This window comes from Phalacrocorax carbo, chromosome 2 (genome assembly GCF_963921805.1).
Source record: "Phalacrocorax carbo chromosome 2, bPhaCar2.1, whole genome shotgun sequence".
Classification (NCBI taxonomy): domain Eukaryota; kingdom Metazoa; phylum Chordata; class Aves; order Suliformes; family Phalacrocoracidae; genus Phalacrocorax; species Phalacrocorax carbo.
Window position 1 is genome coordinate 54,080,852 of NC_087514.1, and position 114,447 is coordinate 54,195,298.

The 114,447-nt window shown below is 40.9% G+C and overlaps 2 protein-coding genes across 4 annotated transcripts; one reads left to right on the forward strand and one right to left on the reverse strand.

Annotated features, from left to right (window-relative positions):
* Positions 1 to 23,200: 23,200 nt before the first annotated feature.
* On the forward strand, positions 23,201 to 67,039 carry EMILIN2 (elastin microfibril interfacer 2). The gene is made up of 8 exons (XM_064442925.1): positions 23,201 to 23,427; positions 23,577 to 23,699; positions 37,778 to 37,953; positions 40,527 to 42,461; positions 48,535 to 48,867; positions 49,437 to 49,475; positions 55,766 to 55,900; positions 56,690 to 67,039. Exons 1-8 carry the CDS (start codon positions 23,303 to 23,305, stop codon positions 57,025 to 57,027), a joined length of 3,204 nt encoding a protein of 1,067 aa, XP_064298995.1. The 5' UTR covers positions 23,201 to 23,302; the 3' UTR covers positions 57,028 to 67,039.
* Positions 67,040 to 69,471: 2,432 nt separating this feature from the next.
* LPIN2 (lipin 2) lies at positions 69,472 to 112,519 on the reverse strand. 3 transcript variants are annotated; one of them, XM_064442929.1, is made up of 21 exons: positions 112,144 to 112,216; positions 108,444 to 108,520; positions 98,660 to 98,860; positions 95,499 to 95,594; positions 91,763 to 92,061; positions 87,651 to 87,758; positions 83,730 to 83,853; positions 82,748 to 83,069; positions 82,407 to 82,506; positions 81,090 to 81,277; positions 79,815 to 79,908; positions 79,374 to 79,443; positions 79,180 to 79,269; positions 78,320 to 78,402; positions 77,054 to 77,198; positions 76,027 to 76,175; positions 75,488 to 75,574; positions 73,549 to 73,701; positions 72,449 to 72,563; positions 71,667 to 71,770; positions 69,472 to 70,755 (listed from the first exon to the last, which is right to left on the reverse strand). In XM_064442929.1, exons 3-21 carry the CDS (start codon positions 98,849 to 98,851, stop codon positions 70,611 to 70,613), a joined length of 2,664 nt encoding a protein of 887 aa, XP_064298999.1. In that variant the 5' UTR covers positions 98,852 to 98,860; positions 108,444 to 108,520; positions 112,144 to 112,216; the 3' UTR covers positions 69,472 to 70,610. The 3 variants fall into 3 exon arrangements, with proteins under 3 accessions (XP_064298999.1, XP_064298998.1, XP_064298997.1); XM_064442928.1 differs by lacking the exon at positions 108,444 to 108,520 and having other exon boundaries at positions 112,144 to 112,519; XM_064442927.1 differs by lacking the exons at positions 108,444 to 108,520; positions 112,144 to 112,216 and adding an exon at positions 104,596 to 104,905.
* Positions 112,520 to 114,447: the final 1,928 nt, after the last annotated feature.

Here is a 114,447-nt window from a genome sequence, read left to right on the forward strand (position 1 = left end):
TAAGACTTGGACTAGGCAGCCATAATGGAGGGTTTCCCTCGTAAGAAGTTGTCCCACCGCACTAGGTTTCTTGGCAGTACTTCTTTTAATTATTTTCTCATTTTAACTCTGACATCTGCCTAGCCTCAACCTCCAACCTCTGCGTGACCTTGAATCCTATTTGATTAAATACCCCTTCTACCAGAAATGTTTCCTTCTGAAATTCATCTCTTGCCTTCTGCGGTCAGTGTAGGCACTACCAGTGTCATGTGATGTATCTCCCTGATGGCAGAAGCAAACAGGAAATTAAGGATGGTTTCCAGAGTTAAGAGATTTCAGGAAATTTCACCAGGGAGTTTTCAAGATTTTCCAGTGAAGTGATTACAGGTTACTACAGCGCAAGTTACTGCTTTGCACAGCTGTTGAGGGTGGCTGACAAAACACTCGGGCTCGGAAGGTAAGTGTCAATTTTTTTTTTTTCTTCACCCATTCTTTACTCTGTAACAGAGCAAACTAGGGATTGAAAGCTAAGGTGTGTATGTTGTGCTCACTGATTTCATGTGGGGCTGGTGAAGAGCCATGCAGGAAATGTGAGAGGAAGCGGTTCTTGCTGGGGCCTGGGCCAGCTCATGGGAACAAGGAGCAGGTTTCTGACGGAGGCCAGGAGCAGCTCCAGGCAGGGAAGGGCTGCTGCCTGCTGCTTCAGCACAGGGAGACAGAGCAGCCGCCCAGCAGCGCCGGGCGGTGATGGATGGAGGAGGGGGCTGCAGGCACATCAGGTCAGGCCCAGCCTGTACACCTGGTGCAGCTGGCGGCACCGGCCACAGAGCAGGGCTGGCTGGGTGTCCCCTTGGTTCCCTCTTGTCTGCTGGCACCTCTCCCAGCCCAGGGAGACGGGACTTCACCTTCTCACTCTTTTTTCCAACAGAGATTCCCAGAGACATGGTGCTGCTGTCGGGAAGCTGAGGCGGAGGCCCACTGCTGTGCCAGGTGACCCCACTCCACACAGCTGGCCCCGTACCCACCACAGCAGCTTTCCTGCTAAGAAGGTAGACAACATTTCCTTCATCGAAAGGCCTGAGACATTGCTCTTTCCCCAGCTTGCAGGTGTCATTGCTCCCTGCCCCATCAGGCCCCAGTATCATCGTGTTGTGTGCTGGGCTCATCAGCAAAGATGGAAATTAGAGCACCTGTCACTTCAACAAGGAGAGAGAGGGAGCTGCACTGCTATGGTGTAAGCTGCTGAGGTCTCCTGTGGGGCAGGGAACCTCCGGAAAAAGTTTATCAAGAGGAAACCTAATGTGAGTCCTGTGCCTGGGCTTGTGTCAGCAAGTGCACTTTTCTTCTTTTTCATTCTCCATCCCTTCAGCAGAGGAGAAAACATCAATGGCAAGGCTTTTTTTTTCTTTCACCCACCCCTAAAGGGACTGTAGCTTGACTTGGTGTTTAAGCTCTGTTTCCCCAGGCTGCTGTGTACTTCCCTGCTTTCTGTTCTTCCTCTAGCAAGCAGGGATGCAGAGACTGCCTGTGTCAGGTGAATGGGGGTACCCCATGTAACCCAGTTGGTCAGTGACAAGTCCTTCCTTTCCAAACCATGCTGTTGTGGTGTTACAGCTCCACCATCAGTACCATCGCCCTGGCTCCGCAACTCTGCTGTCCCAGTATCTCCGCCTTCTACAGTACTTCTCTAGCCACATGCATCTCACCTGTAACTTCCTTCTGCCTCCTCCAGGGCTTCTCTGAGTCCTACTGTCAGCCAGGGCGCCATTTCAGGGAAAGAGCAGTGAGAGGAAAGGAGGGAAAGGGTAGTGCCCAGGGGAGCTAAAGGAAGGCAGAGCAGTAAGCAAGGCAGGGAACCACTGCAGGATGATGCTATGCTATTGCTACATCAGTAGCCTGGGTGAAAAATGCACCCATTTCAAATGTCCACTGAGACACCTTGTGAGACTTGAGCAGTATAATTACTGAATATTTTGCTCTGAAGCATACAAAGTAGGTGTATATTTGATGAAGCTAAGTTTATATTGCTATTCTGAACTCCATTTCAACTAAGCTGCTCCAGAGATTTGCAGTCACTGTTGATGAATTCCGTACTGTTCAGTGGATTAGGATTGGCTGGATCATTGCATCCTGAGGGTCAATGGCTCAATGCCCAGGTGGAGATTGGTGACAAGTGGTGGCCCTCAGGCATCTGGTTTTGGACCGGTACTGTTTAATATCTTCATCAATGACATAGCAGGATCAAGTGCATCCTCAGCTAGTTTGCAGGTGACACCAAGATGAGTGGTACGGTTGACACACCTGAGAGACGGGATGCCATCCAGAGGGACCTGGACAAGCTGGAGGGGTGAGCTCATGTGAACCTCATGAGGTTCAACAAGGCCGAGTGCAAGGTCCTGCACCTGGGTTGGGGCAACTCCTAGGGTACGTACAGGCTGGGGGATGAAGGGATTGAAAGCAGCCCTGAGGAGAAGGAATTGAGGGTACTGGTGGACAAAAAGCTGGACATAAGTCAGCAATGTGCGCTCACAGCCCAGGTGGCCAACTGTATCCTGGGCTGCATCAAAAGCAGCGTGGCCAGCAGGTCAAGGGAGGTGATTCTGCCCCTCTGCTCTGCTGTGGTGAGACCCGACCTGGAGTGCTGCGTCCAGCTCTGGGGCTTCCAGCACAGGAAAGACATGGGCCTGATGGAGTGGGTCCAGAGGAGGGCCACAAAAAGGATCTGAGGGATGGAGCACCTCTCCTGTGAGAAAAGGCTAAGAGAGCTGGGGTTGTTCAGCCTGGAGAAGAGAAGGCTGCGGGGAGACCTGATTGTGGCCTTTCAGTATTTAAAGGGGACTTACAAGAAAGATGCGGACAGGCTTTTTAGCAGGGCTGTAGCGATAGGACAAGGAGTAATGGTTTTAAACTGAAAGAGGGTAGATTCAGACTGGGTATAAGGAAGAAATTTTTTATTATGAGGGTGGTGAGACACTGGCAGAGGTTGCCCAGAGAAGAGGTAGGTGCCCCATCCCTGGAAACATTCAAGGTCAGGTTGGACAGGGCTCTGAGCAACCTGATCTAGTTGAAGGGGGAGTCACAGGGAGGCTGGATTGGGTGACGTTTAAAGGTACCTTTCAACGCAAACTATTCCATGATTCAATCAACGAACTCCATTTTACTTGATGCTGCTCAGGTCTTTGAAGATTCATTAAAAATTTGTATTAATTGTTCAGGCAAATATATCAGTCCAGGAGTCAGTTTGTTTCAGACTTTCCATTCTTTCTTTTTGTTGTTAATCCTAACACTTTCTGCTGATCCCTTCGTCCTCCTTTATCACAATTTGTGTTTTCTGACGCATCAAGTGACTTTTATTTTTTTTTCCCATGTGATGGTGTTACCACAAAAAGTGGGTTTCTTTGCCCAGTGTGCAAAATGCCAAACTATGTACAGAGCTGAGATATTTTATTTAACTAATTTTTGCACAAAGATGGGAGCTAGGTGGTAACCCACAAAGCTAGCACACCACACTGAGAAACTACAAGGCATTTCTACAGTTAAATGTCAGTCACAGCTAATATTCACACACCTCAGCTAATAATTGGTTAATTTATTTCTCACTTCAACTTAAAGGTACAGCTCACTTTTAATTTATCACGAATGCTGAGTAAGTGAGTAAGGGGCTCTCTGAGGGTGGGGCTTACTAGAGGGGGGGGTTCCTGGCCTAAGGGCGTGACTTTCGGTATTATAACAAGGATAGTTCACCTAAAGGGCACTTTGTGTTAGTGTTTATCTCCATCCCAATTAGTTGTTCTCCTTGACTATGCACTTTATCACCCGTTCTCAGTGTCTTCTGAGGCGAGATGTTTGCTTTGATTAGTCTCTCAGCAATCCTCAAGGATATAGGGAAGCAGCTGTTTTACAACTATCTCTCAGTTCCCTTCTCTGGCTGTCAAATTCTGTTTTGCTGAGCTCACGTAGTTCATTTTTACAGCTTAGAAGAGAATTCCAAAAACTCCATTTTCTTCAAGATATCGATTACAGCAAAGGAGTCAGCATTGTTTTTAAAGGTCTTTATTTTCACCTCTTTTCCCAGCCAGTGGAACAGGGGTTCTCAGTCAAAGACTTTTATGATTACAGAATGTGGCTGGGGTTGCGGTGGTGTCATTTTATGGTCATTTTATAAAGCATTAGTAAGGAACTGTCATGTTTTTAAAAATGTCTGTCTTCATGCATCAACATTTTCTCCCAAAAAATTCTGCTCCCAAGTTGGTTTCATATTTAGGAAACAAAGCCAGTTAAGATTGCATTTCATTATCACCCAGCAAGTATAATCGTTTCCAGTGAGACACCCATCCCAGAAGAGATCTGCAGTCAGTTCCTTTTCACCTGCCAGGACGCAGTCCAGCATAAGAGAAGCCCAAATTAGTTTTAGTATTTTTTAAAAAAAGTCTGTTTGCTTATCCGTTAGGAATTAAAACACGTTTTACTGATGGTAGCAGCTACTTCATACTGAAAGGTACTGTTACCATTAGCTTCCCTTTCTGCCTGTTGCTGGAAAGGGTGTATCCGGTGATTTTGACATTCCTGCCACACCAGATCATCTCCCCAGGCTTCAGCAACAGGGATCATTTCTGTTTCATAAAAAGTATAGACGTGTATGTGCATACACGCACAAAGCTGTATATGTATATGCATACATGTAATTCCTCTCCTATTCTGTATTTCTGTAAACAGGCTCTTCCACGCCCACTGTGACAATGGAAATTCATAAAATTGCAACAGAGCTACTGTGTTGCCCAGACGTACTTCAGCGGCACAGATACGCTATCTCTGCTTGTGTTGTGTCTTCTCTGCAACAGAAGGGATCCAAGGAATGGATCAGTCTCAGCTTCGGCAAACAAAACTTACATAAGAAATTGTGCAAGTAAACTAATTGAATGCAATTTTATTTTAAAGCAACCTATGTATAAAACTAAGGAAAGATTTCAGATATTAGAGGCAAACAAGCACCTTAAATTTGCAAATGTATTAACTCCACAATTCTTACTGTATGTTTAATGTATGTTAATGGATTCTTACAACTCTTGTTAGTTTTTATAGGACTAAGTATTTATGAGGGCTCTAAAGAAATCCCCGCTTGTTACTTCGTGGGTAATTATTTTACAGTATGCTAGCAGCTAGCTGTTTATGGCTGCAATATTAAGGCTCTGTTTGTGTGCACGTGATGAAGCACGCATACAGGTTGCAACAGAAATGGGCCCCAAAGAATAGACGCTCCTTCAATTTGCCAGAATTGAAAATATTTTACAACACCAGAACTACTTGTTTCACAGTCTTACTAAGAACAAATTATGTAAGTTGTTTTTTTTTTTTTAATATTCACTCTTTTTAGCAAAGGAGTGTTACATTCTAGTTGCTTGAAGGACATTTAGTGGGATCCCCTTTCCTATTGCCCCCTCCCTATTTATCCCTCATCCTATAACTTTGGCAAATCAACTACACCATATCATGCAAGAAATACACAAGTTGTTGCATTTAAGCCTAATTTCTAGAACAGGAAAATTACTTTATTTTCCCCCAATGTACTTATAAGTTTGGTAGAATGGTGAACCAATTAACTAACTGGGGGAACCTCTCATCCATCATTTTTCACAAAAACTTGGTAGGTTAAAAAATTACTGAATAAAAAACTGGGCTATTGAATTAAAAGTTGGTGCTGCTTTGTTTAATGAAAATGATCCCAAAAATGAAGTTAACTTTCCCCAGTAAACAGCTAGGGAAAACAAATATTTCATATTACATACAGCTCCTGCTTTTAGCATGTTCTAACAAATAAATCCAAAATATAGTAGAGAAATAAAATGGCAGTATCCTAAAATTGCTACTTAAGACTGCTTCATAATAAACAGGCAGGGTGGACTGGTGTGCTCCTGCTTTGTCGTACTTTCAAGAACCTGCCTTTTTAACTCTAAGGGCCTTTTAGCGCGTACCTGCACGTGTGTGCAGGTATAATATCGACCTAAATGAACAGCTTCTGTGTTGGAAGATGCAGATCGCAGGTCCATCTCTGCTTAAGCTGGAAGAGCTGGTTGTGCAAGAGAAAGATTCATGACAGCCTGAGGAATGCAGTGAAAAGAATTCTTCTGAAACAATGGAGGAGGCCATTCCACAGATTGCTCAAGAGCTGCTTTTCTCCAGCAGAGTCCTGGGGCAATGAGGATGTCCTGTGAGAAGTGAGAAGGGGTGGTTAGAAATCCTCTTAATGTTAGGGATTTCTAGCAGAAGCAGCCATAAGAGTAGTTTTAGTAATGCTTACCAAAGCTAACTTTGTGAGGGGAAATCAAAGCAGAGCTGCTGAAGTGGAAGCACACTGAAGACTGGTACACATGCGAGAAGCCTGCTTCTCTTGTAAATGGTAATTTTGGCAGATAAATTGGCTACAGAGAGCTGCCTTCAGTATAGCAACTTTATCTTCTATCGTCAACACCTGAGTTGACCTGAAGGCATATAAGAAGTCTGGTAGAGTCATACTGCTGCAACGGTGTGGTAAAAATGGGGACGGGTTAGGTGAATTCTAAGTTATGGTGTATGGCTGCTGCAGTGTGTTAGACAGGTGCAAGCTTGCAACTAATCATGTCCTTCACTGGCATTTTAACCACCATTTTGAAGTTTGTAATTACATTCTGAGTGGAGAGCCTGAGAGCCTTCAGATGCCGAAGGCAGTTTATTGTCATGCACAGCTTAAAAGGAAATAAGTCCCTCTGAAAGCAGGTGGTCAGGCAAGGACTGATTTATCCAGCTGGACTCTGGATGAAGATTTTATCTACCTGCAAAACTGAGCCCACCTGGGAGTCAGCATCAGAGCATCCAACCTGCATGAGATTTTGACCATCCTTGTCCTCCTTACTCTGCAAATGCTGTGAGGCCAGCAGGAGCGCTGGCAGAGGGCTGTCTCACACTGCACAAAGCCAAAAGGGTCGCCACCTTTTCCTCTTAACTGTTATTGGGAGTAAGCTTGTGACGCTGGTACAGTCTTTCTCTCCTGTACCAAACTTTGCCACTCACATGTGCCAAGATATTTCAAATACAAACAAGAGCCCTCAGAGAAGTCTGAATGGCAAAGTGTGTGGCAGGGAAGGGGGAAGTGTGGAAGCAATGGAGAAGGTGTAAAGAATCAGGCACCACTGGCTTTGAAATTTGGGTCTGAAGCTTCACATTTCCCAGAAGGAGACCTGGCAGTGTGTTGGGCCTCTCTCTGTTGTTGGTCACTTACAAGACTGAAGCGGCTCAGGGTTAGAGATGAACCAGCTGTGGAGGCTACTGGCAGATGACTTCAGGAGCCCCAAGACTCAGCTCTGTGGTAGGAGTTCCCTACAATTAGATCCTGACAGTACAGAGAAGACAAGGAGAAAACCAGAAACGGCTGGAGTTCCTGAAAATAAAATCCCAGGTAAGTATGCAAGAAGTAACGTGAAAGCTGAACTGAGACAGACACATCCATCAACATGAGAGAGAGCTACTGTGGTAGATTTATGGATGACCTCACCAGTGAGGCTCCTAAAGCCTATTTCTGTTTCCACACTGACAGGCAGGCATGGATTCAGGACTCTAATGCTTATACAGTGCAAAACCTCTCTGTAGTAGATTTGCAATTTATGTGAAATATCCTGTTCCAAAAGGCTTTTTATGGGTCGCTTTTCCTCATGGTTGTGATCACGTAACTTCCCTGGGTACCTGAAAGGTCACAGGGACAGAATCAATTTTAAACAAGGTTTGGTAGTACAATAAGCCATTTTCTTATGAGAAAGAACACACTGATTTTTTAGATTTCACGTCTTACTTGTGGGGGTTTTTTGTGGCTCCCAGAGCCATCTAATCCCCAGTTACTCAACCACCCACTGAATCACAGCATGGGAACATGTGTTCTAGGCTATGCAAGTCCGAGTCATTTTTTATGGTAATATTTCAGAAGCGCAAGCAGTATTTTCTAGGAAATGAAGTTAAGTGGGCTTGGAGAAAAAGACATGACCATGGATATATGCAGATATACTTCATGTGCTTTACATACAAAATATCAGGTGTTCTGGAGAAGGGTTGCTCCTTAGGTATTGATACGCTGATTCTTAAATCCTGTAAATACATTTTAAATGATCATTTTGAATTTTTTTTTTTTCTGAAGTGCTTTACTTTCTCTTACCTTATAATGGTAATGTGTATGAGTTGTGGCATAAAGAAAGCTTGGAAACATTATTTTAAGCAAATGTGTTGAAGTGCAAATAACAAGTGAACTTTTGAACTCTTTTTCATTCTCTGGGGGTCTGCAGGGGTCTCTGCCAGGCTTGGAGAAAGAGCAGAATGTGGATGCTTTTGTTAGAGTTTTGGCAAATATAATTATCTGGAATTAACATGATTTATTCAGATTATTCATTTATATTCCACCTTTTACACTCGGGATGCTACTAAGGAAATTCAAACCTCATTCATGCTTCATAATGTTGAATCAGATGGTATATTTTCACACTTTTTTTCTTTTTGCTTTTTCAGATGGATCTTTTCAATAGCAAAACCATGTTTTCAAGTGGTCTCTCAGAATCGTTTCATATTTCAGACCGTCTTGTACTCAGCAGATAAGAAAACTAGCATACCCATCAAACAAAGAATATTTGCAATGTATTTGTTTTAGGGTCCAGCTCATCACTTCCAACTGGATTTCTCTTGAATAAGCGTTACCCAGTTTCTCTTCTGGAAGTTTCCTGTATGTAAGACAGTAACAGTGACCCTGTGTCAAATGCACGATAACATTATCAAAATAGAGGAATCTGGGGTGAGAGAGTTTGCTGGTTAGCTCTGTTGCCAAGACTGACTGTTCCAGAGCCTTATAAAGACATGCTGACACATCTATGTAGTGTGTCAAGGACCTGGTGATATGCAACATTTTCCACAGCACTACTTGAAATGTGAGCCTTCCCTTTGTTGAAAAACCCTCCTGCATGTGAAAAATAATAATGAAAAATATGCCATCTTCTTGGGGGGTAACAACTGGAAAGAAATCTGGGCTCTTTTTCCGGAGTTGGCAAAGCAGAAAGCAGTTCAGTGTTCTGCATTAAAATGCAATTTTGCAAAACATTTACAATGCAGTTAGAACTCTGGAAAACAGCAACTTTACTAATTGTTACCTCATTCTTTTGTTCTCAGCTTTCAGAATGTTTCTGAATTTCAAAATCACAGCTATTGCTTTTAAGTCTGCTCTGTCTTTGGAACCTATTTATCATATTCTGCATGCACACTGCCTGCATATCTCCCTTCCCTCCTTCCAGCAGTGCTCCTGATTCCTGGGAAAGAAAGTACTTTGTGAGAACATTCCTCAGGTTTTAGGCAATGCCCATTATTGCTCTTGGAACACTTTGACAAAGGAACTACACAAAGAGAGAGAGATACAGAAGTAGTAAAATCCCGTTAAAATTCACTTAGGTGAAAAATAAATAATGCCAGCTCAGAATCCATAACATCTAAAGTTTTGTCTGCATAATTTCCTCTGACAGCTTACCTTTTAAAAAGGGACTATTTTCTAATCTTCTAAATAGATATATTTAATCAAGATTGAGAAAGATTTGCGAGTGGTAAATGTAAATTTCTTCTCAAAAGAAAAGAAGAAAACCAGAATCTTGATGATGGAAAAAAAAAAGAACTATCAGATTATCTCTGCCAAAGGGTATGAAAGGCTTTGAAGATGAATTGCTGGGTGTCACTTCACATGATCAATTCTTTTCTTTCCTAAACTTCAGGTTAAGTCTGCTGGTATGAACTCCTTCAGGATGGAAATTAAAGATGATTAAATAGGATTCATTCCTGTAGGCAGCGATGCAGTAGAATTCTGTGGGAGCTGCTGGCTAGTCTGTACTACTGAAAATCAAGCCAGTGGATTCCACCCTCCAAACACAATATGGTGGCTCTCTTTCAGTACCCATTTCTGTACATGATGGTGATGGCAACTAGACTTGATCTGCTCATCGTTGACTGTTATAGCTGCAGAATCTGGCTGTTTTGGATAATCTGTCATTTAGTAACCTGCATTCAAAGTTAATATTTTAAAACCAAATACTTTCTCCCTTTTTCTTTGTTTAAAATATCAGAAAAAGAACCAAGGTTCTAATAATTACTAGAGAGCAGCTGCGGATGGGTCTTGTCTTTTTCAACAGTCTGGTCCTCTACTACACTGGATAAATGTATTGACCAGAGGTAGAAGCCAACATTCATTTGGGTGTGTACAATTTTGAACGTTCCAAAAGTCTATATTTGCAGCAGCAGCAGGTCCATGCAGCCACATCAGATGCTAACACCTTAAAATGTGGACACTGGGGGCCAGAATTCAGGCTTCTCATCTGAAATGGCTCCTAGGGTCTACCAGCCAAGACATACTCTGTACAAGTTGATTCCCTGTATTGTACGATCAAATGCACTGTCTGGTAGGAAAAACAAATACAAATTATTTTTGTTGGTATTTTGCCTAGTTTCACAGCAACTGCCCGCTTTTTCCAATACCCTGCAGACCAGTGTGCTAGTGGTCTAAGAACCACAAATGGATATATTGTGCATTATCAACAATCTCAGCTAGGGCACCAACCGCACATGCACTCTGCAACTTCGTACTTAATGCTTTTGCTCACTTTCACAGACCGCGAATGCTTCGCACAGAGCGTGGAACTTGCAGAGGCCCCTCGGCTTCAAAAGGCTGCAGCCAACCTTGTCCTTGACAGCAGTGAGGTTTTGCTGTCAGTGTAATATCTTTTATAACCATTTTTTGCCAATTGCAAAACAGCACCAGGCCCTAGAGACAGCATGCAGAAAAGGATTGTTTTCTTTCCACCCCTGGATGTGTGTCCAACCTATGTTGCAATGTTTGGCTGTGGACTTTTGTCTCTCCCCACCCCCCCCCTTTCTTTTTTGTTAACTGCCTAAAAACAAAATAGTATATCCATGCAAAGGATCTAGGCTTGAATTTTAAGCTGAGCTCCTCACACTTAGAATCACTAAAGCCTGGAAGCAATTATGAAGCCTGAACACTTACACATCTCAGAAGAGTTTTGCAAGTCACCAAGAAATGAGTCAGGCAGGAAGCGCTGTCTGTAGATTCTGGGGGCAGCTGAAATATAAATACCCAGTTACCACCAACTGAATTGAGGGAAAAGAAGGGAAATTGCCTTTTACTCTAAGTCACAGTAAGTACCTATTCTGTAAGTTTCGCACCAGTAACTCATCCCAGATAAATGACCTGTATCAGAGAAAGCTTACACACAAGGGAAGTGGAATAAAGTCATTGTAAAGGAAGGCTGAACCATCAAATTGAAGTGTGAAGAACTCTGATTCCATAATTGGATAGAGAAGGTAGTTAAAGTCTTTGTTGCCTTTTAATATGCCACACAGCAAACAGTGCTTTAGAATAATCTGCATTGCCAACTCCAGAACAGCAACTCCAGAGGACTGCTGAAAGTCAGAAGCCGTTGGATAAAGAGAATAAGTTACTGCAAAGGTCCAGCAATAAAAAAAAAATCAGGAGACTGGCTTAAAAGTCAGGAGATTTAAAAAGTATACAATTCTTTGTACTTGCCTTTTTGTTTCTGAGTCTGTAGAATGGTTCCGAGTCAGGTTTTCAAATTACTCTCTGCAAAGGAATGCCAGAACTAACTTTTTCTTGCAATACAATCTGAAGAGCTCAAATCACACTGGAATTCCAGGAACTGGAGCTTGAATGAAAAAGCAAAATGTATGAGATGCTGCAATACTGAAAAAAACGTAAAGACAAATGAAGCACAGTAGTTGCACAAATTATTTTTGTGCCTCTATTTTTTTTAAAGAGAAGGCTGATGTTTCAAAATACATCCCATAATCTAACAATGATAAGACGTTCCTCCTCCTTCAGGCTTTCACTGTTGTAACTTGTAAAGTCCGTTGAACGGATCAGACCTCTCTAGGAATAAAGGTCTTGGAAGCATTCCCACTTTCTCAGGGCAAAAAGGACAACTCATGCATGAGGCAGTGAGGTTTTGGCTGTCCCAGGATACAGACAGTGAAGTGGCTCTTCTGAGTTATCTAAAACTAATCTAAACATCTTCAGTTACACACAGTGGATGTTTCTAGACATTTGGCTTACTTTAAATGTCCTGGATAGAGATGTCTTCTTCTGTGAAAGAGAACTGTCCCCATAATTTGTGCTGATCTTCTGCAGTATACTATTTACAGTGAAATTACAGTGTAATAATTTGCAGTGACTTCCTTGACCTCCCATTAGGAAACATCCTAATGTGCTTCAGACAATTTATTTTCCCCTAGTGCAGTTTGAAAATATGTCTACAGCTTGAGGCTCTGTGGTGTTGTTTCTTTATTAATGACAAACTTCAGGGAAACAGTAGGAATGAGCTGGTGTAACTTACTGTTTGCTTTCAAGTGGCCTATTGCTGGTAACATTGGAAAACTGTTCAAACTGAATGTGTAGCCTGACATGAAGTAAGGCAGCATCTCTCAGCAGAGGTTGTCCTGTTTCTCCACAATTAAATTTGAAAGGAGAGAAACTATAGCCAATATACTTCTAAACAGCAATGACAAAGGTAAGCTTTTAATTTCTTTCAGAAAGCCACACAGCATGAAAGAAAAGACCAAAACTCCCTACCCCTTCTCCTCTGCTTCCTTCCCACTGCCTCCCCCTCCATCCCAACCTCAGCTGGCCTACAGCACTTAGCGTGGGTGCTGTTATTACTGGAATATGGGGAATTTCATCTGGTACAGGGTTTAACCACTTCCCAAACTGAAATAGCCAATACTGGTTTATGCATGATAACCACATCTGTATCTGCAGATCTTTTTCTGGCTTTAATACTGTTAGTGTAACTGAAGTGGCCAAACTCTCTGTAGAGACGAGGCCTTGGCACGAAGCTTATGACTGTATAACGCTGAAGACAACAGAGATCTGACTTTGTTCAGACCCTCTAGCATCACTGACAGGTACCTATAAAACAACAGGATTCCTTCCTTAATAATTTCTCATCCTAGAGCAGTAATGACCCCACTGTGGTGTTCTGTAAATGGCCAAAGGGAATAAAAAGAAAAGTCTAACACCAACAGGCACAAAAATAATTAACAATCCTTGACAGAGTTCATCCTGAAGTTTGGGTTCTCTTTTAACTGTCATAAAAAGGTATTTTAAATAACATTCTACAAGCCTGAAATTCTCCTAAAAGTAAAAGCGAATGCTGTAAACAATGCCAGATGCCCTGAACTGAGTCCATGACTGAGTTCATTCTTGAACACATGCTGCTATACATAAATTCTTCATATCTTATATTCTCTTAAGTAAATTCTGAAACCATGAGCTCATTTTACCACTACTGCATACAGTCTTGTTCTTCACTGAAAGTATTACAGTCATTTGATCCACTGGTTTTCAGTCCACGGCACAGGAAGCACACCAGCAACGTTCATCATTTTTAGCTTCTTCAACCATCAGCCCTGTAGATGTTACTCTTCCAAAATGATATAAAAGACACACCCTACTTTGGCAATGGATATTTCCTTTTAAGAATAAAAGACAAATTAAAGAGGATACAATTCCGTGGCTGATCAAGAACGCTCATCTGTACAGCCTGCAGCAGGAAGGGTGCTGAAGTGTAGGACGTGTCTGAAAGAATCAGAGGAAATGGTGTCACCACAAGGTTTTGATCTTAAGTGGAAAAAGGAAATTCACAGCTGAGCTGGATTCATCCCATAAATAACTTAGAGATACTACTGAAATCTCAGAGATCTTCTAAATACTTATCAATATTAATAAATGCTTAGCTAAAGGATGTTATGATGCAGAAAGGAAACTTCAGTGAATAGATACGAGCCAGTTTAAATATACGTTTACATATTCCTCACTTTCTACTAATTGTTATTAACTACAAGGCCTGCTACTTGTTAGGAGGCATGTATTCAAACCTACTTACCGCTTCTCCCAGTACTGGGAAGAAACAATCAACAAGACCATAGGATGTGGGAAACACTTCTGTACAATGGGTGGGAGTGAAGTACTTACCTACTTTAAGAATCTTGCCCTTGGCTCATTTAGATTGCTTAACTGATCAAACCAGAGCACTGCTATCATCAGCTTATTGAATTGCAGCCCTGGGAAACTCAATACAAATGGTTTGCACAGTCTGATTAACACATGATTAGATGCACAGTTAGGACTCAATACGAAACGTATCTTGAGAATAATTTCTAGAACAATCTCTAGAATAAACACATAATTTTTGTAGACTCTGTGAACAAAATAAGATATAAACTTTCCCTTTTCTCCAGTTGAATATGCTCCTTGGTGTATTTGTCTTTGCAACCACACATCCCTTCAGAAGGTATTTAGGGTTCAATAGTGGAACATTTACAGACAGCCTCTCCCCAACATACAGGGGGCCAGAGAAAGCACAAATGTTTTCTTCTCAGCCCCAACTAAGAGAAATTCATGTTAGAGTACATGAAGTACAAGAAAGTAGAATACAATAAGACATTTGTTTGAAAAATGACATTTCACAGGATTTGAGCGTATGACCAGAGCAAGATGCTGCCTATCCTTACACCATGGAGCTCACCACCTCCTCTTTCCACATCTTCTTACCTCCAATACCTTTTTGTGTCTTATCCCCCATTACACTCTTGTGCAGCCTCTTATATTTTACTTAATCTTCTTCCTCCTTTTGTTTAACTTCTCATTGTTTAAAATTGTCTCCTCCTTTGAAACTCTCAAATGGAAAACAGAGAATCAAAAGCAACTGCAAAAAATGATCAGATACTTTCCTTTGCATTTCACATTATGACAAAAATAAGATACAATTTGTCACAATACAATACTGGAGCTTATAGGTGTGCTGAGAAACAGGCAGCATATCATTTGCTGCCTGAGTCTGATTTGACTGTAAACTCTTTTGGGTAGAAGCTACGTGTTCATTTTTATGAGCTGGATTGTGATAGCCTTACTATTTTACAGGAATTCCTGCTCCTTTAGTAGGTCTGTGCACATAAAAGTATTACAGCCTCATCCTGAATTTCTCAGAGGTTGCCAGTGTCATTCTACATGAGAACACCTTCCGGTGCTGTGTAGGGGGAGGAAATTGCCTTGGGGAGGATTACAAGAGTGATCTGCTAAAAGGGACTCTCCTCCCCACTTCCTCCCCACGGTTTTGCATTTCTGGTGAGCAATCTCACTGGCTGCAGGCACCCGGGCCTGGAGCTGTAGTTTCTCTTTCTTCACCAGAAGCTGTAGTCATATGTTTTGAGTTGTAGTTTTTGAGATTAAGGGTAGCCACATACCATCATTGTGCTGTGAGAATATAAGATATGATTGGGGAATCACAGGATCACAGAATGGTAGGGGCTGGAAGGGACCTCTGGAGATCATCTCATCCAACCCCGCTGCTTGAGCAGGCACACCAAGAGCACGGGCACAGGACTGTGTCCAGGTGGGTTTTGAATGTCTCCAGGGAAGGAGACTCCACAACCTCCCTGGGCAGCCTGTTCCACTGCTCTGTCACCCTCACCGTAGCTAAGGTTTTTCTCATATTGAAGTGGAACTTCCCTGTGTTCCGACTTGTGCCCGTTGCCCCTTGTGCTGTCACTGGGCACCACTGAAAGAAGTCTGGCCCCATCCTCTTGCCACCCTTCAGATATTTATAAATGTTGACAAGATCCCCCCTCAGTCTTCTCCAAGCTAAACAAACCCAGGTGTCTCAGCCTTTCCTCATAAAAGAGATGTTCCAGTCCCTTGATCATCTTTGTGACTCTCCATTGTACTCTCTCCAGTAGTTCCCTGTCTGTCTTGAACTGGGGAGCCTAGAACTGAACACAATGTGCCAGATCATGTGCCAGATGTGGCAGATGAAAAAAGAGATTTTGGTTTTGTCTTGCCCTTTATTTGTACCTTCAAGCTGCTGTAACATTAATGAGAATTTACAGGACAAATAAGGAGCAGCACCTTCTACCAGCAAGAAACGAGGGAGAAACTAGAGAAGCGGAAGGAATTTGCTCAGTGTCCAAATGGCTGAATCAGAAAAATGAACTAGCCTATATAAATCCTCTTCTACAAAGAGATTTGACTGCAGAGAGGCATGAAATATTTGCAGCCATTGCCTTTACCTAATGAAGTCTTATTTAAAATATTCCTGGCATTTTTGTGTTTTCTTAGCTCACTTTGAAACACAAAATTTCTTTAAGAACCCTAAATCTTCTTTACAGTGTGCAAGTAGAGCTGAGTTAAATTTAGCCTTGCTTTTGAATGCAAAATAGGTAAGAATCAGAAGAAATGTAGAGAAGGCTTCCTTAAAACTGGCAATCTTTTTTTTTTTTGATTGGGAAATAATTAGCCAGGAGTTATTTTTTCCAAGGAAGCAAGAACAATGTTGTGAATTACAGTATTAGGTCTTATCTATATCAAGAATTGTTACTTCTTGTTTTCAGGAAGGGTTTCTTATTTTAAGTGGACTTACTGCATTTTTAATCAATTCCTTGAAATAACCCAACACCTATTATGCCTAAACTGAGATTATAATGTCTGCAAAGCAACTTACACCTGTTGTGGTTAAACTCATTTAACTTTCTTGCTTAGTTAGAACACCAGGAACTTCAGCAAGAGACTCAATAAACTGATGAACAAGGAATTAAAGCTTCAGAGTCATGCAATTTTCTATCAGGAACAATGTAATTGTTTCAAAATCTGTTGACAACTTTGTCCCAAACACTGTAAAGTCATGTGCCACTCCCTTTCTCTCCTTTCCAGCTCATCTCTAAAAAATTGTGAAAGCTGAAATCTGACACATTCAATCAGAGAGAGGCATATTAAGAAGGGCAGTGCATGCCATGCAACTCTGGAAGCTACTCTGTATTGGAGGTAAGGACTGCACAATAATTTATGCCCTCAGTTTTATTCTTTATTCTGAAATACAGCACTACCATCAAGAGGTGAGATAACCGGTATGTCTGTAACCAAATATGACAATCATTGATTTTATAACAAGCAAGATTGGAAGAAACGCTTTACAGCAAGGGTAAAGAATGCATGCAGTTTCAGACTCAGTCTTTAAGTACATTTCAGGAATTTGCCTGCAGGTTTTTTGAAGGGTCTGTGTGCAGGTAGCTTTGTATGAGCCAACTTTGTCCTGCTGTATGTGCAGGTTAGAGCAGCAGCAGCTGTGGAAAGAACAAAAGAGCATTATGCATCTTCTCCGTTGAAGTCACTTGACAATTCCACCGAATCACCAAATCAAAGATAGGCAGGCACAAAAGAAACCTCTTCCCCATACCTCTTCTAGCCTTCCAACCCAGCTCATCTGCCAGGAAATGCTGATCTCCTCTGATCTTCTTTCCAGTGCTCTTTAACTTCTTCCACCTTTGCACATGTGTTGGCCAGCCTCGGGCTCTTCTCCAAAAGGTCTTGAGGAGGACTGAAATGTTTTCTTCTGACTGTCATCCTATGCTCTAATATTTTCTCTCTGCACAAGCTCCAGACTTGCTGTGTTCAGAAATCGATGGTAACAGTGGATCATTCAGTCCTCTCGCATCATATAGTAAGTCATATGAGAGCGTGCTTCTCTTTCCTATGGAAGCAGTGTAGACCTTAATCACTATTTCTTTAGTTGTCATGACTATTCAGTACAAAGTAGATAGGACATTCCATAAGCATGGCATAGTTGTGGTTTACGATGAGCCAACACTCAGGCAGATCATTCTTCCTGGTGGAAAACAATGTGTATTGATCTCTGCTGTCCTGCCTTGAAGCCCTGAGCAGATTGTAATAGTGTGCTCAGATAGCTGTTCCCAGGGACTAGCCCTTGTTTATTTTGTTTTCTAGCCAAAAACATAACCATGACAATAAAGATCATCAGTTTTAATACAAACACTTAACAACACTTAATGCATGCCACAACTGAGCAATGCTTGGGCTGTTTGTAATACACTGAATTGTTTTTCTGTTCAAATAAGTAAACTTAGCACAAATGTTTTCCCTCAAAGAGAAAATAACACCAAGGAAGAAAAGCTGGAGTTGCCAGGTTGCCCACCCATGCACTGAAATATCCCCGAGCCTGTTCCACGGAGCCCACACGATACCACACTGTCAGCGCCTATATAGGCAAATACGGCACTTCAGCTACATGAAGATATGGCCTGAGCACTGGTCGGGACCACATTGGCTATTTCTTGCATACTCCAAAGCTGTTAAAGTGGATCTCCGCTACAGACCTTTTTTGTGGAATTGACAAAATCTTCATAGTTGTGTAACTGCTCTGGCCCTCCAAGGTGGCTCTCCAGTAAAAAGGAAATTAAAATCTTCTGCTCTCCCTCCACTCCTTTGTTAATTTATTCACTCCTGACTAGGTCTTCAATTTTTTCTTTAACATGTTTATAAATAGTAATTTTATTAACATCTGCTATTTACTTTTCATTCAGTCATTAATTTTCATCAAACATGTACAGCTAAATATCTGCCCGGCTGACTTTAGGGAGCTGATTACACATAACAATTTAAAAATTGAAACCTGACTCTTGCAGTGGGGAATAATTTTTGAAAAGATATTGTGAATATCCAGGAGTGCAGCACAGACTGGGATCCACCTGGCTGGAGAGCAGCTCTGTGGAAAGGGACCAGGGGGTCCTGGTGGACAGAAAGCTCAACATGAGCAAACAGTGTGTTGCTGCGGCCAAGAAGGCCAACAGGATGCTGGGTTGCATCAAAAAGGGCATCGCCAGCAGAGATAAAGAAGTCATTATCCTGCTGTACTCAGCGCTTGTCAGGCCACACCTGGAGTGCTGTGTGCAGTTCTGGTCCCCTCTATACAAAAAGGATGTGGACAGGCTGGAAGGGGTCCCACGAAGGGCCACCAAGATTTTCAGAGGACTGGGAAGCTGCCATACGAGGATAGGCTGGGACAACTGGGTTTGTTCAGCCTTGAGAAAAGGAGGCTCAGAGGGGATCTCATCACCATGTACCAGTACTTAAGGGGCAGCTACAAAGAAGATGGAGACTCCCTTTTCACAAGGAGTCACATGGAGAGGACAAGGGGGAATGGACACAAGTTGCTCTTGGGGAGATTCCGATGGGACATGAGAGGAAAATTTTTCACAGTGAGGACAGTCACCATTGGAATAAACTCCCCAGGGAAGTGGTTGACTCGGCCATGTTGGACACCTTTAAGAGTCGTCTGGACAGGGTGCTGGGCCATCTTGTCTAGACTGCGCTTTTCCTAGAAAGGTTAGACTAGATGATCCCTGAGGTCCTTTCCAACCTGCGATTCGGTGATTCGGTGAATAAAGCTTATGATCTGATCTGAGAGGGGAGAAGTTGGAGGACAGCAATGCTAGACTTGAATTAGAAACATTAATGTTAATAATAATGTTAAGATTACTAAGTAGTAACATATGCACCAGGCCAAATGAATGGGAAAGGGCTGTATCATGTCTCTGCAAAACAGTATTCAAACTCCTCTTTCCCCACGGAGTGCTTTTCCTGGTATATCTGAACCAGCATGCGTCATACAACTCAGTCCAAGTTTCCCTGTTAGCCTGGAGTTTCCTACAGCTTCCTTTCAAACTTTTTCTTTGTTCCCTAATACCAGTTTCGTCTTTCCAGAGGGACACTGTGACCTGCTCTGACTCATGGACGGAGTTAATTAGCGCCAATTGTAAAGCCAGACTACACACAGCTGTAGGCTGGCTTCTCACGTCTGACGGCCAGGTGAGGACTAGGTGGAAGACCTTCTGTGCCACAGACAATAATCCTAGGCGAGAAAGCTTTTTTATTAAAGAGAAGAATCAAGGGAGTATAAACACGTCCCTAAAAACCACTCACCTCAAGTTATTGTGGCAATTTTTTGAGGCGGTGAACCTGAAGCAAAGGAACCTAGAATTCACAAGGCAATTTATTGCTGAAATCTACAGAAAGAGCTGATATATGAGAGGTAAACTGCAGGGAGAACACCATTTCCTCTCCATCCACCACACCATTAAAGACAAATTTCTCTTTTGGGGCTCTGCAGTAAATAATCCGATAATGTTTTTGCTACTTATTCCGCCTGCCTGCTCTGTGTACCTTTCTCTCTCTGGCAGACTCTTACACATGGCCCTAGTTGTTTCCCCATCATTATCCTGTTATGAAGTATGGAAGTGCAGTTGATCTTGGTGCAGAAAACACAGCCAGACTGCTTAGTAAAGAAACAAGAACTTTAAAACAATTTAAAAGTATTTATGGGCTCATGTCTGTGATCTCCATCTCCCAAGAACACGTGTACTGACCTCGCCTGTTGTCGAAGCCCTCCTCGGTGCACTCGCAGATTACAGGCCCCATTTGGAGGGAGGGGTGGAGGGATGCTTTCCATGACTGTAAGAATCATCTGTCTTGGGATTTCTGTGAATTTTAGAGATGGGAGGAAATAGCACAGAAAAATAAAGTGTGAACATTGCTGTCTCCTTCAGAACACTATTAACCTTCATACTTACACTCTGAAATAAAACTAGTTACACCCATAGAAAAAATGCAGCCATAAGCAGAGCTTAGACCGCATGTTCAGTGTGCACCTGAGCTGAAGATTCTCCTGGCAGAGCCCAGTTTCTGTTCTGGTTGTTGTTGAATCAGCTGATATCATAGGCCCAGTGTGAATATCAGAGGAGTTGAGGTCAACCCTGTGCATCTGCCCAGATTCATCCATTTCTGTTCAGCACAATACTTCTCAGCACAAGTCATCCCCTCCTTACTGAGCCATCATGCAGCCACGCATAAAACCTCACTCCCTGCAACAGCGCTTGCATTTAAGTTCCCACAGAGCTCTGGTTTCAGCGAGAAGCGAATGGTCCTGCAGGATTTTGGTTTTCATTGTTATGGTTTATTTTAAATGAAACAAACTCAGAAATACACTGTGCTTTGCAGTGGAAGAAGTCTCACATACCCTTTTAAAGTAATGGCAGCAAATACTATCAAAGTCCTGTTTCATAATATTTACAAAATAGTTGATCCAGACAGTAAAGGGACAACTTCTCTATATCAGAAAACAGGAAAGAGACTTTCTTGCATGGTTCTTGAGTGTGCAAGCATTTTTCCATGGACAAAGTCCTGAAGTTACAGGCAACTCCTGACTCATTATCTGCTGTCTCCATAGGGTAAGAAAAGGCTGTATTCCCTCCCCTTACAGTGCCCCAGCTTGTGTTTGATCACACAATCGAGTCTGCAGTTTGCAGGTTAGAAACGTGCCCTCATGGCAAATCGAGTAACATCTGCTTTACCTCCCTTCACCAAGGTATAAACTCAGTTCTTTGCATATGGAAACATACCATTGCTTCATGCTCATTTTGTTTAAATCAGCCTATTAATTTTTGTACTATGCAGTCATTCTCAAGATGGGCATGACCTCAGTCTTTCATTACTTAATGACTTTCCCTTTGTGGGACAACGTACAGCTCTTCCATGTTGCTCATCACTTTTGGAAAAGGACCAACTTCATGAGTTCCTTGACTGGATGAGGAGGGGGAATAAGGAAGAAAGAGTATTCTTCATTGCTTTTTAGGGACTGAACCGTAGTCTTACTTTCTCTGGGCTGGAGAAACTCCAAATAATTTCCGCTGGCACAAATAATGACGCCTGAATGGCATGCTCTTGTAAATATAACAGTGGTACAGCAAATCGTTTAACGTTTGCCTGAAGCATAATTTCTTAGACGGTGAGGTGCTACCCTCTCCAAAGCAGCTGCAGAGTGTTAGGAGGGCACCTTTTTTTTCAAGTGAAATGGGACAGGTTGAAGTGCCAGTAATAATCTCACATTTTCCCATTGCTACTTATCACCAGTGAAGTGTTCCTACACATCTGTAATGGGACACACTTCTCTTGGGGGCAGAAAGCTTTATTGTATGTTTCCAGTGAAACTACTACTAAAAAGCAGTCTGAAAGCATAATTTTGACCTCAGCATTTAACACTTATTTCCCTGCCAGGCCTGGAGGCCGAGTAAAGTTGTTGGGCGAGACAGACTGTAGGACTGGCAGATGAAACCTGCCTGTTCAGCAGGTCAGGGCAGACAATGAGGTCCAGGTCTAGGTTCAGCTCAGGCAGGCTGCTACCTACAGCAGAAGAAAGGGCCCAGCCCTGCTGCCTGCTTTGCCTGCACGTGAGACCTAGAAAGCCTGAGTGGCTGCTGTGGCCCTGGGAGGCCCCGGGGGGCCTGTGGGCAGGGTTGGGACTGGTCAGGCTCAGCAGCAGCAATAAGCACTGCTCCCAAATCTCCCACCCTACCTCTTCTCCACCCAAGCACCGCTCTCTCCCTTCCCTGCCTTCCCTCTCACAGGAGCAGTCCCTCTTGGCCAGCCTTGACGCTTTGCTCAGTTTAGTCTGAACCCAAAGCAATCCCTTCAAAAGAGCAGGGGCTGAGGAGGCCTGAGGGGTCTCCCTGTGCTCCAGACCATGGCGGGACCCATCACAGACAGCCTTGCACAGGCAGGTCACCCAGTCAAGGTGCCCAAGATAGATCTTACACCTGAGTGAATCTGAATACCCATTGCTCTCCCTGCCCAGCGAATGGTTCTCCTTACGCATACTGGCCTACTGTGCATTGCTTGGAGATGTAACCACCAGCAGCCCTCCCAGGCCCGGCAGTCAGGATGAGCCCTTGGGCCACGCAAGGGAGCAGTGACCAAGGCAAGGCGGTGGCGTCGAGTGGGACCACGGTGCCGCCACATGGCAGCAAGCCCGCCAAAACCTCCCTCACATGTACCCGCAGTCCATCGAGCACACGCCAGCCCCACCTGAAGGCAAACCCGGTGCCCCGCATGGCTGCGGGTCGGGGACTGTCCTCTGCCCCAGGTCCCCGGTGAGGGTCCCCCACCCACCCCGCTCTTCCCCAGGGGCCCGGCCCTCTCTCCGACGTCCCCTTCCAATGTGAAAAACACGCAGGACGGCGGCCGGCGACCGGCTCGGGCAGGGGGACGGTGAGCGGGGGCTGCCCCCGGGGGGCCCCACTCATGGCGGCCGGGCGCCATGTGGGGTCGGCGGCTGCCCCTCCGCCTGCGCGCTGAACCGCTCCTCCCCGGCCGGGGGGCTAGAGTGGGGCGGGGGGCCGGCAGCCTCCGAGGCCGGGGCCGGGCGGGGTCGGAGGGGAGCGGCGCCTCGGCCGGAGGGGGGTGCGGAGCCGCCGTGGAGGGCGGAAACGGGGTGGGGGGGACTTGCGTCAGTGAGGGAGCTGGGAGCGGGCGAGGGCGGGCGGGACGGACGGAGGGACAGACGGACGGAGGCAGCCCGCGGAGAGGCACCGGCCCTCCCCGCTCGCCCCGTTTCCCCCCTCCATGGAGCTGTGCCCGGGGCCCGCGGCGCCCTCGGGCTGGGCGCTGCCGCTGCTCCTCGCCCTGGGCGCCGGGCTCAGCCACGCCACCCCGCACCTGCGGTACACTCGACCGGGCTCCCGCAGCAAGTGAGTACCGCCCGCCCCGGAGGGGGTTGCGGGAGCCGCTGCCGGCGGCGGGGCGAGCCGGGGCGGGCTGCGGGTGTCGGGGGTGCCAGGGCGGGCGGGCCGCCTCATGCCCTGTCCCTGACGGGCGTCGTCTTTCCATCCCTCCTCAGGAACTGGTGCGCCTACATAGTGAACAAGAACGTGAGCTGCTCGGTGCTGGACGGGACGGAGAGCTACGTTCAGGCCCAGTACAGATGCGCCTGGAACCAGTTCCCCTGCCAGCCCACCCCGGTGTAAGTAGCCGAGGAGGCGACCTCGGGAGGGAAAGCCCTTGGCCAGCCCACTGTCAAGCCCCAGTGGAGAAGTGGTGGCCACAGCTGCGCGCGGGTCGTTCCCGGCACCCCAAAAAGCATACAGCCAGGGCGGGAGGGCGTACTGCCTTGTGCTCCCCATCACGCCCCGAACAAAGCGCGCTCTCTTATTGCAAACATAAGGCTGCCGAAGCTAATTAGAGCCAGATTGAGTGTGTTGTTGGTCCGTACAGCCAGTCTGCTGCGCGCAGTGGAAAGGGAGCTGCACTGGCACACCTCGTCACGCCGCTCGGCACAGCGTGCTGGGGCTTGCGGGGAGGCGGTAAGCACGCAGGCCGCTTTCCACGGGCGGCAGGAGCACCAGCACCTGCTGGGAACGCACCTACGCACCGTGGACCAGATTTGCCAGGGTGCAGCGGCGCTCAAAACCGGTTTTATGATTGCTGCGTGTTGCTGGATCGGTGCGTAACAGCAAGGGAGAGCCAGGAACGTGAGCCAGCATATTTCGAGTCTGTGTATCCCTGTCAGTTGTCCAGCAAGGAGAGCAGCCAGTGCAGAGATTTTTACAGGGGGTAATACAAAGTTACTTGTTTGATTTTAAGCTTCATGCTATGGAGTGTGACCACATGGTAGTCCGTAGAGCGACCACCTACAGCACGGTGTGCTGTAACAAGGCTGTGTGAGACCTCAGGTACAGCAGGAGTCAGGCAACAGTTGTATCTCACTTCTGGCTAAACTCAGGCAAATCCCCTTTCCTCAGTTTCCGCACTTGAAAAACAGTAATATTTGCACGCTTCTGTTTGAAAGCTGTAGGTGATAAGCGCACTGTGAAACCATTTCACCTCCCCCAGAAGCTGGTGGAAGGACACCCATAGATTTTTGTGGGATTAGGGTCAGAGTTGGACTGAGGTGGTAGTGAGGATTCTTTTACAACAAAGAATGACTAGTTTTTATTTTGACATGAAATGGTAAGGATGAGACTGATGCTGCTATGTCTTGGGTGCTACTGAAGTAGACTGTGGACATCGATGGCGCTGCCACCCTGGGGTCTGTGACAATAGGTGTTGGGCGTTTGGCATTCAAATGCACCATTTTCTGTTTGTTTGGATTGTTATTTTTGTTTTAAAAAAAAAGCTTTTCGCTATTGGAATATATAAACACTGGATTTTGAGGGAAATAGCAAAGGCAGCAGACAGCTGAATAACACCATCTTGTGTAATTTCCCTTGTTTCTCTTTGGAGTGTTCAACTGGCCATTTTGGCCTTCTGAGTTTACGGGCTGTGTAATGGGTTGTGCCCTCTGTTGTGCGGAGTCTTGGTAGTGGAGATATGGAGGAGTGGGAGAGGGTTGAAACTGAGCTCTTTGAACACATAAATCACTAAGCATTAAGCTAAGGAATTTCAGAGGTGGTAAATTAGGATTTTCTTGGACTATCTGATAGTAGATAATGAAGACAGTGCAAGGGCATTGCTTCTAGCTCAGGAAATTCCTGAACCAAGAATTGCTTGAGTGGGTGAGATCTTTGGCAGGAGTTAGAAGGGAAAGCCCAGCTTGAGCAGGGGGGCTGGACTGGATGACCTCCAGAAGTCCCATCCCTTCTAGATTACTCTGTGGTTCTGTGAAATGGCATTGTCTGTTCTTGTGCCTCTCCCAAACATCTGGAGTTGGCTGCTGGCAGAGAGAGAACATGGGGCTAAACAGACATTTGGTCTTGCCTGCTGTGGCCAGTCTCATGGGGTTTTTTTGTTCTTTTGAGAATGGAATTAGATACATAAGCCTTTGTTTCCTCAATTTGGCTTTCTTTGGTGAACATCACTGTTATTTTCTTCATAACTGTAATGAAAACTCAAAATAATTCCTTATTCTTAATGTAAAATATTTTAAGTACCTATCACAGCACTAGCCGATTAACACTGAAAGCATCTGGAATATCAAGATATTGAAATGTTATTGTGTTCAAAACTCTCTGTTTGTAGGCTATGACTTCTATTTTTCTTTCTGTAGCTAGTATACAGATTCTCTTAGAGGCAAAGTAATAAAGGAACTAATCCAAAGCGTTTGAAATACATGGTTCAAATCCTGCAAACCCTGTGAACAGGAGGAACTTCATTCCTGTGAAAAGTATTGTTTAATTCAGTAGGAGTAGTGGTCTGAATAACAAAGTGTGTTTATATACGTTTGTTAGCTAATGTTGACAAAAATAGGACAGGAAAGAGCTATAAAAGCAACAAAGAAATGACTGTGAGGACTTTTCTGGAATTATTCTCCTTTTTCCTTTATACACTTACATAGAGAAGATAAAAATGAACTAAATAGTAGATATTCATTGGAATAAACTACAGTCCCTGTGTAGCCCTCTTCTCATACGCATGGTTCATCTTAGAGCTCATTCTGCTGCAGACAGTAGGGACAGTGAGATCCAAATCAAACAAAGAGTTTGTTAACTGTATCATAGATGTATGGGTTTTATTAGTGCTTAAGTACTATTAGGGATTTTTTATCAGTCAGTGGATTTACTGTTGGTTTAAATTAGTTTAAGACTAGGTTTAAAGAGCCCTTCTAGTGTTTAGGTACAGTCTAGGTTATGCATAACAATTACTTAAATTAAAAAGCTCACTGCATTTTGTACGGGAGTGTTTTACTGCCTTAAACATACACTGTACTCCTGAATTCTACGTGTTCTTCACATACAAGAGAATATATATTGCAGATATGGATTATAGTCAGCACTGGTTTAAAAAAATTTTTTATTTTTTTTAGAAATAGAAAGCTCTGGTAATTAAGCCTAAAAATGATATGCATGCATGAACCTTTTTTATCTACCCTTTAGGCTGATTAAAGTATCATTTGTTTGAAAAAAAAACCCAAAAAATCTCAAACCCAAACCAGTGTTGGAATGACTGCACTTCAAGGAGTGTTAACTGTAATTTCAGTTTGGCTACAGGGTTTATTTCCTGAAGTGTTAAGTTGATATTCAGGAAATTATTACACTTCATTGTTTAAGTGTTTTATAGGTATTTGGGCTTGATAGTGCATTTTCCTACTGAAAAGTTAGTGAATGCTTTGGCTGATTAAGGTGTCAAGGATAAATGTGAGTTGAAGTGTGGCTGCTTAAGAGATAGGAAGAGAGGGAGTAGAAAGAAAAAGCAGGCGGACCCTTTGAAGTATGTTCCCTTTGAAGTATGGGGAGATCCTGATTTATTTTTCGTAAAACTGTGACTAGCAAAGGAGGGAGGAACTTTGCTATTAGTGGGTCACTGGACTGAAAGACACTTATACAAAAATATTAGTGTGTTTACCCCCTAAAAAGAATTTGTATGTTTTGAAATCTAATATTACTTCGTAAATAACTGACCCCTCCCCACTTCTTTTGTTGTGAATTTCCTTTCCTAGCTTTCTTATGAACGGTTTAGTAACTTAATTAGCATTATTCGCAATTTGTAAGTAATAGTGTTGTCTGATTCTAAAAGAAAAATGTATTGCCCTTCTGGATAGATCCTACACACTCCTTAGGGTTGTGGCTTCTCTTGGACATCCTCTGGTCAATGCCACCACTTCGGGGTAGGATGTTGTTATACCAGTTGTCTGTTTTGGTTCTTGTGCTGTAGAGTGTGTTTGGACACTTGGCTGTACCATAGGTGCTCCAGTTTATGGTCCAGCATTTTTGGGCAAAGCTGCTTTCACTAGTAAGGTTTTAATTTTAAAGCGTGCAGTGAACTGAAGTGGCTGAAGCAGAGGGATGTTTCCTGGCTTTCCATATTTGATATGGAACTGGTAAATGGGACTTCCTCATACAAGGTAGTAAACCAAATAGAAAAAAACTTAGATTGGGAAGAACCTGTGGAGCTCATGTAATCCCCCCATAGCCCCCAGCTAACAGCAGAGGCTGCTTAGGGACTTGAAGAAAGAACATTTTATCACATCCCCTAATTCAAGTACCAGCCCCCATTAATTCTGCTCATGTGAGTAAAGATACTTGTGTGCTCAAGTGTGTAATGAGTTGGGTCACCTGTCCTTAGCTTGTGGGGAGTGGATTTCATGAGTTGGTGTGAGCTTCTGATCTTAACATTAATGTTAAATGCAAAATAAGCAAATCCATTATTTCACTAGATTGTGCACACATAGAAAATGGTCAAGAAAATGATGAATGAATGAATAGCTAAATTAACAAGCCTCTCCAAATCTCTCATTGAGCAATATTTTCCAAGTTCTTGTCATTTAATACTTTCAAATATCCGTAAATAAGCCCACTGCCAAACTAATCACAGTTTTCATCATTGCCAAGAGGAAGACTGAGGCAAAAGACTGAAGTAACTTTAGAGACTGTTACTGCCAGTTTTCTGCAACCATAAATATCAGGATAGATGACTATATTTATGAGTAACACACCGCTTTTAATAAGCAGTATTCAGTGTTTATTAATATTGGGTAAAAGTGGAAATCTTATTACTGAAAAACAGCATATCAAACTTCCAATTCAAGTTAAATGGCTTCATCAATTTACCATTTTCTGGCAACCCCAGAACGACTGAGGTGGAGCACATCAGCCCCAGTCTAGGAACATGTAGGAAATCCACATGTAGTTTTTAGCCCTTCGACAGACCCAGTGTAGTTTTCTCTGAGACCATTCAGTTGCTAGAAATTAAGCATACAGACCAGTGTCAGAGTGCTCAGCACCAGGCAGGATCAAACCTAAGATACACAAGTCAGTGCAGATCCGAGCCTGTTTGCCACTGGCTTCTAGCAATGCATATCTCATAAGAAAAACTTTCAGGATGCACAAAAACTTGAAGGGAAAGTGAGGGCTGTTTAATGTTTCCCCTCCAAATATGTAGAAAGGTCTTCAGGATTTTTTTTTCCTGCTCAGTGTATTTTGTATGAAGCAGAATTTCTTTGTACAGGCTCCAGCTAGCTGACTACACAGGGAGGTTAGCCTAAGGGGTTGTGCATTGAAAACGGTAAGGAAACTTTAAAAACTTCAGAATGTACTTCAGTTTCCTGGAGTGCTTGTTTGAAAATCTTTGAGTGCCTGCTGGGTGTGGTAAAGTTTCCTGGCTGTCTCCCTGAGCTTGAAATTGTTCATCTCTGCCTCCCCTCCATGCACTGAACGCAACAGAGTCTTTCTTCTCTGTGAGCTGGACAGGGAATTTTCATTTCGCACATCATTCGAGTTTGTTGCAATAATCAAAAAAAAATCACAAAGTGCTCCTCAGTTCACCTTAATGTAAATAATTTAGAGTATTTATGCTTTTCTGGTTTGAGAAATGTGTGACCTGGAGGTCTGGGGCCTCTTTTGTTAAGCACCAAACTGTTTTCAAAACAACAAATAGTTAATTTTAGGGAGCTGCTGACATGTTTAAGGCCTATTTTGTCATAAGTCACCCAAATAACCAGGGAACATTCTGCACCATTAGAAAGTGAGCAATGCCAGTTTTACACATTGCAGATCATTACTCCCATCTGACTTCTCTTTTGCATTCATATATCATCTTTTCTCTCCCCTATGGTTCACTTTTGATCTGGTGTCTTGAAAAGTTCTCAGTTCTCGAAACAATGCTGCTTTTTATTCTCAAAGTTGGAGTCCCAGCTGATCCCACAGGTAGCTCTTGCATTCATGAAAGTATTGGCTATCTATTCTATCTGTGTTATGTTTTCAAATAACCTGTCAACAGGAGCTCTTTCTTGGAATGACCCTAGAAAGAAGCTTATTTCATGGGCAGAGAAGCAGAAGAGCTACTACTAGAATTCAGTTTCTCAGGCAGCTTTATCAGGGGCAGTGCTTTACATCCTCACTTAACCTTTCCACTGGTGTAAGATGGGAAACTTGGTCCCTGCTGCTGGGCAAGGCAGGTGCGAATGTCGTTAATGCATAACCTGTTGCAAAGTCACACCTATTCCGTGACTGATAGACCACACCACAGTGCTGCTCTACAAATTTTTTTCTGAAATCCTTTTGAAAGGACTGCATTTTCAGGGTTCTCCTAACCCATTTTATTTAGTGGATTTTTTGGTAGCTTACTGTTGCTCTGTCAGCATGTGGTTGACTGGTACAGGTTTATCTTGCAACAAAATGGAAGGAAGGAACCATGTAAGGTAATTCAAGATTGTCAATCCCAAGAACGAAGTTCTGCTTTTAGTCTTGCCATAGACTGACTGTGTCTGTAAGTTACTTAAATGGATCCTGTGTCTTGTTTTCTCTGCTCACAAGAAGAGGATGCCTAGCTAGCTTTCAGGAGTGGTAATTCATGAACATTAAGAGTATTAAAACTTTAAACCTGAAACTTTTTTGTTTTACATTTCCTACTGGACTTCAGTGGTCAGCTTTTAAAAAAATAAATCCTTGGGAGCTAAGAGAGAGAGAGTTAGACAGATAAATAGATATGTGTGTGTGTATGAGGGGAGAGAGGGAGAGAGATACATGCACACCCCAACTGGAAAGAACTAGTACAAGACATGGGGGCGTGTTTCAGACTGTGCAGTCCCTTGGTTGTTTCTTCCCAAGAAGAATCATTTCTCTCCCAGGAGAGAAAATTGTATTTTGAATCTTAGTTTTCTGGATAGAAGAATTCTAACTGAGATGAGTGGCATCAAAATTCACTGTGTAAGTAATGAACAATGGCACTTCTGGAGATTTTGAATGGAGCTACAAATGAAGTCCTACGGCGTTGTCTGAGAAGCGTTGAGCATTTTTGTCTTCTACCAGTTCCTGTAATCTTCTGCCACTCTTATTGGAAAAAAAAAACCGAACTCTGCAGTAAAATTAATCCAGATTCTCTCAGAGGTGTAGAATTAACGTTCAGCAGTAAAGATGACTGTGTGAGAGAGACCAGGCCATAGTGCGCTCATTTGGGCACCATGATTCTCTGCTCCTTCCTTAGTATCAGTAGATGAGGGGACAGTGTTCTTTAGGGGTAAAGGAAAGCAACTGTTCTCCCTCCATTCTGAAGCCTGATATGCTGGGGATGTAGTAGGAGGGAGAAATACAAGTCACCTGTGCCAGATCCCTGCCCCCTGGCAGTTTCTTCCAGATGGAAGGCAATCTCTGCTCCCATCATGCTTCCCAGGTGATGTGAATCCACAGAATAAACAATAAACACTAGAAAAAGTACTTACTCTCTAATGCTCTTTACTGTTTCATGACACATTTAGTAAAATTAGAGTGCTTTCATAGTCTGATATTAAAGCACTCTTTGCAGCAACCTGGATGGGTGATTTCTTGGTTGTGTACACAGCAGGCAGTTGTGTTCCTGCAGATGCATAGTGCTTTGACTTGTTCTCTTGCTTTCCTTCAGTGTCAGTCACTGTTAACACTCACAGCCAGTACCAGTTTTTTAATTCAGGATTTAGCTCAGAATAGATCTGGTGCAAATGTTGGCCATGCTATACGTTAGTGCAAACTTTATTAGAAGTGCCCTTATGTGTGTGAGCCCAGAGAAGCTGAGCCTCCTCAGTAATACGTACAGTGGGGGTCGTCAGAACTTTATGTATTCCACAGGGGTGCCTCAAAATTGTGCTTTTTCCCAGTGCAAACAATTTTGAAACACTCTGTGCTTGCTTTTGATAATGTATATTAGGACCTGATCATTATGTTGTATAAAGACCTGACCGTGGCTTTTCAGGAACTTCAATTGAGATGGCTGTGACTGGGCCAGGCATTGAGCTAGCTGGTAAAGTCAGTGGCAGCTTTTTTGAAGTAAAAGTAATTCTCCAGACCCCAAGGCCTGCAAACACATGTACTGACCTTCTTTATATAAATTTTGGAAGGCAGAAATGCTAGCTAAAGGAAGAGTAGCAGTGGAAAGATGAGGCTATAAGTCCATCTGTAAGAAGCAGCTTAGTGTCTCTAATGCCAGATCAAAATGAAGAACTATTTTGGCGTTCACTAGAATCCTTTTTAAATAGATTTTTGCTGCAGCATATAATAGGGATTTATTACCGACTGCACAGCTTGCTTTCACTGATCACCTAGACTTCTGTAGGCTAATCTGGTACTGTCAAAACATCTTTTCATTGCTTCCCGTAAATGCCTTAGGATATAAATTCTTAGTAAAGGCATGTTTTTCTCAAATTTAACTCATCAGTGGGCTGGAACACAAGCTAGCTGCCAACGCTGCCATGTAGTAGCAAGGTTATAAAAGAACAAAATCCAGAGGTGGGATTCGACTCACCCTAATTTCAGTTGTCTGCCATATAGAGGGATGAATGTGAGTATGGGAGCTTAGACACCTGCAGTAGTGGTGACTCAAATGCAAGTCAATGGTGTCCAGCATGCTCTTTAGGTAATCAGATGTAAATAATGACTTTAGGACGAGATTCAGCCCTGTTTGGACTCTATTGGCTATATCAACTATATTTCTGTTGGCCATGATGGAAATACAGAAAACTAGTGCTTGTCCATACCTACACAGTAGGCACCTGAAGTTCAGGTGTGCTGAAATTCACTGTTACAGATAACAGCTAAAAGTCTCTGTGATTTCAGTGGAACTAGGATTTCTGCCTCCATTTGTAGGGGTTGCAATTAGGCCTGCACTCTTGGGAAGCAGAAAACTTGGGATCAACTGGTTCTAGTTCAGTAATTGTGTAGTATAAATGGCCAGCTTAGGTGTATTTACAGTGGAAGCCTTTTGCAGCCTACAAAATAAAAAAATGCTTCGTCAAAATGTGATTGCATTTAATTATATCTTCTAGGCAGTATTTTTAGGGGGTGTCTGTGTGCTGCTTCAGCACTCCCATTGCAATACATAGGAGATTTGGATGACTGGAACATGCAAGAACAGACGATATAAGCTATGAAGAATGGATCTACAGTCAATAAAAGCATTAAATAGTGAAGATGTGTTATCTTCTATTCAATAAGACTGTGATTTGCAGGCTGCTAAAATTATGGGACCTATTCCAATGACTACAGAATTTTGGACCAACCTTGAAGTTTTGTGCTCAGAATAAACATTTTATACACTGCTTATGTAGAAACATATGCTGATTCTGCAGTCCCTTCCTCACAGGGAGGATGTGGTGGCACTTATCTTCTTGCATTTCCCAAAAGGCTGAATGTTAGTATCTAGTTACAGGACTGAGCCATATGTTTTCCCACCAATTTCGTCCAAATGTTTCTGATTTGTTTTATCACTATTAGGTGACATTCCAAATATCAGTGCTAACTGCTTCCTTCTGTGGTTCAGCACCATGAGAAAATTATTGCTCATTCCCTAGTCGAAATGTCTAGCATTTGCAGCAAACATGTATTTTTAATTAAGCATTTTCCCAAGAAAATAATTTTCTCTCAAAGAGGAGGAATATTTGAATGCTATTGCCACACTGTACAACTTTATTTCAGCTGTGAAATACTTAGATATTAAAAGTGGAGGATTTGCATTAGCATTCTGAGTATGTTTTCTCATTTGATCAGCATGTTGAATTCATGGTGAAGGCAGTAGGCGTTGGTAGTTATAAGCCCGTTGTGGAAAGACTCCTATAAAACAGCTGTTCTTATTTTCTCTGTTGCAAGGAAAGATAAGACACTGTTGAACCCTTTCTAAAAGAATTATTGTAGTATTTAGCGCAAATCACCAAAAGGATGTGACCATCATCTTGGGCTGGAAGACCACAAGAGGTTGGGGTGACTAGGTACGATAAATGCTGGTGTATTATATGTCACTTAACCACGTAAGAATTTTTTTTTAATATCTTTGAGACTCTTGTAAAAATAATTGTGTTTATTAACACTTACTTGAATAGCAGAAATCCAAGTCAACTGGAGGAAGATTTAATGTTGCGCTATTCTTTAATTGCATTCCAGCATATGCAGGCATTAAAGCGGAGCCTCAATTCTTTAAGATACTTATGAAACTTTTGTGAACCCTTTTGACCAAATTGCCTCACTAGGTAACTGTGCAAAGATTCATACCTACAAGATAAAAGATGTGAAACTTGGGCATATTATGTTCTGACAATGCAACTCTACCCAGCTGCTTGGAGAAGCAGCATTTCATCTCTCTGGCTACACTGAGTGCATTTTGCATGTTTTGTATGTTTGAGTTTGTATGTTTGCTGTGACTGTGAGTGAGCAATTGGATTCAGAATACTGCAAATGTAAATAAAGACATGTCTGATCTGTGTATTCTAGTAGCTCCCAGTCCTATGTCATTAAAATATGTGGAACCACAAATTATTCTCAGGATGCAGTCTCTAGCAGAAGGTTATGGTTTGTTTTGTTAGAACCGTAACCAAGAATATAATTGTGTTCAGTGCTGTTAGACTGTTGTGTCCTGGCAAAATCCTGGAAGTCTCCAGCTCCTCCACTGAAATCCACTGAGTGAGCAAAGTTCTGGCTTTAAAAAACTTGTTGTGTGGTTGAGAATCTCCCTTGGGCTGGCTGTGTGCTGGTGACTGGCATTTATCAGGGCATCTGGACAGTGCTGGCAGAGTGACACCATTCCTTGCATGGGCAACTTTAACAACTGTGTATGAAGCGTATAATGGGTAGAGAAGCTGCAGCAATGAAGCTGAGGTTTTTAAGAAACTTCCATGTGACTGCATTCAAATTAGAAAAGCGTTAGGTTAAGTTCCTATTTCCTAGCCTTACACGACTAGCCTTGCTGAAGTAAATGGGACTAGCGGTGTGATTCATTCAGCTGGACTGGCACTGTAGAGGAGCAATAGTACTTGGTAAGTGAATCCCAGTATAATTTCTGACCTATCCTTGAGTGTAGCCAGGTTGTTACCATAGTTCAAGATGTAAAACATGAAAGCTGTTCTACATACAGATTTTGAAGCTTTTTGATACTACCTTATTTTTGCTCTAGGAGAATTGTAGTTTAGTATTCAGGTTACTCTGTATTTGATGTACCATAGCTGAAATCAAAACAGATCCAATTTGTGTATTTGCTTGAGCTCTCAGACTTGCAAGAATTTGTAAGGAATGGAATGCTGTGACATTGTAAAAGTGTAGGTACAGTGTTTATATTTCATAATTTAGAATGGGAGGATTCTTCTGCATTTCAAATAATTTTTGTATTAAACCATATTAAAACATTTTATGCCCATTAGGATCATGAAACTATAAAATATAAAAGCGAGAATGTCAAATATGCTTATTTTTTATTTTTAAGATGGTGTTTGAAAAAATTTTATAATTTGCCCATATGAAAAATACTGCTTGGTTTCTTTATTTATATTCTTCTTTTGTATTTGGTTGTGTCCTGTGATTTGTCTGAATAGTGAAGTCATCTGAAGGTGTCGACATTGATGAACATGACTACAGAGAAGGTATACAAAGAGAAACTTGTCAAAAATATGACGGGAATGGCAGAAACGGTACAAGGAAAACCATTGTTCTGTAATTTGAGCAAAGTAGTGCACAATTTGTATGAAGGTGGTTCTTACTCCTTCTATAAAATTTGTTTCAGATGTATTCTTAAAACTGTTAGAGAAGTGTAATGATGTTTGAAGATAAACAAAATACTCTAATTTTCAGAAAGGAGTTCAGCCCTGAAACTAGAGAGGAACACACACAAAGTTTGGAACCGTTAAGTGTTTTATGGAAATCAGAGAAAAGTATGTAGGACCATTTCCGGCATGTGAAAATTGATCTGGAAGTTCAAAGTTTGCGTTTCAGTAATGTGGTGGTTGTGAGAGAGGGTGTAATGACTCTCAAAACCACTTCAAAACACTAAAGCATCTAGCTAATCCTGTCACTCCTCTGACTCTGGCAGCTAGTTGGAAGGAAAGGAATCAAACCCAAATTACCTATACAAGATGTGGTTTAATACTTTAGATAAAGGAGAAGGAAGAGGAAGTTTCTGGGTGGCCGGGTTGTTGTCCTTCCCAGTGGTGCCCTCTACATTGCACTCCTCTATTTAAGTTTTAAAGCACTTGACCTTGAGGGTGTCTGTACTTTACGTTTGTAAACAGGATTCAGCAGATGTTTCACTGAAAATTCTAAAAGAAATGATGAGCTGGAGTGCAGTCTGCAGCTGTTTCATATATGCTGTTGCGAAGGTAAAAAAGGGCTGGAAACCCACTCTGAGTTTACGTGCTCCAAGTCAGAATCTGAAAAGCTGATAGCCACAGCAAACCACTGCAGTTATAATTAGCTAACAGCCAGTGTTACAGCCTAGACTGCCCCTGCCTTCCCATGAAGATTCACAGGAGAAGGGAATCCAGAGAGACCTACTGGAATAAACTACTCTTTGGCCCCAAAATAGTTGGGGAAAAAAAATGATGTTGTCTCTAGTCAAAGTAACTTTTTCCCCTTAAATGAGAAGTCATAGGTAAAGCAATAATGTACAAGAATACTGAGCATTTCCCAAGTGCAAGAATTAGAATATATCGTGGCAGAATTGAGAAAGATATGGTTGGAAGAGAAAAAAATTAATAATTAGTAGTTAACATTTCGACACACCACCCGCCCCAAGTTTGCTAAGCAACTTACCAAAAAGGGACAGCAAATGGCTATCAGATGTGGAATGTTGTATTAAGATTACATCTCTGAAGGTGAAAGATGCTGAATAAAAAAACAATACAGAATTATTTCAGCAATTACTTGCATGCAGGGCAGGAGAAGCTTTGAAAAGTAACAGTTAAACTCTTACTCTGTGACTTTCCATAGAAACTCTTTCACAGACAGTGTAAGATTTAACGCTTTCCATTTGCTAGCTGATTAGTGATTATTTTTAAACAATAAGGAATTTTGCATGTTAATACAAGACAAAGTTTAATGAAACATGTAGTTGATTGTGTGTGATAAGCGTGGCTGCTTCTGGTGCCCATTCTGTACTGTGTTCTCTGTGTCCCAAAATACACTCCTTATGAGCCCAGCCAGGCTATGAGTGAAATATGCCGCAGAGCTCCTCTTGAGTCCTTCGCTGCTGTCCTGAATTTATTCTGCTGGTATTACTACTTCAGGGTCACCTCAGCTGTGAAGTGAGCCTGTTGTTCTTTAATGGATGCAAACTGTTCTAGTCTGAAATAATCATAAGAAAAAAAGATCTGAAAATGCCGTAGGGAAGTTAGTAGTGTGATACTAGTTTTAGTCAGAGAAAGGAATTCACTTGAGAAATTGGGGTAATTTTTTTGTTTCTTTGTGTTCCAAGTATACAAATTTATAGACCTCAGGTAGCAAATCCCTGTTTTACTTATTTTCCTCATCTCTCAACTGGAAGTCATTTGTACCTTAAATTGATTTAGTTTTTATAAAATAGCACAGCCTCTGCTTATGGTCTGGTGGGATACCATAGTGCCTGACCACAGCTGAACATGTGGTACATGTACTGGGGAAAAGTTACAAAAGAAGTCTATGGTTAAAGAAGGTTGTACAAGCAGTATCAACCCATCATTTATTAACTTTTAAGTGATTAATGGGGAAACTTAAGGTTGTATGTACATAACGTGTGCATAGGTTTGTCTGCAAGACTCTCCTCAACATAACTAGTGAAGTAGGAAAGAGTTGATTCCTTCATTGATTGTAGCCTTTCATCTGACTCCTTCTTTCATGTCCTTATCTGACTCATGCTTTCAGCCTTTGTCCTTCCCTGGAATACTCCTCCTAGCTTTGACTGCTCTGTACATACAGATTCCGAGGAATGGTTTAAGTGGAGACTGTGGAAAGACAAGTGGGAGAAAGCAGGCAGAGACATTTTTTGATGTCCAAAAGAGTTGCTGCCAGAGCAGCCCTGTGGGTGGGTTTGCAATGAAAAGCAGTTAGAGGAAAAAGGTTTTGGATTTATAGAGTTAATACACTGGTGGTCACTGTTAGTCTCAGCGGAGTCTGATGAGTTGAACCTTCACTTCCCACAATATCTTGTCCCTCTGCTTATACATGAAAGCTTCTGTTCTCTGGCCGTATTTGCTCTCCCTGACATGACTGTGTTTAGTAGAAGTAACCTAGGCAGAATTATTTGTTCATGTGAGGTTTGAAGGAGAAAATGAATCAGGTGAAAGTAATTGATTTTCACTAGGAAAAAAAAAACCAAAACCAAAAACCAAACAGCCCTGTTTTAGCTTTAATCTAAATAGCAGATTAGGTTATGGATTGTTTAAAATGCTTTCCGTTTTGGCAGATACCGAATGAGTTTCAGACCTCGGTACACAGTTGCGTATAAGACAGTAACAGAACTGGAATGGAGATGTTGTCCTGGGTACAAAGGGGAAGACTGCAGAGAAGGCCCAGCAGAAAAGCCAAGCACTGCTCGTCGTCCCACAACACCAGCAAAAGCTGTTGTCAAGAAAGGCTTGGGTAACTTTTTATTTGAATTTTGGTATGCATGATCATGTCTGGTTTCTTGTTTTAAGTATAAGAACCGTTATGGTTTCTGTTAAACTCAACTACTGGCAGGTACAACAGTCATATGGAAGACACTGCACGGTGGGAAAATAATAGCCAGGCAATAACAGTCTTGATACAGAGAATTTCCTGAAGAATAACGGAGTGGTGGCTGTAGAACACTGGCCATAAATGCCAGCTGGCTACTCAGTGTTCAGGAAAATCTTTGTGTTAAGGTTGGGTTTTTTGGTCAGAATTTACAGAGTTTTTTTGTTTTTTTTCTTCAATGGTCAGCAAACAAAGATATATTTGAGAGGAACTATTATTAAAACAATAAACTAATTATGATGATACATAATGCTCCCTAGCAGTTTCACAGTGTTTTGTTTGTTCACAGGTTTGTGGAGATTTTACAGATTTGTGTTAGATTAGCTGCCTTTATACTATGGGGTAAGGCAATGATAAGCCTTGATTTCTGAAAAAATACCTTAAAGAATGAATGATGTTTGTATAAGATACTGTCTTTTGAAAGGGTAAGAAGGAATGCTGTTACTGCAGTATTTCTGCATAAACAAAAAAAGATGAACAGATGTTTCCTTCTGAAGGACTTTTTCTCAACATCATTGGAGATTAGTATCATGTATAGTGCTTACTCAGATTTCCACTTCTGGCTTTTGTGTAGTGGAATGTATTAGGACTGAATACATGGTTTCAAACCAGCCCTATAAATCGTATACCTGCTTTAAAAATAAGCTTTTATAATATTGTTAGCCCACCTAAAGTATTATTTCCAAAAGATGATAATAAAACATGGTGATATATTTAAGTAAGTTGTACAGTGCTTATGTGTAGAGATTTTCTTTCTACTCTGGCCCTAAAAGAACTGTAATTCAAAGCAAAAATAGACTAGTGTGGATGTAATATCTACACTCTGTGTGTGCATACTTTTTTATTATTAAAGGAATTGGACACCCTGCCAGTCTTGAAGAGTACATTTGTGACTTCCTACTTTCTTTGTAATGTCATTAAGCTGAAGTCCAGTGCAAAACTAAGAAAAATTTCAATGGTGTGCCCTTCAGACCCTATCTCGTTGCTCTCCACTGTATATCCAGCATGCATAGCTTGGAACCAGTGTTAAAATTCTTTTGTCTGAAGATTTAACTGTTAACACCACTTGTCATCTGAAAAAGTTACTCTAATGCTAACAATTTGTGTGCCTATTTTTTGTCACGTTCATAGAAGTATATTTTCATCTTCACTTCTGCTTCTTAACTTTATTTACTTTTTTAATGTCTGCAATAGTAAGCTTTCACTGTGCAAAGGTCTTTGGATTATGCATTGTATAAAAGGTATCATACAAAATCCCAATTAGGATTTTACATGATGTATTTATAGAGTGTACCCCTCTGTGCATAATGGCAAAGACATATGGGAGTATGCAAATAAATATGGTTGTGTGGATCTACGCACCGAAGTGATATTAAATATTTGTTAAACTAAAACAATTGGTGGCTTAGCGGCAGGTTTCTAGCCTATTCTTCTTGTTCTGTCCCATCAGTAGCAGATACGAAAAATTGTTTATTCCCTACCAGTTAGCAGATATCTTTCAGAATATTACTCTTCATTCTACTCTCCTCTAGCCTAAGTAACAAATTACTTTGACTTTTCCTGCAGTTAATACTGTCTTGACCTCTGATAACGTTTGTTTCTTTCTTCTGGATTTTCTGCAATTGTTACACATTTTGCTTGAAACTGAACATCCAGAATTGTACATGGCTCTGCGAATGAGATTGACAAGTGAATTGGAAGGATGGTTTCAGATCCATTAATAGATTTGTGCTAGGTAAAAAGTAGACTGTAGCTAAAAGTCTGCTTTTACTTTTTTTCATTCAGTGAAGATAATACTGGTGTTATTTTAACCTAAAGATTTTGGATGTATAAAGCTTATGCTTTTATACTCATTTTTATTGCCTACTTAAATAGGTGTCACCTAATTAAGTATTTTTGAAGCAAGTGTGATAACTGGAATATCTTGCAGAACCCCTTCCAGTATATGCATTTGGACCCTAGTTCAGCAAAATACTGGAGCACAAACACACTTTAAGCACATAAATTATTGCCACTTAAGTTTTCAATGGGAATTCAGGAGCAGCACCTCCCAGATTATTATTATAGGAGATGTAGTGGCTCTAAGGTGATTGCATTGTGAAGTGAATGGATCTATAATGGGCTGCTATATATGCTGTAGCTTAGATTCATTGCTGAACAAGAAGGGGGAGTTCTGGTTGCTAATTTATTTATTTATTGTCATTGTATCATTGTATCTTGGCAGGAATTGGTCAACATGCCAAAACCTTTAGTTTGGAGCATTTTGATAACATTTTAGTTATAAACTACTGAAAACAAGAACAGAAAAGGGAAAAAGCATTATGCAATTTAAATCATTATTTGGCTTTAAAGGAAAGTGAAATTAGCCTCAGCTGATTAAAACAGATACCACTGGGAATACTTACATCCAGACTTTGTCTGTTTTTGTCATGAAATAGATGCAGAACCAACAGAAGTGCCGGAACCTCCACCATATGAGAAGAGAATGCAGTTTTTTGAGGACGAATTATTTAGACTTACACGGTCAGTGCTTGAACTTCAGTCCTCCGTGGCAGGTGTGAATGAAAACCTAAAGCTGACTGTCCAAGAAGATGCTAGTAAGATGTTGGTCACTTGGCTGAACAACCTTTATGACCGCCCAGAGCCTGATAGTGCGGTTGGTGGTGAAACAGACACTATTCATCTGCCTGGACTCCTCAGCAATAAAGATCAAAAAGACCCCTTTATTGATTTTGAAATGGAGGATATAAAGTCTGAGCTAGCTGAGGTCAAAGAAGCTTTGAAGATGAGGAATGACAAGCTGGAGGAACTGAATGGAAAAGTAAAAGGCTATGAAGGACAATTAAAACAACTGCAGGAGGCTGCACAAGGACCTATAATAACAATGCCCAGTGACAATATATATCGGGATTATATAGACTCAAAATTTGAGTCCCTCAGACAGGAAGTACTGGAAGGCTTTGAAAAGAAAATGGCAGATCTGAAGAACTCCTGTGAATACAAACTACAGGATATCCAACAGCAGTGTGATGACAATGAAAACAACTGTTTAGGAATAATTGATGTTATAAGAGGAAAAGAGAATGACTTGAGGAAAGAAATAAATACTCTCCGAACTCAGATTCCATCAAACAAATCCAGTTGTTGCAAGGAGGGTGAGAGAAATGACTTTGACCAACAGATAAAAGATTTAGATAGGAAGATTGACAGAGTTGTGGAAGCACACAGGATCTTGAACGTCAGAATAGATAATGAAATCAGTCGATTGTCAACTCCAGATCTAGAAGACATGTTTGGTGAGAGGTTGGAGGAGCTAGATGCGAGGATGAATGTTACAGAACGAAATGCTGAAGAGCATTGCTTTTACGTTGAGGAAACTCTCCGCAATGCTATAGCTACTGAGGTAGATGAATTGAGAGACTTGTTTGATCAAAAGCTGCGGGCACTAGAAGATAGGCTAGGTGGCACTATTTTAGAGATAGCTAACACCACAGACCCGGATGGGATGTTTATTAATCCTGGGCCCATCTTGCCCAGTGATGGAGGATTTGCAAATGAGCAATTTACAGCAGAGATTAATTTCCTGAAGAACAAACTACTGTCGCTTGAACACCTCTGTGGGCAGAAATGTCAGCCTGCACCACAAGGTATGGAGAACCTTCAGAAAGAGCTAGAAAATTGTAACAACAAATTCAATCACTTGCTTGTGAAAACAGAGGACAACTCTCTTCTCCTGCAGTCTCTGAATAGCTCTTTTAATGAGAAACTCAACTTAATTAAGGGTAACCAACGTGACATCCAGAAAATGCAGAGAGATGTACGTGTATTCCGGTATAGTCTAAATGTCATGGATAAAGATATGAAGAATCTTCAAGACGGCTTGAGTAGCTGCAAGGAGCAGCTTCTGGGTGTCAATTCTACCTGTAGAAAAACACAAAGAGGTGTCTTCCGAAAAATCGATCAAATGCAGAGGACATTTGCGAATCAGACTGCTCATCCCAGCGATAATTGCTGTGGTGAAGTGAAAGAGAGACTAGAACAACTGAATGACCGTATCCTGAATGATCTTAGCAAGTGCAAAGAAAAGACCCAAGGTATCCAGGAGGGCGTTTCGGATGTCGAGAGCAGAGTCTCACATGTTGAAAAAGTTTGCGTAAAGCTGGACTCTGTTTCAGGTAGCTTGCAGAAGATCAAAGAAGGTCTGAATAAGCATGTGAGCAGCTTATGGAACTGCATCCGTGAAATGAATGGAACTATAGCATCTCATTCCACTGATATTTCTGGCCTCAAAAATTCTGTCCAACAGTTTTATAGTCGGGTCTCCAAAATCACCACGGACATTGAAGGCGTGCTGAAATCTCAGTCTGACACAAGTAAGTTTTTTTGCCTTTTTAAATTCTTTTTTTGTTTGGGGTTTTTTTTTTTTTTCCAACTGGCTTCCTTTTCTGAATCATTTATAAGGGAACTAAAAAAGAGAGGAAAAGTTTAATGTTACACAATTTCTACTTTGTTTTTACAGTGACTCTAATTTTGGCTCTCTGCTCTAGAACACCATAGAGGACTTACAGTGCTTTTAAACATATTCCCAGAACAAAAAAACCCAGTTGTTTTATATGCTTTTATGTTTACTTTGAGACAGAATAAAGCGAGTGGGAAAACTAATATTTTTGGATAGTGAGTTTAAAGTGAGTTTTAAGTAATAATTATCTGTGAGTGTTATTCCAGTTCATTTGATTTGACTTTTTGTTTTGTTTTGTTTATTTTGTTGGGTGAGATTATTCTTGATTCCTTGGGGGAAATTGAAAAGTAAATGGAGAAAACTGAAGTCAAAGGAATTAAAATTTATTATAAGAAAGATTCCCTTCAGGTTTTATTCTTAGCATGAGGTAATGTTTATAATTCAGCACCATCTCTTTGATTTAGGAATTTCGCAAACAAGCACTGGCATATCGTGGTGTGGCAATGTAAGACTTCTGCTTCATAGCTCTCCCAGAAGTTTGCATTCCCACAACGTAGTTGGCAAGAGGTGCACACCCCAGCTGGCAGTGTGTTCACACCTCAGCTGCTTCTGTTAGTAGTCCAACATGTTAGCGCAAATCTAGCTCCACAGGTGATTTAAAGTTTGCGTTAGAGTGGCTGAGAAGCAGAGGCACATTCCCTTTGGCTCAAAATGCTGTGAAATGGTAACCTCAGCATGTTGGTGAACCTTGCCATGAAGGTTTAGAGACCTTGCCGAATGCCGCTCAGTTCCCTCTGCGGCTCTTGCTTCAAATTTCAGCAATGGATTGTTTTTCTGAGAGAGTCAAAGTTTACAAAAGGAAGCTGAGTTCCTGTTTCTGTTAGCATGATGCAAAAACTTAGGACTTGGAGACCGCTTTGACACTGCACTTTTCAGTTGTTTGATGCTTCTGGTTTTAATTCTGTGCACGTATAAGATAAATAAGATTTCTGTGACTGGCCTTAAATCAGAAGAAGAGGTGCTGAGAGAAGAGCCTGTGGGCTGTTGCAGGTGATGGTTGTTGGGGGAGATCAGATGCAGGACTGAGTGCTCTTGGAGGAATGGACAAGTTGTGCTTCATGAAGGGTCTGAAAGATATTTCTTCAGGAAAGAATATCCTTCTCACTCCAAGGCAGAGAGACTTGCGAAAGCCTGTGATGGATGTGTTTCTTTAGAGTGTTTAATTGTTTAAAACCAAATGTATTGCAGTACTTGACACAAAAATCCTTCTGAGGCAAGAAGCTCTTGTGTGAAATTAAAAAAACCCTTTCTCTTCCTTTAAAGGAAGAAGTGAGAGGGAATGTGGGGGATTGTAATTCTCAGATAATTCTTTTGGTGAAATCTTAACTTAAATTTAACAGGGTTAGGACCTTCATCCCTAGATCTTGCAGAAGCAGACATGGTCCCCATTAAAATGCAGTATGATGTATCTGTGTAATCCTATTTCTCATCCATCTTGCCCAAAATAAATTTGCACTAGGGACCAACATTGGAGAAAGGTCCAAGATACACACAGTAATCTTTCTTCTGCTGTTTAAAGCAAGTCTTTGAGCAGCCTCATGGGTTGCGTTTATCAGCCCCTATTACAATGCTGCAAAGCATTAAAAAGCCTCAGCACCTCCAGTTTTCCATAAAATACTGCCATTTCAGGGCAGAGCTCTCCATCCACCTTTGGGTGTTAAGAGCCTGTGGAAGGATGCTGCTGCTGGCTCTGGGGTGCAGGCTCTCTGAGCATCCCTCGCTGCTACAAGGTGCCTCTGGCCTCTGAAGGATTTACAAAGCACAGGCTTCGGCTGCATAATGTTTCCAATTACAATAACACTCTCTGGCACAGCAGTCCAAGTAGTTTTGATGGCTGGAGTTGCAGAAAGATTTTGGCAAAAGAGCCTTTTTTGGAAGTAGTTTGGGAACCCTGTTACATGAGTTGAGGTATGGCTTTAACTATTTTTACATTCATAATCTGCAGCATCGTCTCTGATACCGATGTTATTTGAAAGGAAGACTCAGTCCTGGCTGTAGATTGGTGTAGAATTTCTTATGCACTATTTGCCAGCGTACGTAGCATTAAAATGATGTAATTTGACTTCAGAAGGGCTGAAATAGAAACAAGTTGTTACTAATGACAGTCGTTGAGGGCAGTAAGGCAAGGATACGTTGCAAGAAATAAAACACAAAACCTTATCAAGCAGTGTAAGCCCAACGCACTGTAAACCTGAGCAAAGTCAAATGACCCTGATCTTAGGAATATGGCTGAGTTTTCTTCCAAATTTTTTATTAAGGGGTCCCTCAGTCCAAACTAACAAGCCAGGTTAATGAATGATTGTACGTCAGATATGGACCCAGAGGCCAGAAATCTAGTTAATTTGTTAGAATTTGTGGTGAAGGTAGTACGGCATCCTGCTGTACACAAGGTGGTGGTGGCGGCAGGCAGTGGTCTGCTCTAAGCATGTAGGGGACCATGCACAATGTGCTCACCAAGGTAATGCAATCCAGCAGCTCTTCATGCACATTAAATGGTGACTGCCCCCAGCTCCATGTCTCGAGGGTTAAGTTGTTCGTATTGCACTCCATGCCTGTTTGCAGGCAGGTTTGCTCTTCAAAATGGCGGGAAACTACAAGGCTTGTTAAAGTTAGCGGTGTCTTTTAACTTAACTGCCTATTCATATAGATTCATGAAGTTTTCCAGGAATCAGAAGTGTGGTCTTGCAGCCCAATACTGTGCTGGGAGTGCAGATTGCTTTGGTTATGGTTATTTGACCTGAACTGCTATTCCTCTGGTAATTGTCTCTGTAGCAGGGTTTTGAAAGCAACAGCAAAATGTTGTCTGCTGAAGACATGGTCTAAGAAAGCAAATGTTTGCTCTGCATTACAGCATCAATAAAGGGCAACATAAAATCTCAGTGTTATAGTGCAAACAGTCATACAGTTGATTCCTCTAGGCTCCCTGTGAGCTTGTGCAAAATGGTACTTTGTAACTTGAATTTTCTCACAGATACCCATTAAGTCAGGTCTTCTTGGCTTCTTGTGAATGCAGTCACAGATTCCTTTACTCCCTAGTTTGTTTTATGTGCTTTGTTTCTCTGTGTTTTGGGGGCTGAGAAGAGTATGGTTGGGGCAGAACAATGCTAGACACGTGCATCCTCAAGATCCAGCAGCCTCATGCACCCAGGTTGCTGCTCATCTTCCTTCCCAGCAAATCATTCCTCCTTCAGTGAAGTAAACTGGAGGTTAAAGCTGCCTGGCTGACCAAACTGAATAAAACAAAATAATTTTAAGAGGGGGATGGGAGCAAACGCATTCTTATTTTCAACCAAGGTGGGAAACCTTTCCTTCTGTTCCGGTTGCGGATGGGCATCTGCAAGCAGAAGCTGTTGTGTGACATGGTAACCGAGTTGTCACTTACACCAGTGATGACAACCGGAGCAGCAAGGACATTGCTGCTGAGGACAGTGTGACTGCTCTCAGCTGTGTAATGATCTCTTTGTCTTCCCAGATAGATGGGAAGATGATGGGGAAGATTTCTGTTTTGTCCGTGGCAAAGCTTAAGCAGGTCCAGCTAGATTCACCCCAGCCTTTGTCAGGGGTTCATTTTCTCATTGCCTTGTGAATTGAAAACATGTGTTATGGAATTCTGCATCAGGATAGGGTGGCTCCAGTGTTATCACCTTTATTTAGTGATTTTTTGATACTTTGTCTTGCTAAGATGCATCTCAGTAGAAGAGGCCAAAAAGGTTGGCAAAGATGGTGGACCAGATCCCTCTCAACCCACACATATCTCATCACTGATGCTTTAAGTTGAGCTTTAGGCAGATAATTTTTTATTTAGCTTTATGGACATGTAGTTGAGTAATTCTGAATATTGCAATATTGGTGTGGATGCAAGCAAGCAGTTTGCACAGGATATGGGATTTGAGCTGTTGATTGTTATTTAAAGGTTTAGAAAAGCTAGCAGAGAAATGTATTAATTTTCCTTTTGTCAGCCCAAGTCATTGTCTTACTAAAGCTTGGCTTAATTGACTAGAGAAATGGCAAGTACGTGTATCCCAAGGTAAAGTATTTTGTCAACTTGTGTTTTGAGTTAGGTTAACCTGAAGATCTTAGTTGAAGGTCTAAATCTATGCCACTGTGGACTGAAGATGTCTCACCAAGTTAACAACTCTCTTAAATAATTCGCTTTGATATTTTAAGCCTTTTTTTTAAAAAAAAAATTTTAAAGATTTTTTTTATCCTGGGATTTTTATGAAGATAATTTTAATCTGTATAAAGTGTACGTTTCACTCAACATTTCACTCCTTAGTCCTCTGCCTTGTGGATAGAGTTACCAAGTAAGCTTCAGTCCAGCTTTGTGGTGCATTGCTTGTGTAAGTTTCAATTCTCATGACAGTTAAATTCAGCCAGCAGAGCTCAGGAAGAGCCTGCAAATGAATGCAGGTGGTGTGAGACTATGACTTCAGACAGCCTCTCGGTACTCTTGAAGGCTTATGTGGACTTTTTATGAGGCTGAAAACAAGAAACGAGATTGACAAGGGTAAAGTGCAGGTGTCGATTAGTCACGAAACTCCACATGGGTTGCCAGCGACACCGTCTGGACCTCAGCCATGCGTCACAGACAACACCTGCATGACTGTGATTTTGTGACTTGGTTGTAAGCTCTCACCCAAATGCCCAGGGTAAGGCCTTCCTGGGGCTCCCCAGCTGTGCAGCAGAGCCAGAAGAAGTCTCACACCACACCTTCTAGGCACAGCCGTTTGGTTTAGCCCTGGCCTCTGATGACTTTACCCAGGCTGGTTTTGGACCGTGATGAATTGAAGTGCATTTTTCTGACCACTGACACCTCAGAATGATGGGTCTCCACTGTGGGCCGTAGTAAGCATCTCTGGTGTAACAAGTTGCATCAGATAAATTTTCAACGGGATGTTTGTCCATTTCCCCCGAAATTCACTTCCATCCCTGCACCTAAAGCCACGCTTTAGTCTGAAAATGCAACCAAAATAACCAATGCTAATGTTTAATTTAGAATGAAATTCTAATTATTCTGTGTAAAAGCTATCATTGCATCTGCTGAAATGTACACCACATTTGTAAATTCCCGTTCTTAATGTACATGTAATTCAGCTTCATTCTTGGGAGGACATTGCATCCTTAAATGTCACCTAGGACTTCATTTTTATGAATAAGCCATAATTCCTATAAAGGGCTTAGAACTGGACCAGATACACAAACGTAACCATGTCAGCGCTGTTCAGCCCTGATGTCATATGTGTTGGCTGCCCTACTGGAAAAGTCTATTAATGGTATCTCTTTAAACAATAAAGGCTTTTCTGGTAGATTATATCCTAGGGTTCTGCCTTAGTAATCAGAAAATATTAGTAATGGGAGTACTTGGAATTTTAAGTTTGTTGCTTTTCGAAGTAGGGAAAAAAATCTGTAAGTCAGTGTGCATTTACTCAGTTTTTTTGCTGTGGATACTTTTCTTTATGGTAGTGCTAAAGGGTCAGTCTTGTGCTAGGTGTTGTGTGAGTACAGAGTTGAAAATAGGAGCGATGGGTGGGAGGTGTTTAGGAGACCTGACGTGAAGGTGGAGAGAGAGCATGCAGTGGAGATGGAGGCATTGGTGGGAATCGGTGCGATACACAGCCCGCTTGGTGCAGAAAGTCAAAGCCGGACTAGTGGGTGAATGTTCACGGGTTATTTGACTGCTGCTCGTCCTGTCTCCAAGCTGTCTTCATTCCTTTCCCTGAGTCACAGGCTGGGAAAGAGGGGAGTCTGTAGTACTGCAAGAGAGGAACAGAGTTTTGCCAAGTGCAGTCTTGGGTCTGAGGGGAAAGGTGGCCTCAGATTGAGTCCTGTTTTATTTTAAAGTACATTTTTTTACAAAAATAGGCAATTTTATATACTATTTTAGGCTAATAATTCTATATCTTTCTTCTTCTCTCATCATTTCAAAGGGCGATCAGAAGTACCACGGCAGCCGTTGCCACCGAGACCACCCCTGCAGCCCCAACCTGGCATACCCCTGCTGCCATCACGGCCGAGGATACAACCCCCGCGACAGAGGACCCCCGTCCAGCCACCACAGCTGAGACCTCCTCCACACCCAGCACTGCCGGGGTCAGGAGTTGTGCCTTTTCAGCCTGGAACAACCGGGATCATCTTGGAGACTGGAGAGGCGGGGCCTCCTGGCACTGTTTTAATGTCAGGAAGAGGGCGGCTTAGAAGTGTGGATGGTCAGGCTGGTCAAAGTACCATGCCCATTGCTGAAGGGTATGCTGGAGCACCAGGTGAGAGAACCAAACTAATAGTGAAGTACCCCCGTCCAAGTGCAATGGATGTGCCAGGTCTTGCTAGAGGAGTAACACTGAGATACGCTGCACTTTACCAGCCACCTTTCAGCCTTTTGTAGACACCCATTATAGCAGTTGCTGTTGGGAATGGGCTTGCAGCAGAAATGATTTGTGAACGGGCCTTTGCAGCTTCCAGCTGGCTACAGAAGTAGGGGAAACACATTTAGTGCCAGTTTTGTTGTCTTTGCCAAGGCTGCACAAAGCATGACGTGAACGGGGCTGATGTAAAACCTGTGGTAACTACAGTGGTCTTTGCCGCTAGGGAAATTTAAATTATTTTTTTCTTGCCATAGTCCTTGCAGTGGATTTAGTACTTTGTAGTAAGGTTTTGGTTTTCTTTGCCATGACTACCCCAATTTAACAATAATTGAGCATTTCATAGGAGATGCTATTTGGTAGCTAGTTTTGTTCAGTAGCAAAGGATGCTTTTTAGAAGACTGCAGTGATATTTTGTCATAATGTATTCCATTATGTACTGTGTCACATGTACTACTTTTCCTTTTTAGGATATCCAAAGTTATCTCCTCCTACCACAGACTCGCAAGGTAAGGCAGTTGTTTCCTAGAAATTCTTTACACAGGTATTTAATGTTTATTTCAGTCCTGGAAAGTCTCGGTTGAGAGAACAAAGTGTTGATTTTTAGTATTTAAGTTTAGCATTGAGGAAATTCTGTCACATTTTTGCTATACCTAAGCATTAAAACATAAACTACATCCTTTGAAAAATAGTTCATTCTGGGTTATTGTTACTTACTTCACTGGTTTTTTTTTAAATACAAAGGGTTTCTGTTTCCTAGCAAATGTCCGTACTGACCTTTTTTCTTCTTTTAAATGAGAAAATACATAATTCTTTCTATTTTAATATTTCTTTAATAAGATACTAGTAAGGCCAAGACTAAGATCTTGAAGCACTGTTAGTATCTGAGCTAGCATATGAGTTGGTCCTCCTCATGGGAGAGTTTCTGGCTCTGGTAGAATCACAAGGGCTCGTGTTCCAGACTTCAGTGAAAGCAGCAGAGCCGCCACTGCCAACCACAGTTTAAAAACATTCAAAATGCAGTTTTCTTGGTTTGGTGGTCTTTTACTTTTTGTAATTGTTAATAGCACCATTCCTTTATGCACTTGTATGATACAGGTATAAATCTTGTGTGGGACATGCTAGTTGGCCTTGATAAATACGTAGATTGGGTGCTGCCTGCCCTACAACCTCATACTCAAGATGATATCAGACCCTGGGGAATGGTATCCTGGATCAAAGTGAATATTCCCACACCCTCTTCAAAAAGAATTATTTCATCTAAATTTATTTGAGGAAATATGAGAAATAGATTAAAATGAAACATTAGAGCTTTATGGCATCTAAAATCCTACCCTTGGGACTTAGTTTGATGTCCCTAATAAAATCACAGATACCCATCCTGAAGACTGGTCTGAGGACTGACAGAGTTGTAAAGAGGTTCACACTGTAATTCTGATATTTATACTTTCTAATTAAAAATCTGTCATAGCATTAAAGCAATGTTTTTTGCATTTGAGATTGTGGTGGTAAGAACAAGCAGCAATAGATGAGGCTGCTGGAAGAGGATGAGAAGTAAACAAATGTTCATTTATCTTCATGCCAGCAAAGCCAAGATAGATGTCTAGATTTCTGTGATAAATGGATTTCCTGGGGGTTTTCTTCCACTTTGTACAGTCTATTGCCATTTATAGCCAGCAGTATTTTAATAAGTTTATGCTAAAACTGTGAAACGGTAGGTGAATGTTAAAAGTGTTGAAAAGGCAGGGTGTGGCAGGTAGCGCACCTGTTTGCTGCTTGGTGGAACATGTTGCAAGGCACGTTATTACCCTGGGATCCAGAGAGAGGTAGGCTTGACCAAGGAGTTCCTTTTCCTGATCCATGCCCCTGAAGACCTATCTAAATATAAGATACACCTGCTGATCTGTCCTTTAACTTCCCCCAAAATGCCTTCCGAATCCCAATGGTAGGTACAGTCATAGAAAAGAGAGAGGTAAGCATGGTGCAAATAGCTAATAGCTTTCTGTGGAGTGAGAGCATTTACATCCACTGTCCCTAATTTGTCAATGTCTGCTTATAAACAGCAAAGAAAGAGCATTCTGGGGCAGAATCCAGCAGTCAACAGTGTTGTGGAAATTAACAGCTGCATAAGGGAAGATTTTTGGCTTATTGGAGGAAAAACTTAATGCTTAAATAAGGCATCAAGGATTTCTTAATATCTGATTTGTGCAGGGCCACAGTTTATGATGTCTTTGCCAGTCTTCACCCAGTACATTTTGTGGTACTGAACTTCAAAATTGAAAGGAGAGCAGACCTCCTTGTACTAGAATTCATGAAATAGGAAGTTTGTACTATTAAATTGGCCTTTTGAGTACTCCCTTTCATTGCTGTTTCTGAATAGCTTCTGTTATATAAAAGCACTGCGCAGGAAGAAGTTGAGGGCTCCAACTCTGTCCTCTGAGATGAAACTAGCCCACTTTAGCACTCTTCTTGAATGCTGAGGCACAATTTGCATACATTCAATGCGAAGTATTTCTTGAGTCTTTCAGATTCAATAGCTATCTGTTTGCATGCATCTCACAATATAACGTTGTAGGTGAAGATCTTCAAGGACTTACAAGTATTAATGGAAGAGTATAAGGTACAATATTACATATTAGGTCTGTTTTCACAGGCAAGGAGTTTATGACAAAGGTGAGTTAAGTGTCAGGACCTAAGTGCATCCACCTAGTCCCTTTTGATACAGAAAGAGTTGAACCAGTTGTTATTTAAAGAGACACCAGCAGCAAATGTTATTGAAGCATGGCAATTCTACAGTTATGAGAGTTTTTGTTTGCTGGGTCAAAGAAAATTGCAGAGGCAGAGTAATGAATTGGCTGATGAACTGGTCTGGGAACTGATGAGAAAATGCTTGTAAGGTCCCAGGTCACACAGCTAGGCAAGGACAGAGCCAAGAAGAGGATTTGGACGTTCTGATCAGCATACAGAGGGTCACAGTGAAAAAAAATTCACTGAAAACACAAATTGCCTTCCCCACCCTCCCCCTTCAGGCAGTCTGCAGTGTTGCTTGTGTGCTTAACCCTGCAGCTCCAATGAAGGGTGGTTGCTCCTCTCTAAAAGAAACTCGTTGTACAATGTAATAAAGAAAACAGCTGAGCTAGTGAGCCCTACTGCTGTGCTAACGTGGCTGTATGTATCTGTGCAGATGAAGGGCTAATTTTGGTTTGGGCTTTTTAATTCTTTCTATTTGTCTGATACTCAATCATTTTTACTTTCTCCATGTGACTCTGAGCAGCAAGCCTGTAGGACACATTTCAAATATAAAGGCACAATGTAATTGTAATGCAAGATTTATGTTGTTGTATGTTCCTTGATTTGAAGAAAGAGTTTACTGAATACATAAATAACCCTGCCATGTTTGTGACAGGTTCTGCTCCATGTTTAGCTCTTCCTTTTGATCATTGGACAGGGAGCAGTATTCTTGTCAGTACAGCAGTGGTCTAGCACAGGAGAGCGTGCTTACTGACTGAGGTAAAGAACATGATCACCTGCAGTTGCACCAGTGGTTGTCTTTTCCTGCTGTTTGCCTGAAAGAACAGCCCAGTTCACAGACGCACACCAAAGGGGGGGGAGGGAGATGGGCGTTTGTGTAAGGAGCAGTAGGTAGGTGCTAGGGCAAACCTTCTCTTCCTGTGAGGTTAAAGTTAGGAGCTGTAAGAGCTGTTACTAACAGACTCAGGAGAAAAGTAGCTGTGTCTTCATAACACACTGAGTTGTCATCCCCATCAGAAACATTGTGACTTAGCAGAGCAGAGCTAACGGGCTCATGAGCAAAGGGAACATTCCTGAAAATGAGATGTGTTAGGGTCAAACTGAAGAGTTAAACAAAACAAAAGGCAGGGAGGTGATAAATTGCTGATATTTTTGTCCCATTTCCTGTAACTGAAATTATAAACTCTGCCCTCATTGAGATTTAGGAGTATTGGCCAAGCAGAGGAAGTCTGACACATCCTCCATACTCCTGCCATATGCAAAGGAGTAATAAGTACATACTGCCAAATCAATTACATAGCTACGGTCTCTCTCCTGTGTAGATTCTTGAAGAGTCCTCATGCCAGTCACTGAGCAATTGTCAGAAGCACCATCACACTATGTTATTTTTTTCTCCTTTAATCTTGGTAGAAAATGCCGATGCTGTGCAGTTGGGTTTTGCTTGACTTTCTTCTTCTTGTTCTTTTTCTCCTGGCCCTTGGGCTCTGTGGGAGGCATGAGCTGTGCTGGGAAGTCAAAAGAGAGGGGGAGAACCAGAAATACAACTAGCAGATAGGTGGAAGTAGATGTAACCTAACAAAGGTCACCCATGTGTCTTCTGTGGTCTTCTGACTCCCCAGAATGCATTATACTAGCTTAGATTGCCATGAATGTGCATACTTGCTCCTGCCTACATATATATAATATATATCTCAAATGTGAGATAGAATATTATTATTCTTGAATATGTCTAAAGTCAAAGAGCTTTTCCTCCCCCAGAAGCTGTAAAACTGTGGTTGGATCTTCTGTGAAACTTTTTGTCTGCCTAGCAGTTTCTTCATCAGAGCTGTGCATGTAGTTCCCAGCTTCTAAATGCTTTAAAACTTTTCTTCCTGATTTTTATAATACCACAACACTAACTGCTTAAGTGAAAGCAGTTGCCAAGCCAGGATTTTGCCTGGGGAAGCTGAACTTTGATCTTTGCATGAAGAAAAGTGTTTGCAAGCGGGGACATGTAAGAGAAGGTGGTTCACCTCTCTGTAAGGGTCTACAAAAGCACTGCTGAGAGCTGTTGGTAGGACTTACAAAAGCTTCAAACAGGCACAGTTGCAGCTGGAAGCAGGGACAAGGATAAGAGAGCACAGACATATTGCGTCTTTGCTGCGCCTCTTACGTTGCCCACTGAACTGATCTACAGGATATTTAGATGGGTTTAGGATTTCTCCTTTGGTCAAAGACAGGTGGCGTGCTAAACTGGGCTGCAGATCTGAAGCAATTTAAGCAGCAAACTCTAATGTGCAGGAAAATTTTGAAGGAAGCCATGGCCAGCCAGGGCAGGAGTCATGCCCTTTTTCAGATGACACCAAGCTGAACAGAGCTGCAGCTACTCCAAACAGAGAGTGCAGCATTTCTGGGCAGGCAGCAAATGGTTTGTGCCATCTGTGCAGTATGACTGCAGGGGAGAGAAACTTCCAACTGAGCCAACAAGAAGTTAGTTGAGGTGCATTTTCAGTTGATTTGAGACTCAGGGTAAGCTGAGAATACCAAGAGATGCTTTCTGTAAGTAGCGTGGTGTTGAGGTGGTGGAGCTTTACAGAAGCTGCTTAAGTAAGTAGACCTCTGGCCATTAATTTTGGTCCTTTCAAATAACCTAATTTTAGCTTGCAGGAGCACTTGCAGGCGCACTGGCAGGTAGAAGTAATGAAAAAGGGCTTCTGTCTGTTTTCTGAGCATGAGACAAAATACTGAATAAGGAGATTTCCAAAGATACATGAGGCAGCTGGTTACTAGCCCCTGAGGGAAATCAAGGTAGTTATTTGCCATTTCTGAAGTTGCAGGCATGTCTTCCCCTCCCATGCACCCATGCCACGTTATTAAGAAAAAAAAAAAAGATAGTAGAGCATTTGTATATCCACATATTTGTATATCCACATATAGATATTTGTATATCTTTTTAGATGAAGATTTGTCACTTTTTAACTTCAATTTTTAAGTGATATAATCTGAATTGAACATTGGTTGCTGATGGGCATCTCAGATTGAAAGGAACAGAAAACCAAACATTTATTTTAAGGAAGGCAGAAGAAGGAGCCGGTGAAACAGCATGGAGTAGACGTGGATCCTAACTTGAACAGGGTAGAACAGAAAGAGGAAATGAGGACAACTCTGAGAGTATTTGTTGTTTACCAAATTGCCCAAACAAAGCAACAAGAGTTGACTGCTTCTAGTAGTGTGTCCTGCCTTAGGGGAAATGGTTAGAGGGAAGGGAACTAAAATGGAACTGATAAGTGGTTGATTACTAAATACTTGCCATTAAATCAGTCTATTAAAAGTAAAATTTTTTTCTTAATTCTCCAAATTGTATTTCATCCAACACCAGAATAACAGCACTGTTCAGCTAGTAAGCAGATAGCCACTATGAAACATCTACGTGTCTGTCTGATCTGCTGAGAAAAGAAAAAAATAATTGTGGAGCGAAAAGTCCCCCAAAAGAGAAGTGCTAGAGAGAGACAGAAAAACCCCAATGCTGATTCTCTTTGCTTTAATACAGAAGTGTTACTTCTTGTAGTTATTTTCGTTACCCTTCATCAGAGAATGTAAGAGATCTAAAGCTGTGCGCAGCTTTTCAGCATGACTTGGAAAGCTGGCATGAGCTATACATCGAAGTCAACAGTGTTGTCATTGTGATAGTGACGGAGAGCGGAGATGTCCAAGGGCAGCCTCAGTCCTGAAGAAGGTCTGTGGCAGAAGCATTGTTGAATTGAAAGGTGGCAGGATTTCCACTGCCAGCATTTACAAGCCACGCGCCTTTTCCTTAGAAGGGAAAAGAAAAAAAAAAGGGAGGCGGTGGCCAAGGATGGGATTTTATGGTGCTCAGTAAACTGTATGGTGAGACACCTGGGACTTGGGCCAGCAATACGTATTCTGCTAATTCTGGCATCCCTCAAGTGACAGGGTTAGTCCAGGCGGAGTATGTGCAGGAACAGAGACACTGGATCATAAACCATCACAGGGAGAGGCTGTGTTGTCATCCTGATGTGACTCTGACTCACGTTGTTACCCATTTTAGGACCTGCTGCTGCTGCGGCCTCTCTGGTATCGTTTTCTGCTGGGCTCACGCAGAAGCCTTTCTCCAGTGATGTTGGCGTGGTTCACTTTAACAAAGTGCTTGTGAACGACGGGGACTATTATAACCCCAATACAGGTAACAGCCAAAGAATGGACCCAAGGCGATGCCAGATGGGCAGTGGCATGAGTTACCAGAGTTTGATGCTATTTCAGGCCTTGCTGGCACATTGAACAAACAAAATAAGTCCATCTAAACCAGACATACCGAGGTAAAAGCTTCCTGGGGATGTGGACAGGCACACGCTTTGCCACTACTGGTTTTCCACAACTGCCCATAACACTGAGGCCCAGCTCACCGCTACCTCTGCTCTGCAGCACAGCTGGTTGTGCTCCTCACCCCACCTGAGGCCAGCTGAGCCCAGGTAGCAGAGGTGGGGTTCCCTGCGAAGCCTCTTCGCTGCAGCTTAGCCAGCTGGGTCACCTGGTGGAGAGGAGGCAGGGAGGTGGTACGTACTGCCTCCCCAACAGCAGCAACTGCCAGCTGCTGCCTCCTCAAGCGGAGTGTCCTGTTGCTTGAGGGTGTCAGGCATGCCTTAACCTACTGGGGACTTCTACAGCATGTGGGTGCCTCTCGCCTCCTCGCCCAGAGCTCAGTCAGAGCAGCTGCTTAGGCCAGGAGCTTTCTAAATGTGGACAAGACCTGCTGATGTCCTGAAGGACTGGTGGGCTTTAACATAAAAGCAGCAACCCTTTTTTGCCTTCATGACTGCTCCCAGTTGGCCTGCTGCCCAGGCTGACCTTGTCACAGTTATCTGTACATAGCAATGTGTAGCCCATGTCGCTTTATGTTTGTCACCATGCTTAGAGCAATCACGTCTCGCCATTTTAGTAACTCCAAAAAGCTCAGTCTATCTCTCTCCTGCAGGCATTTTCACATCACCATATGAAGGGCGCTACCTGATCACTGCTGTGCTGGCCCCGGAGAGGGACGAGTACGTAGAAGCAGTGCTGTCCGTCTCCAACGCAAGCGTGGCTCAGCTCCACACAGCTGGGTACAGAAGGGAACTACTGGAGTATCACAAACCCTACTCAGGGAAACAGACTTGTGGTGGTCCTGGGACATTCCACCTTGTTCTTCACCTCAAAGCAGGAGATGAAGTAAACGTCGTCGTAACAGGAGGCAAACTGGCCTACACAGACTCTGACGAAATGTACTCCACGTTTAGCGGAGTTCTCCTTTATCCTTCCATTTCTCATGTTTAGGTTTACCTTGAACAGGAGAGAAGGGTGAGATATTCAGAAGAAATTAAGTGTAATAAAATTCAAAGCTTTAATATATTCAGTTTATATATTTGATTTCAGTGATGGGTTTATAGTCTATACTGAGACCTTTTCCATGTCCCGTTTCCAGAGGTAGCTACAAAAGGGATGTTACTGTAGCTAAATTAATGCCTTCCCAAGCCCTTGTTTACCCATACAAGCAGAACAACTGTTAAACAACAAATATGTTTGCAGTAGATACTTTTCCAGTCTCCTCTTGCTATTCCCTATTAAATTGCCTTTGCAGTCTTCTCCCTAGTTTATCAAATTGTCCCTAGTGTATCAAAGTTTACATCTTCACTGAAGTTTACAGTTGTGGCCAGCTATTTTTATGTTTTCAGTCAAGTAGGGGCAAGAAGGTGAGGCTGTATTGGGCATTGTTGATGACGTCTTAGTCCTTGTATGATTTAATATCATCTTGGGTCAAGTGCATTCGCATAAACAATTTGTTCAAAGCAATTGGTAACCACGGTGGTGCAAAGCAAAATGATACTGATCTGCAGCAGTTTTCTTTTTTCCCCCCATAAGGGCCAAACACAGTGCTAAGAGACAAGAATTCCAGTCAAGTGGAAGCAGCTGTGCAGGGAGAAACTTACCTCACCTCAGCTTTGCACTGGGCAGACATGAGAATAAGGTGCAGTTGCTACTAAAAAAAAGATTTAGAACAGTTGTTTTCAATTGATACAGTAAAAAAAAGACAGTTAAGCATGATACTCTTGAGATTAAATCTTGGTGTTTGAAATGAATAAAACAGGTCAGAAAAAAATTGGAATTCTCTGCACTTAGCTAAAAAAATGATAATTTTGAAAAGTTTAAAAAAATGTACAGAGTTTGTTTCTGGCGCTCCTACAGTATTTATTTGCATTAAAAAGGAAGTTTTCTTCTTTGTTGCATTGTAAAAGACAAATCAGAGGAGAAATTGGTGATGCAGGAAAATAGCCTTATTAGCCAATACTGTCAAATGCACAAACCAGCCACTAAGCGCTAAACGCACTAAGTCTTTTGGCAACAGCCTGCTGCACTGGTGCGTTTGAGTGAGGTTTGTTTTAATATTCAGCATCTGTTTATATGGATGGAGCAACTTTCTTAGCTTCAACAGATAAACACAGTTGGGGCAACACTATTTTATTTCTCATAGTAGCCACTTCTTGGTGGAGGTAACAAAAAATTATGTTTTGGCTCTTTCAAGTTAGCATTTTGACAGACAGGCTGCCCAGGGAGGTGGTGGAGTCTCCACCCCTGGAAGTATTTAAAAGAAGGGCAGATGTGGTGCTTGAGGATATGGGTTAGTGGTGGACTTGGCAGTGACAGGTTAGCGGTTAGACTCGATGATCTTAAGGGTCTTTTTTCCAGCCTTAACGATTCTATGATTCTGTTTTACTGAGAGCAGGACTATTCAGCTGTCTCCTATATATTCTTATATAAGCTGATCTTTTTAATAGTCTATTCATGCGGCATAGAGTTGTATTTATCCGTAGTGGTTTGTGTAGTATATTTTCCTTCTTACAAATCCAGAACAGCTGTTTATAGCCTCAGAACAAACAATTCCTTTAGGTGAAGGAAGAACTCCCCATGCTGTAAGCAGCACCGTGCATTTAGCTGAAGCCCTTCCCATCTGAGGAGGTCAGATGAAGACTCATGCCTTTGTTGCTTAGTTTTGGAACAGATACTCCCAAATCCCGCTGTTTCCAGGCGATGAGATGAGGCATTCCCACAACAAACTATCACATCGTGGAAGTTGAGCTGCTTTTGAGAAAAGCAGGTGGAAAAAAAGCTTTCTCTCCACAGAAGAACTCTGAGTCAGTCCCTGTGCAGCCAGGATTGCACTGGGGGGAGTCGCGAGCACAGGAAGGAAACTGCGAGTGGAGTTTTAAAGCACCTGCTTTAGGAGGATCTCTTGGCACCTGATTTTCAGAAAAGACAGTGTTACCGATAAGCAGAAGCTAGGACTGGATGTATTTTGCAGCAGAAAGGCTGTTTCTGTAAGAGCAGCTGTTAGTCAGTAGCCACAGCTGTACAGTGAACTTGCACTACACAGCTTGATAAAGGGGCCACCCCCAACTCATTTCCCTGCACATTTGTCATGACCTGAGCTGGAGCGCGAGGCGTTAGCGTGCAGTTCGCAGCCGCGTGCTTGTTCAAGGGGAGCTTAGTTTTATTTTGTCCTAAATTAACAGCCCCTTGCTGTCCCATGCCTTTCTAGGTCTCAAAATTGAAGGGACAGACAGGAAAGATTACTCTTTTTTTAGATGTAGCTTCTTGTTATTTATGTACAAAAGCTGGAGAGGCACTTCTCCTTTTAGGATATTTTTCACTCTCCTCAAGAAAGCTGTGTTCTCTAAGAAGTTGGCTCCAGACTGTGTGTGACTCAAGTACTGTTAGATTATTGTTGCCTGTTCTAAAAATGACTCATGGAAACAAACAAAATGAGCTGAGTGCACAGGGAGACCCAGCTGGCAAACACCACCTTTGGTTTTGGGGTTTTTTTTTGTTTTTTTTCCTCCTCCCCTCCAAGTCAAGTGAGACATTTTTAAGAACCAGCAGTGCAGGTTTAGTTGCAAAAGTTATTGCATCCAATTCTTATCTAGCTGCTCCAGTAGATCTCTAAATCCAACCCACAAATCTTCACAAGCCCAGTTCCACTAATGGGACAGGGCCATCTTCTACCAGAAGTTTCTCCTTGTACCCAGGATCTGCTGCTGCTGACGCTGAGATAGTTTGAGCCCTCGTAACGCAGCATAGCTGGTGTTTGTACACAGGTATAAAGCACTCCCTGAACCATGTCTCGGCAGGGCCCAGTCTTAGCGGTATATTTTGAGGAGACTTTTCAGAGCTTTCAGGGATAGTTTCCCATCCACCATCTCCAGCAGCGCAGTGGCTAAAGCTATGGCCTTTGACAAGGAACCTCTGTCTCAGATTCCTGCCTTTGTTGAGGGAGACTTGAACCTTAATTACCACTTCCTTGGTAATTGCTGTGACCAGGATAGGTGGCTCAGTTCCTCCTGATAAGGTTATCTTTTCCTGGAGCTTGCAAGGTGGAATATTCACCCAGCTGGGAAGACCAAAATGCCGTAGCCCCTGAATAGCAAAGGGATGTGGGAGCCTGAGTTCCAGTCTCTGCTCCAGTGAGTGCACGCATAAAAATGTTAATTAAAGCAGCAGCTGGAACAGATGCGTTTGTGGGCCTCCTGAGGGTTTGCTCCATACAGACCAGGCCAGCTTCAACGGGAGCAGCAACAGCCCTGCTCCAGAATACCCTGAACCTGCTGATGGAGCATTTACATCTTCAGTGAGACTCAGCACGAGAACAAGAGAATACCAGCATTGAAAGGAACACTTCACGCTGGGGGTTCATGATTTGGCCACCGCATCCAGGAGCATTCACCAGCTCAAATAGGCAGTATCTGTTAACCTTAAAAAAAAAAAACAAACCAAAACCCTGTAAAGTGGGAGCTCCAAGGCAGGTACGCTGCCTGGTTCATAGATCACAGTGCTGCCTTTTAGACCTGTTTTGTAGGTAGCTTTGCAACACAGTGTATGAGGAGTGCAAGGTTCCCAGGGGCTGTTGTGCCAGGTGCTCCCATTTCACATCAAACCAGGAAGAAAACCAAACCGTACTGGGTGAAGCTGTACAGACGCGTGTCTGGCAGCCCCTTAGCCAGGCACAAGGCGAGGTGGTTTCTCAGGGACTGCCCAGATATCAAAACCAGCAGCGTCTCCAAGGCAGCATCGCTTGTGAGACAGGTGACTTCCCATAGCCAGGCCATTAGCAGAAGAACATCTGAAGACACATGGGTATGCTGACAGCCAGAGAGGCTCTGTTCTGGCCAAATGTGGAAGGTGTGTCCTAGAGCAGCTATGGGGAGAGGCAACAGAGCGACATATGTATCACTTATATCCCCAGGAAAGCTCGAAGCAAAGCAGGAATGCCAATTTTCACCACAAAAAAATGTGTGAAAAACTACCTCATTATTTTAATTTGCTCTTAAGACTTCGGAGACAGTGGAGACCATTTCTGTACTGCTCTCTCAAAGCAGAGAGAGGACGTGGTATTCCACCACGTATCCTTTCCACGACCCCAGGTTACTCGCAACAACTTTGTGCGGTTTCACTGAGAGGCCCTAGTCGACTGGCTGAAGCCAACCAGTCATACAAGAAAAATTACAAATAGTCAAGGAAAGAGGGCGCGGGGTAAGCGGGTGGCGTAGGAAGGCAGCCTGAACCAAAACACCCCTCACCACCCAATGCAGATTTAAACCGTGCTGGGCATGTAAGATAGAGGGCTCCCCAGCTGCAACCAGGAGATTCAGATCTGGACTGAACTGTTTCCTGAGGATACATTGTGCGTTTGGAAGTGAGTTTTATCTGCTGAGTAAGTTGGTCCTTATGTTATAGCACAGTAGTGGAACTATTTCACCAAAAACCACAAATGCATTTACAGTTTCAGCTTGGAGCCGGGAGCAATATGCACTCCACTGAGACTTGATCAGCAGGTACGCTTTGGCTGCTAGTTGCTCCCGGATAATGGCACAGAGTTCAAATTACCAAGTTACCAGGAATACCTGGGGGCTGTGTACTGTCATCACAAGACAGACTTGCACGCGAGCCAGCACCAACCCTCCTGCAACGCACCCTGCAGGCTTGCGACAAGCTGCAGAACAACAGCTCTGCCAATTCTTTGTACATGGGAGACTTCAAAGAATACCTTGTAACATGTTACTACATAAACGGGTTTTGGCATTTATCCATTTTGCTATCTCAATTGTGAAAAAAGGAACATTACTATAATTTTTCAGCAAAGAACACCGCATTTCAGCGTACGCTTTATGTGTGCATGTGTATACATATATTCATGTATAGCAAGCAAGAGTAATATCCAGGAACATGAAGAAAACTGCGTGATGGAAAACAACTGCAGATATGTCCAAATAAAGCTTACCTGTTGTGTGACATCTTGACGCTCTTTCACTTTCCGGTGAACACAGCAGGACTGTAAGCCACAATTTTTGCTCTCTCTTCCACCACCTTTAAAATTGCAATTTCTGGTTTCTCAGTCAAGTTTGAATGTATATTCTAAGTGTTTATTCAGTGTCAAGCACTTACGTAGGCTTTGTGGTACACAGAATTTCTGCCAACACAGTTCTTACCCTTCTTAGTTGTCCATTCAGTGCCCTGATTTCTAGAGAATAGAATAGCTTTCAGTTGGACGGGACCTACAACGATCTAGCCAACTGCCTGACCACTTCAGGGCTGACCAAAAGTTAAAGCATGTTGTTAAGGGCATTGTCCAAATGCCTCTTAAACACTAACAGGTTTGGGGCCTCGACCACCTCTCTGGCAAGCCTGTTCCAGTGCTTGACCACCCTCAGTAAAGAAATGCTTCCTAATGCCCAGTCGACACCTCCCCGGTGCAGCTTTGCACCTTTCTCCTGCGTCCTACCAGTGGGTACTAGGGGCAAGAGATCAGCACCTCCCTCTCCACATTTCATCCTCAGGAAGCTGTAGAGAGCAATGACGTTGCTCCTCATACACCTTTTCCCCAAACTAGACAAGCCCAAAGTCCCCAGCCACTTTTCATAGGATGGTCCTTCCAGCCCTGCCACCAGCTGTGTTGCCCTCCTCTGGACGCATTCAAGGACCTTCTTAGATTGTGGGACCCAGAACTGCACGCAGTAGCCAAGGTGAGGCCACACTGATGCTAAATACAGCAGGGTAATCACCTCTTTTGACCAGCTGGTTGTGCTGTGTTTGATGCACCCCAGGATGGGGTTTGCCCTCTTGGCTGCCAGGGCACGCTGCTGACTCACACTGAGCCTGCTGCCGACCAGCGCCCCCAGATCCCCTTCTGCAGGGCTGCTCTCCAGCCACTCCTCTCCCAACCTATACTGGTGCCTGGTGCTATTCTGTCCCAGGGGCAGCATCTGGCATTTGGACTTGCTAAATTTCATCCCATTAATCATTGCCCAGTGCTCCAATCTATCCAGATCCCTCTGCAAGGCCTCTTGTCCCTCAGGAGAGTCAACAGCACCTCCCAGTTTGGTGTCAGCAGCAAACTTGCTAATGGTGCATTCAGCTTCTGCATCCAGATCATTGATAAATATACTGAACAGCACTGGCCCTAGAACTGAGCCCTGAGGAACACCGCTGGTTGGGAGCCAGATGTAGGTGCTTTTACCACAAGCCTTTGAGCCCTGCCCTTCAGCCAGTTCTTGACTGAACAGTTCAGGCTACGTTGTTTATTTTCACCAGAACATGTACACGTGAACTATCATAGAATCATTAAGGTTGGAAAAGACCTCTAGGATCATCAAGTCCAACACTACTATGTCTCTTAAACCATGCCCTGAAGTGCTGCGTCTACCCTTCTTTTAAATACCTTCAGGGATGGCAACGCCACGACATCTCTGGGCAGCTTGTTCCAATGGCTGACCACTCTTTCAGTAAAGACATTTTTCCTAACATCCAATCTAAACCTCCCCTGATTCAGCTTGAAGCTGTTTCCTCTCATTGTATTGCTAGTGACCTGGGAGAAGAGACCAACACCCACCTCACTACCACCTCCTTTCAGGTAGTTGTAGAGAGCAACAAGGTCTCCCCTCAGCCTCCTCCAGGCTAAACCACCCCAGTTCTCTCAGCCACTCGTCATAAGACTTGCTCTCCAGACCCTTCACCAGCTTCGTTAACCTTCTCTGGACACGCTCCAGCACCTCAAAGTCTTCCTTATACTGAGGGGCCCAAAACTGAACACAGTATTCAAGGTGTGGCCTCACCAGTGCCGAGTACAGGGGCACAATCACCTCCCTGCTCCTGCTGGCCACACTATTCCTGACACAAGCCAGGATGCTGTTGGCCTTCTTGGCCACCTGGGCACACTGCTGGCTCATGTTCAGCCGGCTGTCAACCAGCACCCCCAGGTCCTTCTCTGCGGGGCAGCTCCCCAGCCACTCTTCCCCAAGCCTGTAGCGCTGCCTGGGGTTGTTGTGACCGAAGTGCAGGACCCGGCACTTGGCCTTGTTGAACCTCATACAATTGGCCTTGGCCCATGGATCCAGCCTGACAAGGTCCCTCTGCAGAGCCTTCCTACCCTTGAGCAGATCAACACTCCCGCCCAACTTGGTGTCATCTGCAAACTTACTGACGATGCACTTGATCCCCTTTGTCCAGATCATTGATAAAGATATTAAACAAGACTGGCCCCAACACTGAGCCCTGGGGAACCCCGCTCGTGACCGGTCACCAACCAGATTTAGCTCCATTCACCTCAACCCTCTGGGCTTGGCCAACCAGCCAGTTTTTCCACACAGTGGAGAGTACACCCGTCCAAATCATAAGCTGCCAACTCCTCTAGGATCAGAAGTGGGGAAACGCAAGATTAGAGAACAGCAAAGTAGGAATGAGAAGGAAAAGGAGAAGGCAAGGAAAGACTAGACCAAAAGGAATCACTGGAAGAAAACATGAGGTGCACCAGCCGTCAGTGCTGGGGTGAGACTGGCAGCCACCCAGTCCTTAAAGCAAAATTCAGATTAATTAGGACTGAAGATGAATGTTTAGTCAAAACTCTATCTATCTGGCATACTTCCTTACAAGCAAAGGCTTGTGTAGCGCTCCCAAGGAGGTGGCTTAGCATCGGCTGTAATTATCCCAATGCAGAGTTAATTGTGCCCTGTTCAAAGCACCATACAAAAAGCCATTAACGCACGCCCTCGCTCTCGTGCACCCCGACATGTGCTCTCCCGCTGCGCCGCGCTGCCGCCAGGGATGCTTGGCTGGGAGGCCCTCCTGCCGCACGCCAGCCTGGGGCCCCTGCCAGGCGGGACATCCTGACGAGCCCTTGCTGCATCCAACAGCGAAACCTCCAGAAGCTCTGAACCATCCCCCCTCCTCCCTCCCATGCAGCGAGCAGGACATCTGCCCCAAAAACCCTTCCGAGCAGCCAGCTGTGTCACAGCTCAGCTCGCCACTGCTCCGAGAGCCCGGCCAGCAGCTGCACCAAGCGGGAGCGCACACACCTCCGTCCCAACCAAACCGGTGTGAGTGCCGGGGCCTTCAGTGTACAGACTCCACGATGCCGCTCTAGAAATGGTGCCCTGCACACACACAAAGCCTACATTCTTGGAAACTGATTCTATGCTTCTGTTCTTTACACAACCAAGACAGAAAAGTCCATCCACTGCGAAACAGATTACTCCATTAGGAGTCCATTAGAAGATGGACACGGGGGAAACAACACCAGCTCAGAAGAGTTTTTGCAACAAATCTGAACGTTTGGCATCGGTAGGACACGCCACCCTTCTATCGCTTCCACTGGCACAGTTGCGTGCTGCACACAACAAGCAAGTACCGAGACCTCGGTGTGAAAAACGGGCGGTGAAGAGTGCGGTGTGAAGAGTGAAGCGCCCCAGGTGCGAAGAGAGGGGTGCAGCGTGTGAGCAGAATCACGGGGCAAACCCAGCAGAAACGGAGCCTGCTGCTGCGGGCGAGGCGACAGAACTCCAACGGTAAGCTCTGCCCCTGGGCACAAGGGGAGCAAACAGTGCCAGTGGCAGCAACGCAAACGACACGCGCTGCAGGAGGGTCAGACAGCACAACGTAGTTTCCACTTTCATGCAGATCCATCGCACTGTCACAGAGTTGGATTTTCTGAGGTAGGCTGCTAGTGAGTCGCATTTACCAAAACCAGCAGGAGACCAGGAAGAGTAAGTTTCTACTGAAAGCTTGAGGCTCCCTTTTCAAGACGGTCTCACTGTAATTGCCCAAATAAATTTAACTGTCATGGAAGACAATGCTCTTTGCCTTGAACAGAAAAAGTAAACATTGGTGGAATTCAGATAAAACTCCAAATTAGGGCAGATTTACAAGAGCTCAAACTACGCGGTTGCAAGATTTTCTTCAAGGCAGTTTGTGCGTTCCCAATATGTGCATCTGTTACCGGATAGTCTGTATGATTAATCCATGTTTGCTTTTCATTAGAGTTATAACCCAGTATTGATACCAGCACATAACGTAAGTTTGATGACAGCAATTATTTATTGGTTGTATAAATACTCTGAAAAAAGTAAATTGAGTGTGAGAGAAAGCAAATGTATCCTAGTCCTTAGACGAGCAACTTGAATTCCATGTAAAATATTAATACAATTTAAGCAACCCCACATTTACTAAATTGGCAATACAAGAATGGAATTCTCAAGGACAAAGTGAAGAAACATTTTCCTTTAAGTTTGTTTATTGTGATAACATTGTTCTGAACATCAATAAACATTGCACTGAAGTGTGAGTTACTGTACCCAAGACAGTCTAGTCTTAACAAAAACCACTGTATTGGTATGATCACAGATTTGACAATTTTAAACGCGCTACCTTATTAGTGATTGGGTTGCTTAACAATCAAGTATTCCACATCTTCAACATAAAAATGAAACAAATGATTGAAGAGAGTTTTCCCACCCTCAAAATAAACCAACATTTTGACTTTCATCTGGAAGTAATTAACACTGTAAGAAAATCCAAAACAATTCCATTCTATTCAGCAGAATTTAACTTTGGAAATGAAAACTTCTTCAGGCAATAGTGACACTTTAAAGGCATCTCGAATTCACCATGTATTTTTGATGTTTTGTTCTGGATTTGCATTACAGTCACATAAACAACTCTCATTCATATGACAGCATTGCCTAGAAGACTTGTATGAAATATTAACATGAAATCTCACCTCTTTTGTCTTTACCTTAAGCGGATTCAGAGTTTGCTTCAGAAGTTACATAACGGAGTTGACACAAGTGTTAAAACTTTTCCAGTTGAAAATAAAAGAAGTTTTAGGAGGAGGAGTATACCGACAACAGGAAGCTAAGGATACACGAGCCAAGATTGCACATGCAACTGTATACTATTAGGGATGACAGCCCAACCTTTGGGTGTACAAACATGCTTGGTACAGTAAAAAAAAAAAATTTAAAAATCCAGAAATGTGTACCACTTAAATTACTGATCTTTAAGTAATTTAATTCACTAACAAGTTTTGAATTGCAATGTTCCTCATTTATTCCCAGACAGGTATCACTGACAGCCTTTGACACGGTCCCAGTGCTAAGAGGATCTGCATCTTCAACAACACAGTCTCAACAGGGGTGTGCATGCGCCTAAAGACACACACACTTAGAAGTTCCTCTTTCATAGAAAGAATGATTTAGCTTGCGCTAGTTTTAAATAAGTATAGCACAACTTGTTCTCAAACATTAGTTTCAGGCCACTTCTCTTGACTAAGGTAACAAAGGACAGGCTAATGCATAATTCTTATTTACCCCACTTCATATTAATATTGCAGCACAAGCCCACAGTTTGATAGCAATGAGATGTCTTTTCTAGAGTCAGTAAAGTGCCCAGCAGTCCAAATCACATAGGTATGCAATGACAGGTAGAGCGCCCCATATTCTGGCCCTAAACAGGGTTAACAAACAATCTGAGAAGCTTCAAATACCAGCCAGATTTAGAAAAACAAAACAAAACCCCTGCCCCACTCATATCATAAATACTCAGGAACACTCTTATATTTTATCAAAAAAGCAAATATCAAAACTGTAGCTGTTACAGAGCAAAAAAGCAAAAGTTTTAACTACGCAATGTTTTGGCCATCCCTATAATGCAGAACGAGCAGCGCTCTGCAACCGTACAACCCCCGTGCTCATACCAGCTTAAATTATGTGCATTTGGAGATACACTCGATACTGTTTTTCCACATTGCTCATTTACTCAAGTCCCCACCTTAAAATCCACAGTTTATGACAATCTGAAAAGATGAATGGAACTGAAGACAAAAAATGAACCAAGTAAAAAAAAAATAAAAAAAATAAAAAAAATAAATCAAGAAAAATACAGCCAGACCTTGGTAACAATCTGTCCCAGTTGGAAACATATCCCAGTTTCATGAAGTGCTTTTATTTTTAGAAGACTGGTGTAAAACCAGGGCCACCAAGGATAAGTTAAGCATGGTAAAGAAAATTTTGACGTCCACAAAGGACTATTTTAGGAGAGGCAGCTTCACTCCCTTTATGTAAAATAGAATCTTTAGATAAAGTATTTTAATTACAAGATGAAATAATCTATTATGTTGGATTCTTATTTGTTTTAAACTATTTAAGTGACTTAAAAGCTCAAATCCCATCGATATTCAAAGCACTTGGTGATCACGAAAAATTCAGTTTCTAATTAAATCTATGGAACAAATGGTAAGAAAAGGAAAACCATTACATGGAATGATGTTTGTAAGCTTCTGATAGTAAAAACACCAACCAACCAAACAAAAATCAACCAACCAAAACCACAAAAAAAAAAAACAACCAGTAAGAGCAAAGTATCTTTTGAGCAGAATCCTGTGAAATCCACTTAAACACTGAGTAGATTGGTGATAGGATCAAGCATTTGCTGAAACAGTCACAGAAAGTACTCTTCTCACTGTACAAGAACAAGGATGCCTTTCAATGCACTGACATGCGCGGCACACTGACAGACAGGTGTGCTTTCTTTTCCACTCTCATGCTCCTGCTTTGAAGGAGAGGTTCCATGTTGATTTTGCTCGCCCCCACTCTTTAATGTTTTATAGACACAGGAATACACTAGGGCTTTATAAAGAAAAAAAGTAATTTCATTTATCTAATGATCTAAAAATTATCCTCCCCAAGCAGTTCTCCAACTGTCTAGCATTAGCTGGCGTTACATGAGAACTGTGGGTTAAGACTACTCAGCCCGATAAAGAAAAATATTCCTGCGCGGGGGCGCAAAACCCTCTAAATGTGCTCTTTTGCAGGCAGTGAAGCGGAGAGCGCCCCTCTCCTACATTCAGCCCAAGCAAGCCAAAGCAGAAGGGCCTGCCCAAGCTGCGGCTGAGAAGAGCAGCCCTGGTGCAGGCACCGCGGCAGGTAGCCACACACACGCCTTCTGAAGATCACTCACGCTTCCCTGCACACGTCCCTGCTCCTGCCTGGAGCCGCGTACGGGGGAGCGCTCGCCCCGGAGCTGGGTGGAAATTCTGGATGTTGCTGTGGAAGGGTCTTTAACGCATGGCCCAGGAACTTGCTTAAGGAGTGACAGCCAAGACTGTGTGCCCAGAAAGCCCAGGACTAATGTTTAAATGACTGTTGTCCTTAAGCCCTGTGGGCTAGTAAAATCGTATATTCTCACCACAGATTTGTCCAAAAGAAGTTACGTGCACTAACTCAACTTAAAAAGCAGAAATACCTTTGCCTTCAAGTATTTTTTGGAGAGCAAAATGCTAGCTGCTTTTACAGCTGATAAACACTAGACTTGGAATGCAGTTTGTTCACAGGCTCTGATCTGAACCTGAGGAATGACCAACATGATATTTATGAATAACCCAAAAGTTTGAAAAAACAGAAAAAAAAAAAAGTTTCATTCTGCTCTGCAGCATTTAACCATTCTCATACCTGTAATCTCACTATTTAGCTGCATTTCCTTCCAGCTACTTGAAAACCTGCAATACAGGATTCTGGAAAGACCTGCAGCAGACAATTAAAAAATTAAATACATCATTTTTTTTAGTATTACAATTCCCTGAATATAATCTGTACATATGTTTTACTGGCCTACACAGCACACACACATATATGCATCATCTCTGTGTTGAAAAAGGAAATAAAAATGCCAGCTCCCCAGCTCTTACAGAAATGTTTAAGGTGTTTCTTGATGGGAATTCAACATGACACAGAGCAGCCTGAAAACAACAAAAGCCATACAAGTATCTGAAGACAACTTTCATTTTAACAAGCTCATGAAATAGTTTAAGCATTGCATGTAAAAAAAAGAAATAAGCAGTTAGAGTGTGAATTGTACAAGAACAGTCTTGTACATGTGACAAAGGCATATTTACATTTAAAGAGGAAATTTTTGTCTTCAGAGTCTGTCAGGCTAGTAATGTCTACACATTTCCTGTATTTTAGCTGAGAAAGAGCACACTGGTCTTAGGTTCTGGCTCCTTTCAAAAATGGCCTAATTACCCATCTGAACATTAGACCACATTTTTTATTAATAGGTCTGACATTCTATTTGGCAGTTTCCATACACTTTTTGGCTTCATTTTAGAAAATATACTATTAAGATTATTTAAAAAACAAACAAAAACAAACAAAAAAAACCCCAAAACACCAACCTATGTTTACAATAAGGTCTGTATTGATGAAAATGCAAAGCCATAGTTTACCTCAGCATTTAGTTGCCCTGAAGCACTTGGGTACCGCGACCATCAACAACAGGCCAATCTCAAGTGCCTTAGAACAGGTATATAAAGACAAGCACTAAAGAAACAAACAAACAAAAAACCAAACCACACACACAAAAAAATAGACAGTAGCTTTGCATTTTCTTTGTTTTAAACCAAAAGAGTTAAAGTGATTTCTTTAGTAAGACTTACGGTACCAGTATATAAATTAGCATCTTTGTTAAGAAAGTTCTTCACATTTAAACAGAAAAGTTGAGTAGCTGAGTATGAAATTCCATCTCTAGGTGAGAAGTATTTTTCAGGCCAGGTCGTCCATGTTAAGGTCAGGAAGAGGCCCTCTCCAATAGCAAAAGGAGCTGAATTCTGGGCACGGAAATGCAGAACTCTGTTCTTTATTAAGCAACGGGAACACATGTTCCACAAGCTCACTTAGTCTGTAATACCTACATTAAAAAAGAAGAAAGACCATTATTTAACAGTCTAGTCGCTATTCAACTGCAGCCAAAAAGGAGCTTTAAAAGTCTAGATGAGAAAGCTACAGTCAAATAAGGCATCACTACTGCAGAAGCAATATTCAATTTTATTCCGCCAGTTTACTTTTCTTTTTGAAAAGTTTCCGTTAAATATCTGTCATGGTTTTAGCTGGGATAGAGTTAATTTTCTTCACTGTAGCTGGCATAGTGGTGTGCTTTGGATTTAGTACGAAGACAATGTTGGTAACACACAGATGTTTTGGTTGTTGCTGGGCAGTGCTTGCACTAGACAAGTACTTTTCCAGCTTCCCATGCTCTGCTGGGGGCACAAGAAGCCGGGAGGGGAGGGGGCACAGCTGAGAGAGCAGATCCAAACTGGCCAAAGGGATATCCCATATCATGTAACGTCATGCCCAGTATGTTTACTGGGAGGAGCTGGCCGGGGGAGGGAGGCAGCAATCGCGGCTTGGGGACGGGCAGCGTGTGGTGAGCGGTTGTATCGTTTGTGCTTCTGTTTTTTTCCCTTTTTCCCTTCTCCTTTTTATTATCATTATTGTTATTACTATAATAATCATCATTATTACCATTATCTTACTATTAAACTGTTCTTATCTCAACCCACAAGTTTTTTTCCTTTTGCTTTTGCTCTTCTGATTCTCTCCCCCATCCCACAGGGGCGAGGGGAACTGAGCGAGCTGCTGTGTGGTGTTTAGTTGCTGACTGGGGCTGAACCACAACAATATCCGAAGTTGTTAGTCTCTGGCAAATAAGATTTTTCACATGTTGTATGTAATAGAAGATCGAGTAATCATCACAACTGCAATTATTTCAGAATCTCATCCTAAATACTTTCTTTAGCTGAATAACAAAAATGATCTTACGAAGATTTGTTTCCCTTAGTTCGTTCTTGGATCAGTTCACCCTTTGGATTCACAGTAAATATTCTGCAGTCTGGAACTCCCACTTGCATGTAAGCATATACATCCTGCAAAAAGCACGAACAGAAGTACATGCTTCAACATCTCCTTATTGAATGAGATATAACAAACAATTCCTTGAAGGAATAAGTAAAGCTGATTCAAAAAGGGTACAGTATAACTGCCCCTTAAAAAAAAAAGCCCCCTAAACAACAGCCAAAAAGCAAAACAAAAACCCCAGAACACATACCATAACAAAATATTCCCCCTACCCCCAACCCCTTAATTCCTGTTCCTAAGCCTGGGACCACAAACACGCACAAAATCTGTACCACACATTCCTCTTAGACTATCCTCTCTCTCTCTAGCTCAGTTATAACATTGATCTGCAGAGAAAATACAGGAAGCATACGATAGGAAAAAGGACTCAAGACTGAGGAGTATTGAACTAATACCCTTAGGTTATAAAGCTGTCAAAAATGCTAAAAAAGAATATGGAAATGTGGCACATATTTAATAAAATCCTGAGAATACTGACAAATCTTTGTAACCTTCCTCATATAAGCAGTTCTAGCAGCTTTTATTTAAGGTATCTGCATGTGGGTTTTACTAACCAAACCCATAAAAGCACCAGTGTCCCATTTCTTGATTCAAATTTAAATAGACACAAAAAGAAAAGCCTATTTCTTTTGCTTCCCACATGCTTCATGCATTTTAACCCTTCAATTAGAAAGGGGCAGACTTACATTGGGCCTGTTTCCAAAAGCAGCATAGAAAGGCTGTTTACTGGGAGCAAACAAATTCTTGATATCATTCAAACATTCGATTTTGAACTTTTCAGGCTTCTTTTCTATTACTTCCCTAAAATAAAATTTCAACAGTCAAATTCTAAATCATGATTTGATAGAGGTTATCCTGCTTCCCCCATTTATCTGGTATTCCTGTTGCTAGTGTTGGTAGTTACATAGACATTGGTCAGCAGTTTTCCAAGAATGATAGAAGAGACAATAAAACAGAAACATTCATTGTTTTCCTACATGTGTAGTAAAAAAATAGGTGAATAACCTCTGCCTAGGCTAAGTAAATGGGATGAAATTCCCAGTTGTGAATGCAGTTCATGAACTGCTTTTATTGTAGATGACCATATGGACTAGGAGACTGAATCAAGTACACATAAGCTTGTTCCAACTCCTGCCTCTGACAAAGGAGTGCATAAGGCCTATTGGTGACCTTATTGGAAGCTGCTATCATTGCTAGCCATGAATCAGTTGTTTCTACTAAAAACCAAAGAGACTTTTCCACTGTTAGCTCTTCCCATCAAGAACAGGTAGACTATGGCTGGTTCAAAGATACTGAGTTGAACCACAGCTAAACTCATATATTGCTTTTTAAGTATTTGTATATGGAGCACTCCCAATACCTCAAAACCATTTAGTATGAGAGTCTGTATTCCCCAGCTTTTTTTCTTTTCCCTCTATCTTGCATAGCAGCACTGCACTACAGTCCTTGCAGCTATACTTGAAAAGACAAAACTGTACTGATATAAACAGAATCTCATAGTAATAAGTCATGGACTAGAGGAATGAAGAAAAGGGAAAACAAGCTGCTCTGTGACTGATACTTTGTGTTTTGTAGCCACTTCTAACAGAAGTGTACTACAAGTGAAATTCAGACAAAATAAATAGCTTATAAATGATCACTAGAGGGACATCAAGTCTTAGTGGCAAATCTAGCACAGAGTGGAATGTTTGGTTACAGCTGTATTGGTCTGCATGACACATCTTTTTAATCTGCTTCTTTCTCTGAGATGGAGAGGGAACGTACGTATGAAATCCCACCTGCTTACCTGTGAAAGGCAGAAAACAAACTGCTAGGGGACAACATGAGGGGGCCCCTGGGGAGAATCGTTCCTTTGTCATTCACCCAGTGTAGGTATCCTCTGGTCATATCTGCCATCCCAATGGCACGGGCGGAACAGTACAGAAACTTATAGCCATTTCTAGAAAAGAATTATCAACTTAGTTTGTATTCCTGCTGAAGAGTTTCTTTGCAAAGATAAGTATATGGTTATAGCAATGTCCAGAGGCACCAGTTTAGGTACTGACTCGCTGTAGTGCTCTGCACACACACAAGGAACAGACTGTTCCACTATAAAAAAAATAATCTGCAAGGCATCTAATAGTTTAAATACACGACTCAAAGCTGGGAAACAGGAAGTGCAAAAGAACAGGGATGGTTATACTCAGATTACATAATTAGATGGACTAGATTGCGTTTAAACAAGTGCCACATTGGTTTTATCCAGCTTTTTTCAGCTCAGCTGCAGGATGATAGCAATTATTTACATTATCTGCATCACATCTACATCGCATCACAAGATCTCTTCTCTTGGTCTTTGGGATTTTTTTCAAGCCGTTGATACCATTTGCAGCACAGAGTGAAGGGCTGATAATAAACAAGCATTCATTAAACCCCTAAATTTTTCCTGCAGACTTTGTATGTTCACCTGTTATACAGATTTGTACACAGTTACTGCATGCACAAAAGGCTTGGGTGTTTATGTTTATGTGTATTATCAAAGACCTGATTCAATCTGGTAAATAATTCCCAAACTACTCTTCTATTATGCACTGAATAACCTCAGCTTGGTTTTGTAGCTCCCATGGACCGCAAGGGACCACAGATGAAATTTAGCTCTATGTAACAGAGAGGACAAAAGATTCCAAGACTCCACATATTTTTGAGGAAGAAAAACTACTAAGTTTAAAAACAAAGATAAAAGTGGATCAGGAAGTATTTAACAGTTGATAATCTTGTGATTCTCAGTAGCAAGAATTATTTCTGGCATCACTATATTTTCAAAAAATAGTCTGCTAAACAAAGGACCAAATCTGAAAGGGGAGGAAAAATGTAGGTTTATTCTGCCCTAGGTTACTGGACATAAATATTATAAGGCTAAATACCTCTTCGATGAACTGTACATTTATAAGGGTGTAGTTCACAACACTTGAACTAAGCAAACACCTCACCACTGCTGTAAGGGGGAAGTCATCCTTCCTCTCCTTCCTCCCCTCCTGCTGTGATGTGGGCTGCTTCTGCAGGTTCTTGCAGATCACAAGGTGAGCATGTTCAGTTGACTAACCCAGAGAGGGGAAGGGGAAACTGCCATTTCGCTGAATTATTTTTCTACTGTTTTACCAAACTGCATCAGCTTATATCAGAAGTGCAACGAAGTGACATAAAACTTGAGCCAGGCCACCAACCTTCCCTTTGTGGCAGTGGTAAGTTGTAAATTAGGGTTCCTTTAGAACATTAAATCTATCCTAAGGAGCATTCACTTGAGTTTGGTAGCAGACACATTAAAACACAAAATATTTATATATTGGAAGACCACTACTAAGCTGTGAGCATACACTGTACCATGTTTGTAACAGGCTTTGTGATTAACCTGAGCTGGTGGAAACACACATATGCATGACTGTTTGAGAAGTTACTGCTATTATGGTTCTCTTTTGCAGTCATAACAATATTACACACAGATTTTAAGAACTAAAATACAACATCAAACATTTGAGAACTGAACTAGTAAAAGTGGTGGCTTCCATTCCTGTAAAAACATACAGCCGGGGAAGAAATTTAGTTTTGTTTGTGAACAACAGAAGTAGCTCACTTCCCAACATTTAGACCAACAAATTGTAATAGATTGCATAACTATTAACAACAATCCAATCCATTAATTCCCAAATTCCAGGAAACCCCAGTTGCTTCATAGATTACATACTCACTCATTTATGGAATGATAGAGTTTTGCAATGCCCTGATGAGTCCAGTCCTTGCCAAGCTGAGGAAGGATCTGTCCTAAAGCATCAGACCTAAAAGCAAAATCAGAGACAGCTGATACCAACTATGAGTTCTGTTAAAGATAACCACTAATGAATATACAGTTTATAATGAGAATTTACAGAAATATCTCTGCAGAAGGTCTTAAGCATTTCAAAAGAGAATTAGTGGGGCCATACAGCACAAGTCAGTTTCCAAGTTAACCTACAGCTGTTAAACCTGGAGAAGTGTAACTGAAAAGGCAATAGTCATACGGTAAACATTATCACCTTCGCATTATTCTTTTAAAAGACATTTTTTAGTATGCTGTAAATGGAAGTACAAATTGAAATCAAAGCCAAAAGTGTTTTTCATGACTGTTAATGAACATCCTCTAATAGTCGTCTTAACTCAAGTTTCTTTATCTTATTTTGGAAAGCAGGATAGGATCAATAAAGCAAGATAAAAATATCAAAGAAAAGAAAAAAACCCCAATGATACTTACTTGGTTATTGTTCCATCAATGTCCGATATGATGATTTTATCATTCCAGTTCCAGAGATATATTGTTCCCGCACAACGGCAAGTCCCTTGATATTGGGTTGTAATACTAAATACAACATCATTAGGGCCATCTCTGAGCTTCAACTTTGCCTTTAGAATAAATCAAAATAGTTGAAAATATAAGTTGCCCTCACTATAAAATATTTAAGAATCATAAAGGAGCTACAGAAAATGGCTCATATATTCTTCCTCACCTATTTTGATTAACTCATCAAAAAGTGAACTACAGTTTAACACCAGCAGTTTTGCTGGTAAAGCCTGCTTGGTAGTCTGGGTACATGTATTTGTCCGTAGCTCCTAGAGCTGCTTACAGCAGCACTGACTGCAGTAGTGATAAAAGATATATGACTCTCCCCTAACTTTAATTCTTGCTATTACAGTAGACTTACAGTACCATCAAATGGAACTCCCAGTTTGCTATAGTATGTGACAGCATTTTCTACTTAGTGGATGCTTTCTTCAAAATTCTTCCCTGATGACGATCATAGATTTAGACAGTAGCAGAACTAACTTGTAAATTAGACTACAATGAGTAAACTGCATACCAGTTTAAACGTACATTATTAGTCTGTTAAGATCCCAGAATATCCCAACTGCAGAAGCCAACAATGTTAATTTTTTGGAAACATCTCAATGCAGAAGTTAAAATTTTGTACAAAGTTCTGTAATTATTTTTTTTTTTTTTTTTTAATCCAAACACGAATTCTTAAGAAACATACATACACACACACACACACACAAAAAATCCCTGGAGCTGCCCACACTAGCCCTGGAAAATACTTTTAAATCCTTTTTAAATTTTAAGTTTCCCCATTCCTTTTTCCTACGGCTAGAAAAGTAACCCAAAGATCATTTTTTACTTTCTGAAATGTATTTCTGCGTTATTTAAAAGCAGCAGAAGTCCAACTTTTAGAATCAAACAGTGGGATGATGAAGTTCCCTATGTACAAGAAAGGCACGCCACCTACTATTTGGTCCGAAGATAGTCTAAGTGACTTCTTATAAGATGTAATGTTCCCATGGGCTGGATGCTCTACTGAGGCAGAATCTATTTTCAGGGATTCCTTCAACTCCTGCGATGCTTCATCACTAGAAGAATCATCTTCCGGAGGTCTAACATGACATCAACCAGAATAAGTGTAAGCTACAGAAAATCCTTCTTTAAGGGTGTAAAATTCTTATGCAAGACTAATTTCTGCTTTTCTTGAGGATTTGCTACTAGCCTGATAACACAGATTAATGAAGTCTAGTGAATGCCCAGATAAAGCTAGTAGATGCCAATAAGCAAATAAGACTTGTAATGCATGCTCGTATTGGTGGAGCTCTAAGTATTACTATTACTAGCTGGCTCCACGCATGATGAGTTTAGTAAAGACACAGTATCAAGGGATCACTAATACTGTGTGATGAATTAGGTAAACTGCAGATGAAAAGGGATACTGAATGAGTAACAGTGTTTTGTTTTTTAAAAAAGCTGCCACAGCTACTATATAATTTAAACTGTAGGTGATAAGTTAGTGGAATAGCTCACCTTTTAAGGTTATTCAGACTTATTTCTCTGCTGATTAGAGACTTCAGGATTAAAAGCAGCATTTAATTTCTCTGAAGTATTCAATCACGATATATTTAGTTTCTTAAATCTTTAAGACACCAACAAAACTTGCAAGTATCTTTGTAAAACACTGGCAAAATATGAATTTGCATAAGAAATTATATAGACTGGGCCAGTTTTGTGCTAAATACTGCTAGTTTTTAACCACAATCTTGGGCAACTTGTGCACGCTAATTAATGCTATTTTATTGTTTCAATTATTTAATATTACAAAAAAATTGCACATGGTTTAAATTATTCATACAATATTAGGCTTCTGGAAAAAAAAGAGACAAAAGCAATATCTCATAAACAATACCACTATATTTACAGAGCAGTGGCCCATTGATAACAGTTATTATATATGTCTTTGTTGTTCTGTCAGTTATGTTACAATTTAAGAAGTAAACACAATGGGATTTAGGAAATAATTGTAGTGTTTGTAGTTCCTACAATGTTTGCTGCCGCATTATTTTGCTGAATTGTTTGCCAAACACATCTGGTTTCTCTTCAGTAGCTTAGAGGAAAATGTTTCTTCCCACAGTAAATTCCTACTGAGTTCTTCATTTAAAAAAAAAAAGAAAAAAGACAAAAGGAAAGCACACTATTGAGTCCACAAAATAGTCTTCAGACAGGAACACACCTACTGTTAACTTGCTCTTTTATAGTTGCTGGCAGTTCATTTGCTCTTTGCGTCTCAGTTTTCCCCTCTTTTGCCTCTGGTATCTAAAGCAACATGATAATGAAAAACATTGACATTTTAAGCATTTTAAACGGATCCAAGTGAATTCATAGTTCACACTTAAGCAAATAGCTACCAATATAGTACGTAAACCATATTAAGTCTCAGAATTGCTCATTCTGTAAGTTATTTAACAAAAGGATGCTTATGAATAAATGATCCATTAAAGCCTTTTATTATTTCAGGAAACAAAACTCTGCATGCCACAAGTTGAGAACTACTAGTCTAACATGACGAATTTAGCATTAAAAGAGCTGTCAACTTCTAAGCTTATAAAATTCACTTTTTTTTTTTTTGGGGGGTGGGTGTGTGTGTGTGTGGGTGTGTGTGTGTGTGTGTAAATTTAAGGCACATACACAAAGTTTAGAAAGCTTAATTTAGTCTAAAATGGGTGTCTCAGCATAACATCTATTATGCTGCACAGCACCTACTTATTTGTGTTTACATTCCTTAAACATACTGCAGTGACTGAGGAGTAGCTCTGACAACTGCTTATGGCTTAGAAGAAATAATTTTTAAAATATTGTGCAACAGATCAATACAATACATTTTGCTGGAACAACTAGTAACGGCAAATAAAGATGTGGTATTTAAGACTAAATACACTGAAGCAGCTGCAGCTACTGCAACATTGAGTAACTCTCAGCTGGCAATTAGTGAGACAGAGCTGTGTCAGCAGTGATCTGAGGCACTTCAAAAAAATTTGTCAGTTTTTTGACAGCTGAGGAAATGAAAAACAATTGCAAATAGGTCTCAGTTACCTGTTTAGTCATGCTTTCTCTCTTGCGCCAGAACCACCACCTTCCAGACTTCTTTGGCATCTTTTCTTTGACCCACGATTCAACAGTAGCCTGAAAAATTAGGCGTGTTTTTAATTTGTGTAGAAAAACAAAATAGATAATAATGTGTTACTACATAAAAAAATCTTTAAAAAAGTACACATGCATCTATTTACCTTAGGCAAACTCTTCTGAAACACCTGCAAACTCAGAATCATTGGAGCAGCCAACGCCCAGTTATAATACCTGTTTTAAAACATGTTATTGATAAGATATTATAAAACCTGACTAGAGGTCAAAAAATACCAGTGTGCAAACTGCCCTTCTGTTGATGAAAATATATATTTGCTGCCAAAAACTAATATCGAAGTTTTCTCTAAGCAGAGTTATTTTCATATATACAATTCAACATCAGTGGTAATCGCTGAAAAAAAGAAAAAAAATCTCACTTCAGCTAAAGCTATGTTTAATGCAAATCACCAGTACAGCCTTTGAGACTGAGAAACAGATCCATCAAAAACACAAATTCCAATGGAAGCTGCGAAATGCACTCACTTTAAAGGGTAAATTTTAGCTGATATCTTCTATGACCTAATTACATGATATAGAGAGTTTACCTGTTATAAATCCTTATTACCAAATTGGGATTGTCTATGAGTCCAGGGTTTTCAGCAAATTCATGATAAGTAATAATATGTTCCATGAATTTTTCTGCAATAGAAGCAGATTTTCATTAAAAATAATATTAAGTCCCAAGACGTCTGATTAGTTTGTATGTAGGAAAATGCTTTCTGAATTTCAAAGTCTTTGCTGACCTTGCAACATCACTCAAGACATGCTAATATGGCCCACCTGTCAAGAGTCTTGTGACTGCCTCCTCAGTAACAAGGAAAGCCTTGTACCACTTCATCAGTCACAGTAATGAGACTTAAGAAATTAGAAGAGGGAGGATAAAGAAGAGGTAGGAACTAATTCAGTTCACAGGCTGGAAAGAGCGAGCCATGCTTGTCTAAGCAAGTTTTCTTTAAAAATTATTATGGCAGGTGAGGAGCCTACATACTACACTAGAAGGGGAAGGATGTTGTCAGCTTTTCAGGTTTGTTTAATCACTGACTACTAAATAGCATTTTCATGACTAGTGACTATACCAGTTTGCAGAAATTCATGATTTAGTGTAAGGCCCCTGCAAGGAAGACAAATTTTTCAAATCAAATCCAAAATTACTACTGCATTACCACGAGAGCTGTTCTGAGTCTTCATTAATAAGCATTTAAATTTCACTTGATGCATTAGAGACTGGATGACCATTACAAAAGGCTATACTAAACACATGCAGTACATGTTTGTGAAGATTATGTGCTCCTAGAAGCTCCCTCAAAAATGCATACAACTCCAATATTAAAATTAAGCGGAGCATTAGGAAAGAAGAATCAGCTTGTAAAAATCTACAGGTCAACAAACATTTAGGACAAGAAAAGCAGAGCAGGAGAAAAGGTAGTCCAACAATTTTTTAAAAATTTTTCTTTAGGTTAAAAAAAAACTAATCAGGCAATTGGAAAGGATATGAACTGTGAAGATTTATATAGGACTAAGCAAGTAATTGCAGCCAAAGCCAAGAGTGTCGGTCAGATACGCAACACATAGTGCAAAAAAAGGAGACAAAACTTCTCAGGACATCAAGTGCACTTGATTAATTTGAGGTTAAATTCTGCTATCTCTGCTTAGCAAATCCTTGAGAATTTTAGAAAGTGGAAGATTATTCATTTCCTTTTCTCAACATGAGCATAATAATAAGCCAAAGCTTTGCAAGGTAGAAATCAGAGCATACAAGGCACTTCATTTGCTCAGCTGCCTGAGCTTTATTACTGTTTATGTTTTAATCTTTCACATACCTTTAGAAATCTCTCCATTTTCATTGAGACCTCCACAAAGTGAAAGTGTAACATCAGGCAAGTCCATAGCAGAATCAGACATGCACTCTGTACCACTATCAGCAGCAGCACTTCCTACTGATTGAGGTGACTGGGAACCCGAAAGGGTATCTGACTCTGTCCACTGCCTGAAGCCTGGATCAGAATCACTAAAGAAAAGAAGTCCACATTTTCTATAAGCATTTCACTTGCAAAAAATTGTAAGATTTTAGGTTATAGAACACACTATATAATTACTCAAAAATCATCTTGCTGTTGCAGTTAAGTACGACATCATTTTACAACATAAATTTAAAGCCAAACAAAAAACAGACACAAACACACATCCCAACCCTTCATAATACTGGCAGATTGACAGTTTCCAGTCCTACTAACATTTATCTAAATTAGGAGATAATTACATTTCTCTTGCCTGCAACAAAATTGGATTTAAACAAGGAAAAGATCCTCTATGCTCTGTTTTTGCAGAATACTACTATGTTCCTCAATCTTTACCAGAAAGCTGCAGAAGGATAATAAAAGGGAAAAGAACATTGCTTGAACACTCTGTGTTTGGAAAAACTACAATAAAAAAAGGTGGCCTTCTAAATAAAAAAAATAATACAGTCATCTAAGGCTACAGTTATTGGTTCAATCCCAAGTAACGTAATAAGTACTGAAAAGTTTACAATCTTAGTTTTAACATAAACCAATAGACACTTCTTCCTTACTAAGCTGTATTTTTGCAAAGGCCTTCCCTAGCAGTTACTCTCTTGGAGGGTGTTTTAGGAGTATAAAATGCTTTGATTTCATTTAAGAAAAAAACCAAACAAGAGTGAATTTTGAGACTTAGCTGCTTTGCATGAAGACATTGTGGGATTGTTTTTGTTGGTCTTTGATATTAAAAATAATTGGAAGGGATGTACAGGGCATGCAAAAAATTAACTAATGTGTGCTTATCTAGAGCTAGCAATATGGCAGAAATAGAGTACTGGTGCAAAAGGAGTGCGCAGTTTAAACTTATACCCACCCACCCCCCCCATATCTGCAGAGCACACAGGTTCCACAAAGATGAAAAGTCTCAGTAATGACCCCCCATGCGATCTTTCAGTGTGTTTCTTGTCAAATCAGGTTTTCATGGCAAGATCAGTACTGATTACTCCACAAAAGCCCAGAAACCTGACATCCAATTCTTTTTATCAGAACCAGAGCATAAAACACCTAAACCATACATGTAATAACTCATATAGTGCAACTGCAATATAAGCCTAGATCCACAGAACCTTAATTCAAAGTTACCTTTTGGGAAAGTAGAGTGCTGCAACCTCAGGTTCCAAAGCCTTTAGGTCCTCCAAGTAAATATCGTCAGGCCCCTGGTGATGACTTCGCTTGTGCACCCCTGTTAATTTTAACAATTAAGATTACTAAGATGAAGCCATCCCGACACATTAAATACAAATGTAACTGTGGAAGATTCAGACTTACTGGTAGCATTTATAAATCCAAGACTTTGATTACTGTTTTAGACAGATAAGACTTTAAATAGCAAAAATTGAAAAGGCACATTTATACTGTTCCCACTATGGCCTCAAATTTGGTAGATCACACTGAAGGAAAGAATCAACAGCTTTATTATATACCTTTCTTTTTTGAAGGAGAGTCAGTTTTTGCTGTTGGCTTTGTTTCTGGTAAAGGGTCCACCAACAGTCTGGAATGATGATTGGCATCTAATGGCAATGGATCTTGCGGTTCTATGATTGCAGAAGCAAGAGAATCTTTAACGTCCATCTGTTTAAGCAGAGGATGAGTTCTTGGCTCAGGTTTCAGTACTGTACAGACAGACTCTTTCACATCATCATCATCTTCAACTTCATCAGAGCTGAAGATGACCCTAAAATGAGTCTTCTCTGACGGAGTAATGGTAGCTGTTCTGGGATGTTCCAGTTTCTCTTTCTTGCTTATCTGAAAAACAAAACACTAGTCAATTCTTTCACTTCACATGTTTGTTTTATTCTGGTCTAAACATTAAACTTGTACTCACAGTACAAGTCCTGGTCACAAGTAAACTGGGTAAGAATTTAAACATGTATTTTAGCAACATAAAACATGTCCCACCTCATCAGCAAAGTTCCCTGCAACCGAAGCTTCATACTAGCTTATTTACAAGTTCAGTATCAGAGCAAGTGCTGACTTGACCAAACCATGGCAAGAAAAAAAAAAAAAACAACAAAGCCAACCATAAAATGTGGATGCACCAAGGCTTCTGTCACTAGCTGTCATGTTAGATACCAAATTTACTGTATCAAGGCTACAATTCTTCTGGAATTAACTAGAACTTAGCCTAAAATAAAGGAAATTAATTTCTAAAGTTGCTTTCTTCAGTTTCTAACTAAAAATTCAAATATTTCAGATTTTTACTCCCAGGTTTTCTGGGATTACTTTGCTGACCAACTTTTGAACTCAACAAATTCGACTATCTGCCAGCCACAAGGTGGGGCTACTTTCCTATTTCAACTGAGTTATCCTGAAGAACAGCAGACTTCCAACCCTCTCTTAGGACACAATAATAGATATGCCAAAACACAGTTCACAAAGTTAGAGACAATAACTAAATAAATTTACCTTGGTTGATTCTGGGAATCCTCCCCATGTCCATTCCATGTGAGATTCAGATCTGAGCAAGCTCTCAGCAGGTTTAACTTCCAGTTCTGAGTCACTTTTAGGGCAGACTGGCTCAGAGAAAGGGCTAGCAAATCAACAAGAACAAAAAAAAGAAAAAGGAAAAGAAAAAGCAAGCTACAGTGTTTAAAATGCATTTGTTGTGCAGCTACTGTTGGTAGAGTTTTCTACAGCTTAACAGAGCTTCAATTATTCGGCAACATGGCAAGAAGCCCAGCAGGGTTTTCAGACAGTGAGAAATTAGGTTAAAATGAAAATCACATTAAAGGGCTTACATAGTTATCACCCTAAACAGATTCCTCCACTATATCTGCAGTATATGTATAGCTTTCCCCTCAGCCCATATTCCATTTTTCAAACAAAACAGAACAAAACAAAAAAGTATAGATAAAAGTAAGACAGAAATTAGCTTTAAGTTCCTTTCCCCTGTAAAAATACAGCATTTAAGCTTGCTATGCCAAGACTTCAGTAATAAAAGTCCTCCAAACCTAACTCACAAATGCATGAAACACCGCCAATTCCCGATGCGGGGAAAACAACATTAACAAGATAACTTAGGAGAGGGAAGGGAGACTACTTGAAAACTTCCTTCAGATGTGTTTGGACTACATGACCTTTTAAAGTCCCATCCTATTTTTCCTAGTTATTATCCACAAATCAGAAACAGACCTCTGAAATTTACTTTAGTCAAAACTACTTTTAAGCCAGAAGAACTCACTCTACAAAATGCTACAAATGCGAGATTTCAAAATCATTTTGCTGTTATGATCCTAGGGAGGAAAAGAAACAGAAGAGGTTATTCTGAAGCAGCATTTAGTGCTGGGACAGGTCCAAGTCTATCCCTTCTTGAACAGGGTAATTATATTGCAAATTATAGAAATGCTCCTCTTTTTACACTTTGAAATTCATAATGTATTTTAGTTTTTCTTCATATGTTTATATAAAAACCTTCAATGTTTGAATTTGAATTGTAGGAACCAGAACTGGACACAGCACTCCAGGTGTGGCCTGACCAGCACTGCATGGAGTGGGATGATCCCATCTCTACCTCTGCTAGCAACGCCCCTGGGGATGCAGCCCAGGATCTGATTTGCCTTCATTGCTGCAGCGGTGCTCTGCTGACTCACGTTCAGCTTGCTGCCCGCCAGGACCCCCAGGTCCCTCTCAGCAAGGCTGCTGCCCAGCCACACAGATCCAAGCCTGTAAAGGGCTCTTTGGTTATGTCATCCTAGGTGTAGGTCTTTGCACTGTTGCACCATGAGAGCTTTTATCTTGATATAAGAAATAAATTTTCTACAGTGAGAATAATCATTCAGTGGAACAATCTTCCCAGGGACATGGTCCCCACCACAAGAGGAGTTCAATTTGTAACTGGATGGGGTGCTAGACTAATCTCATCTAGTTTCCCTTTTCTATGAAGGGTTGGACCAGATGACCTTTTGAGGTCCCTTCATCCAGGGATACAGAAAGGAAACCATTTAAAGATTTCCTCTCTCAGTTCTCCTTTAATAATTTCCTACAGAAATTACATTTTCTGTACTGTTAGAAGGGATTAAAGTAACACATTGATGAAAATACATGCAAGTTTTTGTTTTCAGGAGGAGTATGAACTCATTTTCCCTACGTGCCAAATAATTTGTTCCACCTATATCACAAGTCAGCTGGAAGCCATGCAGGCATATTAACCTGTTTCTAAGCTTAATTCTTAATATTCAGCAGTACTTGCAAAAGACTGACTACTTCCGGGCTTTGAAAACCTAAGTCTGTTCCACTTGACCCGAAGTATGTTTCCCATCATCGTTCTCAGGGATAAGTCTTTAGTCAAAAGGCCCATGCTTGTAATAGTGATCTAGTCATGCTAATGTTGCTTGTTAAAACAGGAAGAACATTGATGGTATCACATACCAAATAGTTAATGACTATGCTTTTTTATTTTATTCTAGTGAGTAGGGCAAACAGAAGTGTTCCCACTGAAAAGACTTAGGCTATTACCTTCCCTTAGCTCCCTGCAAGGGTTCTGAAGAGCAAGATGACAACCTCAACTTAAAGACAGATAGCTTTTCCAGGTCTCCAAAAGGGAGTTTATTAAAACCTCCCATTTCTCTTTCTCTGTACAAAGGCTACATTATAGAATCTTCCTTTGGTGGCTTAGTAGAAATATTTTCATGCAAAATTTCTCCTAGATGTCTCATGTGAGAGAGAATCCCCCACCCAACTCCCTCCTGCCAAAGAGGGAAAGGAAGATTGCCAATTTTGCTGTTACACTGCAATCTGTACTGGATAGCTTCTTGTAAAAAACCAACCAACCAAACAAAAAACCCAACCCAAAACTATAAAGAGCCTAGGTATCTCACATGATGCACAAACAAGTTGTTAGAGCAGACTATCCCCTAAATACGTAAACAAGAAGAGAGGCATGAATCATATTTCCCAGATGTTGCCTGCTAGTCTATGTTAGCTAGAGTTTTATAAACTGGAAAGGAATACCAGCCTCTACGCTACAATTATATAGGTGATATAATCCATACAACACCATGTCAATCCTCAGGGTCAAATGCTGTGACTGCTTTTCAGTCACAAACCACAAACCTTTGGGGAACATTTGAAGACTACATCTCATCAAGTACAAATGAGGATGTGGTTGTCAGACCAAAACGTAAGAAGGAATGATAATGGGATTTCCTGTCCAGCTGCTTCTGTTCATTAACAAGGTATGCACTGAGGGAATAAGCAGGCACCAAGCACGGTGTGGTACATTCAGACTCTACTGAGGCCAAAGCCCTGGAAGCACCCAAAGCAGAGATATGCACTCCAAGAAGTATTTTCTGAAGTGCACTCTTCTATTCTGCACGGTCATCTACTGATACAGAAGAGGCACCTGCACACTGAGCAGCCAAATGCAACAATGGTTATCCAGACCTATCCAGGCTGACCAGTACTCTGCGCGGACACTGCATCTGCTATGAGGTAGAATTCTCAAACTGAAAAGCAGTAGAACTAGACACTCAAAGAGTTAAGATGAATCAAGATACTGCTCAGCATGCTGTGTGCTGTATATATGCCCTTCCCTATGCCCAATGTTCAGGAGAAGTACGAAATTTACCTCAAGGTCTACCACATCTGGACAGAATGCTTTCTTAGGTAGAGATTGACGTTAGAGTGGTGAAATCCAAAGGGTGAGCCTTCAAAAATCTAGAATCTGAATGCAATTGGAATATAATAGAATGAACATCAGAAACTGAAAAGCCTGAACGTATAAACAGAAGTGCCTTAGTCACTGTAACTGAGAACTGACTAGTTAGCTGTATTATGCCATTTGTAAGAATCCACAATCAACTGATACTGTTTCTGGTACCTCTAGGTTAGTATGCCAGTAATTATCAAATCCTCTGTTCTGAAGTAGAATACTATTCAAGGTGAGGACCTAGCTTTACCTCAAGTAATTTGCATTATTTCATCTGGCAAAATCTAACTTACAAACTTAACAATTCTGCTTTAAGGCATATCGAGTGCTGCTTACACTAGGGTAAATCACAGGGAACATATTTATTTTCCATTTCCTTTCAACCTAAGGAAATCTTATTAACTGTATTTTCTTTCTTTAATGGTCAATTTTAGTAAGAAGGTTTTTTTTCACTTGAGGGGGAAAAAAAAGGAAGAAAGAAAGACACAAATTTTGTTTAATACATAGAGTAAAATGGAAAGTTTCCAAAGTTCCAAGGAAGTATCAAATGCTGTATTTGTTATCACAAGTTAGGCATGTTTGATAGTTTTACAGATCGGGGGGAAAAAAAGAATAAAAAAGATAATAATTATTTAAAAAATTATGCGTTATATACATGATGACATTACAAAATTACTTACTTCTCCAGAGGGGACCAGTCTCCATCAGATAAGGGGTAATGATCCTTCGAGTGATAAATCAAAGATTCTTTTTGTTCTTCACCCTTTGGTGATGAATTTGAGGATCCTCTGTGGAGATACATGGGACATTAAGTCAGCTATAAGAAATCTGCATTTCTAATTCAGTTAGAAAAAGTTCCTTATATGTTATTAAAAATCCAAGATCAAAAGAAATAAGTGTATAGCTTAAAGAATTCATTGTTTGCAACACACCTTTATATAACTTAGAATGTATATAAAAACTATTATTAATACTTTATTGCAATTTTAAAAATCTAGACATAGAAATAACGTTTAAAAATCTTGACACAGTCAGCTAATATTGAAGAAGCCATGACAACATAAATTATATCACTCTATACAGCCAGCTAATATTATCAAAATGCAACAACAGAGATTTACCCATAACCTTTACTACGTAAACCTTAGAAACTCTGAAAAAGTTAAACAGAAAAGGTAATTTTGACAATGCGCTTTATTACTGCACATTTAAAAAATTAAAACCAGTACGAAAATAGGGGTAGGTACCAGCCTCATATTTACCCATGAGTTTACAAATTAACATAAACTACAACAAGTAGCTAGAATTACTGTACTTTTCTGAACAGTAGGGTTTGTTTTGCACTAGGAAGTCTACTCAATATCTACAACAAAAAAAAAAACCCTCAAACAACCAACTGTAAGACCCATTGAGCAGGCATGCATTGTATTTTAGACAGAAGTCCCTTTTAAACATTTCCATCAAGTACTTCAGATCTTTTTGCAGCTTTCTGAACTTAATTGAATAAATAGCTACTCTCAGGATACAGCTAACTTGTTTTGAGGTTAGATCAAGGGCATCATGGCTACACGGTGGATAGAAAACAAGGAAGATAAGCCTGGAATTTGAGTGTAAAATGCAATACAAATTGCTTTAAGCCATTTTTATGAAAGAAAAAAGAAAAAAGCATTTTTCTTCCATTAGCAGCATGGTTGCGCTGGACTTTTTTTGGAATGCTAACACTAATTGCTCTTATGGATGGAGAAAAGAGAAGATTTTAAACATTATCTATTAAAATACATAAATATTTAGAATTTACATGCTTACTCGATACAGCCCATTAGACCCTAAGCAGTTACAGTAACCTACCTCATTTGCACAGGTCTCTCATTTGGAAGACAGTCTACACTATGTTAAATACTTGAACCCTAAAAATATCTTAATAGCTCCACTTCTTATTCAGAAATACTATTATTATGAAACTTGATGATGACAGCTACAGACCATACATCCTTTGTGTACAAAAACCAAGTTAACTGTGATACAAATAAGTTTCATACTATCTTTCTCTCAATCCAGTGCTAAGCATCTCCAAAAGAGGAAAAAGATATTATTGAACAACTAAGCAAACACATAGAATTATTATTACAGAGAGGTCCTCAATATGACTTCAAAGGGGGGCAGGATGACTCACAGGTAGTACTGAACAGATTTTATTCACTGTGAATTTGCAACCAATGAGTTCTTACGAAGCATCAAACCCATAACATTTAATCCGTAAGTGGGTAAATTTGAAGGTTAAAAATCCAAATGTAGTCAAAGATTATTGAAAATTAGAGGGGGGTGGGGGAAATCAGTATGCATCAACTGATAACTTTGAGTTGCAGTATCAATTCTAAGCTATCTATTTTGCAACATTCATTAACAGTGCTTCCACTTTTTCTCACCCTTATCCACTATATACATAGTCTAAATAAATATATAAGTTTTTAGAGACAGATAACTACTTTAAATCTTTAACACCCTTAGTGCTGGAGAAATAATGCCCTCTATCTCTGAGTATATGCACTGTAATCTCAGTCCTCTGGGCCTTATTTTAGGGAAGTCAAGCACTACTAACATATCTAAGTCACAGCTAGAAAATACAAAGGACCTATTTTTTAAAAAGTTCCATAAACACTTGGAAATGCATTTTCCCAAGGAACAGGAAACAGCTTGTTTTTCACTTCATAAGAATAGAACTAGATAAGACATACGATACAGGCTGAATTTTTGACCTTCCTGTTGGAACATCAGCCTCCCTTCTCCTTTCCCCGTTTCACTCTGAAATCTGAAGCTATGTCTAATAAGTTAGAAACTTAACTAGAAATAGAAAACTAAGAGCCACACATTTATAACTAAAAAACCAACCAAAACTAAAACAAACCTGCTGATATGACCTTACATCCCCACAGGATGTGAAACAAGAGCTTATGAACATTTTTTCACAACCATAACTTTAGCCAGGAAGACAGCAGCATATGTCTATTGCAAGGCATTTTATTTCCTGCATTGGTGGGCCACTGGATGCCTGCATATGAACTCCACTAACAGATACATAGCCACCAACCTGCTGCCTCTGGACTTCCATTACTAGAATGTATTTTTTTCAGTCCTGCATTTACTTGCTATTCACAAGACAACAGCATTCTTTTACAAAAACTTCTTCCTTTCACATCATAACACTCTTCTCTCACAGAGAATTCATTTCTACAGACTTTTCTGGGGGTTTTTTGTTTTGGGGTTTTTGCTTGTTTGTTTATTTGTATTTTTTTTTCATATATATAAAGAGGTTTACAAATAAAAAGGCTTTTCAATTTTTCATTCTAAAGGGTACAAAAAAAGCCCCCAGAGTAACCTTTATGGAAACACCATGGTCTCTTCAGCTATGACTAAACATTTGACATTTCAGTCAAACCTACAATTTTTTATTAATCCCTAGTCAAATTTGATTTCTAAACACTGGATGAGAACAGGCATTACTGGTGTGAAATTCCTAAATTATTACAAATATATGAAGAATTTATTAAATAAAGAATAAACAATTCATGGGTTGTATTTTCTTTCTTCCTGTACTTGATGGTTATTTTTATTTTTGATGGTTTCACTATGACAAGTTATTGTTGTCTTAATGGTCTCACACTGAAGACTGAACAAAGATCTTGCTTTTCTGAAACTAGAAAAAAAGGAAAAACCTCAAACCAAACAAAATTCCAATTCCCTGACTTAGAGCAGTGAATATCTAAATGTCAATTCATTGACATAAATGACAGTGAAAAAAATAAGGCAAATTAACTAAGAAAGCCACAGACATGCTAGAAAACACTTTAAAATCCTAATTTTGTTTGTTGTGTTTTATTGGTCATAGGTGTGAAAGTTAGATTCATGTTTTTCTGTTGCACTAACCTTTTTGACTGGTACTTACTAAACCTAAGACTCCCTTGAACACCCATACCAATGGAGTTTTTTCAGTTATACTTTATTGTCTTATACCAAACCATTCTTTCATTTCCCAGACCAGATCTTGATTATTCTGACAGCAATGCATTTAAAAGTAATGCTGTTCAATAAAGCTGCTAGTTTTGTCTAAAAGCTAAGTCCACTTCTTTTGTTAAGCAGCCTAAGAAACTTCCCCAAAACTGATGAGCAGGCCTTTCCTGACTTTTAAGCATTTATATGCTTGATACTCTATAATCTTTCCTGTACTCATATAAGCTTCTTCAGCTTATTAGTATGTGCTACCACTTCACCGCAAGATCTCCTTTACTAATAGTTTATTCTCTTCAAAATACAGAACTGATTTTTTTTCCTCCTTTATGACTATACACATGTAAAGATTTCTCTTTACTAATGCAAAGGAGCATTCATTTACATAGTTTTCAGTTACCAAAGTAAACTTCAAGTTACAGAGAAGTCAAATTCAGATGTGGTGTACTACAGATATTCCACACTGCTGTTTATGTAGAGGTTACCAACACACCAGAAGACCACTCTGTCTCATCAGAGAAATGACACTGAAACTTTTTCTCAGCCACACAACAGATCATGACAACACTACTTTACTAGAATGAGCTTAACTGGATTTCATGTTCATAACAAAATGGCCATGTTGTAAAGTTGGGGAAGATAACGGTTTGGAGATCTGATTGTTGGAGGGAAACCTACCCAGACTCTATTGAACTTATGCATTAATTGCATAGAGGAAAGGTACAAGTCCCCTTTTAAATGGTCAGTGATAACAGTGAAAGCAATCAGCAAGTATCTGACACTTTACCTTAGCGGTTGAATACTTTTTTCATCATCTGAGCTTATTTCTATTTCAAAAATCTCTTCTGTCCCCGTAGAAGAGATCTGATCTTCCTTCCTGCTATCTTGTTTGTATTTCTTTCTTCTTCTTTTTTTCTTTTTCACAGAACCTGGGGTGAACACAGTCTCTGTTTCCACAGAGTGTGGGATTTCTGAGTTTACACATGTCCTCTCATTTTCACCTGATTTCAAATGATTGCTCGTGTCTTTAAAAAACTGGTCTTCAGTGGGTATTGGAGATGTTGCCAAATGCGCAGGAACTTTTTCCTAAGAAAAAAAAAAAAAAAAGAACAGACATTTTTTTCCACTTTGTTTTGGGTATGCAGCATAGTTGTCAACTACAGGTTAATGCCTGCATCTATATTTAGACACAACACCATACAACAGCCTAAACCAAGTTCACTGGAAGAACTACAAAAAGTTCAGAAAAATAAATGTATTCTTACAGTTTCAGACATAAACAACTGATTTTGCTAGCAAAACAATGACCCAGTCAGTGGAATGTTTTTTAAATTATCTGCCTTTGAGCATACCAGTTCCATCCATGCTTAGTAAATGTATTCATAAAAATAGGCTAATTAAATCCACTGCTGTCTATTTCTTTTGAAACAGATTCATAGAAAGGTGTAGGTTGGAAGGGACATCTGGAGATCATCTGGTCCAATCTTTTGCTGGAAATAGGGCCTTGGCTTAGGTTACCCAAGGCCTTGTCAAACCAAAGGTTGAGTGTATCTAGTGAGGGAGAGTCTACCACTTCTCTAGGCAACCTATTCCCATGTGAAATTGTTCTTCTAGTGAAGGATTTTTCTTATATCCAGATGGAATTTCTCCCTTGTGGTATCACCAGGCATCCTGGTGAAAAGAGTGCCTGTCTGCTATGTAACTACTTGTAGGTATTGCAAGACTGTGGTTAGATCCCACTGAGCCTTCTCTTCCCTAGGCTGAATGCAGCTAATTCCAGTAACCTTTCTTCCTGTTTTAACTTTTCCAACCCTCTGATCATCTTGGTGGCTCTCCAGTGGATGCCCTCCAATTTTCCATGTCCCTTCTGAACTGAGACGACCAGAACTGTGTTCCAGGTTTGGCCTGACATGTACTAGGCTCAGTGGGACAATCCCACATCCCTCCATCTGCTGGCTGTACTCCAGCTGATGCAGCCTTCACTGCTGCCAGGGCACACTGCTGGCCTTTACAGCAGAAATGCACTTCATCCAGTCAGACCACAGCCTGTACTGCTGTGTGGGATTCTTCCTACCCAGATGCAAGACTTCACATGTATCTTGGTTAAACCTCACATGAATCTTGTTGCTCCAGTCTCCCAGCCTGCCAAGTTGGCTCCATGTGTGGCTCTTTTTCTGGCCTGCCTACCTCTCCTCCCAGTTCAGCGTTACCCACAAAACTGGTGAAGGTACATTCAGTCTTGTCATCCATGTCACACACTATTTATGCAAAGTATCTTTCAAAAAGAAAAACTCAACTATAGTTTACTCACGTTAAAACCAACCAACCAAACAACCCTCAATTAATTACAACCCACTCCCCTTTGAAGGAACAATTCAAATGAAGGAAAAGCTTTATGAATGGACTGCCTGGGGTTTATTTGAATCATAACAAGAAACTTAAAGATATTGACACCTAGACTGAAAGAAACACACTGTGAAGGGACAAAGTAGAACAAAAGTAGAAGAGCATGAAATTTTCATAGCGAGGAGAATGATAAAAAGTTACAGAGCTCAATTTCATGGTAAGAATAGAACTAATTATAAGATGCCTGATATTTTACAGGGCTCTTATGCAGAAGATTAGTCAGGAACTACACTGTGATCAGAAATAGCCAGAGCACTGATAGTACTTTTGATGTGTTCAAAGTCTGCATTGCTATTATTTAATATGAAATTCAATTTTTCCATTAAGAGTTACAGACCAAGTTTTGTTCCACTGGTTGTAAAGTAGAGAGACATGAAGGAAGGAGAAAAAATACAGCCTTCAACAGCACTAATTATATACAGATTTTTCGTTGTGAAAAACCTCAAAATAAAACCACAGCACCTAAATAGAGTTAATTTTCTATACAATTAGTGATAAATAATCCAAAGTAACAAGACAAAATAAAAAAAAAAAAAAACCCACAACACAAAACACACAACAACCCAAGAGGAAGAGTTAAAAGAAGACTGGCTAAATAATGCCTGAAAGTTACATTATAATAGTCCTGTTTTACATGGATTGAGACATGTGGTGTTACTTCTGAATGTCAAGATGTGACAACAGCAAAGTCTGACCACTTGAAACAACCTTTCTGAATCCATCGAGAACTCAGTAAGAGCTTTATTGTTTATACCTTAAGTATAGCTTCAAGAGGTGACCACAAAGACATGTTGATCAGTAGCAGAAATACTGAGGGAAACAAAAAAAGGTCTAAGAGCACTAAAACCAACTCAGTCCTCTGCTTTGTAGCTAACTCAATCTATAGTTTTGGCATGAACTACTAGCTTTCCTGAACACATTATACACAGATAAGGCACTCTTGTTATAAATTAAAATTACTCAGCAAGTGCAATAGCTCCTTTAAAACATTGTACTGAGGACAAAGGTAGTGGTTATCACCCTTACTTTCTGAAAGTCTTAAGACTGAGCAGTTCCCACCAATGGCTGACGCAGCCTACATCTATACACAAAAACCTGCTTTTAGTTTTGATTTTAATCATGGATATGCTAAATCACAAACCAGCCTTCCTTTCTCTTAAATGTTATGAATCCCTACCCCAAGTTATCATTTAGCGTCTTAATGCTCATTTTCTCCTTCCACTTTAAATTATATTTAACCCCTTTCAAAAGGAAAGATTCCTCTGATCCCTCACAGTAAACAAGGAGGGCCCTAAACTAAAGAGAGGATCAAGCTCATTTCCTTGAAAGACTCTGGTTCCTAATAACAGGAAAGTAACACTTCATCTTTTACTTCAATGAGACAAAATTTTTTCTTCTCTCTCCTCTAAACTATGATTTTCATTCAACCTTTTGGAACTCTGTATTTAGAACGTCTTTCCTTCTGACTTGCTGAAAAATGTCAACAGATTCAAAAGCAATCAAAACCAAAGCTCAGAACTGACAAATATTGTTATTATATAGGTCCCACATCCTTAGGAAATCAGTCTAAAAATGAACCATTATTCTTGTTTTTCAGAGGCTCATTAGCTTCCAGCTACAATTGGTTCTTGGGAAATTAATTACTGTATTATAATACAAGAAGAATTCTCAAGTCTAAGGAGTTACTGTTAACTGGTGAAAGTTTCATCATAGATAAGTGTGAAAAATTGTGCTAAAATTATATGAAAAATTAAAAAGATGCCAAGATAGGCAACTTTTATTAGTACAGAGGTCAGTAGCACAAGCTGTAAGAACTTAAGGCAAAAATTATTCTAAGGCATTACAACCTGTATAACTGCAGTCAACAAGTTAAAAAAAAATTCAAACCTTTCAAATAATGCCCTAATAAAAAAGAACTAGTTACTTTATTATCACTGGTAGCAGAACTGCACAAAGCACCAAGCATCTTGGCCGCATATGAAAGTGATGTTAAGATGCAGTCACAGAAAATCTAGCTTTCATAAAAGTTACAGTATCGACAACACTATATTAAGCATTTTTAACACATTACTCCGTTAATACTGCATTGTAGCCATCACAAAGCACAAAACCCTTACATTTTCTTCCTCAGTTTCTTGTACAAAGAAAGCTTCTCCATTGTCACCCAGTTTCATATGAAGATCAACAGCATCGCCATTAATTTCTATATCAATCTGCGGAAAGAGACAATTTAATGTTAAGAACTCATCATAGGGGAAAGCACCTCAAGGCCCACTTATCTGAGAGTAAACTTTGTTCCATTGTATAACAACGTATCTCTCTCCTCCCTCTGCTTTTTCAAAGAAGTCTGTTATAAGTCTTTATTTTGTTAACCTGCAAAATTCATCATGCTCCTAGCAGAGAGCTTAACACCTACAAGAAAAATTGGAAAAAAATAAAAAACATTTGAAGACTGAATCTTGTTCAACAAATTTGGAGAACTAGAAACATAAATAATAATCACTGATCTAGTCTTTATTTCCTGCAAGAATGATTGAGATTGTTCATGTTCATATGTTTAAAGCTCAACCTGAACTGGTATGACTCTGAGTCCCAAACACCAGAAGTTCAAGACAACAAACTGGAAGCCTCCTGGAGGCAGGCTTTGTTTCACAGGGTTAAAGGTTTGCCACAGTTATTTCTGCAACTTGGTTTACATTGTTTCAGATTTAACTGCTTCTGAGTTTATGGGGATATGACATAGTACCACAACCCTTCTGCAACCGTGGTGCTTTCCTCAGAGGAAGAATGTTTTTATTAAGTACTTTTTAAAAAAGGTACTTTAAGATTCCATTGCACAGGAGGGAGAGATTACCCTTCCCCACATGAATGAAAGAAAAAACCAAATGTCTTTCTAAAACCAAGATACAACTTTTTTACTCCCCTCCTCTTTTGAGCTCTTGGGCATCCAGTTAAGTTCCATTCAAAATTTTTCCAAACAAAATGTGTTCAACATTCAGATAAATTTACCTTATTTTTCAGTAAATCTGCTTATCTAATGGTGCCTGTACATCTGCATTTAGCCTAGCTAATTAAAACTAATTTAATCTATGTCAGATAGAAACACAACAGACTTGGCTTACTGCAGAAAATGTCAGTGGCATTTCAAGTTATATATAGTTTAGACACTTTCATCAAAAGGAGACCAAGTTAAATACTGTAACTGCTATGAGATATCCAATATGTACATTACTCAAATTCTAGTTTCCTGCCAATAAAAAAAGAAAAAACTACAGCTCAAGCCATATAGCTAGTATTGTGATATGAACACTCATATTTAAGATTAGCATAAGGAGTGCCAAGAAAAAAAAAGCCTACCACTACAGTGGTATTCACCCATTTATGAGAATAAAATCCTTAGCCAAGGAAGCCCAATCACAGGAGATGATAAATTACAGGTAGAACCAAACATGCATGGAGACTATATCCAAGTCCTTAAGATAAGTTTTTCTTTTTCTTTTCTTTTTCCCCCACAAGAACTGAATTATTTTGTCCTGAAAAGCATATTTATTTCACTACTGAACATAGTTTATTATTAAAATATTTTCCTGAATTTCCAATTCAGTAACATGAGTTTCCAAGAAAGAAAAATTTCCCTTCGTGGGTTGTTTGTTTGTTTTTTTCCCCCCAACCTTTTCTTACGTTGATTTAGACAGACAAACATCCCTAATTTTAGTATCTATACCCCACGCTGGTTTCTGGAGACTTCAGTATATATCTTAAGTATAGAGTTGAAGCACAGATAGGCTTATTTTGTGTTCCCATACTTCTTGAGACTACCAATTGATGGTAGCCTCATAACATGCCAGAGAAAAAAAAAAATGCGTATACAACACAGTAATAAACATTCAATTGACTATTGAGAGAACACTCAAATGTAGAATGGCAACTCCAAGGATTAAGGGAGCAAGAAGTAGCAGCCATCCACTCAAGCAAAAGCCAAGAACTATGCTGACAGCCTCGTACAGCAGGTACCCAGAGTAGATGTTTCTACTAATCAACAGCTTTTTAGAGTTATTGAAGCTGAAACCCTCTCAGATTTGGTTCAGCTTCTCAGAACTGTAGTTAAAGACATTTAGCAAGCTCAGGTTTAAGGTCACTCCTGTGTTAAGTGTACGTCACTTGCTTAGACATTAGAAAAAAGTACAGCTATACCACCTCTCTTGTACCTTGCCGAGAAACGGATGTAATCTGTTGCATAATTAAGGAAAATCAACTTTTGTCCGTGCTCATTAAGAAAAACACTAGCAAATGGGAAATCAAAACAAAAAATGAGAGTAGAAAACTGCTGCTAGCCTGCGTTACTGCGATAAACGTACAACTTTAATGCCCTAACGTAACCACTCTTTTAGCTGCCCTTTATTCTCCTTTTACAACCAACACAGAGATAGGGGTAGTTTCCTGCAGTGTCCTTTCACTTCTTAGAAAAGCAGCATATAATCCTGAGGTTTTACGATCTGTTTAAATCAATCCATCCTTTGGTAGCACACCCACAGGCAATACTGTCATACTGTCAGTAGGGAGTACTGTGTAATGTAAAGTCCTCCCACAATAGGTCAATTTTTCTGTCAAATTTTCAACCCAACCCAACTCACTCCCTAGGCACAATTATTAAAGCTTATGGAAGCAGGACAATCTGCTCGGGTAGCACCACAGTCTGATACTGGCTGGACAAGGAATTATACCAGGTTCACTTTCAAATACACCCACACAGGAATGCAGCTTCAGTCCCAGGTTTTATTTGCTTGTGGGTATTAATAACTGAATATTCTACTGCAAATCAGCCTTGTGCAGAGCTGATTAGGAGTAATATTTATGATAGAGCATGTCATAAGGACTGGTGACCTATTTGGCCTCCAGACATTCCAAAACTAGTTGCGTGCAACTTCAGTAATCAGTTCAATGGCATTAAGCATTTCCTTCCCAGCATACTTAAATAAATGGCCATGTAAATGTTTTAAGGCTGTGAAGTCTATAGTTCGTATTATTCTTTTTTGCATAGCGCAAGAGCTGTGAAAGCTTTTCTTCCACAGTGTTTTTTTGTAGAGTCTTAGATTACCACAGGAACTTCTGTTCTGCATTCCAGAACTATCACTCTGTACAGCCTATGTGAGAAGCTGCTCTGTAGTGAATCAGCCTGCTAACTGGGTACGCGGGGCAACTGGGGAAGGAAGGAAGAGGGGAGAAAAAGTATGCACTGGTATTCAAAACTTTGGGTTGTCCCACTTTCTGAACTTACCACTTTTTCTTTGGAGCGCAATACACCAAGCTTCCCAAATCGGACATGAAAAGGAGAACACTGGTATGTACCATCTTGTTGCCGGACCACAATGACATCAATGCATCCTGAAAGGGTTGCCTGATTAATGCCTTTGTACAGCTCCTTCACAGTAACCAGGACTTGCCCTGCAAGTTGTCCTACGTAGTTCATAGTCTGAGACTAAGGGAGAAGAAAAAAGCGAATAAATTTTAAAAACATCAAAAGACTTTTAAAATCAATTTTTTCAAAACATCTAAATAGATGTACAGTGTCATTTATTAATTACTGATTATTGTAACAAGCTTTACACAAAGGCCTTCAAGTGTCAACAGAATTTTGAACCAATTCTTACATTACTAAGAGCCTCCAGAGTTATAAAACCTATTCTTTATCACTTATCAGCTTGAATCTATGATTATTTAAATTTTAAAGTAAATTTTGAAGCATGTACTTTTTAAACCCCAAAGCCTAGATTTAAGTATGATTACTCAGATAAGCTAAAAGTACAAATTCATTCTTTTAAGACTGCCTACTTAATACAATTGATCCTCTGCTGAAAACAGAGGTAACTGTACATACGGATGAAAGAAAAAAAAAATCTTAAGTCAGAATGAGTTATGTAGAGTGTATTACAGGTAACTCTTCCTTTACAGCTCTACATTTTAAAAATGGCTGAGTCACCTTAAAGAAATTATCAGAAGATCTAACGTGAGACACAGGAGTTTGAGAATGAGTATGGAGAAAAATATGGAAAAAAATCCTGTTTTCTTCCCACGTAAGGAAAGCACACCACCAGTGAATTTATTTGCCATGAAACAAGTACTAAAACCTCTTCCAACATAAAAATCATGAGCTTGTAAAAACCTTTCCTGAAAAGCACTGCCGTCCACCTACAGGAGTTAAAATTGAGATAAGCAAGACTTCCACCTGTGGCAGCTGATGCCAGGTACTCAAAGTTACCAAGACTCTCCCACCAACATTTGACTAAATAAAACTACAATAAGTATCATCTATAGTTACAATGTATACTTCCCTTAACCCATTAATGACGCTTGTAGGTACCTATGTTTAAAATGGCTGCTGAATCGAAGTTTGCTCTGCGAAAACAGTGAACCTAGCAACATGACCTTGTGCTGAACACACTTCTCATCCATGAGAAGCAGATGACTTACCAGCTAACATAATTTCCACAGAAATGATACCTAAAGAATTAGCACTAGATTCCAAATACTACATTTTCATATTTGAAAAGTAAGTCTTAACCAAGCTTACACACTCAAGCAATATTATTTTCAGTATCAAGAGTTATCTTGCCCATTAACTACCTTCCACAGGTTTCACAAAGTTTCAGTCAAAAGAAAACAAATCTTTTACAGTTTTTTTGTGGTTGTTCGTACTCCTGACATCAGAAAATTGATAAAGAGCAATATGTAGTCTTGGTGAAGGAATCTTACTAGATGAGAGTGGGGACTTTAGGACAGAATACAAGGAAAGGAAGATGCACACAATAAGAAGATTATGCTATAGTCAAAGATAAATGAAGAACACATAGAATCACTTTTTGAACATTCCATCTAGTCCATTACTAATACTTAGGTGAATTAATTTTAAATGACAAAGTCTTTCAGGCTAAGAATACAATGTGAACTATGACTGCAATAAGAAATTAAGACCAAAGATTTCTCAGAACATCTGAGCTTTAATAGAAAGGAGGGAAAACCATGGAGGTGTTCTAATGGAAACCTAAGTGCAACCCTTCCTCATTCTGCCATCTCATGCCTCCCACCCAAGACTGCTACAAGCTGTTTCAAATATATCCAAGCAACTGCATACCTCTGAAGTTAAGGGTATCATCTGGGAGAAAAAAAGAGCAACTGCAAACAAACAAAACACACACCAGCGAACACATAATGGGACTTAAATTGTAAAAATTCTATTTTGGGATAATATTTCTACAAAAAAGTCTACAGTGGATTCTTTTGTCTACTTGCTAATCTATTTTTATCAGCCTCTGAGCAAGGTTGGGGATTTTTCTTAACGCCTCTAAACAATATTATATTGCAGAACAAGAGTTCTTCCTCCTGCTACTGCTTTCATTACCTAATGAAATCAATTATTTCTGTTCTGAGCCTTCAAAGTCTTCCTTACAGTAATTCAGGGTATATTGCATTCATTCCAAAGGAAGCTACTTTTGTAGCACCTAACAGTACCAATATAATTGTAAATATGCAGGAAATCTAAAGCTACTTTCACAGACTTAGAGCAGCTACGGAAGTGCTTTTCTCCGTCTCAGGCTTCTCAAGCCTAACATATTACCTAATCATATCTAGAGTTTTGAAAAAAAATTGCTTCCTCTCCACAAGACTTAAAAAGGAAGACAGGGGTTTTCCAATACAGATTTAAAACTGTTTTGAAATTATCTACATGATTACTATGCTAGGTAACATGCTATAGAATTTTCTCCCATAGTTTTTGTACACTATGGTTGATGAAGACAAAAAGAACAGAGTGTCATTGAATGACTAATGAGATTAGCAGAATGGACTACCTATCAACATTAGCGATTAATAAAATTCATCTTCCTAAGTATTTTCATGTACAACTATAAAATTGACTGCTTGCTAATGAAATAATAGCTCTTGCTAAAAAGGGGAGGTGTCACTTCAACCTTTCCTCATCTGACCCTCTTAACAAGCTGATTTTAGCTCATAACGTAGCTGGCAGAAGTCGACCCACTTTTTTGTTGTTGTCATTGTTTGTTTTCAGTGCGTTAGTAAGCTCGATTAGCTCACAAAGAACATGACAAACACCAGAGTCTTTAGGCACACAGCAGCACCAGAGAGCAAGAAAAAAAAAAGGGATGGGGCAGGAGACTGAACATCTTCCTTTTGACAAGTGAGATATTTGCTGCATCTCATGGAACTGTAATCCAACACAGAAAGGTAGCGATATCTCTGCTTTACTGTTTAAGCAATTAGCCTTCCCCTACAATGACAGGCATCTTAGAAAAAAGTCTCTAACGCATAGTCATTATCATTCATGGCTGTCTTGGCCAACACTCCAAGAGGAGCCTATGGTATTGGCTTACAAAGAAAAGTTGATTTCATGTCACAAGGAGACTGTTAAAATAAATGTTTGGCACAATCAGGAATAAAAAGTCTTTAGTAGGGCCTCCATTCCATATATTTAATTTCAGAATGAATTCTTCACTTGAGAAGTGAACATCAGCACAGAATTCTATCATTTAAGTAGCAACTGTTTAAAAGATCAGAATTTCACAGCAACTGCTAAGAATTGAGTTCAGTTGATAAATAGTCTAGTTTTCTTCACATACATGCTAACTGACCTTGTCTAACCACAAAAAAACCTCAAGACTGAAGCATTCACCTATTTTACATACATTCTTGCTTTCCTGTAGCAAAAGTTCTTTCACAGACCTCAGTTACATTTCTGTAGCTCACAGCACAGCCACTTTTATGAACTTACATTAACAGAGTAACATTAGGTGTGAAAGTTACGAACTTTTGAACCTACTGAGTATTAAAACCAATGTTTAGAAGGAAATAAGCTTTTTATGATCCAATTCTTAACACAAACATTGTTTTGTGCATTGTCAGTAAACAAAATTGTAGATCAGAAACTAACACGTATGATTGCTTATCAGGTTGTAGTTCAGCTTTTAACATAATGGTTCACTTTGTAACATAAACATGTTATTTAAGAAGGTTCAAACTGTTGCCAATAAAAAAATCAAATAGAAATAAAGTGTCACTACATAACTGAGAAACACTGCATGTTTAATTTACCTCAAATCTCAATAGAACCCCAGGATATTTTAAAATTTTGGGGATGGGGGGTGTTTGCTTCAAGTTTTATTGTATATTGTTGGAAAACTTGTGGTGATCAGTCACTGCATCTGACTATAGAGAGGAACAGTGTAAAATGTTACTGTCCTAATTCTTGCAAATGCAATAGAAATAGCCTGATCACAGAATAACCAGTAAGACAAAGTATTTCATTGATAACACTCGCTGTTTCATGCTTAGTAAACATTTGTTAAATGTCATTGTCCTGAAAGCAGAGAAAAGCAGAGAGCAGTACGCTTTCGTCACCTGCTATAAGAACTTGAAAAGCATGACAATTTTTTTAATTCAAGACAGAAGTCTGATGGACAAGACAAGCTAAGAAAGGGCAATGCAGCAATATTTCACACCGCTGGTTAGCTTTTAAGTTTTATTTATTTTGATATCCAGGGTATATACATTACTTGATGCAGTCAAATTCCAAACTCTGCATAAAAGCTAAAGCTCATGTAGCTCACTGCTACTTACTCTTCCAGGATAGCAAAATAAAAGGCTATCAATACCTAAGGTCTTACAGAAGAAAAACAATTTTTGTGACTTTTGAGCCTCCAGAGATATTGATTTTTACATGTTTATGCAATACTACCTAGTTTGCAAAAGTTCTTATAGTTGACTATATCAATACTACTAAGCTAAGTGCAACCATAACTGGAATGGGGGAAAGGATCTGTCTGTCCTGTTATCATTAAAAAAGATTTTTTTTCTGGCAAGAAGCCATTACACTGCAAAAAGCAGAAACTGAAACTGCTTTTTTTCTCTCTTTTCCTTTTTTTGGGGGAACGAGAGCATAAAAGTAACTACAAAATAAGAAAAAAGTACTTTGGAAGAACTAAAAATCAAATCTTGTGCCTCCATCTATAAAATACTCAAATCAGTTAAACTAAAATTAACCCCACATAGGCTGGTTGACTGTCTCACATTACGGCAATGGGGATTAGAATGGCTCTCAGAAATAATGATTAAACCAGTACTACAGCTTGGATTAAGTATCTAACATACCCCACATGGCAGCCAAATTTTCAAAACTCATCACCAGGAAGTGCTTACATTACCATAACTTGAATGGAGGTTTTGTGGATAGGAATTATACCTATGTACCATTAACGAAGATGTTATTTTGGCTGCTACAAAATTAATGTATTTTCTTGAACAATTTTTTTTAATGTTATCCAGTAATATCCCTATACAAGTGCAAGATATAATCAAAAGTCTGTCCACAAATTTGTGTCTTCTGTGCATTTGGAGTACTGCTTTAGTAGAGGTAAACTGAGGTTTTTGTGTTCTTAAAGCTACCACCTTTTATGCAGGTGCAGCCATATGAACATGAACACTACAAATGCCCAGTTCAACACCAGAAAAAAGTAAGTGCAAGTTACTTACTCAAAGGCAAGCTATCAGATTGTTCTAGAGATATACAGCTTTAGAGGCCATGAATTTTAACTATCACTGTAAAAAAAGTTACTTAAATGTAGATCTTAGCTCACAAGAGAGCAGATATTTATACATCCCGTTTATTTTGAGATACATTTAGAGGATTAAAAGATAGTCTAATGCCACATGATGTAAACAGTAAAGAAGTTGCATTTGTTTCAAGACATTAGACAGAAAAACAAAATAAAAACATGCATAGCAATGGTTTCCCTCAATTTATCTCATCTTGTCTATATTTGCATGTATATATATTTGAGGCGGCAGCTTTTCCTTAATCAGACAAAATCTTTAGCTAGTGTTTTACTAGGTTCTATTTTGCACCCTGAAAAGACTGGGGTGGGGAGGAAATGGCCATGGGAAACAGGACCACTGTAGCATTAGGTCTACTTGGCAAAAACAAGCAAACAAACATCTTTGCTCCTAAGTAAAGATTTTAATTGGGTTTTAGGATTGCTCCTACTACTGCACAAAGCACTTACGGAACAGAATGGGAAACAAAGTCAGTCTGCTGAATGTCTAATGAAAGTCTTCTACATACTAGTTAAAATACAGACAGTCAATTTTTATATATGCTATAGGAAATTATATACCCATACTTAGCAACAAATCTGTCAAACTCACCAAGATTCCTGAAGGAACCTTTTCATGGGCAGCAACAACACTTCTATTGAAGTCATCTTGAAAATCATCCTTTCCCGAGAAATGCATCTCAGAAAACAAGAAACTAACTTTCCACAGCACAGGCAAATGCAAAGCTTACAGCCATAACTGAATGTTGTATCAGCATTTCTTCTCTTTCCACAGAAGCAAAAGAATTAGGTAAATCTTCTGGTTTCTTAGAGAAAAATGTTTGGTATACCTTCCCACGCAGTATTATGATTAAAAAGGAAGCGCTTCTTTATGAAAGCTTACACAGAAACTCCCTCACCAATAGGCTTTGCCTGAAATGTCCCAGCCCCCTTGTGCTCTGAGATAAGTAATAACACAGGCAGACTTTGCCATATGTTTGCACTGATAGGTAATGATCTTGTTTCACATCAGGTCACATGACTTTGGCCGACGCTCCCACGAAAAGAAACTGCGATTTAGTTAATGATTCTCAAGCAAAGTCTACGTTAGCTCACTTGGAGACTTTTTGCCCACTGTTGCAACTCTACCACCTGTAGCAGCATTCAAAGTCCTAGTTCAGCCTGCTGCACACCTAATTCAAGAATGCCTGCTGCCACTCCACGTCCCTGCTCCCTCCGCTGATGGCTTCACTGGGCTAGTCATGTTTCGTAGGGCGAATTTGATGACATTTTAGGGTCTGGTGTTTGTGGGCTATTTCCCCCCCTTTTTGAAATTGCATTGTAATAGTAAAGAGACAATTGTCTGGGTGTCAAGTTTATACAGAACCGTACAAAAACAACACACACCAAAATAAACATATTTTCCTGTGGAAATTTTCCTACTTTCATTAAACTGGATTGTTAAAGCAGCGTAAATTGGGTGTGTGGACAATACATACGAGCTTACTGTATACCTAGCTCCATGACTGAAAATAAGAATTTATGATCTGAGAAACTTTGAAATGTCATTACTTCTCTAAAAAGCATCACAGACAGGTGAAATAACTGAGGAAGTGTAGAAGTGTGAGGAAACAATTCTACCCTGAATGGGAGAGACATTCTCTGAGGGCCATTCATATTCCCTCAACACAGACACATTCTCATTACCTTAAACCCACCCCACTACAGAAGACTGTAGAGGACTACTACTTAAATTACAAGCTAAGAAATAATCTAGGATCTTATTACCATCTTCTCTCTATCCTCCTCTAAGTTTCCTAAATTTATGCATTAGGGTCTGATGCAGGGACAATGAATCACATTACTGAATACAACCAAACGGCTTGCAGGTTTCCAAAATAATTCATGAACTCTGCTGAAGGCCAAAACTAAATCAGTCTTGATGAAACACTCCTAAATTGAGTGTTGGGATTGTGACATCTGTGGTAAGGTTGCAATAACCTGCTACCATCTCTGGGCCCTTTTCTATACACTGAGTAAATTCGTATTTAATGTGGCTCTTTGCAGGAAAAATTACTGGTTTTGTTAGCAGATGTGACAACTGTTTTCATATGATATTAAGAATTACTAGACACACTCAATTTTCCTCTGCTTGTTCATCATTCCTTTATCATGTCTGTTCCATTAAAACATGGTAAAAAAACCACAGTTATGAGCAGAATGGAAGCCAGCTTTGTGAGACAGTGCTTCTTTTCAAACACTTTTGACTTAGCTGTATGGGGTTTTTTGTACAATTTTCTGTTATACCTATTCTATTTCAGTATTGTTCAGTATTTCAGATTGACATTATTTTCTTCACAGCTTCTGAAAGTGTTTTAGAAGACAGCCTTTCTAGAATACAGATAAAATTGCAGTCACTGCAGTAAGGCAAGATTTAGACAGGTAACAGGTTTGCACATTTACTAAGTCTCCTTGTCTTTTACTTCTCAATATTAATAAGGTAAAAAAAATATAATTCCCTTTCAATAAGTTTAAGTACTAGGGAACTGTAGAACAAGAGTGGCCAGAACACAGGATATTTCCCCAGCTTTAACCAGTACGTGTCATTCTAAGTTCTGGAAGGACAGAAGCAGTATTCCTATAGACACGAGCTTCTATCAGTACACTATCACAATTCACTCAGAGATCAGGATAAATATCCTAACATGAATGAATTCAGCAAATCCTTCTCTGATTAACATATCCTAATAGATACAGCAAGTATGGGACAACCTTTGTTCATGTACCATATGTCTCCTTCACCCCATCCTGCCCCAAATCATTTTACTATCAACTAAGACTTACACACCACCGTCTTGCACCCTATCCTGACACTGGAAAAGGTCCTTCCTCCCCAAGCTTCAACTCAGATTCTTAAATTCCACCACACTTTATTTTCATGCACTTTTTACACTTTGTGTTTTGGATGCAAACAAATTAGAAGAGTTCCCAATTCTCCTATAGAGATTATGAAAAAGAGGCTGGGACTGAAAACACTTTCCTGTGCCCAAGTTCTTGATACTAGCCCTGATCTGAAACATCTGTTTACTGGAACTACAAATAGAACTCTGCTCATTACAGCTAGTGGTAAAATACATTCAATACAGCATCTCTGTTTTTAACTGCAAAAGTCTATCCATTCTCAATGCGGACTTTTAAACCTAACTCAAAGGCTAATAACTTTGCCAAAATAAAACTAAATTTAGACACGAATAACAGAAGACATACTGAATGAAGACCATCTGCCTCAGATCCCTTCTGAAAGAGACAGGATAATTTTTCTAAGAGAAAATAGCTAGAGTTTTTCCTCTAGTAGAGTGGAAACATACCATCAAGTTTCACTTCTTATAAAAAAGATGAATATCCTTACTAAAACTTTCCATATAAAGGCTGAAGGTGGCCAATATATAACTTGGAATGAAATTTTCTACTTTAGCAAAGTTACGTGCAACTAAAAACCAAGTTATGTTCAAAAATTCTGAAAAAGACTAAAAGGCAGTGAGTGTTACCTTCTTTACCTGCAATTCCCGGGTGTGTAAAAAAATAAAAATAATGAAAAAATTCTATCACAAGTAATAATAGCATGGTAGAAGAATACAAGCAGGTAACAGATGTTAGAGAAAGAGCAGCGATACAAAAACAATGCATTGCCCACCAAACTGGTGGTTAAAAATTAATAAAATCCAATGTCTAGTTTTCCATCAAAAATGCAAGATGGTAAATTCAATGCCTTCAAGATCTCCTGTCATGTGGAGTCAAGAGACATTCAAATTAGAATATTTTTCAGTGCAGCTTATGTATTTTTTTATCTCCAACACAACAATAAAAAAAAGATAGCAAGAAAGCAAATCCGCAGTTTATTTGGACTTGGCCCTTTTGCAACATGTCAACACATCTGTATGATCTACTATGAATCATCTGATTCTGGTATTTACATCATCTTCCCTTGTATGAATTTGAGCATTTTTTTAAGTTACCTTTCTTTCCCTGTTTACAGAGGAACTTCAGTGAGAAGCAGACTTTAGAGCACATAAAGCGAGTTTTACTGTTAAAATGATCAGTTTAATCAAAAATTTAGGTTTCATGCGCACAAAAAGTTCTTATCTATGTGAAGACCTTAACTTCTTTCAAGGTACTGAAACGGAGTAACTGGCTAATCCAAGAGTGCACCCCTTTGGAATCTGCATGGCCATATCCCAGACAAGTGCCTGCCACGCTTGACATATCTATTTCTGGCAGCATAGACTCTTCTACAGCCACATCGTCCTTGGTTGAACTTATTTCTAGACACACACCACAGAAACCAAAGTTTCTGAATAGGAATTCTATCTCATTTTTACATGAGATGAGAGAAAGCAGATGAAGCATTTCCTGTATGTTTCTAGAATGCACTAATCATTTCCCAAAGGAGCAATCCCTTACCTTTCTACTTTCTCCATTTAAAAAGGTTTCTTTCCAGGCACCGATCTGCTTCAGGTATATTTATATTTTCTTACAACCTTCCAGGATTTAAAAGTCACAGCAAAAGAACACAGTCACATATTTAAGCATGAAATGCATCCTGATCTATTAGTGGTGAATATTTTGGTTACCCTCAGAATGGATAAATGGATATAAGATCTGAGACTAGTGCGTATCTTCAGGCTGACAAGAAAGAACAGAAATGTACTTTTTCTGAGAAATACATACATGGAATATCCAAAAAGTTCTAAATATGGTGTATGTAAACAAAAAACCTTTTTACTTGCTAGACTCTCCATGTTGTTGAACTGATGAGTATGTACCAAAATAGAAGATCCATAAATTTAATCTGTATGTAAGACTTGGCTATTTTATTAGAAAAATGGGTTAAAATGCTAGTCTTACAGAATTTCCGCACAGAGGTATTCATAGCATGAGATCTTGGGAAGGGGAATATTAGATATAGCTGAGTAAAGGAGCATATGCTTACTCATCCACCAAACCCAATCGACTTGCATTATTGAGTTTTAATGAACACAGAGATCACATCTGTCTGAAGGATAGACCTGCTCACCCCTAGCACACAATAGCATGCCTCCACCATCTATACGGGACACAACAAACCGGTAAAGCAGCCTCAGAGATTTGTTTATGTTAAGATGCACACTTTTCATTTAGAGAATGAACAGTTTTAAGTCACCACTAAGAAATTTTTTTTAATCACTGTATTTCACTTCACATCACAAACTAAGTTCTGTTGTCAGCCAAGTGAGATTTATTTTTATTTTGGCAAAGTTATCAGCCTGCCTACACAAACTGAAATGTAAGCACCAAGGCTACTACATACTAAAGCGTTTGTTACAATCAAGATAAGATAGCATCTAGGCAGAATAAAAACTAGTTTTTAAGTGAAACACTCTTTGCAAAAGCAGCAACATTTTTACTATGCTTGAAGTGGATAATTTTATTTACAATTTTAAAATATATCTGCTTACCTATGTAACAGTGAGATATTTACAAGAGATGACATCTTTGCGTTGCTGTAGAACCTTAAAACGTGACTTCAATGAGATCAAGGGTTCATAAAGAAAATACTCCTGATCAGCACTGCCAGATGCAAAAATCATTGGGGTACAGTATGCTACTACATTATGTTCTCATCTAATGGATACACTCAAGACCTGAATTTGATCATAAACATATCACCCACTGTTTTGTATAAGCCTGAAAGCTTTTTCACTGTGGATATATGTAACATGCAGCACTGAATCTCACACCAGAAGGTGTCCTTTCATCCCTTTTCAGACAGTTATATACAAAGTATTTGCAATTCATGACATAAACAATGATTAGAAGTTATTTTACATATAAGCCAAAGCTATCTAAAAAAAAAGTTGCATTCTAATTCAGCACGGATATTCTACGATCACAGATGGTGAAGATCTTGCAATTAAGGTACAAAAGACTGGAAAAGAAGAAAATTGTGATCTGGAGTATTAACCATGTGAGCATCTTCCCGGAAGAGATAAATAAATGCAGCTAATTTAACCTCTGGCTTTGACAGAGGTTCCCATGTGTCTTTGAACAAAATCCTTTCAGCTTTATCTGATCTAGATTGCTAATTCTCTGGGGCAGAGACCAAGCCATAGAGCATGCAATGCAAAGATGGGTATTCTGGCCCTTAAGACACATAAGGAGGTGTCAAGTGCAGTTTATATTTCCCCATAACTGATCATGGCTTTACACTAGTGGAAAGAAGTGCTGGAAGCAGGGAGAAAGGACAAAGAGTCCTCTGCACCGCGAAACTGGAACATTTTACATATGTGTGTTCCAAGTAAATAATAACAAAGAACTAAACTTAATTTTGTCACAAACCAAAATGTTAAGTACTGAGAATAAGACAAGTTCAAACACCACCTCTTTTACATGCCATTAAAAGACCCGAACATTTTGTTGTGCTTAACTGAAAAGTTATGCTATGAGCTTAAAAATTAATATTATATTTGCTTATGAAAGCTTTTCACCACTATCTAGTTATTCCTACTGTAATTAACACCAGATAATACAGCACTTCATTCAAAGTTCCTGGCACCCTGAGTCCATTTAGAAACTTTTAGTTTAATATTCTACTGTATAATATTACTATGTTTTTACAGAGCACCTCACAATCATTCCCTTTGCTCAAGTAAAGAGATCTTCCTTGATCTTTATAGGAGCTGATGAAGTTGTTTACCTTCCTGTATGTTCTGGGATGCAAAGAAACAATAGCAGGGGCTAGGAGAGAAGGCACAACTGATGGCCCTGGTCAGAGATAGGTGCCTCGTAATGCACCCAAAAAATGGTTAGGTGTCTACTGAATAACTGACAGGCCCACACTTCTAGTAGCACAAAGTGAAGGCATATATGTGACTTATGATTTTTCATTCTGGCTAATGAATGTCTGTACATTCTGAAATGTGTATAAAACCTATGTATGTACACTTTTTTCCTCTTTCAATGTATTTTGCAAATATTAAGACCTCAGTATTCAAAACTGTCCTGAGAAATGCTATTATGAAGTATAAAAAAACCAAAACCAAACAAAAAGAAACTCCAAACAAACAAAACAAACAACCCGAGTTCTGTAGGATTGTCTATCTATCATCTTCTCCTCCCACGGTATCCTAAATAACACCATATGCCTCTATGGGATGGGGCTAACAAATTATTCCTCGTAATAGCAACGGAACTTTGTTTGGAAAAAAGAATAACCAGGCCATGTGCACAAACTAAGTGCAGCCAAAACACAGGTATATTTATGACATCGTTTTGCTGGATGGAAATGCACACGTATAAACAGCATATTGTCTTGCTTTATTAAAAAAAAAAAAAAAAAAGGCACTGACATGGAGTCAGTAGCCACTTAAGGAGAGGAAAAACGCAGTTCACACAAATGAGTTTAGACGTGAACTTGGCAAAAACTCAAACACATACACAAAAAAAACGCAGACAGTGTTACTCGCAGCGATTAGCAAACACTTCATGGTCCCTACACCAGCAGGGATAAACAGAAAACACAAAGGAGAAGTGCCCCGCAGGCACGCAAGTTAACAGCCCGAGTTGAAGGAATTTGTACGTCCGCGCAGCGGAAGGGGCCGGGGCGGCCAGGTACGCATCGCGATTGGCAACAGCCACGCGCCGCAGGGCCAGCGAACCGAACCGACGTTTCAAAACGGTGCGCGGCCCGGCAGGGCTGGAGGGCAGCGCCCGGGGCTGGCCAGCGGGGCGGGCAGGGTCGCGGCCCCGATCCGCCCGGCACACCTGGCCGCCGGGAGGCGGGAGGGGAGGCTCCCCCGTCCCCCCGTCCCCGCACGGCGGGGCAGCCGGGCTGCCGCCGGCCTGGGCTGCGGGGGAAGCCGGGGCAGCGGCTGGGACCGCGGCTGGGACCAGCGCCGGGCGGGCGGGCAGGGCGGCCCCGCTTCCCAACGACGGTTAAGGGAGGGGCTCAACGGTCGCTGCTCGGAGCCCTCCTCGGGGAGGGGAGTGAGGCCCTCCGCCACCCACCGCCCTCCGGGATCGCTCGGCGCCCCCCCCCCCCCCAACAGGCAGACATCTCCCTCCCCCCCCCCCAAACCCACACCACGCCGACCCGGTGGGGCGGCGGCCGCCCCTTCTCGCTTACCCGGAGCGAGGCCCGGCGGGGCCGGCGCCAGCCGCGGAGGGACGGGCGGATGAATGGAGGGGGGAAGCGAGGCGGGAGAGGAGAGCAGGGAAAAGCCGCGCTCCGGCTGCGCCGCCAACTGCGCCAAGCGGCGGCGCTTGGTGCAGCGCGGGGGCGCGCGCACGTCCTCGCCCGCCCGCGGGAGCGCGCCGGCGCCGGGAGCGCGCCGCTTCAGAGGCGCGGTCACGCCTCGCCCCAGGCGCCACCTGACCTTGGGGCGTTGGGGAGGGGGGGAAAGACGCGCGTGCGCCGGGCCGAGCCGGGCCGGCGGGCGGTGGTGGTGGCGATGCCGTAACCGCCGGCAGCCCAGGGGGACGGAGGAGCAGCGACTGTGGTGACGGCGGCCTGGCTGAGGCAGTCGCCTCCCCCGGGCCGGCCTGCCGTCTTCACCCGCCCTCCTCCTCCTCCCCTTCCGCGGCGCCGCGGAGCCTCTCAGGGGGCGTCGCGAGGCCGCGGGCCGGCGCCGCGTTGCTGCCGCAAGCGCAGAGGCGTCACGGCTCGCATGACGCAGCGCGGCCACCCTCCGCCGTGACCGGGGTCCCCCCGGCTCCTCGGGCGCGGGGCGGGGGTGACCGGCGGCAGAGCGCTTGCTGTAGCTGTTTATAGCCGCCGTCGGAGCTGGGTCTCGCCCCTGACGCCTCCTGACGGGGACGTTTCTTAAGAAACTCGGCGTTCGGGGTGTTCGGCGCCTTATACGTTTGTCACTGCATCGTTTTGAAATTTATCAGTCTGCCCAGAGGAGGCTGGAAAATAATTGGGGGTTTTGGTTTTTTTTTCTAAATAAAGGTGTAGAATTGCAAAATCAAAACGTGTCCAGCAGGCTGGGTATGTATTTCAGGTCAGCGGCTTCATTGCCCATTGCTTTTGTGATTCGCGCCGCTGAAGTCGGCTTCATTACGTGTTACTCTTCACTTGAGTCACGCTGCTGCCCAGAGGCCCAGGATGATATTGAGGCATCATACGTACTAAAACAGGACAATATTCCCACCCCAAACAACTTAAAATATAAAAAAGGGAAAAGAGGTAACATAATTGGAAGTACAGTTTGGGTTTCACGAATGTGAATTGTTTTATCAATTTTACTTATTCGTTTTACTGTACTTCTATTTGTCTACCAATTACTTTTTCATCTGCCAACCTGTTGACAAGAGTTTTGCTAAAACCTGGCTTTACCCCACTTGGTGTTAGAGCCATTTTGGGCTCTCACATAGGCTTTATATTATTGTCACGTATGAAATCAGACTAGTTAACAGAGCATGCAATGCAACTGATGAAAAGACATGGTAGCATGCAAAATAGTGTGTAGACGAAGTTTACTGTGATAGTCCATGTATCTCTGAAAGGTTCCTTGATAATCTTTTGTGCAAGTCCTACAATGAGATAAGATCTGTTTATTCATCTGCACCTCCTGCCTAAAAGATTATAGTCAGCAAGTTTGCTTATTTGCAAATAATATATTTAAATCCCTTTGAGCATGGAACTGAACAAAAACAAATCTATCCCTGCATAACATGCAGGCTGCATTTTTAAAGAAAGCGGTTCATGGAAGAAGGCACAAACACAGAATTACATGGGTAGGGGTGCTATGTTATACATATGTAAAAAGAAAGAAAAGTCAGATTTCACACCTTCCTGTTTTGATCATGTTATTGTCATGTCAGAAATTCTGAGTCAATTTTGGAACTCTTTCCAGGACTCGGGGATAAATGGGTGCAGCACAGAGTAATGGAGCAATTTTCCACCCTTCAGTGGCGCCATGTTTCAGCTACAGCAGTTTACTGAAGAGGCCTCCTATTTGAATATGATGTCGTAATAATAATTACCTAGCCACCTTAGCATAACAACTGTTGCAAACACAAGTCTGCGCTTCAACTAATAGATCACTTCCCTGCTTTACTGAGTCCCTTATATGACATCTTAGTTGCTTAGGTTGCGAGGGTAACTACATTGGTGGTTGCTCTAACAGAATCCTTTTGTGTTCCCATGATCTTACCTTTGCTGGTCATAGCAGCAAGTGACTTTTTTAATTGAGTTCTCCATTCCAACACCAGACAGCCCTATTTGCAGGAGATAAGAGGTAGGGTCCAAATCTATCATATGTCCTCAAACATCAATTTTAAGCTAGATCCTATTATAAAAATAAGACTAATCCAAAAGCAGGGTAGCATCTTAGGTGGGAGAAAAATTTTTACTGGAAAAGTGGTAACAAATTGATAAGTCATACTTTTCTATTGCAGACCTGGAATAGGCGCTTCTGATTAAAGA

Coding starts and splice junctions, on each gene's coding strand:
- EMILIN2 (XM_064442925.1), top strand. CDS start 23,303: ATGGAGCTGTGCCCGGGGCCCGCGGCGCCCTCGGGCTGGGCGCTGCCG. Junction 48,868..49,436: donor AGGGTATGCTGGAGCACCAG/GTGAGAGAACCA, acceptor TTTCCTTTTTAG/GATATCCAAAGTTATCTCCT. Junction 49,476..55,765: donor TCCTACCACAGACTCGCAAG/GTAAGGCAGTTG, acceptor TACCCATTTTAG/GACCTGCTGCTGCTGCGGCC.
- LPIN2 (XM_064442927.1), bottom strand. CDS start 104,682: ATGCATTTCTCGGGAAAGGATGATTTTCAAGATGACTTCAATAGAAGT. Junction 98,861..104,595: donor AGGTTCCTTCAGGAATCTTG/GTGAGTTTGACA, acceptor CTTCTCCCTTAG/TCTCAGACTATGAACTACGT. Junction 92,062..95,498: donor AAGAAACTGAGGAAGAAAAT/GTAAGGGTTTTG, acceptor TTTTTTTCTTAG/GAAAAAGTTCCTGCGCATTT.